The sequence below is a fragment of the Caretta caretta genome, chromosome 13, assembly GCF_965140235.1.
Source record: "Caretta caretta isolate rCarCar2 chromosome 13, rCarCar1.hap1, whole genome shotgun sequence".
In the NCBI taxonomy this organism is placed as follows: domain Eukaryota; kingdom Metazoa; phylum Chordata; order Testudines; family Cheloniidae; genus Caretta; species Caretta caretta.
In genome coordinates, this window is record NC_134218.1 from 23,265,571 (window position 1) to 23,409,749 (window position 144,179).

Here is a 144,179-nt window from a genome sequence, read left to right on the forward strand (position 1 = left end):
GTGCTCATGCAACAGTCCAAGTCACTGAAGATAACAAATGACGTCTTTGCACATTGAGGGCTTTCCTCCTGCAAACACTGAAACGGGCTTAAGCGGTTGGAGGCGCACCTTGCATATTTCTGCAGCAGCAATCACATATTCAAGGCCGGGGAAGCTGCTGGGTTCGAGGTGGCCTGAGCCAGCAATCAGCAACATCGTCAGGTGGCGGGGCCTAAAAAAAGTTCGTAGTTCGCGAGCTCGCTGTGTCTTAAGATAGCGGAGGGAATTCGTCGCTTTACGTGAAGAATGTTACTTCTGCAGTAAGGCTAGTTTTGCACGATCTGCTTTCCCTGCAGGTTTCATTGAATTGTGCTTTTTTTTTTTTTTAAACCCAAAGCAACAACCGCAATCCAACCCCTGTTCCAAGTTTCTCCCCTGGCCTCTCTTAACAAGCGTATTTTCCTCGCTGCCAGGCGGAGAAAGGGGAAGCACCGTGCTTCAAGCAGGCGATGGAGAGCACCCTTCCCCCATCCCTACCCAGGCTTCTCCTCCCTCCTTTACGCGAATCGCGCCTCGAGCTCGCTCTGCCCGACTCCACCCCCTTCTCCCTGCAGCCCGGCTCCTTTCAAACCCGCCCAAGCCCCTCCTCTCCTGCCCGGGGCCAGCAATTAGAAGCCCGCGGAGGAGCCCGGCCGGACCCGCGGATTCTCGCGTCGCTGGTTCGCTCCATCCCCACGCAGGGCTGCGGGCCAGGCTCCCCGCAGAGCAGGTAGGAGGTGGGACCCCTGGAGGAGCGATGTTCCCAGCCGCTGCTGGTTCCTAAGGGTCCCGGAGAGGGGAGCGCAGCTGCAGGGCCCTTTGGCGGGGCTCGGGCGGGAGGCTGAGCCCCTCGCCGGGGCATTGCAAGCGAGGCGGGGACGCTCTGGGCGCCGGGGGTTGCTCCCGCTGCCAAGAGGACCTAGGGCTGAGAGATTTGCCTTGTCCCCGTGGCTAGAACGTGACCGAGGGTGGGTGACCCTCTGGTTGACAGCCCCCAGTAATGATTGGGGGTGTCCGGGCTTTGCAACACCCGAAAATCCCCAGAATGAGCCTGGCTCCCCACCCCATGGTACAGCCTTGTTCTGTACAGGGCTGCAGCGCTGGCTGGGGACTGGCAATGGTGCGGACAAGTGTGTGTATGAGACATCTAGGCGTGGGGATGCTTTAGTCTAGCTGTTACAGGCGAGTAAACAGTTGTGGGAACAGTGGGATAGGGGACACCTTCTCCCCCCCCCCCTTTTTTTCCTTTCTCCCCTTCGCACCAGGCTTGCATATTTATAGGATCTGTCTAATCCTTCGTGTTAATGGTGCTGGGTAAGTGGCGGTGTGGTGCAGCTGGACCGTTACACTGCTGCGTTCCCTGCAAATTCAGCTTCTCTTGTCATGCCGGCGAGCGAGCGCTGCTCCTGTTTGCTCTGAAGCCCCCTGGTGTTAGCGGAATGTTCGCCAGCGGGAAGAGCGTTTCCGGGCCTGGGCATACAGCGTGTGTGTACCCACACGTGTGTTAGCATGAGCAAGGATCCTGCAGTTGGATTCTTGCCCAAAGCCCCTGGCACCCACGTGGAGAGCCCTTCACTTGAGGTCGTTTGCGTGGCTCTAAATGCAGCATCTGTCCTTAAGTTAGTAAGTCTTGCTTTGGGTTATGGTAAGATAGTAACTTCCTGGAGTTGCCAAAGTAACACCACTGTGATTTATTTTTAGTGATCTTGGCAAAGCATGTTTATAAGGAATGGGTGGATAAGTTATTGCTGGCTAACGGGCTCCTGAAATACTATCTTATAGTTGGGTATTAATATCTGCTGCATTGGATTGCTATTTTCTGTTTTTTAAGGTTGGCGGGCAAATAAATTTGGTTTTTGTTTGTTTTCCTGGTAACTGAATCAAAGATGTGCAGAAATACCTGAATATAATGATGTGCCACCACCTGGCTCTGCTAGAAAGAAATGAGAGGCTATTTAGGCTCAGGCTTGGATTTGAAGCTTATTTTCGTAAGATTTTTAGCTGCATTCAAACCAGGCCCAGAGAATTGGCCCTTCTGGTTTTGGATTTAGCCAAGAACCAAAACTGTTGGCATGAAGACTCAAATCTGAACCCTTCTCCCTGTGAAACGTCAAGAGTCTTGATATTCTGGCTTTGGCCCAGCTGCATTTCCTACTGGAAGTGAAGTATTGTGACTCCATCTTAGCAGTTGTTTTCTCTCTCTTTCCAAGTATTGCATTTAATTCTTAATTTTTTCCTTCCAGGCTAATAATTCCAGTGCCTGCCTCTGCTACTACCTGTAGCTTTGCCAAACAGTTACACTGAATTGATGCAAGTGTCATGATTCTTTCCAGTTTCACTGCTTCCCACAGGTTCCTGAATAGTAGTAGTGAATCTCAGTGTCATCATAATTTTATTCTGTTGCTGCATGCAAGAGTTACTTTATAAGCAGAAGCAGAGAAACTGCTGCTGTCTGTGTGCAGACTCAGGAACTGATGCAGAACTGCTTCTGATCTGGAAGGTTATTTCTGCATTCATGAGGATTAGAAACATTTTTTAAAAATAAAAGCTGGCAACATTTTTGGCTTGAGCTCCATTATAGAATCATAGAATATCAGGGTTGGAAGGGACCTCAGGAGGTCACCTAATCCAACCCCCTGCTCAAAGCTGGACCAATCCCCAACATTACTCAACAGGATACTCTATTCACCTGTGGCAAGTCAGTGGATTGTATTTAAGCCCTTTGTATTGCTACACTTAGGATGTTCTCCAAACTGAAAAGTTTGAATCTGTTCAGTCTACCTTTTGGGGATCAGTTTGGAGTAAAGGTTAGTATATGGTGGTGTATGAGATGAAGGATGCACTTGAGGCTCAAGCACAGGACTAGGAATCGGGAGATGTGGATTGTGTTCCTATCTCTACCACAAGTGCTCTGTGTGACCTTGGACAAGTCACTTAAGCTCTCTGTGCCTGGGTTTTCTTATCTGCAAAACTGCCACTTCATGGGCATGTTATGATGCTTAATTCATGTTTGTGAAGTGTTTTGGGATTCTCTTCTAGAAGGTACTATTGGTTTTGGGATGACCAGATGTTTAAAGGTATCTTTGGAGCTTAAGTAACTGGAAAAATTGGAAAATGGTCTCCTGGATCACTCTACTTCTAACCAGGAAGAAATTAAAATGGCCTAATACACAGTGCATGTGTGGGGAGGAGGAATATGAATGGATTGTATAAGTAATTTTTGTTTGTTCTTATAAAAGCTAAGATGGTATTTTGTATAGGAATTTTGTGATCTGACTTAACACGAGGTGCTTTTTTTTATATATATATATAGTAGAGCAGAGCACTCATAAAAGCTAAGAAATCTGGTAGTATCACTTTATAACCCATTGAATTAAGATGGAGGCTGATTAATTCCAATCTTAAAAAGTGTCTTGTAATTTAGATCCTTTAATTTTTGGCTACTTTACTTAACACTTTTAAGGAACTTGGTTCTCAAACTTCAGAGCATCTGCTTTGTGAAAACCAGATCCTTTTAAGATGTCTCAAGTCTGACACCCAAATCATTGGTCAATTTGAAAATTTTAGGCAGTGCCTTTACGTAAGGATTCTCCGCCTTTGAAAACAATAGCATGCAATTATTTTTGTGGTTTGCTTTTAAAAAAACCCTCAAACCCCCTCCTACTCTCGTATCAGTTGGCCTTTTAAGAGGCATAACTTGCTGCTAGAAGCATATTCTATTGCCAGTTGCATCTTCCATCATTTGTATCAGTGGAAAACTTTGCTATTCTTTTGCTAACTGGCTTCTTCACAGCTAAAATCCTCAAGGACACCCCAGTGTGCTTATAACTTCTGGTTTTTTTTAATGAAACAACTAGGGCTGTCAAGTGATTAAATAAATGGTATTCTAATATTGTTTAACAGAGCAATAAATCACAATTAATTTTTTAAATATTTTTGGTGTTTTCTACATTTTAAAATATATTGATTTCAGTTACAACACAGAATATAAAGTATACAGTGCTCGCTTTGTATTTATTTTTGATTACAAATATTTGCACTGTAAAAAACCAAAATAAATAGTATTTTTCAATTCACCTCATACAAGTACTGTAGTGCAATCTCTTTATCATGAAAGTTGGATTTACAAATGTAAAATTATGTAAAAAAATAACTGTATTCAAAAATAAAACAATGTAAAACTTGAGAGCCTACAAGTCCACTCAGTCCTATTTCTTGTTCAGCCAATTGCTCAGACAAACAAGTTTTACATTTGCAGCAGATAATGCTGCCCGCTTCTAGTTTACAGCGTGACCTGAAAGTGAGAACAGGCATTCGCATGTTGCAGCGGGCACCACAAGATATTTACATGCCAAATGCACTAAATATTGATATTCCCTTCATGCTTCATCCACCATTCCAGAGGACATGTCTCCATGCTGATGTCAGGTTCTGTTCGATAACAATCCAAAACAGTGTGGACCGAAGCATGTTCTTTTTCCTAATCTGAGTCAGATACCACAAGCAAAAGGTTGATTTTTCTCTTTTGGTGGCTTAGGTTCTATAGTTTCTGCGTTGAACTAATACTCTTTTAAGACTTCTGAAAGCATGCTCCACACCTCATCCCTCTCAGATTTTGGTAGGCACTTCAGATCCTTAAACCTTGGGTCGAGTGCTGTAGCTATCTTTAGAAATCTCACATTGGTACCTTCTTTGTGTTTTATCAAATCTGCAGTGAAAATGTTCTTAAAATGAACAACATGTGCTGAATCATCATCCAAGACTGGTATAACATGAAATATATGGCAGAATGCGGGTAAAACAGAGCCAGAGACCTACAATTCTCCCCCAAGGAGTTCAGTCACAAATTTAATGAACACATTTTTTTAACAAGTGTTGTCAGCATGAAAGCATGTCCTCTGGAATAGTGGCCAAAGTATGAAGAAGCAAATGAATGTTTAGCATATCTTGAACGTAAATACCTTGCAGTGCTGGCTACAAAAGTCCAGTGTGAATTTCTGTTCTCACTTTCTGGGGACATTGTAAATAAGAAGTGGGCAGCATTATCTCCTGTAAATGTAAACAAACTTGTTTGTCTTGGCGATTGGCTGAATGAGAAGGACTGAATGTAGGCTCTAAAATTTCACATTGTTTTGTTTTTGAGTGCAGTTATGTAACAAAAAAAAATCTACCTTTGTAAGTTGCATTTTCACGATAAAGAGATTGCACTATAATACTTGTGTGAAGTGAACTGAAAAATACTATTTCTTTTGTTTATCATTTTTACAGTGCAAATATTTGAAATAAAAATAATATAAGTGAGCACTGTACACTTCGTATTCTGTGTTGTAATTGAAATCAATATATTTGAAAATCTAGAAAAATGTCCAGAAATATTTAATAAATTTCAATTGGTATTCTATTGTTTAACAGTGTTCTTAAAACTGCAATTAATCGTGATTAATTTTTTAAATCATGATTAATTTTTTGAGTTAATCACATGAGTTAACTGCAATTAATCGACAGTCCTAGAAACATCATAATCTCCATTTGAGTTGTGTGGTAACTGTCACTGTGCTATGCATGTGTCTGTATATAGAATATAATATATGCTTATTATGCAAAGAAAACCCAAACTTAGCATCCTTGAAGGGCAACTTTGTTTCAACTTACTTTAGGATTGGAATGAATTCTTTAAAGTCTTTACCTGCTGAGATTAGTGATGTACACGGTTAACCAAAGTTAACTGTTAACCCCGGCAGCCCAGCGGCCGGCAGGAGTGGCCCTAGCCCCCACCGGGCTGGAGTGGGCCCCCGGCCCTGCCAGCAGGACCCCAATCCCGACCATGCTGACTGGACCCTAACCCACAGCCTCCACCATGCCAGCCCCCCACCAGCTACCTGGGTTAATGATTAACCGGTTAAACAAAATAATTTTAATCATTTAACTGGTTAACTTTTAAAACCGATATTTACATCCCTAGCTGAGACTGCAAACTTGTTGAGGCACTTAGTACCCTCAACTCAAAGTGAAGGAGGGTGCATCCTCCTCAAACATGCTTAGTCTACTGAGGATCGTTACACCATCCAGAGCGACCATTGTTGAAGTGGGGTACAGCTCAGCATTTTACATGCTCAGGTTCAGTCTTGCTCCATTTGATGTCTGTGGTAGTTTTGCCACTGAGTCCAGTGGAAACAATATGTTTCTTTGCTTAGCAATATTTTGAAATGCAAGATGGGTTTTCATCTCTTGCTCACAAGTTAATTTTCAGGTCCCCAAGTCTTCATTGGCATGACAAGTGAGGCAGGTTACAAGTGTTGCTAAAAGTGTGTGCTTTAGAAAAAATATAAGCAAACAAACACCCCCCACCCCCAATTCCCAACCTCTCAGCTATCTGGTATGTGTTGGAGGTAGGTATAACCTACTCAGGATATGGCTACACACTGTGTAACTTGACATCAGTGTCTGTTCCTGATCCTAGTGTCAGGGTGCGATGTAGCACAGTTGTTTGCATCCTTATCCTGAAGGAGTTGTGGAATAACTTCAGCTGCAAATGCTCGTGGTAACATCTGTGCTTAATGAAAAGCAACCATCATTATTAGGCTCTTTGGACCAGCCCATTTTCAGCTGTAAGTAGAAAAATTTACACTCAAGACTTTCAGAGTAGCAGCTGTGTTAGTCTGTATTTGCAAAAAGAAAAGGAGTACTTGTGGCACCTTAGAAACTAACACATTTATTTGAGCTGTAGCTCACGAAAGCTTATGCTCAAATAAATTTGTCAGACTCTAAGGTGCCACAAGTCCTCCTTTTCTTTTTACTCAAGACTTTGGTATTACTCACTTTGCCACCAGGAGGTGCAGTGACAGCAGCAGTTTACACTTTAGTCAGGAAGATTTTTGGCACAGTGACGCTTCGATTGTAAATCTTATTTTCCAGGTTTTGGATAGCTTGGATTAACTGGCGGGAGAAAATTGCAACAGGTTAAAACAGCAGACATGGATTCATGCTGGGAACAGTCTTATTTTGGCTAACCTAAAATCATAAATAATTGTTTGGTCTTTGTTAGATGTTTACTGTAAGCTGTACTGTGGCTTTTCTGTTTGGGGCAGATATAACTCGGAACAAAAGAATGCAAACATACAAAACCACACTGTTGTTCAGATTCACACTTTTTCTTTTTTAATTTTGAGATTGGAAAGGCCCAGTGCATGACTATAAATTCAGTGTATTATGGTTCCAAATGAAACTTAGGTCTCTTATTCAGCAAAGCACATATTTAATAGGGGTGAGATTATCCATCTTGCTCATAGCTCAAACATGTGCTTATGTGGTTGATTGAGTTGAAGTCCTAAAAATGATTTAGTAATGATATCCTGTATGAGCCATGTTACCAAAAATACCCTGATAAAGCTATATAATGGCACTTTTTAACTGTTTTAGTACGTTGTTTTTTTGGTTTTCTATGTTACTTGAAGAATTCATAGAATTTTTCTAAATAGATGTCTTTCACACACACCCAAAAGCAGAGATATTTAAACTGATGTATTTTTTTAAAGTGACATCTACCTAGGATACTTTTTTTCCACATCATAGTATAGAAAACATATCTATCTTAAGTCTTTTTTGTAAGGATTTTGTATCCAAATTAACAACCGCCTGAATTGTTCTAATCTGTCAGGAACATAAACATGGTTTAATTATTTTCTGTAATAGCCTTTGTTACGTTAATTTAATTTTCCCTTTTTACCATCAATATAGCTTCAAAGGAGAATAAGCTTTGTTAACCTAAAGCGATTTTTCTACTTAACAGAACCATTACACAGCACAGCAAGACTGCTAGTTAATTAAACCTGAGCAATATGAAGTATGGAAATTATCAATTAAGCTAATGAGTAATCTGTATATAGTAATATACTTCCTTTACAGTTCATAGATTATTTTAGGAATAATCTATGCACTTGACTTTTGTATTGAATTGTATGTGACTAAAGGCAGGTCATTACTGCATATTTGACAAACTGTAGCTGCAAAGTCCTTGGGGAAGAGCTGGTCCATGTTGCCTGAAATAGTATGAACATCTGAACCTGTAATCTACTGGGAGATCTAATAATAAATCCTCATGAAGTTCCTTTCTTTCATTACATTGGCTTTCAGACTGGCAGGGTTATGGTGGATGCTTGAGAAGACAAAGGAAATTAAAAAGCTAGCATAGTTTACAGAAAAGTCCAATCCCCAGGGTAGGTTACTCTAAGAGTATGAAATGTTTTCAGTTTTTTTTTAATCTTCTGAAATTTTGTTCCATCAGTGTAGGAGGAGTTCTCCCTCCAAGATAATTGTTTCCATCTGAATAGCATTTCCGTCAGCTATCCAGCACTGGAAGCTTTGGAATCAAGCAATGAGGCAGTTAAATTTGGATCTGCTTCATGGCAGTGGAGAACTGTCACTAAAGTAATCTTGGAAGACGTACATGTAACACATCTGTGAAGTGTGCTATGCATCCCCCTCTGTGGCTGGCTCACAGAGAAATAGCTGCCCTGCTGCTGCTGTAAGTTAATGGATTTAGTGCTTCACCTCCAGTTGGAAAGACCCATGTTTTGGTGTTGGGGGATCATTCTATGCACATCAGAAACATTCATGCAATAAGATGACTGTCAACCACAGTACTCAGCAATCTCTTCCCTCTCCCTCTTGACAAAATTCATGTCAAATTCCCCTAATCAAGGGAATTTTAGTTGCAGTGAAAACAACTCTTCTCATCCTATATGTTACAGGAATTTTTCTAGCATTGCCCCACGCTGTGCTGTGAAACAATTCTGTGGTGTCAAAGTCCAGCATGATGGATGTTTTTCTTGCTCAGATGGGAACTGTTCCTGACCTATGTGAACTCAACACCGAGACAAAGAGGAAATAAAATCTGGGCCATTAATTAACGAGATGGCAATGGCTGTTTTCACTTCCCTTCTTGCTCTTGTTTCCTCAGTTCATCCTTAGCTTACTGTCTGTGTATTTCTTATGGAAAAGGCCTACAGAAACTAATGAGAGAATAATTTCTATAAAACCCTGGAATTTAATGGTGGTACCTTTTCTATAGATTGTGGGGGGGATGTATAGAATGATATAGCAGTCAAGGGAAGGTCCTCTTATGGATCAGTAACTGGTTAAAAGACAGGAAACAAAAGGTAGGAATAAATGGTCAGTTTTCACAATGGAGAGAGGTAAACAGTAGGGTACCCCAATGATCTGTACTAGGACCAGTGTTGTTCAGCGTATTCATAAATGATCTGGAAAAGAGGGTGATCAGTGAAGTGGCGAAGTTTGCAAATGATACAAAATCATTCAAGATAGCTATGTCCTAAGCTGACTGTGTAGAGTTATAGAGGGATATCACAAAACTGGGTGAGTGGGCAACAAAGTGGCAGATGAAATTTCAACATTGATAAATGCAAAGAAATGTGTATTGGGGAAAAATAATCATAACTATGCATATATAATGATGGATTCTAGATTAACTGTTACCACTCAAGAAAGATCTTGGAGTCATTGTGGATAGTTCTCTGAAAACTTCAGCTCAATCTGCAGCAACAGATAGACTATTAGGAATGGGATAGAAAATAAGACTGAAATATAATAATGTCATTATATAAATCCATGGTGTGCCTTTAATAGTGTGTCCAGTTCTGGTCATCACATTTCAGAAAGGATATAGTGGAACTGGAAAAGGTTCAGAGAAGGGCAACAAAGACAATCAAGGGTGTGGAGCAGCTTCCATACAAGAAAAGACTGAAAAGATTAGGCCTGTTCATCTTAGAAAAGACAAAATTAAAGGGGGATATGATAGAGGTCTATAAAATCATGACTGGTGTGATTGAACAGAGAAGTGTTATTTACCCAGTCCCACAACACTAAAAACAGGGGTCACCCGATGAAATGAATAGCCAGCAGGTTGAACACAAATGAGGAAATACTTTTTCACACAATGCACAATTAACCCATGGAACTCATTGTTATGGGATGTTGTGATGGCCAAAAATACCTAGTTCTATTTTGAACCAGTTATAATTTCATTGTCCATCAACAGCTATTAGACAAGATGGTCAGGGATGTAATCCCATGTTCCAGACAACACTCAACCTCTGACTGTGAGAAACTCGGAGGAGAAGATGGGTGGATCTCTCCAAAATTGCCCTCTTCTGTACACCCAAAGTTCTGTTACTGGCCACTCTTGGAGGCAGCTTACTGGGCTAGACTGACCATTGGTCTGACACCATATAACAGTTCTTCTGTTCTTATACAGCTATGGTTTTTTACAACAGCACACTAAACAGGGATACGGAAAGAGAGAATGTTGGCTGAGGACATCTGGGCAAATCATACTCTTGAGAATGACCACAGAACCTTTAAGATCCATAAAAGACCCAATATATCAGGGGTGGGCAAACTACGGCCCAGCTGCATCCGGCTCTTCAGACGTTTTAATCTGGCCCTCAAGTTCCTGCCGGGAAGCGGGGCCTGGGGCTTGCCCTGCTCAACACGTGTCATGGCTCCGCGCGGGTCCTGGAAGCAGCAGCACGTCCCCCTTGGAGCTCTGAAAGTTGCTGCCGCCCCAAGCGCTGCCCCCACAGCTCCCATTGGCTGGCAGCCACGGTCAATGGGAGCTGCAAGGGCAGTGCCTGCGGACAGGGCAGCTCACAGAGCCGCCTAGCTGCGCCTCCGCTTAGGAGCTGGAGGGGGGACGTGCCACTGCTTCCAGGAGTTGGTTGAGGTAATTGCTGCCCGGAGCCTGCACCCCTGACCCACTCCAGCGCCCCAACCCCCTGCCCCAGCCCTGATCCCCCTCCCGTACCCTGAACTCCTTATTTCTGACCCCACCCCAGAGCCCACACCCCCAACCGGAGCCCGCACCCCCTCCTGCACCTCAACCCCCAATTTCATGAGCATTCATGACCTGCCATACAATTTCCATATCCAGATGTGGCCCTTGGTCCAAAATGTTTGCCCACCCCTGCAATATATCATTAATTTATCAATTTATTTTAAAACCTCTCCTACTGACACATCAGTGTGGGGCAATACTTCAGATTTGTTACCCCCATCAAAGCTAGTCTTTTTGGGCATCTCCCCCACCTCCTCTGCAGTGAAGACTGATGCAGAGAATTCACTTAGCTTCTCTGGAACGGCCTTGTCTTGGTTGAGTGCTTCTTTAGCACCTTTGTCATCGACTGGCCCCAGTGTCCGTTTGGCAGGGTTCCTGCTTCTGATGTACTTCAAAAAATTCTTCCTGTTAGCTTTTGTGTACTTAGCAAGGTGCTTCTCAAATTCTTTCTTGACTGCCTGCTTATACTTAACCTGTTAGAGTTTATTCTTGGTAGGTGTTGACTCAGTGGCCTCTATTACTCTACTGTTTAGCCATGGTGGCGTTCTTTTGTTCCTGTTTTCTTTTCTGATTTGGAATATACGCTTAGTCTGAGCCTTTATTATGATGTTTTTAAATAGTCCCCATTCTGCTTGCAGGCATGTAACCCTTGTGACAGGTCCTCTTAATTTCTGTCTCTTAAGACTTGTAATTTTTGTGTAGTTCCCCTTTTTAAAGATAATTGTTACTGTGGTGTGGGTGTTTTTAGTATTATTCCCTCTTCCAAGAATGTTAAATTTAATAACATTACAGTCATTATTACCAAGTGGGTTAGCTATAGTTACCTCTTGGTCCAGATCCTGTGCTCCACTTGGGACGAAATCAAGAATTGCCTCTCCCTTTGTGGGTTCCAGGACTAGCTGCTCTAAGCAGTCATTTATGGTGTCTAGAAATTTTATCTCTGCATCACACCCTGAGGTGACGCATATCAGTCAATATGAGGATAGTTGAAATCAACCATTATTATTTCACTTTCTGCTTTAGTAGCCTCTCTAATGTCCCTTGGCATTTCACAATCATTGCCTCCATCCTGGTCAAGTGGCCAGTGCTATATTCCAACTGCCATATTATTTTTATTTAAACATGGAATACTATGGTAATCTGTGGGGATTGAACCCAAGACTAATGTAGGGCAAAAAATGGGTTATTTTGCTTAGAAAAATTCAAGTTTTCAGTGAAAAATCAAAAACTAGAATATTCTGTCTGAAAACAGAAGCATTTAGAGTCCGAAATTCAGAAATGCCACTGCAGTGCCTCATGGGAGTTGTAGTTTGGATGCCTTGTCCTCCTTTTCTCCTCTACAGGATGGGCTTGCTGATTGGACTGCATCTCCCAAGATGCACCAGTGTCTGTTTTGTGAAGGGAGATGGTGCATCATGGTGGTTGGATGGCCACAATGCCTCATGGGAGATGTAGTCCAATCAGGGAGCCCAGCTTATAGAAGAGAAAAGGACCATGAGGCGCTCAAACTACAACTCCCACAAGATACTGCAGTGGCATTTCTGAATTGAAATATTTCAGTTTTGAGGCATTCAGTTTTTTAACCTAAAAATGGAAATTTTCTGTGAAAAGCAGAAACTCTTTGCAAAACACTTAGTTTAGCTGAAAATCCCTGATTTCTCACAAAACAGTGTCAACCAGCCACACCCAGGACACTCTGCCTCAGAAGAACAAGCTGGTGCCAGTAGATCTAAATGATTAGCTATGTTTCAGTAAGAGGCTTCTATAGTTGTGGGACCTGCTGCACTTGTCTGTCTAGCCACTGCTCTCTGCTGCAAAGATGACGGTTTCACTGGTGCTGGGTGTACATAGTCTGTGAAACACTTGCAGATGAAAGATGCAACATAACCATCCACACTTGGATATTAATTTTTGTGATCTGAAAGAGTCTGTGGGTTCAAACAAGAAAATCTGTGTGAGACCATCCTTTCTGATATGTAGTATACTAGGTGTGTCTGTGGTTTCCCTAGGCCAATATAATATTGCAAATACCAGTTTGGTTCAGCCTGACAGTGAAATCAGAAGCATCCTGCTGACAGGTCTTGGTATGGGGAGCAAATTCTTTCCGATACAGAGGGTTTTTATTTTTGGCATGTCTGCATCTTTATGAAGTAAATGTAAATCCTCTAAGAATGGGGATGTGAGCCTTTTAAAATAGTAACGTTTGTTTGAGACACGGTGTTACTTACCAAAAATGTCCTTCTGTTGTCATGCTAAAGAGTATGAGGAGCTTCGACCTAAGGGTCCTGATCTAGATTAATAGATTCTAAGGCCAGAAGGGACCACTGTGATCCTCTAGTCTGACCTCCTGTATAATACAGGCCAGAGAATTCCCCCAAAATAATTCCTAATGATATCTTTTTAGAATAACATTCAATCTTGATTTAAAAATTGTCAGCAATGGAATTCTTTTTAAATCGTTCCAGTGGTTAAGCACCCTCACAGTTTAAAAATTTTGCCTTCTTTCCAGTCTGAATTTGTCTAGCTTCAACTTCCAGCCATTGGCTTCTATTCTACTTTTCTCCGCTTGACAGAAGAGCCCAGTATAAATATTTGTTCCCCATTCTGATGCCTACTGAAATCAATGGACTACCTCAAATGGCTGTGGATCAGGCCTTTATTGTGTAAGATAACGAGGAGGCTTTTTGTTTTTAACTTGTGTCCTGGGTGACCTTCCGTTCTGGGGGCTTCAGTATTCTCACGGGACCCATTGTCTGTGAAAATCTAGAATAGAGGTGGGCAAACTACGGCCCGCGGGACCGTCCTGCTCGGCCCCTGAGCTCCCTGCCAGAGAGGCTAGCACCCAGCCCCTCCCCCACTGTCCCCGCAGCCACGCTGCCATGCGCGCTCTGAGCAGCATGGTAAGGGGGCCGGGGCATTGGATAAGGGGTAGGGGGTCCCGGGGGGAAGTCAGGGGACGGGGAGCAGGGGGCAGTTGGATGGGGTGGAGGTTCTGGGGGGGGCAGGGGATGGGGAATGGGCGGGGGGGGGGCGTTGGATAAGCGTGGGAGTCCCAGGGGGCCTGTCAGGGGCAGGGGTGTGGATAGGGGACAGGGAGTAGAGGGCGGAGTCCTGGGGGGCAGTTAGAGGTGGGGGGGTCACGGGAGGGGGCAGTTAGGAGACAAGGAGCGGGGGGGTTGGATGGGTTCTGAGGGGGGGGCAGTCAGGGGGTAGGAAGTGGGAGGGGTCGGATAGGGGGCAGGGGCCAGGCTGTTTGGGGAGGCACAGCCTTCCCTACCTGGCCCTCTATACAGTTTTGCCACCCCAGTGTGGCCCCAATGTTTGCCCACCCCTGATCTAGTGTCTTCCAGTTCCCTCTCCCCACCCCAGACTCTGAAAATCAGGCCCTAAGGATATGTCTACACTGCTATAAAAAACCTGCAGCACCAAGTCTCAGAGCCCAAGTCAATTAGCTTAGGCTTGCGGGGCTAAACATTTCAGTGTAGACATTTAGGCTCAGGCTGGGGCCCAGGCTCTGAGACACGTGCCCCCACCCCGCCCCTTCTCCCCGTGAGGTTTTGGAGTCTGGCCACCAGCCCAAGCCCAAATGTCTACACAGCAATTTTTAGCCCCAAAGCCTAAGCCCCATGAACCTGAGTCAACTGGCCTGGGCCAGCTGTGGCCATGCTGGGGGTCTTTCGCAGTGAAGATGTACCATAAGTGACTGGCTTTAAGCCACCAAGAAGTTAGTGGCAGAGCAAGAACAGAATTCCACTTAATTCCAACCCGCCTTCACCTCATATTCAGTATTTAGTCATTAAACCATGAGATCTTCTAGGGAGAAACTAACAAGACAACTTTATGCAGAAGAATCAGGGGAAGGATGCCTTTCACCTCACTTGGAAAAGCTATTACATGCCAGCCACAAGGTTCCCAGTCCAAGTGCCATGTCATGAGACTGGGGATAGATGGCTGTGCAGTTTGAGTAATATCTGTATTGAATTAATGATAATTAGCTAACAAGCCTGCCATAAGGGCATTGCTGTGTGGCAAGGAAAAAGATCAGTTTTTTATTTGCTGATGGCCTTGAAATGTCTTGAGTTACAAACATGATCCTCCATCCACATGTGCCCATGGAGTGTTCGTCTTGTATGTAACTGTACACTGTAGCCTAATTTTGTTCTTCAGACTGACATTTTAAAAAAAATAGTAAATGTACTAGGTTCTGAGCAAACCTGGAACTTAATTTCTGCATTGTAAAAGTTGAAATATGGCTTTGTGGCACTGTACATGTTAATTTTCTGAGGTAGAGGGTGGATCGTTATACATAGAGCTGTGAAGAAGCTGTCTATTAGCTATTCAAGATCTTGTTTAGAGCGGCGAGAAGCTGATTTGTAATGCTCTCTAGTGAATAGGGATCAGTTTATTCCAAGCACCACTAGCTCGATAACAGATGGCCACTGTATAATGGAATTGGAAGGATATCCTTTTTGGGCAACAAATAATCAAACACACTGATGAAGGTTGTTTTTCTCCGCTAAGGTAAATCTCAGACAACGTTAACGTTTGAAATCACAGCTAGCACAAGTGGAAGGAAATCCTTGCCTGCCTTGTGGTGGAAGGTAAGCATGAGATTGCTGTGTATACATCCCTGCAGCTGATCTGAAACGCAGCTGCTTGGCTAAAGCTCCATAATCTCTGGACTTGCTCCAGTTTGTGCACATGAGTGTTAAAAACAAGGAAGTAATGGTAACCACTCTGTTTCAAAGGCAGCATTTCCTCTGTAACTAGCCGGAGAGGTAGGTGACTTTTGGGAGCAGTAGAGGAGATACTTGATGCCTTTAATTCAAGAGTCTGAGGGCTCAATTCATTGGTTCCACCAGGCTCCTTTCTGCCAAAGTAATGGAGCTATAAAGTGGTCAGATTCCAGCACAGGGAGATACCTCAGCACCTATAGAGTTGGTGTAAGCAGCTCTATGCCAGCCCAAGCTCAGGGGGTATATTGGGAGACAGTGTGGGTGCTTGGGCTTCTGGCTTCTAGAACAGCCCCTAGTCTGGAGCTAGGTACAACTCGGGTATACCTCAATGCTGATCTTAACCTGTACTAGGAGCCTAACCAATCCTCAGCATAGAAGAGGCTCAAGAGTGGTATTAAAGTGTCATCTGAGTGCGACTCCCCCACCCCCCTATTTGATGTAATGGAGTTCTCCTGACTTTGAACAGTACAGTAACATTGTCCAATATAAATGTGACAGAACCAAAAACATTCTGATCTGCAGCAGGAACGAGAACTTCTCTGATTTTTGGTTTAGTGTGTTACAACTCTGGGTTTTGTTTTCTAACCTCAGTGAAAGCAGAAGGTCCGTGGCATGGATCTTTGCTGTGGTACTTTCTGTTAATTGCAAAACTACTTCCTGCAAAGAATTGTAAAACAAAATTGGAGCCAAACCCTGTGTTGGTACTAGAATGCTTAGCAGAATCTCCAGCAGCTTGGTTTGAGAGAGATAATTTTAGCTTTTCAGACCTGAAACTTGACTCTCAAGTTCTAGCCTGAAAGCAGGTGGAAAAAAAGATGCAAAACTAGCATCACATTGAACTCTTATTTCACTCATTTTGGATTTGTCTACACATCCCTCTGCTCTCAGGCAGGTTAGGAGCCAGGGACAGGAGTGATTGAGTGTCTGAGTTTGCATAGAAGTCATGGGTGGAATGGAGTTTCTACTAACGCACATGTCCTATGACCCTTTGCCTTTAAACCCTTTGGTGGAATGTCCCTCCATTGGTCTGACATTCAGAGGGCTAGCAAGGTGTGACTTACTGATTTTGGAGGAGACCAGATCAGAGTGTAGAAACTGTACCTAGTGGTCTTCTGGCCACAGTTTTCCCAGCACATGGCTTGATGAATTTTGTAAAGCATCCTTCACTACATGTGAGCTGTGCAGAGCAGGGCCCACATCTTCAGTGTACAGCACCTAGAGTAATGATTGTGATTGGAGCCTCTGAATGCTACCACAATGTAAATATGAAATAATAACGAAGGGCCTGATTCTCTTTTCACTTACCCTAGTGTTATTCTGTTGACTTCAATTCTGTTCTTATGTCAGTAGTAATAGAATTGGGCCTGAAGTGTTAAAACAGATCCAGAACATAACACTTCTACTTATGTCAGATTAATATAAAATATGTGTATGCAATAAGGAAGTGCCAGGGAGATGCTTCACTAGAGGATTTTTAAGGGGGGGGCAACAAACTCAACTTTTTGTTCCCTAAACTATTTTTAAATTGAGCCACATAAAACTCCCCAAGAACTTTCTTCCCGTCAATGGTAGAAAGAAATGGACTTGTATTAAAGCTGTTTGTTAAAAAAAAAAAAAAGGGGGGGGGGCATTGAGCAATCAAGCCTTTCCCACTTTGTGTGTCTAGATATTGTGTAACTTGGTGTGTGTGTGTGTGTGTGTGTGTGTGTGTGTGTTGGATGGTTCATGATCTGCAGAAATCATTGTAAGTTGTTTGTTATGGTTGGATGAATGGTTGCTCATGGTTACATTGTAACCCTTGAATCAGGATTTAGAATCTTGAAAACATTTGACAGGGCAGTTGATGGGTCACAACAAGACATGATGCTCAAGAGATACCACTCTGTACACTAGGAGTTGCACACACAACTTCCCAAAACTACTGTCCAGGCTCAAGTGCCCACCAGTGGTTGTTTGCACCACCAAATGGCAGTCATTGCGGTGGGCTCTTCTTAAGTAGCATTTATATTTAGTTGGGGGCAGGTTGTCTGAGGGTGAAGCAAAATTGGGTGTTTTTCTGCTGTGTAAGTGGTGTGGAGTGGTGGATGCGTAGCTGTGGGCAGAAGTACTTCTGTATACCATGGAGTGCTGTGAGTAGCATGGGTTTTAGGGGGACCGAAGGGATGAGGCTTGAGGATTCTTTGTTCCTGTACCTGGTGCATTTGAGAATTGTTGAAACACAGTAGGGGAGGTGCTTCAGCACTTTAGCTGAGAAGAGAGGTTCTGGATAAAACTAAACAGGAGGCATTGCATTGCAGGGTAGACTTCGGAGGGCTGGCTGAACTGGTGTGGCTATAGTGCTTGTGATTTCCCATCTGCACCATGGAGGAATGGCTGCAGAGTACAGACATCTGTCTGGGACCTGAGCTAAAGGCATTACCCCTGGTGTTATAAGCAACACATGTAAAACCATTGGGACAAATTTTGTTTGCGGATGTATGGTGAAGTACAGGTGTTGAAAGCTAAAAATACTCTAGTCAATGGCTGGCTGCACTGTCTTATTTTGTCTACTGTAGGATTTGTAATGTCTTCCGATTTTTTTAAATAAATTGGCACCAAGAATGATCTGAATGGATACATTAGTCTTGTAGAAGATATTTTCAATCCATGTGAATTTCTAGGGCTCAATATATGGAAATATGACCAAATTCATAAAGCTCTCCAATAGCCTTTGTAGGTGTCACATGCACAGCACCACTGTCTCTAATAACTATGGACCACATCCTGCAAACATTTATTACTGTAAGCAGTCCCTTTGTCTTCAATTAGTGTTGTCTTCTGACACACTAGTAAGGGAGAGATTATTTCTGCTGCTACAGTTTCTGTGCAGCACTGTGCTGGTGTACAGGAATTGGGCTGAATTCCCATGTAAGCGTGGCTCCTGGCCAGTCCTAGTGTACGGGAATGTGCTAGGGGTGAGGTTGTGGGCAGAAGGGGCCTGTAGGGGGCACGAGGGAGTGGAGTCCTAGCACAAAGCTCTGTTGCCATGTTGAACAGCAGAATTATGCTGGGGCCGCACCAGTTCTCAACTAATCCCAGGGGCACAACAATGGCTTAAAGCCACCTTTATGCTGTCTCTTCCACACCCAGCTGTGCCTGAGTGTGCTGCACTTCCAGTAGGAGAGCACCCAATCACACCCTTAGTGTCCGAAGGAGTGCACCCTAGATCTGTTTACAAATCATTTGAGTAAACACGCTATGCAACTACATCACTCATTGCTGGTAAAATAAATACTTGAACTACTTAAAGTCACTAGTGCAGAAGAACTTGAGGTTTTACTAAACTCCAGTACATACTAAAAAAGCTTTTTGGCAATGAAAAAAAAAAAGAGAACTTTGCTATTACTAGTACATGATATGGTACTTTGCCAGAAGAAAAACATTTATAAGGAGGATCAAACAAAACACTGGTAACATTAAACATGACCAAAGAATTGCTTCTCCAAGGCTACTCTTTGTATACTTGGCATGTAAGTAATGAGTGCAGTCCTACAGCAGAAATGAGCATCCAGTTGCGGTCAATGCAGCAGGCAAGGAAAGGGAAGACTTTGTAAGGTAAAGGAAACACCACTTGGCTGCTGGAGGAGACATCTGTGAACGTAGATAAAAAGATTTGTAACCTTTGAGCTCAACACAAAGTTCACAATAACATTTGAACACAATAAAACATCCGAATTGAGTCACGCACATGTGGGGAAAATATCAGTTGTGAAGGACATGCTTTGCTGCTTAGAACTGATGGATTATAACACTTACTAGAGCTGACCTGAAGTTCAGATAGTACAATTATGATGGCATGCAGGATTTGTGAACTAAGAAACCAAATCACTGTTATAGCATATCTATCTGTGTAATGGATGTGTGCTCATTTAAACTTAATCTAGAGATACCTGAAATTCAGGGTGTGTGGGGGGCAGGGGGCTTAGGGGGAGGGGGAAAAACTGTAAAATGATGCCAAACTGTATGGAATGGAATTCTGTCCCCTTGTCCATCTCTAGTACTTCATACAATGTCTTTGATCAGAGAATCTTAAACAAATTAAGCTGCAAAACACCACTGTCAAGCAAGTAAGTATTATTTCCATATTGCACACTGGGTATAAACTGAAGTCTAGGAAGCTTAAGTAACTTTGCAAGACAACACAGCAAGTCAGCAACAGAACAAGGAGTTGTGGCTTCCAGTTCCTTGCTCTAACCTGTAGATATGTGAGGGATGCAGGATGATGCATGTTATGTGATGGTGGACAGGAAGTAAAGATATGTGGGTTCTAGTCCAGCCATTACCACTGACCACCTTCTGTGTTAGCCTTGAGCAATCATTTCACCTCTCTGTATCAGTTTTCCAGTAAATTGGGGATAATAGTACTTGCTCTCATTGTAAAACAATTTGAGATTTATTGATGAAAATAGTTGATCAGATATTACTATTATTTCATCTCTCTTTAAGATCTTCACTTCACAAATTAAATTCTGTATTTCCTCACTTCACCTACGCAATGTGCCCATCTTGGCTTTCATTAAGATCAATGTAATTCCATTTATCGTTTGCCCTAAAATATCTTGGAAAAATTAAACTAGAATTTCCACTGAGGGTTTTTCTGGATTGTTGAGGTAGGATTATAAAGAGGCTTAGTTATTACTAAGTGATTTGTATCTGATGTCCTCTTTCATAGCCCCCTCATGAAACTGGTAGCTGTATTGTGAAAACCACTGTTGCGTTCTTATTGCAAGTACCGAGAGCGAGCTTGTTCCAGCTGTCATTCTAGCAGCTTTTTGTGCATGATGCAAGGATCTGTCTTTTTTTTAAATTTTTTTGAAGATCCAGTGTGGGGTAAACTGAGGCAACCAAGTTGTCTTTAACGGTAGAGTTTTCAAAGGAAAAAGGTCAACACGCTAAATATGATATTGTCCTATGTATGTCCTAAATCGCTACTGACATTGATGGCAAATGAGGAAAATGACTGACTGACTGTAAATCCCAGTCACATGACATTTTCCATAAGAAAAGGATTGTATGACTAAGAAAACAATTGAATTCCTCCTTAGGGGCCTGCTCTCCATCCCACTGGATGGATGGCAAAGATCTTGTGGAGTGGAAGCAGGCTGCAAGTTTAGACCTGTAGCCCATGCTAAACCAGTGCAACAGTAATTATGCCTTTGAGGACAAACATTGGCTGATATCACTTGGAAAGGGGTTCCTCAGCAAGCTTCTAATTTGCAAGCAGAGGACAAATGATGCAGTTAATCAGGAAGCCGAAGTAAATAGACTTCTTTTCTGGGGTGAGACTAGTGGGCGTCAGTGTCCTGGTGAAACTGAGAGTATTATCCAGAGACAAAAGTGCCCCCAGCTCCTCTGAATTGGAAACAAAACTCTCCCTTGCTTTTGCCGCACAATATGTCCTTTTAAAGTAAATGCTCTTCTTCTGCAGTGAAGAACAGAGCAAAGGCTCTCAGAGGGCAACCTGTGGGGGTGGCTGGCGAGGGAGTTAAACTGATACACGCAGACAGCTTTATCTCTATTTCAGTAGACAGAGGACCCCGTTGGCAATGTTAGCAGATGAATGTATTTCTCTCTCATTTGGCGTTCCTGTCATACTTTGCTTAGCAAAGAGAGGCTGGCTGGTATCCAAAACCACAAACCAGTGCAGCAGCATTTGCTTCAAAAAACAAACTAGAGAGAAAAATAAAACACAGCCTGTGTCCAAAAATACTGAGAGCGGGAGGTTACCTTGGCCATGATGATGTGTGGGTGCTTGCTTGGGAGCTAATGTTCTATGGGCACAGAGAGAAACAACATTGCTCTTGAGAAGTGAATTCAATTTATATGATCTCTTTGTGCATTATTACAAAGCAGAATGCTGGCATTCCGGAGAGTGGCCTGTTCTACCTTCCAAACCAGCGGCTGGTTTGGAGCAAATGAACAAGCTGCAAGCTGTTTTGAATTCCAGAAGGGATTTTGGCACCTAGATACATTTTGTCTTCAAAAATGCAAAAGGGGGCAAGATTGAAGAAGGTGCAATACGCTGAGTTTGCACGAAGCAGCATTTGCTTTTTTTTTTTTAAATATCCTGACTTCAAAGTTTGCTAGTTCTTGTGTCTGGGCACGGCTCTCAATGGGACATCTCACGATAGTCTTGTTGAAAGATTCAGCCCTCCTCCCTGTGATTAGATTCTCTTTCTCTCTCTCTAATCCCTGCCTGAATATTATTTCAAATAAAATACAGGCATTAGTTGCCGCTTGGCGAGTTCATTTTGGACAATACACAACCTTGGGAACCCGAGAGCAACTGATCCCACGTTCAGGCAAAAACGGTGAAGCTGCATGCGCAGCTGTGCTCCTTCATAGTGGTCGTGCTTCGTTCTTATCGAATGGTAAACCCCCTGGGATGTTTGGAAAATGCATTTACTCACAGTAAGTTGAGCTCACGGTGACCATCCAGCTGTTGTGGAGATCCTTGTAATTATGGGGCAGGAAATAAACAAGATGTCTGCCTTAAATTTCTGTGGTTTATGCTGAAAAGCAGGGAAGCAGGAGAAGAAATAGTGTGTCTATGTATAGCATTGCCTGCCCTACAGCTCCATCCATCTGGGTACCCCAAGTGTCTCAAGTCTTATAGCGAGTGTCTCCTTTAACTTCTTCCCGGGGGTGGGGGGGGGGGGAGGAGGAGGGAGGGAGTGAAATTAGTGTTTGGAATGTGCTGAGTTGAGAGCTGGAGTCTGAGCTCTGCAGGCTCTTTGTCCATGGAAATGAGTAGGTGGCAGCCAAGAGTAGTGCAAGCTATCAACATCACACTGTGCCAGTGGGTCCTAAACCTGGTGTGGAGGGGGTGAGCTCTAGGGAGAGGGGGTAGCTTGGTCAGTTCCTGGCTGCTCTGCAGAGATGAGCAGTTATGTTGGGGTATTTTGTGATGTGGACTCTTGTCCAGTTCACATTGGACTGAGGCTACTGCACGGAAATTGGATATTCATTCATTATGGTAAGGGGCTGAACTTAGAGGATGGAAGGTGCTCTGACCAATTGCCAACCCCATCCTTGTATTCTGTCTTCAGAAGTTAAAGGCAGCATTTCATGTCATCTGGTGGTGGGTTGCAAGGGCCACCATTTTTTTTTTATTCCTAAAGCTACCTGACCGACTACTAAAATGTATTTAGCATGCTAGACTGGTGGCTCTCATTCCACTCTGCCATCGGGTTTGTATCTGTCTTAAAGGTACAGCTGGAAGGATATAACCTGATACAAGATATTGTACGACATTAACTTCTTTACTGTTCTTATTTCCCTATGGGGCCGAGTGAGGTGTGTGTTCAACAGCTAGGTAAACAAAGTCATAACCTGAAATCTATTTAAGAGCTGCAGTTTTTTACAGTCTTTGAAAAATGCCCTGGAGGCAGAAACTTGTGCAACTAGGTTAGTAAATAACTTCATTCATCAAAGCAATAGTGTCTTTTATGTATTAGAGCTTCCGTCTATTGTTACAGCTTTTCCTTGGGCAGTGGAAATGTTTTTGGGTGGTTTTAAATCTCATTATTTACAGTAGTGACGAGACATACATTTGTTTAGATAAACTTTATTGTAGAGCTGCTTACAACTGAACAGAGAGCTTTGGCCCGAGTGTGAAATGATGTAATTAATGGGGTCCAAAAATGTTGGTTGCAGAAATGCATTCTCTTAAATGGCGTATGAAAAATGCAGGAATAATGAAATTGGTGCTGTTTCCTAACCTCTATTTTGCAAGTGTTCTGGTTCCCAGAATGGATGACTGAAACAGGACAGTAACTAACTTGGAGTAGAAACTTCCAAGCAAATGTACATTTGTGCACAAGTTAATCAATTTTTGGTGGCCTGAACGGTCACCAATAATGAATGCTCCATACAAACAGGACTGAATCAAATTCAGGGTGCAGAATGTTTTTAAAATAAATGTACAAAGGTGGGTCTGAACTACTCACATCAGAATTTAAATAAGATCTAGTGGCAAAACAGCATAGTGAATGATACAGCATCCCAATACAAGGTATGGGGGCCGGAAGTGTATGACTCAGTGGATTTTTGGTGTAGTATGAGAAAAGACATTTGGGGAAAAAATTTTTTTTTAGGTTCTGATAATTATAACGTTTCTATGTAACGTCCCCTCCCAGTACAGCTGCCCCCACCTTAGCATCTAGGATACATACTCTCTTCTACTTACACACACCCTCACCCCTTTGGGTGCCCTGCCCCCGAACCCTATTGTATTTGGAAAGTTGCCTCTGATTAAGAAAGAGAAATATAGGTTGCAATTCTACTCTAGGCAGGAGCAGTCATGGAAAGCTTTAACTCAAAAGGAGAATGTTTGACAAAGGTCTGAGTAAGTCAACATGGGTGGGTTATAAATGAAAAGGTTCTTCAAAGTTCACTATAGTTCTCAAGCCTGATGACTGCTATGTTAAGGCCCAAGGTACTTTTATAACTGAAATATCATTGATGTTGTATGCTAAATCTGTGTACAAAATTTGAAACTCTGTGCTGTTGTGTACAGATTTTCTGCATTCTTCTCCCCCCCCCCCCCACATCTTCACTATTAACCTTCAGTTCTCATGTGCCGCTTTAGAGGCACACAGGGGAACAGCAGAAGTGGTGAGATAATTGGTCAGCTAATGCTGAGACCATTTGGGAATGCAGAGCCTGCTTGGCAGTGCCTCTTCCTGCCCTCTTCTCCATTTCCCCATCCTGCAAGTTTTCTTTTCCCCTCTGTCCACCTCTCATGGTATGCAACCTATTCCTGCTTTGTGCAGGCAGCTCCCAGCTTCTGCTCTACTTTCAACTGAACAGCACAGCTGCAACTGCTGATAGTGTGTTGAATGGACAGAAGTAACTCTGGGTTCCACTGCTTGTCTGTAGCTCTCACTGCATCCACCCCGTTTTCCCCAGCTGCTAGTGTATTCCCTGACCATCATTCCTTTTTTTTTTTAAAGAAAGATATTCAATTACAAGATTAAAGTTTATTTGCATGAAAACAGAATCTGCACTGCTTTTCTGAGTCATCTGCTCCTGTTGTTTATTCTCACTTGAAGTTCTGATCCTCTGTTTGTCACATAACACGTAGGTGCTTTAAAGCAGATTATGAATCCACAAATGGAGGATTATGCCCTCTGATTTACAGTCTTAGGCTGGGATCAGATTGGGTCTTATATGTGCCATTGAGCAGGCTCTCACCTGTGCAGTATTTGGATTGAATCCTCCGACTTAAAAGCCAGGTGGCTGCATGATGTAAAGTAATGTTGAGAATTCACTGAAGGTGATGCTTTCCCCTCTGAGTCATCACTGAACCGATGCCCTAGCAAAACATGGGGCTGCATGAGGTGCCTTTTTCCAGGTAAGATGTAAAACCAAGATCCTGACTCTTGGAGGAGCTGTAGAACCACAAACTTAGGAGCTCTATAGGGTCCAAAAATCTCTGTAGCTGCTTTATTGCTACTGGTTGGTTACCATTAAATAAATCTCACTGTTACTTTACACTACCCCAAGCCACAACAATGCCTCTGTAGCTAGAGCCATGCAAATCTGCGGATATCTGCTTTATATCTGTGGATATCCTCACCTGCATGTTTGCAGATTGTGGATTGGATGCGGGTACAAATTTGGTATCCGCACAGGGCTCTATCTGTAGCATCATTCTGAGAACAAGCAGAGACTCGGATAATCTTATCCATCCATCACACAGGCTCATCTCATTAGGGACTACAAAAACTATAATTACTTAATCTCAATAAGGATGTGTGGATGGATAGATAGTGTAGCTTGAGGTTTCTCCTGATCTCTGATGAGGAGCAGGGGGAAGAGCTAAAATTACTTGGATGACTTAATGTTGTCTTACATACCTAGCATTAATGGGCACTCTGTAAAATGTAAAGAGTGCTTTCTAACCTTCATGCTTTTTGAGCAAAGGACCTCATTCTCTTATGGGATTTCAGCTGACGTGACAGACTTTCACCCTCACTCCAGGTAAACACTGTCTTTCGCTTGGGAGCATATATGAAGTCTGAATGGCTAAAATGCACTCTACAATATCTGTTTCTGCTGTCACTTCTAGCAGGTTGTCTTCACTGCAGAGTTTACTGGAGTGGTGCCCTTAACTTGACTCACATGCCCACGCATACTCTTAACTGAAATATGGTGGTGATTTTTGACTCAAGTTGGCTGGCCCAAACAGTGGTAGAGGCTACTGCTCAAGTTAGCGCAGCCCATTAGCTTCTAACATGACTAACCAGCAGTGTGGCTGCAGGCTAACACCACGTACCCAGAAAGGTGTTGCAACATCTGAAACTGTTCTTGCAGAGCTCATCCTGCAGGAGCAAAATTCTCACAGGAATGTAGCTACAGAGATCTTGGGGGTTGCACATGAGCTTACCCGGAGGCTTCAGCCCTGTGGGGCATGTGCAGTCTGCTTGACTGAACCTCCTGGTTATCTGAACCTCTTACAGCGCCCCTCAGGCCTCCCCCCAACCCCGCACTCCCCTATCGAAATGAGGGTTTACTGGTGTTGGCCAACTTGTCTGAAAACATTTTGTGCGCATTGGCAAGCCACTAAGCAGCAACTCATGTTTTGACGAAGGAGTCACCTATATTGTTAACAGCCGAATCCCGGTGCTGGGTTGTTGTAGTGACTCATTCAAATGCTCTCAGAAGCCAGAAATGAATTCTTGTTTTTTCCTTTTGGCTGCGTCTTTTTTTCCATCTGGAAGATGCATGACTGAGGATGCGCGTGAGGGGCCTGGTTCTGAACCCAATTAGGCTTTATACCCGTGTAATCCCACTGACTTCACTGGAGAGATTCCTGATTCTCAGTGGTGTGAGATCAGAGTCAGAACAGTGGAGTTGCACCTGGAGCACAAGCTTAGCAAGTGGTGTGACTTTCTGTCCTTTTTTTGGAAAGAGTTTCACGCGAATTATCCCTCGCAGATGCCAGCAAGTCACCAACTTTAATGCAAAAAGGAATGAATACGGGGTAGGCTCAGTACTTTCACCCAGTTGGCCCCATACAAGATATGGAGCAACTCTGAGTTGCATACATGTACCCATGTTGTTAAACTCAGTTTTGAAATATTGTGCACAAGCTGCTCTGCTCCCAGGAATTAAGTTACATAAACAAATTGAAACATGAAAAGGAGTACTTGTGGCACCTTAGAGACTAACCAATTTATTTGAGCATGAGCTTTCGTGAGCTACAGCTCACTTCATCAGATGTGTACATCTGATGAAGTGAGCTGTAGCTCACGAAAGCTCATGCTCAAATAAATTGGTTAGTCTCTAAGGTGCCACAAGTACTCCTTTTCTTTTTGCGAATACAGACTAACACGGCTGTTCCTCTGAAATTGAAACATGTTCCTGTTTCAGTACATCCTATATACTCTAAACGCTTCCATTTTGTAGCTTACCTGATTGAACGATCGTCTTGTATAGTCACTGTCCGTTTTAAAAACCCAGGACTGTGAATCTAGTTTGTATTATTATTATTGGGTATCCCGCAGACAACTTGTATTATCGGAAAACCTGTTTGGCAAAGGCAAGACATGTTGAGGCTGCCTACAAGTGCTGGGAGAAGGCGTCTGTGGGGTGTGACGTGCCCTCTGTTCTTTCAGCAATGGTAGTTATGTGCACTTGTTTTCTTTCATAGGAATTTTAAGGGGGAGCTGTGGAAGGATCATCTAAAAGGCGAAGAAAAGGCTGTGAATTTTACAGCCTGTGTCAGAGCACAGTGCACTTGGCATGAGACCTCTTGTGGGACAGGTCCTCAGCTGCTCCACTGGCTTCAATGGAGTGATGCCAGTTGACACCCACTGAAGATCTGTTAACATTTAACATTCATTCCGTCAAGCTCCAAGAATATCAAAAGGACAAATTCTTCAACACGACAGAAGTGAGGGTAATTTTTATACTTTTAAGAAAACTGGAAATGTTCCCCGCCTGGCTAATATTAATGCCTGGGCAACAGACTTACTGACTTCTACAAATGGGTTGGGGTGAAATTCACCCCAGTGCAGATTCCCTGCACATAGCCCCATGCCTCACTCGGTTCCTAAGTTCGCCCTGCGGAGGGACGGCAACGTGGGTAGAGTGCCACATGTTGCTGCCATGGGTCATGCTTGTCTGCAATGAATAAACTAGTGCAGACTGGCCGCTAGATCTAAATTTATGCAGATCCAGTGGTTAGGAATTCCCTACATAGGGTCTATAGTTACTAGTACACAGGTTGGAATAGTGGCTGTGTCAATAAGTAGAAGGAATTCACAAATGAGATGGCCTTAGCATACTCTTACTTTAAATATTGAGTCCTTCTGAGGAAATTCAGTTGGTGGTGCCCCTTCTCTTGACCCAGTAATAAGGAGAATGACCCATAGAACCATTAGTGCTAGGAACATTGGGAAGATCTGTTAGTATGTGACAAGCCTCACATGGCTTCACTGAGTACATTTCAAATGTGATTTTATTTTTCTGTAAGATTTGCAGCGATTATGGTAACTCAGTGTTAGTGAAAAGACAAGGAACAGAAAACAAACATTGAAAATCAGACAGGAAAAATCTCAGAACAACTGAGGGTGGAAGGAAGGTGGAAAGAAGACTGCTGATGAAAGAACAAAAGGAGGGAATATGACTGCTTTATCCTTTCCCCCTCTCCTGTCATATATTGCTTGTCTTCAATGAGTTTTTGGGCCTGGGATTTGTATCTTGCCATATGTTTGGTTGCATGTTGTTGGTACTACTGTAATCCAGTTAATACTGCTCTTTACGCTCCTAACTCGTCAGGAAATAGGTTCAGAACATGATACCAAAGCTTGGAACAGCCATATAACTGTCTGTTTCTCCTCTTCTCCCAGAGTTCTTGGGCTTCAATTTGTGCACTTATATCATCTGACCCTCTGGTAGATATAATGCATTCTCAATGGGATTACTGAAAGGTTAACGTATCCCAGTCTGTGAGGACCCTTGGTACAGTTCAGGTGGGTTGATTGTTCAGAGCTATTTATGCCACTCATGGGAGTTACTTTTCACATGGTTGAGATTTTAGTTATCGTTTAACTAGCCCTGGCTTGGACATGTTCCCTGTCTGATTTGCATCAGTTATGTGGAAAATGGTAGAGCAGACAGTTTCTCTAGATCTAAACATATAACAATACAATTTTCAAATGCCAGAAGCTGGTTTCACTATGTCCTTCAGGTATGTATTGCATTCCCGGCACAGGACAGATGATTATAGCTCTTGGATGGGCTGCATAGCTGTATATTTAAAGTCACAGGTATGTTTACCATGATATTATTACATCAGGCTGGCTGGGTGGATGAGAGGAGGAGGAGGGAATTACCATCCAATTAGCAGAGTTTCTGCAGCATGAGTAGGTGGTGCTGTAGTTTTGCTTTCTTTGCAATCAGCTGCAGATGTAACACAAGGAATAACAGCAACTCCCTTGCTCTGTGACTGTCAAAGGCACACGGATGGACTGCTGCTGCTGAAAGAAAGCAACCATTGATTCCTCTTGTAACCAAGACCATGGATAAACTTGGAAAGCCTGGTTCTGGGTTTGCCAGAACTCGGATTCCCAGACCTCAACTTGTATTCCATTCCATCCAGCCTCCTTCCAATTCACAGGTCTCGGGCATTTGCAGGTACGGAGTGCTCACATTTTTGAGTTACTTTTTTACTGTACATTTAAGTTCTGTTCAGAAAGCAGGATGTAGAGTTAGAACAATATTGCACTCCAGTAGAATATACAAATGTGTGGAAACAAGGTGAAACCCTAATGGGAATATGAACAAGAGTAGTTAATTCCTTTAAAAACACACTTTTTGGCCATCTTGATCTTCCATAAATTCTCATATAGCATTTTAATCTAAATCAGTGTCACATAAATATGCTTCTTGGCTCGGAATTCTTGTGTGAAACAGAATAAACCTTAAGAATCAATGAATCATATCAGAGCATCTTTTACTGGATTCTGCTAGTTAGCTAGCTTACCACTTTGTATTGAGAATATACACCGGCTGCAGAGAGACCCTCTATTTAAAAATCATACTTCTGTTTGAAAATGTTTTATTGTTAGAATGAGCAGGGTAGATTATCCCATCTGAAAGGGTTTACAGGAAAATGTATGTTTCTCTGTTTTCAGTTTGTGTACTTTTGAAGTTCACAATATTTTGTGTGGTCTGTTTTGCTGTATAATCAGTCTGAGTCTTCCACATAGCAACAAAGGAGGAAAACAGAAAACATATTTGTAAAAACTGTTGGGAGGGGAACATTATTTTAGATTCCACATTTTTAAAATCTGGACTAGATTCTAAGTCCGCAGTATTTCGTTGAGACAGTTGGGGGGTTTCTTTTAAGACAGTTGGCTATTGAATAGTTTGAACTCTTGGTATTTTTGAAAACCACTTAGCCACATGTTCTTAATTCTCCACACTGCCAACATAATACCTGTATTGCTCAATCAGAAGGTGCTGGAATAGAAGTAGTTCTCATTAAATTCAAACAGTAGGTTGAAGGCAGAATGCCAGGTGTTGGTTAGAAACACTCATTCAAGTCCAGCCATCATATAAACCACTTAACTCTTGTATAACTAATCTCTCTACAGTAGTCTTATAGACATAGAATTTGATTGCTGTACAATGAAGTGTATGTTTGTGAAATGATGTGCAAAAAATCCCAGTATTCTGATTAATTGCTTTTAATGATCCATTGTTTCTGCAGTGGTGACTATGGAATGTGTATTGGATTGTCATTAAGATACCTATCATTTTACCCAGTACAGGGGGTCCCCGGGATATGTCTTCCTCTTATCTGTCGGTTTCACATATCCATTGCTCATCAATAGGGGAACATGTTCCAATTCGTATTGGTCCCAGTCCGCATATCCGTTGCTTCACCTTCTGTGTCGCTTTTTTTGGGTGCTTCCCCTGGTGTTCAGGAGGCGCTGGGAGGGAGGGGGAGGAGCGGGGATGGGGCGCGTCCAGAGGAGGGGGTGGAATGAGGTGGGGGGGGCATTATTTCTTATGGGGAAAAATTCCCTGATATTCGTCATTTCAGTATCCATCGTATACCCCGTCGTACCTGGGACTCCCTGTAATGGTAGCCTTGTTACCATTCCTCCCAAGCAATCTTGGAAAAGCGCTATTGATCCAGCTCAAATTCCTTCCCTGAGCGCACCTCCCCCTATTACTTCTAACCCTTCTGTTTAAATCTGGCAGGCAAAGGCCATGTGTGAGTATTGGTGAGTTCCCTACTCTGCATGCTGGTAGCCAGCTGCTTTGTATTCTCTGAACTCTAGAACTTGCTTAGTGACATTCCGTGAGATGACCAAGCTGCACACAGGAACTGTTCATGCATCATGAACAATGGTGAGGTTAACCTGTCCTTGGCAGTTGCTTTTGCTAAACGCCTGAGAACGGTTACCAAGCTGCGGAATTTTCTGTCTCTGTGCAAAGTCAACATTTTTTACTGTTTCAGCATATGCCACTGAAAAAGTGAAGTCAACCCAGCTATGTCGCTCAGGGTAAAAAAATACACACCCAGAGCCATGTAGTTAAACCAGCCTAACCCCACCATGTGGACCGTGCTAGAAGAATTTTTTCTGTTGACCTAGCTACCACCTCTTGGGGAGGTGGATAAACTACAGCAGTGGTTCCCAAACTTTAACAACCGGTGAACCCCTTTCCCTAAGATGTCAAGTCTCGCAAACCCCCTCCTAAAAATGAATTTTCTCCTTTACCTGAGTATAATTCATAAAAGCAGTGATCTTGGAAATATAAAATTTGTTTTTATGACATGCTTATTACACACTATTTATTATTAATTCTTATTTATCATTACGGTATTTTTATTACATTTATGAAAATGGCAACACTCTTTCAAGATCTCACTTTCATAACTTGTATCACTTTTTGAATAAGCCTGTTATAAGACAAGGCTCCTGTGTTTCATCAGGGAGTATCAGATGTGAAACAGCATGAAGGGATTTAAGAATCCAACTCAGAGAGTTCCTCCTACACAAGCATTCAGGTCTCGAAGTCCAGGCAAACAACGCACCTTACAACAAAGCTTAAACTTGTTCTTCATAATAATTTAAAAAGCAATACTAGCTGCCCGCAAAAACTATCCACCTCCCTTTCCATTTCTTATAAGGAGTCTTGAAGTTTAAATCTCCTCAGTGTGATAGATATGCTTGCTTTGATCTGCTTAGCTCTTGGAAGTCCAGGGGCTTTGGGCTGCTGGCTCCGTGCTGCCCGGGGTCCCTAGGGACAGCTCTGTCCGCCATTAGGGCATTTTTTCCCGAGAACCCCCTGTATTTCGCGAACCCCAGTTTGGGAACCACTGAATGACAGCAACTGGAGGATCCCTCCTGTTGCTATAGTGAAAGTCTACACCGAAGCACTACAGTGATGCAGCTGTGCCACTCTAGTTGTTTAAGTGTAGACATAACCTGAGCAATCCAAGTAAGGAGCTTATGTTTCTGCCCTTCCTGTTTTTCTACTGTCCCTAAATCTCTTAAGCATGAAGCTTAACTTGATCCTTCAGTGTATCCTTCTCTGGTCTTTTTTTTTTTTTTTTTTTATGCTGCTGGTCAGTAGTTAATTCATGTACCTTCCTTGTAATCTCTTGCCAATTGTTTCCCAGCATTCCTGAGCAGTAAACTATGCTTATCTATTCTATCTGGTTTAATGCACAGTGAAATTGGCCAGCTTCTGGAATGGGTTGCAACAGGAAATGACTGGCGCTGCCAAGTTTTTTCATAGTAATTACTACACCGATTAAGTAGGTGTAAGGCAAATTAGAAACATACTAACCACATGTGATATGTATCTTTGGTCCTTCATTTATTAAAGAAAGGCCTCCTTGGAATTACAAACAGAAAGTAATCCTTGGCGTACCTTCCTACCATGATTTGCCTGAGGATCTCAAAGCATGTTTACACACAGACTAGCTCCCCCACTGAGAGACAGATAACTTGTCCCTGTACACATGGGAAGGCTGAAGTACACAGAGGTTAAGTGTTTTTCCCAAGGTTGCACAGCTGAGATTGGAATAGAACCAAGCTCACTTACTCTAACACGGAGGCAACATTGTCTACAGGTTGGAACAGAAGTCTAGGAGCCAGGATATCTTGACTCTCTGGCTTTTGTCAAATGATTGAAATTCTGTGCCCCAGTTACCTTATGTGTGATGGAAGTAGATCATCATTACTCCCACTTGCGGGTAGGATGGTGAATAAATCATGGTTGCCTGTGTGGTTGCAGAGTGGATAAAATTGATTTAAAAAAAATTTTTTTATTTAATCTTAACTAAATGCAGGTTTACTTAAAAAACTATTTAAAATTAAATTTGAAATTAATTTATATTAAGTCCAAAATTATTATAATCTATTAAAATCAGTTCAATTAAATTCAGAAAATAATATCAAGCAGTACATGTTTGCTGCCGTATTTTCAAGAAAGTCAGAACGCTGAACTGATGGAAGAGGTTGAGTGTGCTAGCTTTTGACAGCAGTAACACCTTTTGCTGGTACAGAGAGAACGTTTTCTTCATTCCAGTGTATTCAACTAGTTAAATCAGTAGAGAGTTGAGAAAGCATGAAAGCTTGTTTTTTTATTCCAATCTGTGAATAAAAAGTAGGTGTGAGAGGATGAAATCTACCAGTTCTGAAATCTTGAAGGACATGGTGGTCAGAAACAATCAGTTCACTTCGCTAACTACAGTAGAACTTCCTTTGTTGAATAAATCACTTTTAAATGCAAATTGTGTCTTGATTTTTTTCTTATGTATTGATTTTTTCTTATGTCTCGATTATGTTTAAGGTAGTTTTGTTTTATTAGTGGTGTGCAAATCTCGTGTTTCCTTCACCTCTAATTTGGTTATTTCCTTTCTGTACCACCACACCCTAGGTGTGTAATGGTAGCCTTCTTGGGATATAGCCCAGAAAGGAGAGGATTGAGGTGCAGTTTCCCAGGGCTCGGGTCATTTAGCTTGAAAATTTGACTTGCTCTTATATTGGCACGGCTGAAGTGGAAATAAAGATTGGAGAGGTTTAGATCTGGAACAGAAAGCATTTTTGTTGCTTGGATGCAGCAGTACAAGTTGATTTGAGGACGCACTTTTAGGCAAATTTAGGCTTCATAGTTCACCAGCTCATGTAGACAGGGCGAGGTAATATTTTACCACTATGTTCTCACCCTGCTCTGGGTAGGGTTGTGGGGTGAGAGGCCAGCAGTTGGGGCATGCTCTCCTTTTTCCTGGAGAAGACTCGCCCGGAGCAGGGGAGAATTGCACAGATGATTCAGTGCGTATTCTAGGTATGCCAAGCCTGTGGAACACTTATTGTCTAAGGAAACCCTGTGTGCAAGTGAAGAAACTACTTTAAAAGTACAGCACAATACCACATTCAGCTGACAGAAGGAGGCAGTCAGCCAGCATTGCGTGCTCATTTCTGTTGTGCTGAGGGATCATCAGTGGGCTGAAAACATGGTACCACAATGAAAAATGTGCTTGACATCAGGATGAAGGCAGCTTAAGGTGAGAATTCCAGCTCCAGAGCTGTTCCCAGTGTAGAGGAAGGCCATGCTAAAGCAACTGTCATGTCTGAGCACAAACTATAATCCCAGAGGCAGATGGTGGTAACAAAATCCCAGCTACTGTTGCTAGAGCCTGAGAGTTGCAAGTCTACAGTCTTATGGCCAAGCAATCTTGATAAAGTATTTTGACACAAGCATGAATGCTGTGGCTCCCCTGGGCTGTGGATGACCTGCATGTAGCATGTCAGGGGAGGTGTGTGCAGAGCTGGCTTAAAGCTCAGCTTTGCACTGCCCTGCAACTGATGCCTCTTGTTCTGCAGTGCTGATCCAGCTGTGCTGAGCTAGAGAAGCCTGGAGGCAGCTCTAACTTTCACTGGCTTCAAATCACAAGTAGAGGATCAGCATAGTCTGGAGGAATCTTGACCCTGCCCCTTTTCCTTGAAATGCCAGCAGTAGAGGAAGGGCAGTATGGAAGTCCCTACACCGACTATAGCTTTGAAGGCTTGCTCTTGCACTGGTTTGATCCGCCCTGAACTGATTACACTGGCATTAATGCCAGATTCATTAGTGGTGTGGTGTAAAATGTTAGCCTTGCACCATGTCATAAATATAAAGGGAAGGGTAAACCCCTTTGAAATCCCTCCTGGCCAGGGGAAAGCTCCTCTCACCTGTAAAGGGTTAAGAAGCTAAAGGTAACCTCGCTGGCACCTGACCAAAATGACCAATGAGGAGACAAGATACTTTCAAAAGCTGGGAGGAGGGAGAGAAACAAAGGGTCTGTGTCTGTCTGTATGCTGCTTCTTGCCAGGGACAGACCAGGAATGGAGTCTTAGAACTTTTAGTAAGTAATCTAGCTAGGTATGTGTTAGATTATGATTTCTTTAAATGGCTGAGAAAAGAATTGTGCTGAATAGAATAACTATTTCTGTCTGTGTATCTTTTTTGTAACTTAAGGTTTTGCCTAGAGGGGTTCTCTATGTTTTTGAATCTAATTACCCTGTAAGATATCTACCATCCTGATTTTACAGGGGGGATTTCTTTATTTCTATTTACTTCTATTTTTTATTAAAAGTCGTCTTGTAAAAAACTGAATGCTTTTTCATTGTTCTCAGATCCAAGGGTTTGGGTCTGTGGTCACCTATGCAAATTGGTGAGGCTTTTTATCCAACATTTCCCAGGAAAGGGGGGGTGCAAGTGTTGGGAGGATTGTTCATTGTTCTTAAGATCCAAGGGTCTGGGTCAGTAGTCACCTAGGCAAATTGGTGAGGCTTTTTACCAAACCTTGTCCAGGAAGTGGGGTGCAAGGTTTTGGGAAGTATTTTGGGGGGAAAGACGTGTCCAAACAGCTCTTCCCCAGTAACCAGTATTAGTTTGGTGGTGGTAGCGGCCAGTCCAAGGATAACGGGTGTAATATTTTGTACCTTGGGGAAGTTTTGACCTAAGCTGGTAAAGATAAGCTTAGGAGGGTTTTCATGCAGGTCCCCACATCTGTACCCTAGAGTTCAGAGTGTGGGAGGAACCTTGACACACCTAAAAAACTTGGTCTTGAAACTGCAATGAAAGACTGGGATGCCGCCATTAATTCAGGATTCGGTGTACATAGAGCCTTCCAACTTAGGGTCTGTCGTCGGCAAAATAGCCTACAAACTGCCTTAATGTGTTGTACCAATAAAATAAAAACCAGCAGGATCTTATTAAAGGGAAAAAGGCAAAATACCACATTTATTGTGAATACAGAAAGAATCATAGTAAGCAGTTAGTTATAGCTATAACATGCCATTCAATCTCATATTTATTCACACATTCATTCATACAAACACACACACACAGGTTCTGCAAGGTTGTTATCATAGTTACCAGCCTTAGAGTTGCTCATGCCAAGCCACTGGCCATGGACATGAGGAGGGAGCAGGGCCTTGTCAGATGCTCATCTGATGCTCCTGGAAGTTGGTTTGCAGAATCAGACCCCAAAGTTCTCACTTTTTAGAGTCTATTTTTATAGGAATTTCTTCCTATGCCAGTCTATGGGAATTGCTTCATCATGCTGTTGCTGAATCAATCAGCAGATAGCACATTCCTGACAGCTCCAAGATGTCATCTTGTTCTTTGGTTCTCCCATTCTTGAGGCTGTTGGGTGGATTCCAGTCTGCCCTCCGGGGGGTCCTCTGGTTATTTCCACTTGACGCCTTCTTCAGCCGATGGACACTGGATTCTTAGGCTGGCACCTCCCTGATCATTCAGTTATTATCCACACCAAGCATCCATCCACATACATCCTCTATCTCTATTTTAATCACAATTGTTAATACAACAAAAGGGCATGAAAGTCTCTGGGTGCTGTTTCTGTTAGAGTATTGCTTTGAGTCTCTCTCTCTGTGAATTGCTTTGAGAATAGACTCTGTCTTAGAATGTACTAACACAATTAGCAGCTTGCAAGTTTCACACATAGAGGGAGAGAAATAGTACCAAAAACCAAGAGACCTCTTAATTAGTAATACCCTGGAATTTAAACTCTGGGGAATCAAACTCATTTGTGATTTTAATACAGAACTTCTTTAATATGATCCAACAAATGCTAAAAGAAAAGGAGTACTTGTGGCACCTTAGAAAGCTTATGCTCAAATAAATTTGTTAGTCTCTAAGGTGCCACAAGTAATCCTTTTCTTTTTGCAGATACAGACTAAGACGGCTGTTACTCTGAAACCTGTCTTAATGCTGTGTCCTATTTTTTGTTCTGCTATCACTTTTAAATGGAAGTTGTTTCCAGGACCTATTCCTATTCTCAAAGAGATGCGATGACAGCAGCTTTTACTACTATTGCTATTACTATCTTCACGGAACAATCTCCGGGACCGATTCAGTCCAGTTCCCAGCGAAGTAAATAAAAAGACCAGGGCTGCGTGGCTGTTTCATTGGTGTGTAGACTTCTGGGCTTGGGCTGGACATGGTCATTCCTGTTCACAACGCCCATGATAAATTTTTAAAATTCATTGGTCAAGGTAAAGGCTATCAGTACAAATATGTCATTTTACCCAGAAAGTATTTGGAAAATATAAAGCAGGGCAATATGAGCGTATGTGCAAAAAAAGCAAGGTGGGTGAGGTAGTATTTCACCAACAGAAGTTGGTCCAATAAAGATATTACTTCAGCCACCTAGTCTCTCTCATATCCTGGGACCAACTTGGCTACGACAACGCTTCATACCAAAAAAGCAAAGCACTCTAAGACTTATCAGCTGAGACAGCCCCTAGAAAGAGACTGGTTCTAGCTACTTTGAAAACCCTATTCCTGCTTTCCAGCAATTAGTCTCTGGAGTGAGATTTTTTGTGTTTCTCTCTTGTATGATAGTGCAGTGTGAACTTGTTAACCACTAATAGGATTTTATTCATAGATTCAAGGGCCAGAAGGGGGACCACTGTGATCTAGCCTGACTTCCTATATAACACAGGCCAGAGAACTCCCCCAAAATAATTCCTAGAGCAGATCTTTCAGAAAAACATCCAATCTTGATTTAAAAATTGGCAACGATGGAGAATCTACTACGACCCTTCGTAAATTGTTACAGTGGTTAATTACCCTCACTGTTAAAAACTGATACTTTGTTTCCTGTCTGAATTTGTCTAGCTTGAACCTCCTGACATTGGATCATGTTATACCATTCTCTGCTAGATTAGAGAGCTCTTGATCAAGTATCTGCTCCCCACATAAGTATGTACAGACTGTAATTGAGTCACCCCTTAGCCTTCTATTTGTTAAGCTAAGTTAAAATAGCCCTGGCCTGAATCCACCTTGTACAAGGTGATCCTGTCACAAATAGAAAAGGAGGACTTGTGGCACCTTAGAGACTAACCAATTTATTTGAGCATGAGCTTTCGTGAGCTACAGCTCACTTCATCGGATGCATACCGTGGAAACTGCAGCAGACTTTATATATACACAGAGAATATGAAACAATACCTCCTCCCACCCCACTGTCCTGCTGGTAATAGCTTATCTAAAGTGATCATCAGGTGGGCCATTTCCAGCACAAATCCAGGTTTTCTCACCCTCCACCCCCCCACACAAATTCACTCTCCTGCTGGTGCTAGCCCATCCAAAGTGACAACTCTTTACATAATCAAGTCGGGCTATTTCCTGCACAAATCCAGGTTTTCTCACATCCCCCCCCACCCCCATACACACACAAACTCACTCTCCTGCTGGTAATAGCTCAAAAACTTCAAATCCAGACTCCAGCGAGAAACTGCTGAATTGGAATTCATTTGCAAATTGGATACTATTAATTTAGGCTTAAATAGAGACTGTGAGTGGCTAAGTCATTATGCAAGGTAGCCTGTTTCCTCTTGTTTTTTCCTACCCCCCCCCCCAGATGTTCTGGTTTAACTTGGATTTAAACTTGGAGAGTGGTCAGTTTGGATGAGCTATTACCAGCAGGAGAGTGAGTTTGTGTGTGTATGGGGGTGGGGGGGATGTGAGAGAACCTGGATTTGTGCAGGAAATAGCCTGACTTGATTATGTAAAGAGTTGTCACTTTGGATGGGCTAGCACCAGCAGGAGAGTGAATTTGTGTGGGGGGGTGGAGGGTGAGAAAACCTGGATTTGTGCTGGAAATGGCCCACCTGATGATCACTTTAGATAAGCTATTACCAGCAGGACAGTGGGGTGGGAGGAGGTATTGTTTCATATTCTCTGTGTATATATAAAGTCTGCTGCAGTTTCCACGGTATGCATCCGATGAAGTGAGCTGTAGCTCACGAAAGCTCATGCTCAAATAAACTGGTTAGTCTCTAAGGTGCCACAAGTACTCCTTTTCTTTTTGCGAATACAGACTAACACGGCTGTTACTCTGAAACCTGTCACAAATGGTGTTTTTTCCTTTCCTTCTTGCTGTTCTTTCTCCCTTTCCCTTCAAACACTGTAGGAGCAGCAGTTACATTAGCAAGGAGGCATTGTTTCTTCTTCCTTTGCTCCAACAGTCTAAATCGAGAGGAGGATAACTTGCTCTGGTTTAGTGTTGTGGCCTATTGTGTTCGTATGGGAGCAGTTAAATTTATTTTAAAAGCAAGTAGGAAAATGAACCCACTGAAGAAAATCTGATATTATATTTTATCAGTGTATAAAGCACTGGTTAGGAGGTGTTCTGATTGGCTGTCAAACACGGTTTCAGAAATAGGGTACACTCAAGGCACTGTAATTTGCATACACAAGCTCTTGTTTTAAGGTGGCCAGACGTCCTGATAATAGGGGCTTTGTCTTATATAGGGAACTATTTCCCCTACTGTCCTGATTTTTCACACTTGCTGTCTGGTCACCCTCTCTTGTTTGCATATGAAAACATTGTCTGGGCTTGAGGTCCCTCATTTGTGACACAGTTGAGAAGTAGGATGGCCTGGACTACAAATAGGTTGTGGACCTAACAATTGCACCAACCTTGTTATTTGGCAATCAGTCTCTCTAAAGGGGTGAGTTGTATTGTTATGCTGTCAAACCTCAGGGACAACGGGTAGCATGAGTTGAGGACGGCGCTTTAACTGAACTGAACTTGGGGATTATAATGGACAATGAAACCTGTTTTTAAAGACTTTTATGCTTTTGCCAGGACACAGATAGTTTCATCTAAGCATTGGGTAACTGGCAGCCAGATCGATATTGTGAATACAAGTGACCTTTTTGTGCACTGAAAATCCTTTTTTTTTAAATCAAATTTATAAAAAAAAATCTTAAATTATTTTCAAAAACATTTTAAAATATTTCTGATCCAAATGAAACAACTTCATTTCCTGCAGGATTCCCTTCAGCTTCTCAAATGATCTACCTTTGTTGGTTCTCGAGTGGTTCAAGTATAGAGTCAGAGATTCCTGTACCCTGCACCCCACAGAGAATCTCTTACAGCTTTCTAAGTGAAATTCTAGGGCCAGTGTTCTGCAGAAGGTCAGACTGTGGGATCACAGTGGCCTCTTCTGGCCTTAAAATCTATGAATCTACATGTGAATAAACCGGATTGGTTGAAGTGGCCTATTTAAACATGCTGGCCAAGAATCTCTGCTTCACTAAGCTTCCTATCTCAGTGAGAAGGGGGAAGTGTCTGGGATGGATCTGTGCCATACTGAACTCCAGTGTAGGGTAGACCAGCTTAGATGCTGTTCTTAAGATATCTGGCTATGGTCTGGAGAGGCCACAAGACCACTGAATGTTGCCTGTGCATTGTACTCTGGCTGCAGCCTTTCTCTGCTCACTGTACTCTACGCTGGGCATGGCATGGGGGTGGGTATCCTGGGTCTGTAATGGCTCACAGTTCCCCCACAATGAGGGGAATGCTTAGCTGGCCAGACCTGGCTACTTTTTAGCCCCTTCATGTAGCTCAGGTCACAGAGCAAAGGGATCCGAATCCAAAGGAGAATCTATACTGTTGTGAGCCCCTATCAGCGGATCTGCCCTATGTACAGCTCTGTTTCAGAACTCACTAGTACGCCTCTTCATTAGGATTTGTGCTCATGGCTCCGGGCTGAAACTTGGAAGCAAATTAAAGAGGACTTTAGTTTCCCACTGCATGGGCCTCCTACGTTTCCTTTAATCCTGCGCTCCTGTGCCAGCTGATTGTTCTTAGAGGTTTTTTTTGACCTTGAGAAATAAATTGAAGGTCAACAAGAGACAGGCTTCTTTTGAGACCTTCAGTTGTTTCCTCTAAATTAATAGCCTATACAACTAATGACAATCAACTCCTGCTTTCCCCTTCTCGAGAACTCTTGTTTGTTCCACACTGAATGTTGTTCTTTAAAACCTGTGATTTTGTAGCACTGCACCCTGCTGACTCCTCCCCTCTGAGTTGATACATTTTTGTGTTTAGTTTTTCATTTTAGTTTCAAACTCACTCTTGCCTGTTTTGTTTCTTGGTGCCAGGAGTCCCTATGGGCCTGGCTCATGTCCTTGGAAATACTTCTAAGTTAAGTGATGTCTGACTTGCATTTTTTGATATCTGGAAGACTTCAGTCTCCTTCCTTTTCCCACCTTGATTAGGTTTGGAACAGTTTTAAATTGGGTCATATTTTTTTGGCTTAAACTGGTAGCAAGTATCCCCTTTGAAGTAGTTCAGCACAACAGGAGGAAACCTTTTTATTAATGCATCTGATGAAAGAGAGGCAGTCTGAGCAGTTCTCAGTACAGAAAGAACATTGAGCAGGTGATGCAGAAGTCCAAGGACCTAACACCCCCTACAGAGCAGCTCTCTGGATGGAATGATCCTGTGCTGGAACAAAATGAATGCACAGCAACACTGTTTTCTTATCAGGTTCAGAAGAGCTTGGGTTATGTGAGTGTTTTACAGTGCACTTTTTGTTTTGTGTTTGTCAACGTCTACTGATTAAAAATGAAACTGTGTTTTACTATTCCAGTACCCAAAAAGCACTGCAGGAACAAGGGGCTGTGACAGCTTTGACATCTGATGGTTTACGAGCCACCAGATTTAGGAACAAGTGCTGTTGAAGAGAGGGGAATCCTTTCTTTCCAGTGGTGCTGTAGAAAGCATTTCTTTCTGGTCCTTGTAGCCTCTTGAGAGATTGTGCCTTTAAAATTCAAATCATTCCAGATATCTGATTGCCTCCTGTCCCCCTCCCTAATTTCTTACCATCACAACACTTGGCCCAGGATTGACCTGAGCATGAGATGACATCCCATGCCTAGTTGACTCTTCATAACTCTGCTCCATCTGACTTACTAGGCTTCTTCAGCACAGCACTCAAACATGTGCCTATATAATAATAATGGCACAGTCACTCCTTATAGAGCATGGTGTAAGCGCTGATGCGTTCTTTGATGGCTGCTGAGTCCAATGCATGAGTGATCGTCCCTCCACGGGTAGGGAACACCCACACGCAAGCAATGCTCTGAATCAGAGCAGCAGTTTCTTTCCTCCTCTGACGCCAGACATCAGGAAGCTTGATCCAGTCTGCCTTGCTCCATCTACAAGCTGGCTCTGCCAACCAGCGTGGCATTCTGCACTCCTTTCTCAATCGTCCACAGAGATTCCAAAGGATACTAAGTCATCTGTGCAAGCATCCTCAAATCTGCACAGCGGTCTGCCTCTTCACGAGCTTCAGAGTACAATGTACTCTTCAGGATCCTATAATCCAGCATTTACCCTAAACCATACAAAAAACCTCAACAGCTTTCATATCAGATGCTTGTGTAAAATTCTTCAAATAAGATGGCAAGACAGGGTGACAAACATGGAAGTGTTAAATCGTGCTGGTATGTCATTTGTGGGGACGTTGATTAGTAAGTAAAGGCTCAGGTGGCTTGGACATGTCAAATGAATGCCAAATCATGTGCCTAAGTCCCATTTAATATTCATGCTTTGCTGAATATGGATGGCTTGCTGAAATGGGCTAAATGCAGTGTCCGTGTTGCATATCTCAGCCTGACTCATTCAGCTTTACCAATGTTGGGGGTCTAATTATCTTGTTTTGTCTGTTTTTCCCATAACAAATATTAGCACTGGTTTTCATGCTGCCCCTTTCATGCCAAATGCCTTCCCTGAACTGATCCTTAAGGCCGTGTCTTTTCCTCTCCATGATGCTTAGCAAAAATTGGCTGTACAGAAGGCTGGAGAATTGTCTCACCTCTTTTCTCCCTTTCATTTGTTTCATGGAGAAGGTTGGATTGACATGGCTTACATCACTATGGAGTAGTTTCTTTAGGAGGGTATGCCAGATCCCCATTGGAATAAAAAACAATGTCCACAAAAGAGTAACTCCAGCTGGTGCTGCTGCTTTGCAGCTAGTTCTTGACTGAACAAAGGCCAGGGGAGAAAACCTTGAATCAAATTTGCTGCGGGGAAAATGTCAGGTGGTTGGCACTGCAGTACAGCTCTGCCCTCCGGCATCTCTTGTGGCTGTGGTGGCTTCCAAACATCATGGCCATTAAGCCTTTGGGCCTAGTCAGTATCGCTTTAATCCTACTTTGAAGAAATACTTCCAGTTATTGAAGCAAAGTGCAGAACATATTTTATTGGTGATATTAACCTCTATCCTGAGATATGTGCTAACCCCAGAGTGGCCAAAGGTGCATTGCAATATCCTCACGCTGTCTTGGTCTGTGTGAGAAGATGCAAATGTTCTTTTGAGAATGGACATCTAAGAGGTATGTATGATGGAATCAAGAAAGCAATAGAACTTTCTGCCAAATAGACTGTCCCACTCAAATCTCTTAATGGAGACATCATTACCGTTAGACACAAACAGTGCTCCACCCAGTGTTGCATCAGTTACAAACTATTTGCATGGAACCATTGTTTTTGAAGTAGTGCTAAGCATGATCCTTAGATTCCAGATTACTGAAGAGTTCGATATAGAACCATCTATAAATGTGCTTGAAAAGGCAATCACCTCCCTAGCATCAGGGAAGGACACGAGAAAAGATGGAATTCCAGCTGAAGTACTGAAACAAGGAGAAGTTGTGCTTGAACATCTGCACAATGCCTTGCTTGCCTGCTGAAGGGAAGGTGCGGTACCACAAGACATGAAGGATGCTAACATCATAATACAGTATGTATTTAAAAAAAGAGAGAGAGATTGGAGTGATTGCAACAATTACAGAGGACTTTCTCTCGTTAGTGTTGCTGGCAAGGCATTCACGTGGGTCATCCTTAACACTGAGTAGTGAGGTGGCAAAGTTTGCAAATGATACAAAATCGCTCGAGAGTTAAGTCCAAATTTGACTGCAAAGAGTTACAAAGGTATCTCACTAAACTGGGTAACTGGGCAAGAAGATGGCAGATGAAATTCAAGGTTAATTAAATGCAAAGTAATGCACATAGGAAAAGCATAATCCCAGCTATACGTACAAAATGATGGGGTCTAAATTAGCTGTTACCATTCAAGATAGATCTTGGAGTCATTGTGGATAGTTCTCTGAAAACATCTGCTCATGTGCAGCAGCAGACAAAAAGGCTAACAATGGTAGAAATCATTGGGAAAGGGATAGATGAGAAGACGGAATATTGCTACTATATAAATCCATTTTATGCCCACACCTTGAACACTGCATGCAGTTTTAGTTGTCCCATCTCAAAAAGCCATACATTAGAACTGGAAAAAGTACAGAGAAGGGCAACAAAAATGATTAGGGGTATGCAACAGCTCTCTTATGAGGAGAGATTAAAAAGGTTGGTAGTTCAGTTTAGAAACTAAGGGAGGGGATATGATAAAATCATGAATGGTGTGGAGAAAGTGAATAGGGAAGTGTTATTTACCCCTTCACGTAACACAAGAACCAGGGGGTCACCCAATAAAATTAACAGGCAACAGATTTAAAACAAACATAAGGAAGTACTTCTTCACACAATGCACCATCAACCTGTGGAACTCATTACCAGGGGATGTTGTGAAGGCTAAAAGTACAACTGGTTTTAAAAAAAGAATTAGATAAGTTCAGGGGCGATAAGTCTGTCGATGGCTATTAGCCAAGATACCCAGAACATGGGGTTGGGTCCCTGGCTATCCCTAAACCCTTGGCTGCCAGAAGCTGGAACTATATGATGGGGATGGATCACTGGATAAATAGCCCTGTTCTGTTCATTCCCTCTGAAGCATCTGGCACCAACCACTGTCAGAAGACAGGATACTGTGCTAGATGAACCATTGATCTGATTCAGTATGGCCATTCTTATGTTCTTAATTCTTGCTGAATGTGCATATTCAGAGAATCAGTGCAACTTCTGTGCTGGTAGATCAACTATCAACATGCCCTTCACACTAAGGCAACTGTAAGAACAATGTGAAGAACAACAAAAACTTCTGTGTATGGCCTTCATAGATCTTACAAAGGCTTTTGTTGTGGTCAGCAGAAAGGGCCTTTTCCAATTCCTAGAGAGAATTGGTTGCCCCTCAGTCCTCCTTAGTTGCATTTGGATTTGATCCTTCCATGGTTTCATGAAGGCTACAGTCTAGTATGTTGGTGATCAAACTGGTAGCTTTGAAATCTACAGGTGGTGTCAAAAAGGGATATGTTTTGGCATAGTCCTCTTCGGTATATTCTTCTCTCTGCTGCTTTGTAATGCTTTCTCATCTAGTACCACAGATGTTCATCTCCATACAAGATTGGATGGAAAACGCTTCAATGTTGCATATTTAAGAGCATGATAAAAGAACTACTTTATGCCAATGACGCAGCACTTGTCACACACAGCAAGAGGAGCTCCAGCAGCTTTGCAGTAGCGTGCATTAGTTTGAGGAATTCAGACTAACCATCTGCCTAAAGAAGACAATGTTGTGTGTGGTTTTGCACCAGAAGTTTTAATAGCTACGACCAAGCTCAAAGTTATGCACAAATTTTGCTATGTAGGGTCAGTTATATTGGTTACCTGATCTCTAGATGATGAGTTCTGAGAAGGGCTGCCACCCGCATTCGGTTAACTGACTAAGCACTTGAACATCAAGATATGGGTCTTCCAGATGTTAATTCTGAGCACGCTGCTGTATGGTGACGAGACTCGGAGTGCCTAAGCAGGCATAACAGAAGGCTAAACAGCTTCCACGCCTCCTGTCCTCATTGTATTTTAAATATCAAGTGGGGAACCAAGGTGCCTAATAGAGAGAAGTACTTGAAAAAGCAAAATTCAGAACTGCCAAGTCTAATCACTGGTCTCAAACACAGACATCTCCATTGGCTTGGTTATTGGCACTGAATGGACAATGGATACATTCAAAGGATCTCCAGTATGGAGAATTTGTGGATGCTCCAAGGCTACTGGGCCAACCTAGGCTCAGGTTTAAGGATGTTTGCAAGAGGGACTTGAAAAGTTTCAACATGGACGTTACCAGCTGGGAAGATGCAGCTAGCAGCAGCCTGCATTAGATGGTTGTGTTGCATCAGGAAGCTAAAGGGACCGGAGAGAGAGATGGCTGCATGGAGAGGGGTGAAGAGAAAAGAGCAGCAGCCCTCCAATGCTTGTAATGAGTCAGCTTTATCTTCTGGCCCTGCACCTTATGCCTACATTATCTCTTGCAATGACTCTCACTTCAGAATTGAACTTTTTAGCTACTTGTGCTGCAAGCATGACATGCAGTAACTGAACTGCTTTGCACTTACACCATTGTCTTTCAAGATGGAGGGTTGCCGTGTTTTTTTGTTTGTTTACTATGCACTTCACTAACTTGATTTTCTAGCCAATTGCTTTGTTGAGTTAATTTGTAAAAAATCTAAGTGTTAAACTTTTTATTATGGTTACGGTTCGTCTGAGTGAACTTGGTTATTCCACCTACTCTTTGCTTAAAACATACAATCTCCACCTCCAATCTAAACTGCTGTTACTCGTGTAGGTCACTGAATGTTCCTTCGTCACTGTTGTCACAGGTCAATGAGAGATAATCTTATAAGTGTCTGGAATCTGAAGCTAGCTTGATGTATGCTTTCTGCCTCATCAGTCACATTTTTAAAGCAGCTTTAAACTGTCACTTTTGTTTAGAAAATCAAAAGAAAAGATTAATTGTCTTCAGTTTAGAGAAACAATTGGGCTTTAAATCTATTTGCATTACAGTAATGTGAGAGGAAGGGTGGTTCAGTGGTTAGTGTGCCAGCCTAAGACTTGGGTGCAAGTCCCTGCTCCACAGCAGACTTCTTGCATGACCTTGAGCAAATCATTTAGCCTCCCTGTACCTCAGTTCTCCTTCGGTAAAATGGAAAGGATAGCAACTCCTAACCTCATAGGGTGTTGGGAATAAATACATTAAAGATTGTGAGGCAACCAGATACTACAGGTCATAGAAGTACTTTAAATAGAGTGCCCAGTCAGGGCTGTACAATGCATAATGCTGTACAAATGCATAATGAAAAGATGGCCCCTGCACCAAAAAGCTTGCAGCCTAACTTCACACGTGATGTCAGTGGGAATAGAACCCATGGATGTCTGTGGGCCAAATTCAGTGAGGAAAACAGTGGTGTCAGTTACACATCAGGTGTAAATAGGTCAGGAAAAAAGGGATGTTCTGAGTTTCTGGGGTTGGGTGGGAATCAGTGTAATTAACCATGTGGGGCTGGTTCTTTATTCAGAATTGTGTGAATAAATGTCTTCTACTGTCCCTCCCAGGGCAAGCAAGGAGATGTGTCCTTGATTCAGTGTCCAGATTCTCTTGTACACCTTATGTTTTTATTTTCTGTAATGGGATCAAATGTAGAATTAAGTCGTGTGGTTTGTGTATACATATTTAAATGTGATTACTTGTGCATATTTACATATCAATATCTGTGGTGTGTATGCAGACATATATTCCTCTGTGTTCCTGACTCCAATTTGATTTCACTTTGAAGAGCTGCGAGCTGTCATTTGTTTCTCTAGAAATACTTCCTTAGTGAAGCCAATGACCACTGTAGAATGAGAAACAGATCTGATCACCGAGGCAAGTGTTTGATCAAGTGACCATTACTTTTATTTGGAATTGGTGTAGGGGAATACCAAGCAGAACTACTCGATTTGGGTCAATAGGGAAGGATATTTCTTTTTTCATCTCCTCAACTCCTACCGTAATATGCTCGTTTCCTCTTCTTAAGAGCTGGTTATCCGATCCCTTTTGTAAGCATTTCTCTCCTTTCTAGGGGACTTCCCAAACATGCAAACACTAGTCTCTTACTTTGTGACAGTCAGAGCAATACAACTTTCAACAGCTGGGGAGGGGAAGCAGACACTCATCGGGGGGTGGCTGGGTGACCTAATAGGGCTTTAGTATCTTGAACTTCCCTTTCATGGAATCATATCAGTGCACTGTTTGTTCAGCAGGTCCTAGTTGTTTTGCTTCTCTTACTAATTCCCAGTACTGTGAGTCCCAAATGTTTTAAAAACAGCAATCCATGAACTGGGTCCCCAAAAATCATGATTGGCTTAAGCACAGAGATTTAAAAAAAGTATTGGGGTAAAGACTCTTTGGTTTTTGAGCCTTTAGGTTTTATTTCCTTGACCATGATTTCTTTTTTAAAATGAAAGTTTAGTTTCTCACATAATCATGTGACTGCAGGAGCTGTCGCTTCAAGGAAAACACCAACCATTGTGAGACTTGTGATAAAACCACAAGAGTTGGCAACACTGATTTCACCCGTAGAGCTAGTGACAGCCCTCTAAAATGCAGAGTTTGATAATGGCAAAATCTCTGTGACATAACATAGAGGTTCAGTGTTATCATTACTAGTTAGTAGGTTACATAGGGCTAGATCAGTTTATATAGCTTGTGGTAAAATGAGTGGTGTACTCATTTTTTGGTTGTCTCTGTTGCATATATTGCTTGCACTACAAAAGATTTGCATTCTGAGTCTGGAATGATCTAAAATCATTCTTTCCTTCAAGAAGTTTGGGAATACCTATGGAAATCAGGCAAGCGTCGATCAACTGGTGTAGGGACTGGGGCTGAATCCAGGTTCTGTAACCATCAAGTTGTCAAAGCCATTGTGAAAAATCTACTCTGCTCTTGCTCACTTTGAGTGCTGTGGCAGTGTTAATTCCTAAATGCTCACTTCCTGAGACTATGCCTAGAGAATCTTCTATTGTCAAAATAGATCAAGTATCTTTGCTTAAAGCCTAATAACCTGCTTCTCGGCAGACAACTGGGGAGTAATTCTGGTCTCCGTATTTGGTCTCCTAAGGCTTGTGTAATGGGTTGGATCACAGAAACCCCTTTGGAGCTTCCAGCTGGTATGCTGAGACTAACCCTGAGCCTGTTTCTCCTGGCAGCTTGGGACTTCAGTGCTCTGCCTGGTTTGAGCCAGACCCGTTAGTCTGCTGCAAACCCAGACCCAGGTCTGAACTACATCCCCCAACAGCTGCAGGCTTAACTGAAAACAGCTTAAGAAGTGTTCCTGTCTCCAGCACTCAGATGCCCAACCCCCAATGGAGTCAAACCCCAAATTGTTTTACTCATAAATTGTTCGCCCTCTATAACACTGATAGAGAGAGATGCACAGCTGTTTGCCTCCCCCCCCATAGGTATTAATAGATACTCTGGGTTAATTAATAAGTAAAAAATGATTTTATTAAATACAAAAAGTAGGATTTCAGTGGTTCCAAGTAATAACAGACAGAACAAAGTGAATTACCAAGCAAAATAAAATAAAACACACAAGCCTATGCCTAATACAGTAAGAAAGTGATTACAGATGAAACCTCACCCTCAGAGATGTTCGTGTAAGCTTCTTTTACAAAGTAGCCTCCTAGTCTGGGTCCAGCAATCACTCACACCCCTGTGGTTACTGTCATTTGTTCCAGTTTCTTTTGGGTGTCCTTTGTGGATGGCGAGGCTTTCTCTTGAGCCAGCTGAGGACAAAATGGAGGGGTCTCCCAGGGGCTTAAATAGACTTTCTCTTGTGGGTGGAGAACCCCTCCTCTCTTCTATGCAAAATCCAGCTCCAAGATGGAGTTTTGGAGTCACATAGGCTAGTTACATGTCCATGCATGACTCAGTTTTTACAGGCAGCAGCCATTGCCCACATGCTATCTTAATGTCTTCAGGAAGACCTTTTATGTAAATTGGAGTCTTCCAAGATCTATTGTCAGTTAAGTGTTTCTTAATTGGGCACTTAATTTGCACATTCCTTTCTCAAGAAGCTAACCAAATGCTTTACTATGGCTACTTAAACTCAAACAAGTACACCGCCAATATTCATAACTTCAAATACAAAAATGACACATGCATACAAATAGAATAAATATATTCAGTAGGTCATAACCTTTGCAAAAACATTACATGGCATATGTAGCATAAAACATATTCCGGTTATGTTAGATTTACATTCATAAGCATATTTCCATAAAGAATTATGGGGTGCAACATCATAGTTTGTCTATGCAGCACTGGCTAAGTGTACCAGAAGGGTGTGATTTGTAGAGCGCTCTAAAGTCCTGTGCTCTGACTGCCCCATGTAGACTCTGCTGGCACGCTCTAAAAGGTACCTAGTTTGCACTAACAGTCCCACATTCAATAGGACTGTAGCTTTCTTTGGGGAGGCCTACAGCTTAGCTGACCCGAGCTAGTATGAGATTTTGTTACTCCTCACTTACACTGATGGGTATTCCGTATTAGGTCGTCGGAAAGACAGTCAAAGGAAACGTGCATTGTTACTACTGCCACTCGCGTCATACTGCATGTAGCTAGACTAATTAATTAATGAGCCTGTTTCCAGCCTTCAACCTCCTATTATCACTAAACAAAAACAATAGGATGTCGCTCACTTATCTTTATTTGGTTGTTGCAGTCATTAATCATGAAGTGTTGACTTATTCTCACTCGGCATGAAAGTCAAGCCCAGATATCAGTTTATTTAATTTATTTCCTTCCTCTCTCCACAGCAGAAGTTGCCCTTGCAAAATGAGCCAGTTTCCTCAGAAGAGTTCTATGGAGCCCCCATTGTCGGAGTGCATGAATTCCAGAGCAGATTATTTGGACAGCTTGTCAATGGACAATTTTTGGCTGGAGGTGGAGAATATCAAACAGAGCACAGAAGCTGAGCAAGAGGAGTGCAACCTTACAGATGTCAAAACCCCAGAGGGTAGGTCACTGGGAATATGGGTAGAGGGAGCAATGGAAAGGAAAATGTATGTCATTGGCAAGGAACAAATCTCACTGGGTAAAGTTTTGAAAAGTACCTTTGTATTTGAGTCATTTTGAACATGGGATGTAGGCTCCTGAGTCATTTAAGTACATAGGTACTTTTTGATAGTTTTACCTATTACCATTTGGGGAGGGGGGATAAAGAGTAGGGGCAGCTATTTGGATGGGGAAAAGAGCAAAAATATTCTGGGGTGCGAAAGGAATTGTGCAGCATGGTCTCATCTAGAATTAAGGGACAAATTTTTAACAGTGCAAGTGATTAACCGTTGGAATAAACTACCAAGGGAAGTGGTGCCTTCAAGACAGGGGGCCTTTATGAAAGATAGATGGGAACTCGAGGGTCACATTAAAAGATCTGACTGGCTGGACGTGGCCGTAGTTTGCCCACCCCTGGACTAGATCTAATAGTCCCTTCTGGGCATCTGACAAAGTGGGTATTCACCCATGAAAGCTTATGCTCCAATACGTCTGTTAGTCTATAAGGTGCCACAGGACTCTTTGCCACTTTTACAGATCCAGACTAACACGGCTACCCCTCTGATACTTTCTCCTTGCAGTCAGTCTAGCCCACTAGATGGCATTGTAGCATGAGGTCTTCAAAGCTTTGTGTAGCAAAAGAGAGAGCACTGAACGTTTTTTGCAGATCATGAAGTGCAAAGGAAGAGCTTGGATTCCAGACTGCAGTTTAAAGCACTGCTAAAGCAGTATACGCTGCAGGGCATGTGGTTGGAGCTTAGGAAACAACAAATAACAATAACAGAAACAAACTGAGGGCTATGTACAGATGAGGAGCTCCCCAAAATGCTGACACAAATGAAAAATATCCTGATTCTTTCCTGAGAGGAAGTGGTTTATCTCCTCTGGAAAAATTAATCATAGAACTCCCCCACAAACTGTCAGCAAGGCACTTCATGCATGTAAGATGGCCTGGACCCTTCTGGTTATTTGGCTCTCCTGGTACTCCCAAAGCCCCTCATAAGTCCTTCTGTGGCACTGTGTGTGGGAAGGAAGATGGCAGCTTTTCATGCTTCTGAAATTGTATTTAAATCATAACCTGTTCATCGTGCTGCCTCCCCAGTCCTCATAGTTCACGATCTTCAATACTAGTAACTGCCCCTGCTGTCCAGTCACAAGCATGTAGAATTAAATGGGCATTTTTAGGAGCAGGTTTTTTTCCCCCCCCAGAAAGAGAGAATGTGATAAAAGACATCAAGAAACTTGTGTATTGTAGAAAGCAGTGCTGGGCTGACACTAAACTGAAGTTACAAAGATTGAGATTACTGAATCTCAGAAGTTCTTTGTCTCCTGCCCAGCTTGAAGCTCAGTGACTTTGCCATATGTCTAAGAAAGAGGTCTGTACAAGGGAAAACCCTTTCTTCTTGCAGCTTCTTTGAAACCCATGTGTCAGAAATTTTCTCTTAGCTTTTGGGATTACAACATATTTTAGTCCAATGCAGGATGGGCTAAGTCTCTTTAGGTAATTCAGGGTAATATTCCTTTATGACTACTATTTTTGGCTAAACTACATCTCAAAAGGTGTGTTCATGATGGCCAGTGTTCTCTTTAAATTCCCAGATCCATGTGTCTTCCACATGGTGTTCCCCAAGGGTCAGTCCTAGGACCAATCCTAATCAATTTATTTATAAAGGATCTGGAGAAAGGGGTAAACGGTGAGGGGGCAAAGTTTGCAGATGATACTACACTGCTCAAGATAGTTAAGACCAAAGCAGACTGTGAAGAATTTCAAAAAGATCTCACAAAATTAAGTGATTGGGCAACAAAATGGCAAATGAAATTTAATGTGGATAAATGTAAAGTAATGCACATTGGAAAAAATAACCCCAACTATACATATGATATGATGGGAGCTAATTTAGCTTCAACTAATCAGGAGAAAGATCTTGGAGTCATCATGGATAGTTCTCTGAAGACGTCCACGCAGTGTGCAGCGGCAGTCAAAAAAGCAAACGGGATGTTAGGAATCATTTAAAAAGGGATAGAGAATAAGACAGAGAATATCTTATTGCCCTCATATAAATCCATGGTACGTCCACATCTTGAATAGTGCATACAGATGTGGTCCCCTCATCTCAAAAAAGATATACTGGCGTTAGAAAAGGTTCAGAGAAGGGCAACTGAAATGATTAGGGGTTTGGAACGGGTCCCATATGAGGAGAGATTAAAGAGGCTAGGACTTTAATCTTGGAAAAGAGGAGACTAAGGAGGGATATGATAGAGGTATATAAAATCATGAGTGGTGTGGAGACAGTGAATAAGGAAAAGTTATTTACTTGTTCCCATAATATAAGAACTAGGGGCCACCAGTTGAAATTAATGGGCAGCAGGTTTAAAACAAATAAAAGGAAGTTCTTCTTCACTCAGTGCACAGTCAACCTGTGGAACTCCTTGCGTGAGGAGGTTGTGAAGGCTAGGACTATAACAGGGTTTAAAAGAGAACTAGATAAATTCATAGAGGTTAAGTCCATTAATAGCTATTAGTCAGGATGGGTAAGGAATGGTGTCCCTAGCCTCTGTTTGTCAGAGGGTGGAGATGGATGGCAGGAGAGAGATCACTTGATCATTACTTGTTAGGTTCACTGCCTCTGGGGCACCTGGCATTGGCCACCGTTGGTAGATAGAATACTGGGCTGGATGGACCTTTGGTGTGACCCAGGATGGCCATTCTTATGTTCATCAGTTACATATTTCCCTTCTCTCCCTGGGAATGTTTTCTATCTAGCATCTGTGTAGCTTGGGTCAGCCTTGAAATTATTCTCCAAATTAAATCACCAAGGCCAGATTTTCATGAACCTGTGTACTGGACAGTTCCTCCCAATGGAGTTTCCCAGAGAAATAACCAGTGATACTTGTTTCCTTATATGCCAGCAGTAAATGTAATTTAGCCAAAAGGTTATTAAATGGAAATTATTTAGATGAATTATATCCAAGATACTTTGGATGCATCAGACAGGCCAGTAGGTTTAACAGAAGACCATAAATCAGATACCGAATTAGCTGTGTGTGCCAGTTTTTTGTTTCCTGTTATGAGTGGAATTGGAAACTTTCAGAGTTGCAAAAATTACACTGACATTTCTCCTCACCACCAAAATTTAATAAACTAAGGCCCTGTTGTGCACACCTTGCTCCCACTGACTTCAGAGGTCAGGATTTTTGTCAGAATAAGGTGTCTAGTGCAAGGCTCTTCAATTAGATTAGATTAAGGCTCCAGTCCTGCAAATACACGAGTAACCTCAAACATCTGAGTTCCCATTGAATTTAGTGGCACTACTCATGTGCACAGGTGTTTATAGGATTGGGGGCTTAACATAGAGCTGGCTGCATTTTTTTTTGTCTGCTTTTTCCAGCAAAAATGGCTCTCTGACAAAATGGGAACTCACAAATCTTCCTGGCCAAGTTGAACCTCAGAATAGTAAATCTAGACTACAAAGCAAGTGATACTTGTTTCTGTTCTGTTTTCACCAAGTTAGAAAATAAGGGTTAGCGTGGAAAATATCTTGCACTGTGACTCCATAATGAGCTGTCTCCTCTTTTTTCATTATATGGATTCTTTTACTTCAGTATACTTCTTTTTAAGGCTATGTGATGAGATGTTAGCTTTATCCAGTTGTTAGGTGAATTTAACTTCACAAGGCTGGGGTACTTCCTATAAAAACATTTAACAGACATACGGTATAATAGAGTGGACAGTCATGGTCTGCTTGAGCAGCTGTCCCAGAAGAGGAAATATCAGTTTCTGTCAGAGGAAGTGCATGAACAAATATCCCCTCTTTAGTCAGTTCAATAGTGATTTTTTGGCCATGTTTGTAAATGGATAAGTACAGAATGTCTGTGAACCTCCCTATAGTGAATAAGCGTGGTATGCAGAGACCGGGCTGAGGAAGAGAGGAGGCTGTATGGCAAATAGTGTATTAAGGCTGAAACTACACATGAATATTTTTATCCTCAGAGTTCAAACAGCTGCCTCATTCTCATAGCACTGTCTGAGCTGCACACCGAATGAGTTATGCAGGAAAAATATGCCATGTCCTCAGACTTCATTCATTTGCAGAAGGGGACAGGGTGAAGTTTTTGCAGACAACCTTACATTTGGGATATCTTGACTTCTGAGAGCTTCACTTTGGACCCATAACATGCTTTGACTATAGTAGTGTGTATATATATATATTTTAAATGAATATAGTTGTAAATTAAATACATAACTTAACTTAATTTTACCTGCATGTATCGATACTGCAAGGATGTCTGGGCCCACTTGAAATGTAATGGCAAATAAACTGTGGTGGTAAAAAAATAATGTTACTGCACCAAGATAACTGCACATAAGAAGTTAAATAAAAGATGATAAAATTGAATCCAGGCAGAATCTGGATGTATCCTGAGGTAAATCTAACTATGTATCTTGCTGTTAAAGGAACAATCTAAATAGTAAGAGCATAAAAGCCACCTAGGGAATATCAGTTGCTGTTGTGTTTTAACAGAGCTTTTCTCTTGATTGATTGTGCTAGGAAGCTGTCAGTGGATCAGATGGAGTGAACTGGTGCCGACCCCAGTGCAGTCACTGAGTGGAGTGCTGCTTTATGACAGGGCAGAATTTTGCCTAGGAAGTTCCTTTGAGGCCAGATTGTGGCGGGCAGCTGTGCAATGGGAGAGCACAAGTTTTGCTCCCCCATCCTCATCCCCACAGTGTTCAGCCATAATCACAGCCAGTGCACTGTCAGAGCGTAAAGATTAGCCTTCAATAGGGAACGATGTGGCATTAGCCTCCCCCCACCCCCAAAGCGGACTTGTTGGTAGCAGTGCCCTACCTTTTCTCCCCATAGCTCAGTGGAGCTGTCCAGCTGCAGAGGGGAGTTTAGGCTGCAGCTTTTGCAATGGGCATGTCCCTCCACACCCCCCAACCCTAATTGATAAGCCCAGTCTCTCCTTGTGCCCACTGGGGTGATGTCACTTGGATCCATCCCCAACCCAGGGCCTTGGCTCAAAGCCCTCTAGATTTCATAAATTGGCAGCTCAGGAGAAACAATCCTTGAGGGACCCAAATGAAATGAGCTGTTGGGATTTTTGGCATGTCTGACTGTCTTTCTAGCCCTGCTTTGTCCAGACTGTATCTGTTAGTTCATAGTGTTACCCTGCTCTCTCACTGCCTTTCTCCTCATCCCTTGCCTCTCAGAGGGAGAAGCCGAAGCTGAGTGGCTACAGGATGCAGGCCTCTCTGACCTAATTGGGGACGACACCTCAGACAATGACAATGTAGTGCTGCTCTCCACCTTGACCAAGACCCAGGCTGCAGCCGTGCAGCGAAGGCTGGATACTTACTCACGGTCACGGCGGAAGAAGAACAAACCGCCCGTGCGTGATGTCAGAGACATTTTTGGTGTGGCCAGCTCCGAGGTATGTTGCTTTACTGACTTCCAGAATGTTTCCAGGTGTCCTAGCAGCCGCTTTGGCTTTCTGGCTCTGTGGGGTTATATGACTGAAGCAGCATTTCACCTTTGACCCTAAGCGGAAATATAACTTGCAGAGTTTGCACCTCAGGGTTACAGTTATAATGTAAAATATTCGCAAAAAGAAAAGGAGTACTTGTGGCACCTTAGAGACTAACCAATTTATTTGAGCATGAGCTTTCGTGAGCTACAGCTCACTTCATCGGATGCATACCGTGGAAACTGCAGCAGACTTTGCATCCGATGAAGTGAGCTGTAGCTCACGAAAGCTCATGCTCAAATAAATTGGTTAGTCTCTAAGGTGCCACAAGTCCTCCTTTTCTTTTTGCGAATACAGACTAACACGGCTGTTACTCTGAAACCTGTCTTCTGCCAATGTGCCTTAACACTGCCTGCATTGAGGGGCTGTTTCTGTGTCCATAGCTTTCCTGCAGACCGTCAACAAGCACCTTAGTTAATGTCCTTAGTGGTGGGGATCTCTGTTATGTTTAATACTCCAGTACATAGTCGACAAGTAGGAGCCTCTTTCCAGAGCTTGCAACACCAGTGACTCCTTGTTGTTAACTGTGTTGGTCAGATCTGAATTCATGAAATGTTTTTGTGTCATACATGGAACATTAGTATTTTACTTGTATTCCAAAAGCACTTAGAGGCCGCAGCTGAGATCATGGCACCCACTATGCATGTACGCAGTCCTCGGAGAGCTCAGACCACATGGACACAAAGGGTAGGGAGAAGAGGTATTAATTTATAATTTGCTATGGAGTTTGGGGCCAGTGTCCTAGTCAGGAGTGAGAGAATGGATCATAATACAGGCCCCATTTAACATGTTCCTGAACTTAGTCCCATGAAAGTGGGACATTTGGATTAATTGCTCCTCTTCCAATTAATTTGCCTTCAGAGACTTGCTAGTATCAGTCGGTTTTTAAAAAGCATTAGGCAGGATAGCACAGTCCTTAAACCTACCTCATTACGAGCCCTAGAAAGTGGACTTGCTAGTGAATTAACCCAGGGAGCTTACCCAAAAGAAGTTGCCCAATTCCTTCCTTTCCACCTGATGCCTTTTAAAAATTTGGAATACTCATTTATACAAGCTGAGCCTAGCCTGGTGTCATCCTTATAACTCAGACCTTTTGCAGGAATGAGCTGTTCCTTCATACTTCTCCAGATGACCTTTCTGATAGGTTTCATTTGAACACACTAGTAGTATAAATGTTTGTTTAAATACATGCTGGAAAAATAAACTAGTGTCTCCTCAATATAAGGCTGAAAACCAGTGGCAGATGTTAGCTGTAGATTTCTCACTGTTTTTAGGTTGAGATAATTCTAGCACGCTTAATTGCACGGAGATAGGGTTATGAATAATCCTGTATAAATGCAGAATGTTCTTGTTCATGCACAAGTGGGTGACAGCACACATGTAGTCATTTTGCATGTGCAGCTAGGGTGACCAGATAGCAAGTGTGGAAAAATTGGGACACCTTTTCAGGGGGTGGGAGGGTAAAGGTGCATATATAAGATAAAGCCCCTAGGATCAGGTTGTCTGGTTATCCTCTGTGGAGCTACAGTAACTGTTTGTGCTCTGGGGTCCAATCTAGTTGCTTTTCTGAAAATTTAATGCTGAATGTTTTAGTTATGACTTATCAGCAACAAATGTAATGTGATCCCATTGGCTCTTGTGAAATTCCATTTTCCATGTCTCCTAAAGCATTTGCTGAGCTTATAAATATCAGTCTCCTGTGTGCATTTGATACATTGCTAATATTTGCGTTTGATAATCCATGCAACTGAGATCAAGCTTCACGCTTTAAAATATTTGGTATAATGTGTGCACATTCAAAGATACTAAACCTGCTTATTTAAATAGCTTTTAACTTGATAAGAAAACAGAATGTTCCATCTCATTTCTAGCTGTAAGCAAGATTCATAGACATCATTCTACAGGCTCTGGTTAGAGCCATTGGAATTATTCATGTTTTCTCTGTATCAGTATTGTTGGACTTCAAAGCTTTGCTGTCATGTGTTTAAGATCCCCAAACATTAGCAAAATGTACTGGACAGGGTGAGCAAAGCTAAAAACTGCAAATAAGTATATTTTAAAGCTAGCTCTTTGAAAACTTGTTCCTCCTTTACTGACTTGCCAAGACCTGAATTCCATATTCCTGGGTTTTCTTCCCCTTATTGCAAGAGAAGATGAAATCATAAGCACTTAAAATAAAAAGGGAAATTAATCTGTTCTCTCTTCTGAGTTTTGCGATACCCTCCTCCATTGCAGGGGAAATACCAAATCCTTAATTCAGGTCATTAAAGAGCAATCAGTGTCTTTATTTGTAATATTTAATTCTTTGTATTTTAATGCGCTGGGATCCTAAACAACTTGTATAATGTGTTGATTAGTACCCTTTTACAGACCCTGATCCAGAGTCCCATTGATTTCAATAAGCTTTGGAGCAGGCCAGTTTTTTTCACAGAACATCTTGAACGTTGGGCCAACTTCTGCCTTCCAATGCAAGTGTGGGTTTCCTGCTGAAGATTGTGGGAGCGCTGTACAAACAAATATACTTAGCATGTCTTGTCTTCCTGGTGCTTCTACAAACATGAGCTCTCACAATACCCCTTTGTATGGTGGTTGAATATTATCCCCACTTTACAGATGAGAAAACTGAGGCATATAGAGGTAATCTGATTTTTCCAACAGGCGCACAGGAAGTTCACTGCATTCCAAGTCTTGAACCCAGATCCTGTGATTCCTCGTCCACTGCCTTAATCACAAAACTATCTCACTCAGAAAAAAGTCAGTGCAAGAGGCAGAGACTAACAATTGCAAACCTGGCTCCTGGTCCTATGATCAGACCCTCGCCCATGTTCCTGTTCCCCTTCAGATGCATGTTTCCTCCTGTTTCTAATGCTGTTCTTACTGTGAATTCTAGGTGCCACATTTGATCTAAGGAAAGTATTATGCCCAATAAATATGTCAACGGTGAGAGTTATCCTGCAGTTTTGCGGTCAATGGGAGTCCAGCTGTTGACTTCAGTAGGGGCAGGTTCAGGGCCTATGAAGGAACCACTCATGCTCCAATGGATCAAAACCAGCAAGGACTCTTAATTTGCTTCACAATGACAAAATTTCCTTATCTGAGTTCTCTACCGGTATTTTCAGTGGGTGTGGCATTGCAGTCTGCCTTGACCTCCTATTTACATCTCTGAAGCAGCATTTTTAGTCCTCAAAACAACTTGCATTTCTAGCATAGCTTTTCACACACATGCATGCACCCGCATTGTTCACAGAATAGGCACGCCAGGTTTGAAAGGACCATGGTACTCTGATGTCATTCTGTGTGCTTGTTAGGTACAGGACTGTGGTTGCTAAGTCACTGGCCAGCTATATCCAAGGTTAATCAACCATGTATTTTGTTCAAGAAAAGAAGTAAAATCTTTCTCTGCGCCTGGATGATTTTACTTATTTGCAATGGCTCAGCATAGGTTCCTTATTCTTTATTGCTGAGTTAACTGGACACTAAGATCATTGCAATTGGAGCTAATTAGAAGGTCTTGATTAAAGTTTTTGAGGTAAAAAACTTGAATGAAAATATTTTTTCCTGTTTCACAGCCAGCTCTGTTGACCATGGGATTTTATCAGCATGTCCTTAGGAGGCATCTGGGATCACACTAATTTTTTAGACACATGTCACTTCAGGGACCTATATAACTTGTGGCAAAGAGATGCATTATTGTAGAGCAGACAAAAGGGAAACATTGTGTTGCTTAGTCTGCTTAGTGCATTTTCATCCATGTGGCTAAATGGCATATAATTGAAGAAAGTGACTTCTCCTCAAAGGCCAGTATTCCATGGATGGATCACGCTGTGGGTGGATGTCACAGGAGCTGTTTGAATGAAAACTGACTGCTGATTGGTGCATTTTGACAGACAGTTAGAACACTTAAACTAAATAGATATGTCCACTGACTCCTGAAGCTGTGAAAGAGTAAGAATTGGTGATTTAACAATGGTGTGAGTGTACGGGTTATGGAGGAAGGGGCAGGGAGAGGAGTGCTAATTGCAGGTTTCTGCTGCTGAAGAAAGTAGCTATAGATACTCTAAAACTAAGACATGTACCCTGAGGTTTGTGAAGCATTTTATTTCATAGCAGTTTTTAAGTGATTGTTACATCCATGGCAGACCTTTCAGATTTCAACTCAACCAAATGGCATTGTTATAGCTCTTCAGTGGTAGAGAGCAAGATTATTTGGCATGTTACTTTTTGCCAAAACGAGGATGCCCCATGTTGGTCTCTGATCTGCTCTGCATGTGGCATATTGTGTTCCATCCTTTTTTCTAGGAGATGGTAGTGGAGATGGAGGAATCCGACAAGAATCGGTGTCAGCACAGTGTGGAGACTTCAAACTACGCTCAGAAACGTAAGGCGGTTTTACTGTATTGTAAATCTACAGTGTGTCATTGACGTTAAGGAAGGGAGTATGTTTTGGGAACAGAGCATCTATGATAAGCTCTTTTTCACAATATAAAAACACAAGCAAATATCCCTCTGCCTTCTTCGTTAGCAGCAGTGGAAAACTAAGAGCTGTACCTTCACCACTTCCATCAGAATCTCATCCCTTTATAAGGGATTAAAACATACACATGAGATATAATTCACTCTGCTGTTTAATTTCTCTCCTTTCACGTATGCAAAGGCCAAGGTTTAGAACTGTTCAAGTTTCGGGTTTTCCTAATTGATCCTTGGCTTAAAAGAAGTCAGGGAGTGCAGCACTTGTTTACACTTTGAATTAGTAACTGACTTTGGAGTCAACCTGACAAACACAATATTCAGATAATGTGCAACTGCGTACATGAATTGACCTTTGTTTATCATCTCCAACAGCAAGGAAATTCCTAGGTAGGGCTAAAAATCCAGGAGGGAAAGGCTTCTAATCTAAATTCTTAAACGGCTTTGCCTCCAGTATTAAAGGTTCTGAGAAGAGTGTTATCTTTATGTAACACACATCCTACGTGCTATGATATCTAGGTTCAATGCCATCTGGTAATGGCAGAGCATTGGCCTAGATTTTTTTAACCCAAACATTTCATCTATCATGGGTTTGCTAGACCTGTCCCAATGCAAAAATAGTGTTGTGTGGTGTTGGTTTTTTAGAGGATAAAGTTTATGGAGTAATATCACATTGTTACAGACCTGGGCAGTTGCTATGGATTGTGAAAATAAGTAGTTTGAGATTAACGCATGCTATCATACCAAAATCAATTGTGTGTCTTATGTTTAAGAAGTTGTCCATCTAGACATTCATTCATTTCAAGGTCGTCTTAGACATCTTGCGTGTCGCTGACCTGGTAGATCGTAGATACAATATGACTTTAAGCCAGTCTATCCTGTCGAACATGGACATAATACTGTGTGCTGACAAACCTTGCCCAGCTCAAATACCCACGGAAGTTGTTTGTTTATGGTGGCTCCACAAGTCTTGCACTTTAATACACATTCCTAGGTTAGTTTGCCCATGTGTCCCCTTTGCTTTCCAAACTTCCTCAACTAAGAGATTCTTTTATCCATAGCAGATTCAAGGGGACTCCAGGATTTTCCTTGCATGCTCGGAAGCCCTGGAAAAGAGGAGATATTCTGTACTGACATTGCCTACTCGGAGCAAGCAGCCATTTTGCTCAAGGGATCATTTGTACGGGAGTCTAGGAGGATAAAGGACGAGAGCGCCCTAACTGTAAGGGCTTTAAGGCACTTCTCCCCTCAGAACCTGTTGAACTCCCCTCTTATAGAGAGAAGCCTTGGGAACTTAGTTCACTTTGTGTTTTCAGGGTATTAAACAGGTTAGACTTCTGGGTAAGCATAGCAGAACTGTGTACGTGTGAATGGGGGAGTTCATGTGCTTGTAATGCAATGATAAATAAAAGGAACTGTGTTGTGGTAGAAGTCAGGAAAGGTGGTATCTCTGCATCAAATCTTAGCTGATGTAACACCTACAGTTCTGCATTGTTGGTGTCTGGACCACTTGCGTTTCCTCTTTTCACTGTACATTAGAGGAAGGATAATAACCAGACCCAAGGTACATGTTGGGGAATTTTGACTTGCATAGGAAAAGAGACTCTGTCAAAGCCGAATTAAGCTATTGGGGCCCCTTTCTAAGTGCTACAGTGGATTGGGATGGTCTTGTGTACTGAATTTGCCTGACGAAATTGGGATCCCAAATAAGACAGCAATCAAGGAAAAGCAATGCTGAAGGGAGCAAGCTCTTCCAGAGCGTAACAAATCTTATTTATTTAAAACACAATTTAAATAATGCTAAATGTATCAGCCTGTCTTATGTGCATCCACCCTGAAATTGTAATCTGATTTAAGTCCCATCCAAACCGGTGGTGGTGCATTTTGACACTGCAAGTAGCTGAGCTACTCGTTCCGCTACACTATTGAGAGCTCTGGATGCAAAGCAGGCTGCAGCATGAAACTTTACAGCTGCTAGGAAACCTTCAGTTTAGGACTCTGGGGCAACCCCAGAGAAAGTGATTGCAGTAGTGGAGACAAGAGGTGGTGAATGCCTGGATAAGAACTTCCCTGGAGGTGAAGCAGAAGTAGTGAGTGGTATTCCTGGGCAGTGGTTTGTGGCTGGTGAGAGGCAGATTTACAGCCATAAGAGCAGTGGAAGGAAGTGGTAGGGACACAAAGGAATTCAAGACACACAAGAAAATCAACAGAATTATCTGCATCAAACCTTACAAACTTTCTTCCATTCTTTCTCCCTAGCAGTTTAAGATCCCTAAGGGCAGGCTGGGAGTGACCCGGATAGGAGACTTATCTCCACAGGACATGAAGAAGATCCCCACATTGGCCCTGATTGAGCTGACGGCTCTCTGTGACATCCTGGGCTTGGAGTTAAAGAGGAACAAGGCAGCCAAACAAAAGGCAAAAGGTCAGTTCTATCTCAGTTCTTGTGATCAAAGCTGAACAATGGGTCTCGGTAACACTAGACTTCATTACAGACTCCCTTAGTCTAACCAACGTAAATCCAGACTAAAGACTATTGAGATATTGACACACTTGTACAGCTGTCACTTGAGATCAGAACATGGGTCCATGTTTCTCACGGCTGCTCTCTGTGATTCTCCCCTATTCCCTTGCTCTGCTAATTACCGTTGTAGCTTCTGTTCCTCTCTTTCCTCCAGCAACTTGGGTATTGATTAAGTGTAGTTCTTGGTTGCAATAGAAGAAATGCCCCTTTTGATTTATAACTGTAGTAAAGAATTACAATCTGTATTGTCCTTTAATGCAGAGAATCGACTCTTTGGAGTTCCACTCAGCACTTTGTTGGAAAATGACCAAAAACTCATCCCCAACACCAAGGTCCCGCTGATTCTCCAAGCAGTAAGTTATCTTTAGAGTTCACTTGCACGTGATAGCTCCTTGGTCTTGAACCATAAGCTGAAACGGCTGCCTTCAGATCTTTAGCTGAGAGCTTTCTGTTTCCCTTGTAGTTGCTGTCATGTTTGGAAAAGAAAGGGCTTGACACTGAAGGCATCCTGAGAGTTTCAGGGTCGCAGACCAGGATTAAGGTACAGTCATTTGGGTAACACTGTAAAGTATGGGACTACATGTCAAGTGATCATGTTGCATGAGCTTTATTTATGGTATCAGCCTTATTTAAAACAATCCCCACTCATCTTGCCAACACAATAGGGAGAACTCACTGCTGGGGAGCCTGCTAGTAGCCTACCTTGTGAGGCACTCTGCAGTGTGTGCCTTGTTGAGGGGTTGCCCTGTGCAAGATCCCCTGGTTGGATTCCCGTTCTGTTCGTTAGTGAAAGTGATGGGGTGTTTCCTCCCTATACAGAGCCTGGGGGAAAAGCTGGAAAGTGACTTCTATTCTGGTCTGTTCCGCTGGGATGAGGTCCGCCAGAACGATGTGTCTGGCTTACTGAAGAGGTTCATTCGAGAGCTGCCCACCCCTCTGTTGACAGCCGAGTATCTGCCGGCGTTCGCTGCTGTGCAAAGTGAGTCCTTTTCCAAGCAGCCTGGCCTTAGCAGCCTTGGTTTTTTTTCAAAGCTCTGTTGGTCGTGTGATCTCTTATTTGATATGTGCCACATAAGCGTTTGTGTTCTAGACAGATATGAACTAGGATCAGTCAAATACATATGGATGCTACACCCAGTGTGCTGAAAACACTAGATTCTTTCTTATTTCCAATAGTGTACAAAAGTTGTTTGCATGGCACTCAAGTATCCCAATAGTATTATTTATTACTGGTGTAACCGTAGCACCTAGGGGCCACAACTCCGATCAGCGGCCCTGTTGTACCAGTCACTGTACAAACACATGGTAAAAATTAGCCTCTAAGATAAGACTGATAAAGGATGGGAGGGAAAATAGAAGCACAGACAGAGGAAGTGACTTGTTCCAGTTCAGACAGTAGGTCAGCGGCAGAACCAGGAATAGACACCAGCTCTCCTGAATCCCAGTCCTTTGCCACCCCCTCCCCCACTCCATGGACCACAATGCGTCCTCCATAGCCTGCCCTAACACATGGATTGCTCACCTCTGGACAAGACACCCACCCTCCCATCCCCCCTCCTGGTTCTCAGCTAGAACATGGCTTTTGTCTCAAAACGTGTTGCTTCCATAAACACAGAAGAATGTGGCACCAGTTCACTTTTCAATCCATCTAGTGTCGTGTATTTTTCAAGTCTTGCAGGTGCTGTAGTGGAATATAAATGCATTATTAAATTAGTTAATTTTTATTAATGCTGTCTCCCAAAACTCACTCGTTCCCTAGTTTTCTGTACGTGTTGTCTCTCTGCCTCTGGAGAAAATACGGAGTAGCGGTTGGAGCACATTCTAGGAATCTGGTTTCTTGGGTGCTGCTAGTGGCTTTGCCACAGAGTTGCTATCTTAATTAAAGCAAATCACAACCTCAGTGCTTCTGTTGACCCATCTCTGAAACGGTTACAATCTATCTATTCACAGGGATGCTGCGAGCTCAGTTAATTCTGTAAAACACTCTCACGTTTCAGTAGTGCCTATCCTAGAATCGAAATAATGTACTGAGGTTCTTTGGAAAAATTTGCTTTCAGATTTAGGAACCTAATTGTCATTTTTCAAAAATGACTTACTCTCTGAAGTTTCTTGGAGAGTCAGTAGGCTTCAGGCTTCTAAGGGCTACTCTGCCTGGTGCTGCAGTCTGAACTTCGGGGGTGTGAACTGTAGAGTGCTTTAACTGTCCTTTTATAGACCCTACTATGGCTTTTAGCTCAGCCAGTTGGCTTTTAGCTCATGTGGTAGAGGCTCATGCTCTAAGCTCCAGAAGCCCTAGATTCGATCCCATCCGCTGCCGACTGCGGTCTGTTGGTGTTACACCTGCAGGTCTCGCTCATGGTTTGGACATTAACAATTTAAACATCTGTCACGTTTACAGAGTGTGCTGCAGGGGGAGGGATAGCTCACTGGTTTGAGCATTGGCCTGCTAAACCCAAGGTTGTGAGTTCAATCCTTGAGGGGGCCATTTAGGGATTGGGGCAAAAACTGGGGATTGGTCCTGCTTTGATCAGGGATTGGACTAGATGACCACCTGAGGTCCCTTCCAACCCTGATATTCTATGATTCTACTAAAGCAAACTAAATACGGGGCAAGTTAGAGGGTTCTACACTTCATACCCCCATAGTCGAGACTGCAGTACCTTGTAGACAAGCCCTAAATCACTTAAATGTTTTGGAAAGTTTTACCCCTGCGATTTTCCCATATTCGTGGTATGTGTTTCACAACAGGGAACCAGCATGTTCAGAACTCTGATTCCATGTGGGAGCCAGGTGGATTTAGAGTTTAACTAGACTCAGATTATTTTGCATGTATGCTGTTGCTGTTTGATGTGACATAGTACATTCTCCCTCCTGTAGATATCCCAGACCTGAAGCAGAGATTGCAAGCTCTCAACCTGCTTATCCTGATTCTGCCAGAGCCCAACAGAAACACCCTAAAGGTAATAACCATCTTCTACTGTATCAGTTGTGTGAGAGAATGTGAATCCTTCCAGAGAACCTATGTCTTAATACCTCATGTATTAAGAGATGTATAAGCAATCTGGACTTATTCTTTTGATCTCGCGTCAACTCCATTAATTTGTCTAGGGGTGGATGCCTGGAGCCAAACAAACTCCTGTGTGGGTTGAGTGGGATTGCCAAATTTATGAATGCAAATGCAGAAGCAGCAGGAGTCATGCCTTGTCAGGGTGCATCTCTTATGCCCATGTTTAAAAATCTGGCTCTTCCTATTAGAATATCCATTGACCAAAGTCTCCTTAGCTCTTGGATACCAAGATGCAGCTGATCTTTGTGATTTATATAATATCTGTTTAAAACATGGAGAAAAGTGCTGCAGAACTTTTAACTTTCTACCCCCTACGGATCAGACTGCACTAAAATCCCTTCCTCTCCTATGCAGCTAATTTTGAACAAGAGAATGTTGTTTCTGGGGCAGTTTTGTGGCAGTGCAGGACATTTGGCTTTTACTTCTGTTTTCTAGCAGTTTGGGGACCCAGGTGTCCTGGGTACTGCAGAAGCCATGTCCTTAATTCCCACAAGTATCTCCCAAGTCACCCGATACTGCCGCCTCCAGATGATCAAGTTGCTATATCTCCATAGTCCTGCAGAACTATTGTAACTTTAAAACTCGGGCTCAATTGGTCAAATGATCTAGTGTTCTTAGGTAGCTTGGGATGGCTTATGGTTTTGGGTAGAAACAGGAGACGCTTGTCTGTTTCATCAGAGTGAAGCTTTGAATTTTGAGGGGTCTTTGGAATCTGAAATTCAGAGTGAATTCCAAAGGATGCAGCCTTCCATGGGTCAGGAAAGAAGACCTTGTCTGCCTTGTTGTCTTTCCTGACTTATGGATTTGATGCCCCAAAAGCCACCACCACAGCTTGGTGTACAACCAATTGATGACTTCTTAGTGCTAGGACCTGACGACCAAGCCCACTTACACTTGTGATTTGCATTCAGGTCTCCAGAAATGAAAGGCTATTGACATTAACCAACTAAGCCACGCAGCACTTGCCCAAGCAGGTTTGCTGAATCTTACTGTTCACAGATGTCTTGAAAACACATGTCTTTCTCCCTCTTTCAGACTCTGCTGGAATTTCTCAGTAAAGTGGTTGCTAGGGAGAAAAAGAACAAAATGAATCTCTGGAATGTTTCCACAGTCATCGCTCCAAATCTCTTCATGCATAAAGGACTGGCGAATAAGATCCCAGAAGGGAAGGAGAAGCAGCTGGCAGAGGGGGCAGCCGATGTTGTGCGGATGATGATCCATTACCAAGACTTGCTTTGGACTGTAAGTCACATGGCTGTTTGTTGGGTGATAGCAACCTGTGCATTAACCAGCCCGGGACGTGACTCAGAAGAATGAGATAATCCTGGAGATCTTAAAGGAAACCGAGCTCTGTAGACAAAAGTTGTTTGGCTAAGCTCTGTTGCTGTCTTTGCTGTTCTTAAGGCACATAGGCAAAATATTATGCCTACGGAATGTTGTTTTTTAGGGGCTTTTCCCTATTTACAGTAGAAGTCTTTGAAAGTCTCTCTGATTTCTCTGCAGGTGACCTGGCCTGTGGAGATATGTATAAAGCCACCTGTTTAAAAAGAAACAAAGCCACCAAAAGTCCCCTAAAGAGCACCGGACATTGCAGAAGTAACTTTCTGCAGATGCTCTAGGAGGCATTCTTCTTCCTCAGCGTTGAAAGTGGGTGGGAATGTGCCACCCTGCACTCATCATGTTCTCCTTAACCCTATCAACCTTTCAATGCAGGGAAAACTTACACATGCTCCAGTGTAACTGTCAACGTATATTGAAGCCCAGTGCTTTCTGAGTATCTTTCTTTATAGAATAACTGTCTAGTCCTTGAATGTATCCATCCACACGCCCCTCTCCATTGGTTCTATTTATTGGTTTGTTTTTATTTCCCTTAGATCTCCTCTTTCCTGGTAGCTCAAGTGAGAAAACTGAATGAGAGCAGCAGCCGGAGGTACCAGTTCTACGATAAACGAATCAAAAACTTGCTACGGAAGATTCACATAGACAAGGACAAAGTGGAGAAGAACCAGGCAGAAGTAAGTAAGCTGAACCCTCTGAGGATGGGGTTGAATGAGGATTTCCCATTAAAGGTCCCCTCATGAGCAATGAGTGTATGCCAACGGGTTAAATTTCTCCTTAAACAACATTTAAAGAGAAACAGACAAAAACATTCTCTCACTGGCTTGCTGCAAAACACACCCAATTCCCCTTACTAAACTGCGCAAATGCTGTGGCCTAGATGCCATGGGCTCTCAGGCTTGTGTGTGAGGAGGGAAATCTGAAATGTTGGCGGTTGAATCTTGTCTTCTCAGCTGTACCAAGTGTAAACTTGACACAACTGAGGGTCTGGCCCTGTATGTTCACAATGGACATACTGGCTCATCTTACCGATACACACTGGCTTTTATTACAAGTGCCAGCTAGAAATTCTAGAAACCTAGAGATGAGGGCATCAGCCTTCAGGTACCTGTCAGTCTCTCCTGCCCTGCTTTTGTGCTTCCAAACACTTGTTCTGATCAGTAGGGTTGCATGACACCAGCGTTAATGAGTACAGGTGCGTGCAGTGGTGCTGGATATTAGTAAACAATAAGGCTTGTAGGAAGTGAGACAATACGAAGAATAATAGTGATTCACTGCACTTATTTCTGTACCAATTTCTTTCATATGGGTGGTGACAGACCCTTTCCAAACTCTATTTAAAACAGTTACTAAATGGGAGTGTGTGTCTGTCTCTCTTTTTTTTTTTAAGGGAAAATGTGCCAAAATTAGGAAGTGATGCACAGACTGGTATACTTGCAAATTTTGGCTTTTACTATTAAACAATTAGAAACCACAAATCAATTAAACAAAAGGGACAGGTCACCTCTCAAATCCCGCATTACAGAATGCATGTTATCACTGTTGAAAAGCTGCTACTTTCTAGAGTTGGCAACTATCCATCTGGTATGGAGCAAGCAGAGGTATAATTGAAGCAGGAAGAACTGTGTGCATTGGGACATCAATTATCAAACTTTTAAAGGGCTGTGCAGGGAATGGAAGTTCAGTTTTACGAACGATTTTGAGACTGACATTTTGGCTTTGTTCTGATTGGAACCAAAACTGAATTTTTTTTGAAATTCTCTTAACGAAAACAAAAAAAATCAAAATGTTTTGTTTGGAAAATGTTGCAATGGGGCATTTCAGTGCTTTCAGAACTCCTTTTCCATTTTTCTTCCAAAAATGAAATTCCGGCAAAATCAGCCCAATTTCACTAAGCTTTTCCATTTCAGTGGAACTGACTATTCTGACAGAAGATCGCTATGTCAAAGTTTCTATACCAGCTTTAACGCCCATGCCACTCAGGACCACCAGAGGGCACCCACACTTAATTCTGTTCGAAATTATATCCAAGACCAACAATTCTATCCTTGGCTACAATATTAAAACAAAAGTCAATCTCTTTAATCTTCACCGCTTTTAGACAGTTCTGTATTTTCACATCTCAGTCTGGTGTAAATCCCATCAATGGGCCATTGGATTTGTACTTGTACAATGATTTCCCATCTCTGTTTAGAAAACTGGCATCTTTCTTGTTCTAAATTGTCAGTGTCTTTCTTTTAAAACCATTTCTCTCCCCCGACCCTTTATTTTTAGCCTTCCAAGACCGTGAAAGTCCAGACATCTCTGTTACTGAAGGATTCACTGGAGGTTCACTTGAACAATGGAACCAAAGCTGCAGATGTCCTAAGGCAGTTTCAGAAACACCTCAGCCAGAACGGCTGGAGTATTGTCAACAAAGTCAGCCTCATCAAACGGTAAAAGGCTTTTTCTTGTGTTTCCATATGTTTCTCTTGCAGGGGTGGGAGGCTGGAGGGGGGAGAGAGGTTATATAGCAGGGGCGGGCAAACTTTTTGGCCTGAGGGTCACGTCGGGTTTCCAAAACTGTATGGAGGGCCGGTTAAGGGAGGCTGTGTCTCCCCGAACAGCCAGGCGTGGCCCGGCCCCCGCCTCCTATCCCTGCTTCTCGCCTCCTGACTGCTCCCCCGGGACTCCTGCCCCATCCACCGCTCCCTGCCGCCCCATCCAACCCCCCCACATTCCTGACTGCCCCTCCCCCCCCGGGACCTCTGCCCCATCCAACCCCCTGTTCCCCGCCCCCTGACCACCACCCTGAATTCCCCTGTCCTCTATCCAACCCGCCCACCCCCTTACCGCGCTGCCTGGAGCACTGGTGGCTGGCGACACTGTAGCCGCACCGTGCAGCACAGAGCACCGGGTCAGGCTGCGGCTCTGCAGCTGCGCTGCCCGGCTGCCCAGAGTGTTGCGCCGGCGGCGTGCTGAGGCTGCGGGGGAGGGGGACCAGCGCGGGAGGGGCTGGGGACTAGTTTGCCCCCCTCTGTTATATAGTGACTACGTTCAGTGGCTCCGTCTGGTTTGCTGTTTAAACCTTTTGAAGTGTGTTTGGGGGTGGGGGAGGAAACCCTAATCTCCCTTTTGATTTGTGACTGCGTCGTCATGTGGGCTTTTGGGGATGTGGAGCAGCTATTGGTTTGCTGCCCCCAGGTTGCTAGAGAGCAGGTGAACTGTAACAATACATGCAGGATCCTCTTGGGGGTGAGGAGTGGACGCCTTCCAGGGAGTGTGGGGAGCCCTTACTGGCTTCCATTTCAAAGATTGCAGTGAACCAGGAGAAGTGGTGTCAGCTTTCCTTAGAAGCCAAAATATCACCCTTTGTGTTAATCCAGACAGTTTCTTGTGTCTGGCAGTGTTTTCAGGAAGCACACACTGATGTATCTCTTGCACCACATCCCTAAGCAGAGCATGTCCAGGCTTAGGAGAGCAGGGGAGAAGGCAATCAAAGCTGTCACGTTAGACTGGAAAGCATTAGCACTAATATCCCAATGACCAGCTGCCATCCCTGCCAAAGGCTGCTGCAGGGTTCCTTACACCGACGAGTGCTGCTCAAATAGGCTGTCAGTCCAAGGTGGATGCTGCTGATAGACATTGATTTTGTGCCTTTTATTTTCTGTCTGAGAAGCTAGTCCTTTGCCAGCCCTTGTGGGTCTCATAGCAGTGAAGAAGTCTGCCTTGCTTCAGTCTTGATTCTTGGGTGAGCTTTTCAAGAGTTGCACTCCTAGAGCATGAGGGGAGTCTACTACCCTATGCCCTGTAGCTTCCCTTACCCCTACGGTCCTTAGAAACATGAACTGCTGAGTTGGATGCGATTGTTCCGGCCTGCCTTGTGCAAAGCCCAATTACAATGTTGTGTTTCTTCTTTGTCTCCTGCAGCAATGGTGCTGTCGAGTCAATGAACCTGCTCCTCTACGAAGTAGGCGGCAATATAAGTATGTGAGATTGGATGCTGAACTACTACAGATCTCTTCTTGGTGCTGGGGCGTTAATGGGAAATTAAGAAAGAGAGTCCGGCTGGGGGAGAGGGTTCTGATAAAGGTGGATCAAAACAGTTCTCCCCATGGGTGAAATTCACCCCAAGTACACAGGACCCATACGAGACCCTCTGCCACTTAAGCGGTTCAAAGAGTCCTCAAAGTGGTTGCCCAGGCAATCCAGATTGATATAGAGCGGAATCATTTAAAAAATGGGCCCAATAAGCAATGTTAAAGCCCAGACAGTCCAAAGTTGTGGTCAGCTCCCCTTGAGAACAGGGCCATTTGGAACAATGGGAGCTTGTGGGTGCTGAGCTCTTTGTAAAAGTAGTCCACTTGGCGTAGATGCCTACAGTAGAGATCTCTTGAAAATGTGACCCTAAAATAGTTACGCTTTCTAAAGAAACTCCTCTGAAATGCAGCAGAACAAGGTACATGTCTACTACTTTTCACGGTGATACAAAGGCTTTTCTGGCACTAGTTCTGAATGACCTGCAGAACTTGCTTGTGGCTTTAACCCTGAGTTACACAGATATCCAGAGCAATGCCATCCCATCCTTTGCCATCCTCCAATTCACATACTGGTTTTCTAACCAAACCCAACTTTATTCTTGTAAGTCAGTCTCCATTGTACAGCTCGTCCTGTTTAAAGACCGAGTCTGCAGCATTAGTAAAATGAGCCTGTACCATAATATGATGTACAGTATCATGTATTAAATATTCAAGGAGAAGGCTAATGCTGCTGGAAGGCTTGCTCACTAATGAACTAGTAATAACCTGTTTGGGTTGTCTTTCCCTCATAGCAGCTGTCTCAACAAGTTCAAGGTTCTAGTTCAGGGGTGGGCAAACTACGGCCCACGGGCCAGATCTGGCCCGTCAGGGCTTTGGATGCGGCCCGCAGGATTGCCACCTCCGTGGTGCTGCAGGCCCTGTGCCACTCCTGGAAGCTGACAGCACCACATCCCTGTGGCCCTTCGCGGGGAGTGGGGTAGAGGGCTCCATGTGCTGCCCTCACCTGTGGGTACCTCCCCCCGCAGCTCCCGTTGGCTGGGAACAGGTAACTGTGGCCAATGGGAGCTTCGGGGGAAGTACCCACAGGCGAGGGCAAAGCGTGGAGCCCTCTGCCCCCCTCCCCCAGGGGCCGCAAGGACGAGGTGTTGGCCGCTTCCAGGAGCAGCGCGAGGACAGGCAGGCAGGGAGCCTGTTCTGGGCCCGGTGCATGCCGCTGCCACCCTGGAGCCGCTCCAGATAAGCGGCACCGGACTGGAGCCTACACTCCAGCCTCCTGTGGCACCCCGCACCCCTCCTGCACCCCGAACCCCTGCCCTGAGCCCCCTGCCACACCCTGCTCCCGTCCTGCACCCTGAACCCCTGCCTTAAGCCCCCAACCCCTTGCCCTGAGCTCCCTCCCGCACTCTGCACCCCCTGCCCCAGCCCTGTATTCATGGCCCTGCATGCAATTTCCCCACCCAGATGTGGCCCTCGGGCCAAAAAGTTTGCCCACCACTGTTCTAGTTGGTCACTGCTTGTCTTGTGAGGACTGATAAGGTTTGGTATGGTATTAGGAATCTTTAAAGATTGGTCTCTTCTAATGAGTACAGAGGACATGGAAGTTGGGCAACGTGGACTAAGCATGAAGATGGAGTTTCTGTAATGCCCATCTATAATGGGTTACAGGATTGTCAGGAGAATAACTCGATCTAGCAGCAGAGGTCTGCCTTTAATGCGTCTCCATTATAATATCAACAGAAGACAAAGGACTTTGCCTGCTTGATAGAAACAACTAAATTCTTTCTACCAGATCCAAAGGCTGCGAGTGATTTGTATGAAGACCAAAGCTAGGAATGAGGGTGGTAGGCTGATTCTCTGTAATGACTTAAATTGGCAACAAGAGTGCATCTGTTCAGGAATCTTTACCAAGTCATATGCTGGAGGATGGCCCAGTAAATGTCATTTATTCCAAGGGACACTGTCAACTTACTCCAGAACTTAAAAACAAACACACACAACACTGTGGAAAATTTTTCATGATCTAGAATGAACTTAATTTATTTTGTTAGCTGCCAGCTCTTTATTAAAAATACACAGAACTGTTGGCAAGACAAATTATTGTCACGTGTAAGTATTAGAGGGTGAGGTATCTAACCACATGCCTCTCTTTAAGCTCATGATGTTGACTTTAATGAGAAATACTCACATGCTTAACGTTAGACACATGCTTATTACCTTGCTGAGTCAGGGCCATACTTCCATAGTTAATATAGTCAGTAAATTGCTGCATTACTCTTAATGCTTCTATTCTGGTCTGCCATTTCTATACGCGGCAAAACTGTGTAAGGAAAGTAAAAGGTAATCTGATCTCTGGTTGATTTAAAAAAGGATATATGTTGATTTCTGAAAGGTTGCATTGGCATATGATTAACGCAAAGACTCACTAGTGCATGAGAACTAGAAAGTGAAATTGTCTAGAAACACATGTGAGAATTACAAATCTGGCTTTTAATTGACCATTATGATATGAAAAAAATGAAATAAAAAGCATAGATTGTGAAAACTAAATTAAATAATACAAATTCTGTCATCTTTATAAGCTAAGGTAGCATTAGTAACACAGGTGAGGAAACTTCATTATTTAAAAAATGTTTTTAAAGGGAAGATCAGGTTGTAACCCATTTCTGTGCTTAAACTTCTCCAAAACCACTGCCTGCACACTCCGGCTATCTCTAAACTCAGAGTTGTACTGCTTTAAATACACCAGTATAATTAGTGGAACAACTCCTCTAGTGGGAGTGCAGTAATTTTGATTTCACTTACTCCTGTATGGGAAAGGGAATAACTATATCTCTTTTATACCAGTATAACTGTTCACACTAGGACTTATACCAGTACAGTTATTTCAGTAAAAGAAATCAGTCCCATAACCAAATTGTTATACCAGTAAAACTTTCTAATGCAGACTAGGCCTCGGATCAGATTCCAGCAATGCACAAACAAGTGATAGAACTTCATACATGCAAAACCCATCACCAGCACTGAGGTGGAATTGTCTCTCTCATATCTGCAAGCATGAATGGTCCTGAAGTGCACGGGTAAAAAGTTCACAAATGAAAATCCGTTCTTAAAACTTGATCTGTGATGAGTCCACTTCTAAAAACAAGGACAGCTATTACCGATTTATGGAACTTGTTTGCTCTAAATACCTATACATATATATTTGAATAGCGTTACACACAGGAAAAAGTAATAGCTATGGGACTGAGGGTGCAAAATACTTCTCTTTAAAATTTGTGTTTTTATCCAACAGGTGAACATTGCCTGGACCCAGATACATATCTCTTAGACTTGTACCAGATCAACCCCCATGCTGAATGGATTATAAAGCAAAATCCGTCCTTTCCACGGATGCTCTAGGAAAACATGAGTGAAAACAGACTTTTGTTTCAAGATTCTGGGTGGGAGCCGAAGGCTAGAACTTTTCTTAATGCGTTTGACATCCCAGAATGGAGGAAGGTTGTTACTTTGGAGGGAAATAAGCAGTGTTGGTTTGGAATGTTTTTTACTATTTTAGTTACAGCAGGCTGAAAAAAGAGAGCACTTGAGAGTTGGTAACGAACGGAAGTCAACATTAGGTCACAGAATCCAGAGGGTGTGAATATTCTTAGTAAAGCACCTGCAAGCAGAGCTGCAAAGAAAGTGGAGGAGAGACCTGTCCTGGAGGAAGAACCTGGTAGAATGTCTCTTAATCCTTTTGGGTTTGCATTGTTCTTTATTTTGACCATGTCCTCATTTTGGAGGAGAGAGATGGTCAAATCAACTAGCACTATCAACCATCTAGTCTCCTTGTGTTGAATGTGTTAAGTTTCATGGACTTTTCAGTGAGCGTCACATGTACAGTGCTGGGAGAACTAGACTCGTTTCTCCCCCTCACCCCCCCACTCCTCAAGTCTTACGGTTTCTCTGAAAAGTGTTAGGATGCTTTTGGTTTTGTTTGTGGAGGGATGTAATGGATGCCCAGAGTGGCCAGATGTAAGGAGAGACTTGCATTCTTCATGTAACATCTACAGTTAAAGCTGCTCACAAGAAGAATTAATTGTTTCTGGAAAAACGTGGACTTGGTATCAGCTCTTCTCAGAGGGACCAACTGATAGAGGAGACATGCCAAGGTGCTTGCCTGTCCCTGCACATGTCCTTTTGGTAATGCACAGTGGAAATCGTAATAGATACACGCAGGATGTGAAGTGCTCCAATACTGAAAGGAAGACCAGCATCTAGTTTTGCTGCTTGATCATCTTTGTGAAACCTCAAGGGTAAAAGGTGGCAGAGGAGAGATTCTGGAACTGTGTTTGAGGATTTTTTTTATTGTATTTCAAAGAACTTTTGTCCTGATCTAGGAGCCAAACTGGGCTTGGTTTGAGTGTGGTAGATGACATGTTAAAGCCTGCAACATCAACATTAATGTGAGGTGTAGTCTGACCTGGCCACAGCTCCATGCAGCTTCTCATAGTCCTTGCCAGGGTAAAGGTAATCTAAGTGAGGTGTGGAGATCATCTTTGACTACAAACTCCCTCAGGCAACTGTGGGCACTGAATCAGGCTCTCTTATACTGGCTGCAACCTTCCATGACTCTGGCGTGTGCATGCTGTGGGTTTGGGGAGAGCCCAGAACTGTTACGGCCTGTCTGGTAGCGTAAACATCTGTGTACTGGCTTCCTTAAGATTGGAACTGGAATGCAGCTCTGGAAGAATATCTCAGAAGTGTCACTGTCCTTACAGTGGTGCTGAAATCCCTAAAGAATGAGGGAGCCCACTATACACAATGATAGAATGTGGAATGTGCAGCAAATCTATCCACCTAACTCTACCCCCAGCAGGCAATATAATGTATTCTAAACATTCATGTGGCACAAACATGGCTGTCCTTCAAGTGTACTTCAGAAAGTCGTCTTTGGCCCATCCTTATCCACCCTGGAGACGATCTCAGTATTATTTCTTCAACTAATTGAATTGTTTCCAATGCCATCTGAACTGATCCTCTTTACTATTTTCTCAGGCTGATATTTAGCTGTTGCTCTTCCCTGTCTTGGAATCATAAAATTTCTTATAAGAGCACTTCAGATATAGATTTCTTTTCCTTTTTCCATCCCAGTTAAATTCTTTTGAGAGGATTAAGATGCTTGAGAAACAGCTGAGCCATATTCTGTTTAATTTTTTAGTTCTGATGTCGTTTCTGTATTTACGCTGCTGACTTTAAAATGTTGTCTGTATGAGAATGTCTGTTGTTGTTTGTTTTTTAGATTAAAGCTATGATGTGCAGATGCACAGATTTGAGGGATCATTACTTTCATTTCTTCCACTCTCCTGATCCTCTTTTAAAGAACCTAAAAAACAATCTGAAATTGTAAGTGAAGCTTTTCAAAAGTGGCTAACGACTATGGTGCCTCAGTGTGTGTGTGTGGGGGGGGGAATTACTTAAATTACCTTAGGGGGGCCTGGTTATCAGAGGATGGATGCTTCACAACTCCTGCAAATCAGGCTGCTCTTAGTTTGGGCCGTTAAAACCCAAGGGCCGCAAATTACTGGTCACTTCCAAAAATCTTGGCCAAAGTGATTGTTATGAACATTAGCAAAAGAACAAAAACACAGCCGAGATTTACAAAACATGAATACAATATTCTAAAGTAATAGCTGCTGCTGCATGGTGGCACGTTTTTGGATACCAGGGTACCATCTCATGAATGATGTGGGAGTTAGAAGTATATAGATGAGCCTATTCACGCCCTCCTACTAAAGGTGTTCGTACTGTAAGATGCACTCCTGATAGTTCTAAATCACGGGGCTTTCTTTTTTTTCTCCACCCATGGGCTACTATCCTAGGTGTCTTTGTTTATATATTCAATTTTTTTCAGTGTAAAACTTGTCTAGCGACATTTCAGAAGTCATTACAATATATCTCCAATCAGGAACTGGAGCAGAGCATTCCTACCAGATACAAACAAATGACCGCCCTCCCTCCCAAGCAGATAAGCAGCTGACATTGCATTTCCCTCTTCTCCCAATCTCAGCCCAGTTGTTCAGAGAGATGGCAAGATATGAACGCTTCAGAATGTTGGGAAATGCCGATCAATTGGTTGCTGGAGGTAATGTTTTAGAGCTCTCAGGAGGAGGGATACTCTACATCTAGGGCTAAATTTTTTTCAAAGTTTTCAAATATGTATACAAAACGCATGCCTCATTTGCATGCACAGTTAATTTAACTGAACATTCAAATGCTCCTCATCCATTTGCAGGTACAACTGTCTGGCTTGTGCATGCAAATTATAGATGTTTTGTGCATGTTTTTGAAAATCTGACATGTAAATGGCAAGTATAATTGTGTGCTTTGAAACAATAGAGGTTCTTTATACGTGAAAACACAAAGGGCATTGGCCAATGTAGTGGTGAATGAGATGTACTTGTTTTTTAAAAAATATATATATATATATATAGTTCAAGGTACAAAGACGGACAACAGCAGCAGCAGGTGACTCTGCTTGCTTTGGTATGAGGAATATTTTATAGTGCTATAATAACTGTGCATTCTGAGTGGCTACAAGGGCTAGAGAGTGGGGACAAAGGAAAATGCTACTCCGTCACTTCTATAAAACAAGTCATCTCTTTGTTTGTTTGGTTTGCTGAGAAACTCACCATGTGAAATAAGTGCTGTGAAAAAAGGTTGGGGGAATGTCTCATGAGGCAAATAGGCTAGGAATATAAAACTGTATTCAAACTGTATTTCAAACTCCTCCTCTCTGTCTATAGAATTGATGTTCTTTTGTATTTTCAGTTTCCTAGTTTTGTAAAAAAGACCAAGTCAGGTGAGGCTAGAACAATGTCACCACAATGTAAAAGTTTTGTTTTGAATGTTAGCTTTTATTAACTTTTTACAATATTTTTAATGCTGTATTTAAAATCCATTTAATCAATAAAGCAACAAAAGAATCATAAGATGTTAGATAAATGGCTTTCTTATGTCCCATGTTCCAGTGGCAGGGTATGAAATCCGCACTTAGGATGGGATAGCAACTATGACCTTGACTGGACAAAAATACATTCATGCAACTATGTTTGTCTACTGGAGATACTAGCCCTATATTCTGATCTAAGTTACATGCTGGATTTATTAACTTCATTTGAAGACAGTGGCCCAAATTCAGTCTTGGCAGGATACAGTGAGTAAAACTTTGTGCATTAATATTTGCAGGATTAGACTATATAAACGGACAGATCCTTGTTCTATTGATGGTAATGGCAAAACTCCTATAGATGGGGCCAAGATTTGGTCAATCAGAGACACTCGAGTCAAAATATCAACAATAAATTTTTACAGGTCTTGAGGTGAAATGATCAATATTACAATAAAACGTATTGACTGTAAGTCTTAGTACTCAATGGCAAAAAGACCAGTCAAATGAACTACAAGATGACCTTTTTTGAAAGTAACTTTTGACTTTCCCCATGTCTTTAGTTCCAGACATTGGCAAGATATACACATAGCTTACGAACTTGTCTCTGTGTTCCTTGTGGTATGGGACCTGATTCAAACTCTCTGTAGACATTACTGCCTCACGTCAGATGAGGTGCCCTTCAGAGCTATTCTTAGGAAGTGACGAGGTCTGTAACAGAGCAAGCTGGCCATTTAAAGGTAAGTTTCTACCAGCGCACTTGTAGGGCCTCAGCCCTTTTAAAACTTGGATGGGTTGTATGACTGAGAAGGGAATCGTGTGATGTCATGACTTCCGCTAAATAAGAGGGAGACAGGATGGGCAAGATGTGCCTGGCAGCAGGGGTGTTGGAACAGTTTTTATGCGGGTGCTGAAAGCCATTGAACAAAACTTTAAACCCTATGATGGAACAATTTATGATGGAAACAATTTAAAGCCAGGGGTGCTGTTGCACCCGCAGCACTCCAAGTTCCAGCACCCCTGCTGGGAGCATTTCCACAGTTGGACCTGGGAAGGGAAGAACTGAAGGGAACAGTTGCAGCTGTCCCAGAAAGCACTAAGAGGGGACTGAAGGAACAAAGAAGAGCATGCAGGGAAGCCTTGAGGAAACAACCAAAGGGCTGGGAAAGGAAGCACTCAAGGAAGGGGTGGTGTTTGGGCTAGAAAGCTAGTAGGGAGGCCTGGAGCTGTCTATGGGTCTCCATTGCAGGCCTCTGGAAGACTCCCTGAGATAATACATGGTTGTTGGGTTTTTTTATGGGGGCCAAGGAGGAGTGTGCCCTGGATTGAGATGTAAAGAGCTCTTGTTCTGGTGAAGATTTGGGGTGGGTGGAGGACGGTCTGGCCTTGGACAGATGGACCAGTATGGGGATGACACCTGCTCTGTGCTACTGCTCTTCAGTTAGGGGGTCCCAGGCCAGGACTGTGGAAGAAGGGGGAGGAGCTCCCCAACACCCAGTCCCTGCAGCCATGGAGAAGAACTTTTCCCAGGAATGGGCAAGAACTGGTGTTAACCCCTATCTTCAGGAGAAAGGGACTCAACCCAGGAGGGTGAGGGATGGTCTGCTTTTGTTCAACTCATTTTCTTTGGGAGGGGATCCTTTTCATTTGGGCAGAGGGTTAAAGCACCCAAAGCATCCTACCAGCTGGAGGGAGACTCTGGGCCACAAGGGGAAACTGAGGTATGGCATACCTGATGAGGTTCCAGGTAGGATCTTGTAACAAGGAAGGAAACCACACTGCTGATTGCTTCATTCCTGAGCCGTATTGTCCTGTAATGTCTCTATGGCTTCGGAAATGAACACTTCAGCCTTCAACAGCTTCCCTTCTCCTCTAAGGCCAAAGGGAACCAGCTGGGTTGGGAATGATCCGCGCGCGTGTGTGTGTGTTCGTTCACAACTCCTAGTTCCTACCTCTGCCACTTGGTCACCTGTCCACTGTGCTAAGCTGTGGCTGCTCTGTCTCCAATGTTTCCGGACAACGAGAAGCATAGCCAGAGGCTTTAGGTTCTTGATGGACATCCTGACCTAACCAGGAAGAGGCCACAGGCCCTAGAAAGGCAATACATGTTCATTCACCTACATCTCAACTTCCAGCTAAAGACAAAACCCCTCTATCCTTCTGCCCCCCACCCTCCATTGGGTCATGTCTATGGTTACGCATGGTTCAGAGTAGTCCAGCTATTGGTTAACGGCTAATAACCAACTATTAACTAAGATTAAGGGAAGCTAAGGGTTTCACATGTTTTCTGTGGAATGAAATTATGATTTAGTTGCTGTTTTATTGCTCGGTGCTGCAATTGCCTATTTGGGTGGTGAAATTTGGCACAAGCCCAAAGCTGTGCTTTATATAAAAAGCAATAGCAGTGGGCACAGGATTATCACTCTAGATGCAGGATTCCCTAAGTGATTCTTAGATGAATGGGAGGAAAAAACAGCCCAAGTGGTTCGAGGCTGCTTTTCTCTTTTTAGTATTTCAGAGGGATTATCTGAGGAAAACACCAGTTTATCAAACTCAGTCCACCCATTCATCTTCCACATTATCAAAGTGCTAATCTCTCTCATTCCCAAGGGCATTTTTTTGATTGATCATTACATGGCCACCTTGTCTGCTCTGAATAGAAGCCCGGTATTTATTTTGTATACTCTTCACAGTGAGACGTGAGGTGATAATTGGAAATAGCATGCAAGAGCTTAGCAAAATGTTGGTTAAACAGATTTATGTGAATAAAGTGGAACTGACTTAAATGTCACCTATTTAAAAAACATTTGCCCCTGGACAAAATCTGTGTAGAAATACAATGAAGTCTTGAACAAGAATGAGCTCAGTGGCTGAATGAAACTTTAGCACGGTGAGATGAATGCCAAAGAAAAACAACCAGATAACAGAACAGTTCTGCTAAATAAACACATTTGCTAAAGCAACATGAATAATTTGTAGCAAATAACTTATCTATCACATTTTAGATGCTTTTTTCCCTTTGGTACTTGTCTGTGAGGAGTTTGACTTCCTCCCCATACATTTATTCACTAAAAATGCCATAATTTCTACAAATTCCTGCCAGTAGGTCATGATTTTCAGGAGAACTGTAAGCTTTAAAAAAAATCTGTTTGGTTTGGGATACATTTTTGTGTTTTAATTGGTGGTGGTGGTGACAGGCTGGTTAAAACTGGAGGTTTCCAGGACAAACACACATGGTTATGAATTGAAAGTTCTTTTTGCAGATATTCTCAAGCAGCCTCTGAGGTGTGGGGCAGGGGAATGCCATACAAATGAAAGGAACCCGCAAACCTAATTTGGGAACATTGTTAAATGTGAGGTGACACTTTGTATGTTAAGACCGGATTCATGAAGCATGAATTCCAGTGTTTGTCTACATTTTTCACTGGGTTTTAATGCCTCGGACTGAAGTAACATGATGTGAAAGTAGTTTTGTGCATCCTTTAGTGTCATAAAGGTTTATCCTTGGATTGTGGGACTGTCTCAGTTGGGCAAGACTGATGCATTTAGGCCAACCTCTTAAACTGTGTGCCATTTTTCAGGGTCCCACTGAAGATAATGCAGAGTTGCAGTGACTGTACACCACGTAGGTGGTGACCGCAGAGTTGGCAGCTCTGGTTTCCATAGTTTTCCCCATAGATGCAGGTTTTCAGGCTTTCTGAAGTCTAAGGGGAACACCTGTCCCTCTGTGGGAATGTCCCTTTGATTGGCTGTCCTTCCTCAGGAGGTGGGGGAGAGGGAAAAGGCAGCTAATCAGCTTCTCCCCGCACCACGTGGCTTCTTTGTCCGTCAGCACCTGCAATGGGCTGAGCTCCACCACTCTCGAAGGCCCAGAAGCATGCCTGAAACACTTGTCCTTTCCTTCCTCTGTAGCTGGTTCTCCAGCACCTCCTCGCAGGTTCCCGTCATGGCCCTGTCCTTGGGCTGGAACAGCAGGGTGAATAAACTCTCTCCTGTTATCCCCACCCCATGGCTTGGGCAGGGGATGGAGGTGAGACTCCAGGTGCCCCAGACAGCACTAAGAGGGGACTGAAGGAACAAAGAAACTGAGGATGGTGCAGAAAAGCCTAGTGCTGAGGAAAGCAATGGGATTGGGCACATCTGGAGCATCTGCACAAGCATTTGGGAGGCTGGGTAAGGGGGAGGCAGATTAATTCATGGGGCAGGACTGTGTGTGTGTGTAAGATTATATTATAGGGAGGGGTTTCTCTGGCAGAGTTCTGCAAAACTCCTCCTTCCCAGCAGACCACCACAGGCACTCCCTCTTGGGGCAGGCTCCAGCAGTTGCCCCCTGTCTCTAGCTTGCATGGAATGGGGCTTCCCTGGCCCCCATTAACCTCCATTAACACGCCCTTCCTGCACTATGGGTGCAGGGTGGTTCTGCTATGCTGTACCTACTTCAGGGCTCCACTCTGCTTCAGGCATTCACGAGCACAGGTAGCTTGCAGGGCAAGTGGCACAGAAGCCTCTAGTGGCCAACAGGGGAAGTGGCAAGGGCAAAATTCCAGAGCTGCATGTGTTTTTTCTTTCAAGGTGCTGAGAGCCCCTTATCTACCCTAAATGACAACAACACTGAGTACTGTACTTGATGCTTTCAGCTCCTCTCCATTGGTGTGGGAGTGCATGGAAACTCCTTTCCCAATCACTGATAATCACTCTAAGGCCTTTTCTTGACTAGGGGGTTGTCTTGAATATAGCTAGTATGCTATAATGGTGCAACCACTAGTGTAGATGGACAAAACTACATCTGCTTTGGTAGCCTTTACCTCTTGCTTGAAACCCTAGAGTAAGTTCCAGCAGTGGTGTTATACTGGTACAGCGACTCCGACCCTCGTAATTGAGGCAATTCCCCAGCCTAGTTAAATTTATGCAAATTCAAAATCTACTGTCTCTTTGCCCCTCCAGGAAGATATTGATGGGGTGGGGGAGAGAGGGGAAGAGAAGCCCAAATACCCATGCCAGGTTATAGGGGAGGCTCACAAATTGGCTACTTTAATGATTAAGAAAAACTGGAGGGCTGTGAGGCAAGGAACTCCATAAATAATCGGTGTCTCCCGCTGCCTCGCATTGCAGCTTTTCAAATCTGTCAGTACATCGAAGACGGTGCTCTTGGCCCGTGCTGATGACTTTGTGGTAAGCTGTTCTCCGGCCACAACAAGAGGCAGCCAAAAAGGAAATAATTGGGTATTACTTATAAAAAACCCACAGTGCTGGCTGATGAGCTAGATTCCAGTTTTCAAGCAAGACAATTAATGATATTGCATTGTTTTTTTCAAAAGGAGAAGTAGACATGGGGGTTCCCTAATAGCCCTCCTGACTCTGCATCATGTCCTTAGCACATATTGTTGTGTGTTGCATTTATTATGAGCCACTTGTTATTATCCCTAATTATTTAGCTGGGGGGAGGTCTCTTCCTAAACGGTGAATTTGTGACTTGATGAACACTCAGCTGCCTGCATTTAAGGTAAAATTACTGTAATTAGCAAATCGATCAAGCCTGGCTGCACTTTGGCTGCCTGTGACAGAACAAACGGACTGAAAGCGCGGTTATTTAGTTGGAAAGTGGGGAAGAGGTTTGCAAATTTCAGGAGTGGCATATGCTGCATGGATTTAAAGCTTTTCACATGTTGGTCTTAATGGCAAAGCTGCATAAATGTCTGTTGTTAAATTTGTTCTGCAGCCATAGAACCTTGTATTGTGATCCCTCCCTCCCCTTCTCCCCCTGCCCCAGCTCACCCAAGCTAAGCGGGGTTGGGGTTGGTTAATAGCTGGATGGGACACCTTTTGTGACAACCCAAGGTGCTGCTGATTCAGTAGGTTACCTGCTTCCTTCTGAATCATCAAGACATCTGCAAAACTCATGTTCATTTCAGTGACAGCAGGATCAGACAGCAGGATCAGGTTGTTTTACATTTAGGTATTTACATAGGCTCTCTTCTTCCCTCTTCCCCACTTGCATGTCACTCTGTCTTTCTAACAGAAGAAGATGCAACATGGCTTACCTTTTTGTTTGTTTTCCTCTGCAACTCAACAAACCTCATCTCGATACACAAGCAGAGATTTTTTTACCCTAAAAATGAAGGCGAGCCAGATGCTTATGGAGTCCACTAGGGACACTGATATTGATTTTTGTGTGGAAACATTGCAACTCTATGGTGATGGGCAGCAGCAGAGAACCCTAAGCTTGATAGAGCTGTGTGCTTTCTTTGCTGACAGAGAACAGGAAGTACAGCGTTTACCCAGACTGCTCTGTGATTGCAGGTAAAGGATCCCTGGAGATATGCACATCGCATCCTAACATGAGCCCTTCAAAAGAGATGAGAAATTCATGAAATGGAACAAATAGGATCTCCTTTCTTCTTGTGGTATCTTCTGTCCTACCAGAAAATGGACTATCTGGTGGATGGTAGAGCAGCTGGGAAAAGATGACAGCTCTGTTCAGGACAGAGGTGTAGCAGGAGGAGAGGGTATCTAAACAACTGGCCTTTCTAAGGAGGACATCCCCAGTGCATTTCCCTTTTAACAATGGGATTGGTAGTGACTATCAGTAAAAAGGGACCATCTCGGTATCCCCTGGGGGAGCTGGGGGTGGGTGGGGACGGAAAACAGCGTACACTGCCCTGCTGGGGACAGCATTCATCTGTTTGCTGGATCTGTTTCTCCAACTGCAGGATAGTCAAGAGAAATTGCATCCATCCATGAATGGAGTAAATACATTCAGAACCAAACTTATTTTAACATAGCATTTTTTTAAAGACTTGATTTTTGTCTTTAAGTGTCCTTCCCCATATTAGTGCATGCATTAGCAGAAGGGTATTTGAACTACATAACCCAGGGAAGAAGGATCACTCTCTCTCCTCCTCCTGGTTAGCTAATATTAGAAAGATTTCTGCTCCCTGTCCCTGTTGCAGCATGAATATAAACTCTAGCCTTGGTAAAATAGCAATCTATTGCAATCTGTGATTAAACAAAATCCGCTTGGTCTTTGGTGCAGGTGGCTCATCGTTTTGCAGATTGTGCTTGTTGTTTGCTCTTTTATCCCCTCTTCTCTCTCTCTCTCTGTCACTGTCCTCCATTTTGAAAACTAGCTAGGTGTCAGACATTTTGCCACTCTTTTCCGCTGCTGTCTGTCTGTCACTTTCCATTGGGCTTTTCCTGTCCGGGCTTGAGAGGCATCCATGGTTGGAGGGGATGTTGAGTCACTCCTGTGACTGTCACATACATGCAGGGGGAACCTGTGTTGAACCGTCAAAGGCAGAGCCAACAGCATCTGAAAGCTTCATTAGCCAGGCTTTGTTCTGATTCAGTGCAGTCAGGCAGGCAGATAATGCCTTGAGTGTTATCAGCCATGTGCAGGCCTTGGTTGCATAGCAACCCAGATTGGTCTACATTGCCTGTTTTCTGGGAGGAAAAAATATGCATCATTTTCGCCTCAATGTAAATAAGAATTTATTCCTGGCTACAGATCCTCTTAGTTTTTACATTTTTAAAAAATGCGATGCAAGGCATCTTGGCTCCATGTTGTTGTATAGGCATTACTCCACTTGAACTTATCTGAAGGGGTTGGGCACTCCTGGAGTTCTTGTTTGTTCTTTTAGTTGCTCTTTTTCATCTCTTCCTTTCAATTTTGCAGAAGGTCGGATATGTAACAAGGGCTGGGACCTGCGTCATTCCTCTGACCGGATGCAAAATCAGGTCTAGGGAATTCCTTTCTTGTATCACGTTATCTGTTGGCGAGGGGGAAAATGCAAGGTTGACGTCATCTGTCTAGTTCAGATTGTAAAGCTATGGAAGGTGGAGCATCTGCTGATTAACTTGTTTTGTTTTGTACCCATTTTGCAGGGGTGAAAAGTGCTGGGTTGGCAGCTCTGGAGACTGAAGTCTTTTTCTCTCGGCAGCTGTCTATTAAATGGTTTTGATGGCATCTAGCATGATGGAACCTTCATTTTTTTTACTGGAATTTTCTACGTGTTACTAGAATACAAGAATTTGAGCTGGGCAAAAAATGAAAACCCTGTATGTACGTAAAATTTAGACCACCTTTTCATTCTGTGGTGTTCAAAACTGACCTGTTTCTCAGTTTAACCCCCTCCCTCCATTTTTTCAATAATATTAAAAACTTATTTAGAAAAACCTAGCAAAATAGCTATTGAAATTAGTACATTTACCATTTTATAAGCACAATTTCTCACAAGTACTTTTTTGGTGAAAATCTCATTCTTGAATAAAGCCTATGTTTTTAAAGGAAAATCTTTTCAAAGGAAAAATTTCCAATAAGTCATTACAGTAGTGCAGAAAAGTAAGCTTGGCATAAGACTCCCTCCTTTCCTCCTCCTCCTCCTCAGCAATGCGTCTCAACCCTGATGTGAGGGGCAGGAAGAGAAGTGGTCACTCTTCATAACCTGGTCACTCTTTGTTGCCTCTTCTGAGACTGCCAATATGTGTTTTTTGTCACGTGGACACATTTAGTGGGGACTGGATTAAGACCCACTAACTCACTTCTTACAGGCCACTGATTATTATTTTAGAAATTCAGGAGGTGGCGACTAGGTGAAAGGAGGCTGCCAAGCATTTTGGGGGTAGGGGAGAGTTTTGAGGTAGTTTCAGCATCCACTTCACAGGAGTCGCCATCACATGCTGGCTTCACAAGTACCCAGACTCCAGTCACTTGGACATCCCCTTTCTATACCTTGCTGGTGTGTAGGAGCAGACTTGGTACACAGGATTCTCCCTCGTAAAGGCCTTGGAGCTGCTGAGTGTTCAGAGCTCATCTGGCTCATGCTTCTAAATCTGTGTCTGGCTTCACTATCCCCAAGCCATAGCACTGCTTGTAGGAATGTACCATCCAGCTGCCATTCATTCATTTGTGCAATGCATAGGACCCCTTTTTAGAAATGAACTTGCTTAGATTGTAAGCTCCTTGTAAGCAGGGACTTTCTCCTTCCTGAGAGGGTACAATGTCTAGCAGAGCCTAATAGGGGACTTCTAAGTGCTACCACAGTGCAAATATTTTCGTAAGAAATGTGCACCTACAGAAGGTGGCTTCTGCACTCCTGAAACTGAAGCTAGGCAGCGGTATTGGCTCTGTAATTGGGAAATCCACTCAGAACTGCCCTGAGCCCAGCTCTTCTTTTAATGTAGACCATCAGCTGTTGTCAGGTGGAAACAATAGTCTGTACAAGGCCAATCTCAGTTGATAAAATCAGAGAGTTATGGCCACCACGTAGACAATGTCAATAAGGTTGGAATAAATGTTACATAAAGTTTGAGGCTAATAAACAAATTAACAGGCATTTTCTTTCATGTATTGGCTGATGCATCAAGTAGTAAGAGAACAATATATGTATATTGTGCATCCCCTCCCATTTCTCTAGCCTTGTCCTTTTCACACTAGTATTCCAATATCAAATGATAATACATTTTCCTTTCTCATTAGTGATGCAGTTTGCAGGTTGATTCGGACTAACTAGGATCCTCACTGTATTAAACACTTTAAAAGAAACCCATAAGAGCTTAGGATGTTTATGAAAAGCAATTTCCTCAGGACCGAGCAGTTTAATAATAACTCTAGAGTCAGTGGCATTCAGGCTCATTTATTTTAAGCTACATTTTCCAAACCATGACGGGTCCATAATAAATAAACAAGCCAGGGTGGCAGATTTTGTATGGCAATGAGCTAATTTCAAAGGAAAGAACCTATGTGTTTCAGTCCACAATGCATCCTTGCAAACATGCTTGTCAATGCAGAGAATAATGGGGATTTCAGGGAGAAATAATGGTCTCTTTTGATTAACTGCTAAACTTGATTAACTACTGTCATCAATATTCCATTGCTGAGGGTATTAACAGAAAGTAAAGCTTTGGGGAGGTGGGTGGCAAAGGCAAGCAAAAAACTGGAGGAAGTTCTGCCCCTTGAACAAACTCATAGCTTCATGTTTCCTGTAATAGTGAAACTATGCCCCCTGAGTATTCATCTGGATTCTTCCTGTAGCTGAGTCCTTTGCAGAGCCAGGCATGTAACCCCAGGCAGTTCTTTGCACCTGAGACCTGATGCCAATTCAAGCAGTGAAAAAACACACTACAGTATGTTTTAAAACACTTGTTTAAAAAAAAATCAGATCCCTATCCCACAGGAAGCAAAAAGGGCTCTGATACTGTCTGTGAAAAAGCCTTTATAAGCCTTGTAAGATGTTCAATAGTTGGCAAAGGTCTTTGGGGAAATTATAACACCTTGCACTTATTCCTTCTTCCAGCTACGGCTATCCAAGCACTGACAATGTATTTAGCCTCTGACCCTTTCTGTGGTGATTGTATGTGTTGTGAGCTCTATTTTAGAGCACAGAATAAGCTGAGTAAGCAGGAAGGAGCAAAAAGGTGAAGTGTCCCAAGATCCCACCCCAATGACAGTAAGTCTTATACTGAGATTGTGAGCTCTCCAGGGCAGAGAATGTCTTCTGTTGTGTTTGTACCATGTCTAGCACAATGGGGTTGAGGCCTGTATTATTTATAATACATAAATAAGTCCAGAACAGAACTTGGCATAAAAGGATTGTGATGGGGTGTTCACCCCACATCGCTCCTGAAGGGGTTAAGGTGGCTCAGAAGGGGCTAATTAGCTTAGTAGGCTGCACCTGGGAGAATTAGGGCTTGATTGACAAGCACTAATTGAAGATAGGCAAGCCCCTGCCTACTATTGCCTAAAGCTAGGAGGTGAGAGCAGAAGGGGCTGTAGTATGGAGGTTGGCAGTCACTCTCTGGGCCTAGTGAGGAGAAAAGGAGGAAAACCAAGTGAGGACCAGAAACCCTGGGATCCTGACCCAAGGGAAGAAGTTTATCCAAAGGAGTGGTGAAGAAGATGCCAAGGGAAACCACTACAAGGCTTGAGGTGGTACAGACCTTGACTGCTGATTGTAGGTTCCTGAGCTGGAGCCCAGAGTAGTGGTTGGATCTGGGTTCCCCTACCAGCCACTGGGAGAATGGCACAGTCTTGAATTGGAAGACTGGCTGGAATGGTACTGGGACAGCTGGTCCGGTGAAACTTTGATACCCCAGAAGGGGAAGTGACCTGGCCAGAGGGCCAAGGCATGAAGAAGGGCCAAGTCACAAAGAGGAAGCACTGTGACACAGAGAGAGAGAGTAAGAGAGGTTGTGGCACGAGTTACAGAAGAAAGGGGGCATCAGATTGGGAGGAGCTAATCCCCAGAAGCAACCACAAGGGGATGCCTTAGAGGTGAGTGTAAAATAAATAAATAAATGTAAGCGTGTAGGGACAAAATCAGAAAGGCTCAAGCACAAAATGTGCTACACCTAACAAGGGACGGAAGAGGCAATAAGAAGAGGTTCTGTAAATACATTAGGAGCAAGAGAAAGATGAGGGAAAATGTAGGTCTACTATATAGTGGGGAAGAAGAGCTAATAGATAACATTAAAAAGGCTGAGGTGTTTGTCTATTTTGCTTCAGCCTTCTCTAAAAAGGTTAATGGTAGCCAGATAATTAACACAATCAATATTAACAACAAGGAGAAAGAAACACAAGCCAGAATAGGGAAAGAACAGGTTAAAGAATAATTAGATAGATGAGATGTAGTCAAGTAGACAGGGCCTGATTAATTAATCCTAGGGTTCTTAAGGAATGATCTGAAGCAACCTCAGAACCATTAGAGATTATCTTCAAGAACTCCTAGAGGACAGGTGAGGACCCAGAGGACTGAAGAGCAAATATAGTATCTATACAAAGAAGACCCAGGGAATTTTAGGTGAATCAGCCTTAGTTCAATTCCTGGAAAGACATTTAAAAAAATCCATCAGTTTGTAAGGTTACAGGATAACAGGGTGATAAGGAATAGCCAACATGGATTTGTCAAAATCAATCCTATGAAACCAACGTCATTTCTTTCTTTGACAGGGTAACTGGTCTAGTGGATGGTGGGGGGGGCTGTAGGTGCAATATCGTGATTTTTAGCAGGGCTCTTGATGCAGTTCCATGTGACATTCTCATAAGCAAACTAAGGAAATATGGTCCAGATTAAATTACTATGAAGTGGGTGCACCCCTAGTAGAAAGACAGCACTCTAAGACAGGTTTCAGAGTTGCAGCTGTGTTAGTCTGTATTCGCAAAAAGAAAAGGAGTACTTGTGGCACCTTAGAGACTAACCAATTTATTTGAGCATAAGCTTTCGTGAGCTACAGCATCCGTTATGCATATTATGCATCTGATGAAGTGAGCTGTAGCTCATGAAAGGTTATGCTCAGATAAATTGGTTAGTCTCTAAGGTGCCACTAGTACTCCTTTTCTTTTAGCACGCTAAAAGTAGTTATCAACCGGTTACTGTCAAAATGGGGAGATGTATCTAGTAGAGTCCTGCAGGGGTCTGTCCTGAGTCTAGTACTAGTCAAGATTTTCATTAATGTCTTGGATAATGGAGTGGAGAGTATGTATATAAAATTCCCAGAGGACACCAAGATGGGGCGGGTGGCAAGTACTCTAGAGGGCAGTATTAGAATTCAAAATTACCTTGTGTCAAGGTTCCTCCCCCACTCTGAACTCTAGGGTACAGATGTGGGGACCTGCATGAAAAACCTCCTAAGCTTATCTTTACCAGCTTAGGTCAAAACTTCCCCAAGGTACAAAATATTCCACCCGTTGTCCTTGGACTGGCCGCTACCACCACCAAACTAATACTGGTTACTGGGGAAGAGCTGTTTGGACGCATCCTTCCCCCCAAAATACTTCCCAAAACCTTGCACCCCACTTCCTGGACAAGGTTTGGTAAAAAGCCTCACCAATTTGCCTAGGTGACTACAGACCCAGACCCTTGGATCTTAAGAACAATGAACAATCCTCCCAACACTTGCACCCCCCCTTTCCTGGGAAATGTTGGATAAAAAGCCTCACCAATTTGCATAGGTGACCACAGACCCAAACCCTTGGATCTGAGAACAATGAAAAAGCATTCAGTTTCTTACAAGAAGACTTTTAATAAAAATAGAAGTAAATAGAAATGAAGAAATCCCCCTGTAAAATCAGGATGGTAGATATCTTACAGGGTAATTAGATTCAAAAACATAGAGAACCCCTCTAGGCAAAACCTTAAGTTACAAAAAAGATACACAGACAGAAATAGTTATTCTATTCAGCACAATTCTTTTCTCAGCCATTTAAAGAAATCATAATCTAACACATACCTAGCTAGATTACTTACTAAAAGTTCTAAGACTCCATTCCTGGTCTGTCCCTGGCAAGAAGCAGCATACAGACAGACACAGACCCTTTGTTTCTCTCCCTCCTCCCAGCTTTTGAAAGTATCTTGTCTCCTCATTGGTCATTTTGGTCAGGTGCCAGCGAGGTTACCTTTAGCTTCTTAACCCTTTACAGGTGAGAGGAGCTTTCCCCTGGCCAGGAGGGATTTCAAAGGGGTTTACCCTTCCCTTTATATTTTTGACACCTTGACAAATTGGAGAATTGGTCTGAAATCAGCAAGATGAAATGCAGTATATACAAGTGCAAAATACTACACTCAAGAAGGAAAAATCAAAGATACAACTACAAAATGGGGAATAACTGGCTAGGCAGTGGTACTGCTGAAAAGGATCTGAGGATTATAGTGGATCACAAACTGAATATGAGCCAACAATACGATGCAGTTGCGAAAAAGGCTAATATAATTGTGGGGCATATTAACAGGCATGTTATATGTAAAATGTGGGAGGTAATTATCCTGCTCTTCTCAGCACTGATGAGGCCTCAGCTGAAGTATGGTGTCCAGTTACTGACACATTAGAGGTTTTTAGATAAACAGCTGTTGGGGCTGGTCTAAGTATACTTGGTCCTCCTTCAGCACAAGGGAATGGATTAGGTGACCTCTTGAGGTCCCTACATTTCTGACTCTGTGTAAGGGCTGGGAAATTTCACAAGTTTCCATTGGTGGCATTTCCTTCCGAATCCTTCTTGGTGGTTGAAGGCTAGTGGGAGAGGGAGAACCCACGTTCCTTTCCATGGAATATCAGCAGCTCATGTTTTGTGTCTTGTCCATAAGCTAGTCAAGGCAATAAACTAATTTATTCATTTTCAAAATTTATGTGCCAGATAACTTCTGTGAATAACTATGTGTAGCTTGTGCTGATGCTGTTCATTCGGGTTCAAGTGAAGCTAGCTAGTTCTGACCGGACATATGGGTCAGATGGTGCTGCTTTTGTTTCTGATTGGATGAACATCACTCCTTGATTCAGATTCTTGGTGTGACTATTCAAACTTTCTTTTCACAAGTGATAATTTACTAGAAAAGAAACAAATGAAGGGAAACTTTTTATTGGAGCAAATATTTCTAGAAAAGTGAGGTATTCATTAGTCCTATGACTAACTTTGTAAGTGTTACACAAATCTGGAAAAATACTGTGTGTGCTTGTACTTCAGACAATGCTACACATTCAGTATGCAGCTTCTACAGCATCCTCGTTAGACACTGGATACAGTTTTTGTATAGTCTACATCACTGTAACTGGAAAATTACAGCTAGAAGATGCAACATGTTGCTTGTGTTGATTACTGCTTGTTGTATAACTTAAGTTTCTTGCTCTGAAAGCTGTGGCAACAATTCTCCTTTGGAGCAATTTTGGTGCTGAAGTGATCTATTCATCCCAGGACAAAAGAGGGAAATTATCTGGATAATGGAAAGAGACTGGCTCCTGACAGCATTTTATAACAGTTAATTCCATGCACCTGCTCAGGTTCTTTATGTTCCTTTCATTGTTCTTTTCAGAGTCTGTAAACTCAACATGGAGGAGAGAGAGAGATCAACCTTGAGTATTAGGGAAGGGGCTGAATTAAACCCTGGATCCTCCTCCTTCTCTCCCACCTAATTCTGGAAAAGTTAGGATCTAGTTCTGAAATGTGGGGCTGATGCTCATGTCCCATTACAAGTCAGAGTGTGTTCTGACCCTGAGCACTTCTTCCAGTTGAGCTCCTCCAACACAGTGCCTACTCTTTGTTCTATTTTCATCCAAAGACTTTCACAAAGCTTTAAAAATGCTACACCCAGATGCAGATCACTTCACCTGCAAAAATGCAGCCACCTTTGGGGTGGGTGAGAGAGGTATCCAAAAACCAATTAATGCACAATATGCTGCACAACAAGAGTGCAGGAGAAACATCTTGATTTAAGCGGCAAACTTATTTACATGTGAAAAGTGCTATGAAAACTTTAATTCTCATGCAAAGCAAATAGGACCTTTGCTTTTTAAAGGCATGTTCTGGAACACCCATATGTGGTAAAGGGCATAAACACAATGGCCCTGATTCTTGTTTCTCTATCCATGCATTTTAGGGGAGAGAAGGTGTGCATGTATATGAACAAATTGACTTTAAGCTAACTTTGCATTCCTCCATCTTCTTGGGGCACCTGAGAGCTGCTGTTGATTAGATCCCAAGCCGCTCTATATACACTCAAGCTCCTCATCTGTTATTGAAAAGCAGCCACTATGGTAGGAGACTGGAGAGTAGCAAATGTTGTACCTATATTTGAAAAGGTTTCAGAATGGTAGCCCTGTTAGTCTGTATCAGCAAAAACAACAAGGAGTCCTTGTGCCACTTTAGAGACTAACAAATTTATTTGGGCATAAGCTTTCGTGGGCTAAAACCCACATCAGATGCATGGAATGGAAAATACAATAGCAGGTATAAATACACAGCACATGAAAAGATGGAAGTTGCCATATCAAGTGGGAGGTCAGTCTAACGAGACAATTCAATTAACAGTAGGCTATCAAGGAAGGAAAAATCACTTTTTGTAGTGGTAATGAGAGTGGCCCATTTCAAACAGCTGACAAGAAGGTGTGAGTAGGGGGAAATTTAGTATGGGGGACAAGACAGGCCCAGCAAGGAAAGTAACAGAACGCCACTAGCCATCACCTACAGCCCCCAACTAAAACCTCTCCAGCGCATCATCCAGTACGTACGACCTATCCTGAAGGATGACCCCTCACTCTCTCAGATCTTGGGAGACCGGCCAGGCCTCAGCTGCGGTCCGTAAGCGAGAATAGCCGGTGCAGTGTGCTTCAGTTACGGTTTCCCCTCCCAGCATGATCCCTATGCCCGGGCTTGCGGGGAGCCGGTGCAGAGCTGTTGAGGCAGCTCTACACCTGCCGGGGAGCCCCTCTGGCACCCCAACATACATCTGTTGCCTTTAGGGCCCTGTGACACAGACCCAGCCCGAGGGTGGGCGATCAGGGTGCTCACCCTGGGTGCTGACTTTTAGGGGCAACAAATCATCATCCAAGGGTGGGGAAGGGGCACTACATCACTTGGCTGCTCGGGGGGGGTGTGTATGATGGAGAAGCACCAAAAACGTTTGCTGCCCTGGGCAACAAAACACCGAGGGCCAGCCCGGCCCTGACTCAGCTGGAGCAGAGGAAAAGAGCCTCAGGTCAATGTAGAATGAAGGTCAATGTATCTACCTGGGGAGGGGAATGAAAGGTTGCTTTGTCCCTTCTTCCAGGGAACCTAGGTGTTTCTAGCCCTGTGCTTAACCCCTCTGCTTGTCTCATTGGATTTCTCCGGCAAAAGGACAGGATTTCTCTTGTCTTGCGTAAGCTGCCATTTGATTTAAAATACTTGCTGCGAGTTGTTTGCACTCGCACATGCATACTGGGAATCTGTTCTCTCTGCTCTGCATTGTTTAGTTTCTAAGGAGGCTTCCCAAAAGTGTTTTTCTATTCTCCAGACTGAGGGGTGAGATTTCAGCAGCTAGATGAATTTGTATGTGGACTTCTCATTTCAAAGGCTGAAAAACATGGAGTTCAATGGGGGAGGGAGGGAGGGAAGGACACTTCACAGGCCACTTGTGAGTTGAAAGTGGTGGGTGCAGTATGTGGTACCTAGCAATGCGGGGGATAAGGAGGTAGTTCAATGAAGATGTCGCTACTCGCTCTGTCCATGTCATCAATATACCTCACCCGGGCATAGTTTTTGCCTCCAGGCAATGATCCACCTGTGACAGCGGGTGAAACCCTTAAACTACAAGAGTCTGCACCTAAAAAGAGTAGCCTAATTCAGAGATGTAGCCCTTTCTTTAACTCTCTGTTCCTGACACTAGGACCTGGTTTTTAAAAAAAAATAAATTTCTGACCGTTCAAGAGGCAGTCCAGCATTAATATAAGATCTTTGCCCCTTTCGGCCCTCCCTCCCCTTTCTTTCTATCCTGAAGGCTGTGACCTCCATGACTGACTGAATCAGAACTCTTGGCAAATCTCTGATGGACACAGCTAGTGCTGCAGCTGGCAGGCTAATGAGATGGAAACATAATTCACCTCAGACTCCAGTCCCCTGTTTTTCTCCGTTGTTCTGTGCACACAATTATTTTTCCCTTCCTCATGCAACTGTCTGCACAAAAAGTGTGTCTGTTTATGTGTGCACCTATGTGAATACATAGCATGTGTGCAAAATATATACACAAATATGCTGGGTTTTTGTGAGTGTGTGTGTGTGGGGGGGTGTATTTGCTTATTGTGCCTAGCATTCTAATAAATGGATTGCATGTTTGCACGGATGGGGATTAAATGGAAAGCATGAGTTTTATGCTTTGTCCCCTTCACCCCGTCAGGCAAGGATGTCCCTCTTCCCAAAGCCGCTTCTGAGTTATCATAGTGTTTGGCTGTGGGGGCCTTGACTAAATCCCCAGCATAGTCAAAGGGCTGGAGCACAGTATACCATGAAGGGATGCCCCCTAACTATTCCACCAGGTGGCTTAGGAGCATGCACTGCCAACTCTTTTTATTTATTTATTTTTATTTTAACCACTAGAATTTCAAGGGCCACTGCCGCATTGTCTGGAGTCTATAGTTAATATTGCTTAGATGCTCTACCAGTTAGTAGGGTGGGCCCTCTTGGTTCCACAGGAGCAGAGTTTCTTAACAGCTTCTTAACAGAAACAGCTTCTTAACTACAATGTAGATACTTAAATTCAGAGCCACGTGGTTTTAGAAGGAGGCAGTGTGGTCCAGTGGATGGGATGCTGGACTGGCAAGCTGTTGATCTGGGTTCTGCTAAGGACTTAGTCATTGATTTGCTATGTGGTGTCAACCAGTTACTTAGGCCTGACTTTTCAAGTGTAGGTCCCCCAATTTTTAGGTGCTCAACTTGGTCCCTAATATTCTTTATTTGCACAGCAGAAGGGGGTGGGTGGATGGGAGAAGAAGTAGGTTTGGTGGCTTACACGCACCCTGAAAAGCCCCTGTACTGGAACTAGGCAAAACTTTTGCCCCAAAGCAAAATGCACCCAGTTTCAGGTGTCCATACAAACTGGAAACTCTAGTCAGATTGATGGAAAATAAATATGCAAAAAATGGTGGCTTTGTCCCGAAAGCAGGTGAAACCTTCTGGTTTTAGTTGAGTTCACCTCTGAGACTTCAGTCCCATCTACATTCTAATCCTTACATTTGTTGTGGGAACCAAGTTCAGACATGATAATCGTTTGACATGGTTTGATATTTCCGTGCAGATGGGACCAAACAGTGTTTTACTCAAGTTCCCCAAATCATACTATAACCGTCTACTTTTGCAGGTCCATAGCTGTGTGTGGGAACATGGCTAATATATGGCTTGGTCTTGTGTGTGCTGCCCACCAAATGGTTTTGAATTTCATTGGGGCCTGCCATATTGCATCCTAATGCTCCAAGATGGTGGGATTTTCGGTGTCGTTGAGACATCTCATTTTAGTTTAAACCAGAAATTCAAAGCAAAATTCACAGTAAGAACCCATAGGAACTGAAACCGTGCAAAAACTTGTATGAATCATAACAAGGAGAAACCACTGAATTTTGCACAGATTTACCACATATATACATGACTACATTTAGTTTTGATTTCCCCCCACCCTCTGCTTACGACATGACCTCTCAATTGTCAGCAGCAGCAGCAGAGAAATCTGCAGGCTTCATGCCTCTGACTCCAGAAATAGCAAAGGATGACTCATTTCACCTCTAATGCAGGGATGGAGGGAGAGGCAATACCATCCTTTCCTTCAATCATAAAGAATGCCAGTTACTAAAGAAGTCCCCCAAAAGAAGCTCTGTGAGTCATTTGCGGGGAGCAAGGGTGGAGAGAGATGAAAGGGAAAGAAGACACATGATTGAGTGTTCTCTCATGTTTCGTTCAAAGCAGTGTGCACTTGTAACAAATTGACAAAGCAGCTTCTTCATGTATTCAATATCATGATGAGGGAACCTCAGAGTGGTTCTGAGCCTAGGTTTTGAAGAATATCCTAGAGGCTCTGATGCTTTACTGAACCAACCACTGTTCTTGGCTATACAATAAGAATCTCAGAACAGCTTTTCTTAAGTAGGTTTTGGCACTTCCTGGTTTAACTTGGGCTACCACTACCATCAGCACCACCTTTCATGCGGTCAATTTTGGATGATTTAGATCTTCTGCTGAAGATTCTAGTACTAGCCACAGTTTGAGACAGGATACCAGACTCGATTGACTATTGATGTGTTCCTGATTTGGTGGTTCTGCTTCTGGTCTGGAAGCAGAGGAATGTGAAAAAAGAAACATGCATTAAGCTGGAAAAAGGTTATCCAGACTCATCAGAACCTCAGAAAACCTTAGCTGAAAGTTTTAATGTAAAGGCTGCATATGGACAAAGTCCCAACATGCTAATCATAGAGGAAAAGCAGATGAGTTTTTCTGTGGGAAGAAGATAAGTGAAATACTTCGTACAGTACACCGCCTAAAGATGGACCTGAGCTAACTTAGATCTACAGCCTCCTGCTGTGGAGAAATATAGCTCTGGATGCTAACTTTGTTGGTATAAAGATAAGGCTGGGCTGCAAAGGATTGAACAACTAGGGGACATAATCTAGAAAAACAGGAATCTGAGTATAGTACATGGGGACATTAGGCAGTAACATGGTAATATGCAGGGTATGCCTTATCTTGCCCTTAAACCAGCTTTGGTGACTTTAGTGTATTCAGTCCTGATTTACATCAATGTCAGATCTGTTCTGCATACCAACATGCACTGAAATAACAAAATTGCTTTTAATTCAGAGTTTTATGGTATGTCTACACTACGGAATAAGGTCGAATTTATAGAAGTCGTTTTTTTAGAAATCGGTTTTATATATTGGAGTGTGTGTGTCCCCACAGAAAATGCTCTAAGTGCATTAAGTGCATTAACTCGGCGGAGCGCTTCCACAGTACCGAGGCTAGAGTCGACTTCCAGAGCGTTGCACTGTGGATAGCTATCCCACAGTTCTCGCAGTCTCCACTGCCCATTGGAATTCTGGGTTGAGATCCCAATGCCTGATGGGGCTAAAACATTGTCGCGGGTGGTTCTGGGTACATATCATCAGGCCCCCCTTCCCTCCCTCCCTCCCTCCCTCCGTGAAATCAAGGGCAGACAATCATTTCGCGCCTTTTTTCCTGAGTTACCTGTGCAGGCGCCATACCACGGCAAGCATGGAGCCCGCTCAGGTAACCATCACCGTATGTCTCCTGGGTGCTGGCAGATGCGGTACGGCATTGCTACACAGTAGCAGCAACCCATTGCCTTCTGGCAGCAGACGGTACAATAGGACTGGTAGCTGTCCTCGTCGTGTCCGAGGTGCTCCTGGCCACGTCAGCTGGGAGCGCCTGGGCAGACATGGGCGCAGGGACTAAATTTGGAGTGACTTGACCAGGTCATTCTCTTTAGTCCTGCAGTCAGTCCTATTGAACCGTCTTATGGTGAGCAGGCAGGCGATACGGATTGCTAGCAGTCGTACTGTACCATCTTCTGCCGAGCAGCTATGAGATGTGGATGGCATGCAGTCCTTCTGCACTGTCTGCTGCTAGCCAAAGATGTAAAAGATGTTTGGAGTGGATCAAAACAAGAAATAGACCAGATTTGGTAAATCTAGCCATGTATCAATCAGAGGCCAGGCTAACCTCCTTGTTCCAATAAGAACAATAACTTAGGTGCACCATTTCTTATTGGAACCCTCCGTGAAGTCCTGCCTGAAATACTCCTTGATGTAAAGCCACCTCCTTTGTTGATTTTAGCTCCCTGAAGCCAGCCCTGTAAGCCGTGTCGTCAGTCGCCCCTCCCTCCGTCAGAGCAAAGGCAGACAATCGTTCCGTGCCTTTTTTCTATGCGGACACCATACCAAGGCAAGCATGGAGGCTGCTCAGCTCACTTTGGCAATTAGGAGTTAAACACCACACGCATTATCCAGCAGTATATGCAGCACCAGAACCTGGCAAAGCGATACTGGGCGAGGAGGCGACGTCAGCGTGGTCACGTGAGAGATCAGGACATGAACACAGATTTCTCTGAAAGCATGGACCCTGCCAATGCATGCATCATGGTGCTAATGGGGCAGGTTCATGCTGTGATACTGTGATACTGTGGAATGCCGATTCTGGGCTCGGGAAACAAGCACAGACTGGTGGGACCGCATAGTGTTGCAGGTCTGGGACGATTCCCAGTGGCTGCGAAACTTTTGCATGCGTAAGGGCACTTTCATGGAACTTTGTGACTTGCTTTCCCCTGCCCTGAGGCGCATGAATACCAAGATGAGAGTAGCCCTCACAGTTGAGAAGCGAGTGGCGATAGCCCTGTGGAAGCTTGCAACGCCAGACAGCTATCGGTCAGTTGGGAATCAATTTGGAGTGGGCAAATCTACTGTTGGGGCTATTGTGATGCAAGTAGCCCACACAATCAAAGATCTGCTGATATCAAGGGTAGTGACCCTGGCAAATGTGCAGGTCATAGTGGATGGCTTTGCTGCAATGGGATTCCCTAACTGTGGTGGGGCCATAGACGGAACCCATATCCCTATCTTGGCACCGGAGCACCAAGCCTGCGAGTACATAAACCGCGAGGGGTACTTTTGAATAGTGCTGCAAGCTCTGGTGGATCACAAGGGACGTTTCACCAACATCAACGTGGGATGGCCGGGAAAGGTACATGATGCTCGCATCTTCAGGAACTCTGGTCTGTTTCAAAAGCTGCCGGAAGGGACTTTATTCCCAGACCAGAAAATAACTGTTGGGGATGTTGAAATGCCTATATGTATCCTTGGGGACCCAGCCTACCCCTGAATGCCATGGCTCATGAAGCCGTACACAGGCAGCCTGGACAGTAGTCAGGAGCTGTTCAACTACAGGCTGAGCAAGTGCAGAATGGTGGTAGAATGTGCATTTGGACGTTTAAAGGCGCGCTGGTGCAGTTTACTGACTCGCTTAGACCTCAGCGAAACCAGTATTCCCACTGTTATTACTGCTTGCTGTGTGCTCCACAATATCTGTGAGAGTAAGGGGGAGACATTTATGGCGGGGTGGGAGGTTGAGGCAAATCGCCTGGCTGCTGGTTACGCGCAGCCAGACACCAGGGCGGTTAGAAGAGCACAGGAGGGCGCGGTACGCATCAGAGAAGCTTTGAAAACCAGTTTCATGACTGGCCAGGCTACGGTGTGAAAGTTCTGTTTGTTTCTCCTTGATGAAACCCCCCGCCCCTTGGTTCACTCTACTTCCCTGTAAGCTAACCACCTGCCCCTCCTCCCTTCAATCACCGCCTGCAGAGGCAATAAAGTCATTGTTGCTTCACATTCATGCATTCTTTATTCATTCATCACACAAATAGGGGGATGACTATCAAGGTAGCCCAGGAGGGGTGGTGGAGGAGGGAAGGAAAATACCACACAGCACTTTAAAAGTTTACAACTTTAAAACTTATTGAATGCCAGCCTTCTGTTTTTTGGGCAATCCTCTGTGGCGGAGTGGCTGGTTGGCCGGTGGCACCCCCACCTTGTTCTTGGGCGTCTGGGTGTGGAGGCTATGGAATTTGGGGAGGAGGGCGGTTGGTTACACAGGGGCTGTAGTGGCAGTCTGTGCTCCAGCTGCCTTTGCTGCAGCTCAACCATACACTGGAGCATACTGGTTTGGTCCTCTAGCAGCCTCAGTATTGAATCCTGCCTCCTCTCATCACGCTGCCGCCACATTTGAGCTTCAGCCCTGTCTTCAGCCCGCCACTTACTCTCTTCAGCCCGCCACCTCTCCTCCCGGTCATTTTGTGCTTTCCTGCACTCTGACATTATTTGCCTCCACGCATTCGTCTGTGCTCTGTCAGTGTGGGAGGACAGCATGAGCTCGGAGAACATTTCATCGCGAGTGCGTTTTTTTTTTCTTTCTAAGCTTCACTAGCCTCTGGGAAGGAGAAGATCCTGTGATCATTGAAACACATGCAGCTGGTGGAGAAAAAAAAAGGGACAGCGGTATTTAAAAAGACACATTTTATAAAACAATGGCTACACTCTTTCAGGGTAAACCTTGCTGTTAACATTACATACATAGCACATGTGCTTTCGTTACAAGGTTGCATTTTGCCTCCCCCCACCGCGTGGCTACCCCCTCCCTGTGGCTAACAGCGGGGAACATTTCTGTTTAGCCACAGGCAAACAGCCCAGCAGGAATGGGCTCCTCTGAGTGTCCCCTGAAGAAAAGCACTCTATTTCAACCAGGTGACCATGAATGATATCTCACTCTCCTGAGGATAACACAGAGAGATAAAGAACGGATGTTGTTTGAACGCCAGCAAACATACACTGCAATGCTTTGTTGTACAATGATTCCTGAGTACGTGTTACTGGCCTGGAGTGGTAAAGTGTCCTACCATGAAAGACGCAATAAGGCTGCCCTCCCCAGAAACCTTTTGCAAAGGCTTTGGGAGTACATCCAGGAAAGCCGCGAATGCGAGGGCAAAGTAATCCTTTCACATGCTTGCTTTTAAACCATGTATAGTATTTTAAAAGGTACACTCACCGGAGGTCCCTTCTCCACCTGCTGGGTCCAGGAGGCAGCCTTGGGTGGGTTCGGGGGGTACTGGCTCCAGGTCCAGGGTGAGAAACAGTTCCTGGCTGTCGGGAAAACCGGTTTCTCCGCTTGCTTGCTTGCTGTGAGCTATCTACAACGTCATCATCATCATCATCTTCTTCTTCGTCCCCAAAACCTGCTTCCGTATTGCCTCCATCTCCATTGAAGGAGTCAAACAACACGGCTGGGGTAGTGGTGGCTGAACCCCCTAAAATGGCATGCAGCTCATCATAGAAACGGCATGTTTGGGGATCTGACCTGGAGCGGCCGTTCGCCTCTCTGGTTTTCTGGTAGGCTTGCCTCAGCTCCTTCAGTTTCACGCGGCACTGCTTCGGGTCCCTGTTATGGCCTCTGTCCTTCATGCCCTGGGAGATTTTGACAAAGGTTTTGGCATTTCGAAAACTGGAACGGAGTTCTGATAGCACGGATTCCTCTCCCCATACAGTGATCAGATCCCGTACCTCCCGTTTGGTCCATGCTGGAGCTCTTTTACGATTCTGCGACTCCATCTTGGTCACCTCTGCTGATGAGCTCTGCATGGTCACCTGCAGCTTGACACGCTGGCCAAACAGGAAATGAGATTCAAAAGTTCACGGTTCTTTTCCTGTCTACCTGGCCAGTGCATCTGAGTTGTGAGTGCTGTCCAGAGCGGTCACAATGGAGCACTCTGGGATAGCTCCCGGAGGCCAATACCATCGAATTGTGTCCACAGTACCCCAAATTCGAGCCGGCAAGGCCAATTTAAGCGCTAATCCACTTGTCAGGGGTGGAGTAAGGAAATTGATTTTAAGAGCCCTTTAAGTCGAAATAAAGGGCTTCATCGTGTGGACGGGTGCAGGTTTACATCAATTTAATGCTGCTAAATTCGACCTAAAGTCCTAGTGTAGACCAGGGCCAAGGTGCAGGTCTTTGTGTTACTTCTCAATTTTATTGAAGCTGGAAGCAAAATCGAAATAGGACCCTCAAATAAGAGTGTCCACGCAGAGGTTGTTGCCAGAAAAGTAAATTGCTTTTAATTCACACTGTTGGTTATTTTAGTCCATATTCATAGACCTTGCATTGTTGTAAATCAGGAGTAAATACAGTTTGTATAGGCAAACTTTAAATGACAACAGAATCTGGCCTAAAGAATATAAACCAGCTCAAGTGGAGCCTAGTAATTATTTTGGGTTAGGGGCTAGGGACTTTTGGTGAAAATTTGTTTTCCTGTTCATACAATATCTGACTAAACCGGGGAGTCTTCAGAAATTACAGAATCAGGTGAACAACAAGCTTGATTTCAAGCCTTTCTAATAAAAGTATGTCAGGAATCTTGTGAGAAGTTTCAGAAAAGTACCCAACACCTATTTTAATAATAATAAAATAACTTGGATATGGAGCATGGAAGATCAAAACTAGTCAAAGGGCTGGATCCAGGCTTGAATCCTATCTATGTGCTATTAAGAACAAGAAATGACTGACGTACATGCTTAATTCAAACTAAATAGCCTATGAAACAACTTCCCTGAGGCTAATAATAATATCAGGAGAAATGAATACAGGGATGATTGAATACAGGATACACTGATGAGTGAATATGGCTATAGATACATATCAGGCTAGCAGAGATGGGCTAGTATTTATGGCAAGCTCAGAAGACCCAATCAATCATCTGACCAGAGAATGTAATGTAGTTAGAATCAAAACAGCTCCATTCCAGAAGCTATATATGGCACTTTATAACCCAGCAAATACAAATAATCAATCAAAGGCAGCAAGCAAATAAAAAGTGTAATATCATCAAGCAATAATTCAGATCACAGCTGCGGATATGAGTGATAACCTTAAATCTGCTATTTAATTAATATTAAGCCTCTGACACCATCTAACATAGCCATGAAAACCTTCTCAGTTTAGTTATGGTAACAGCCAGAGTAACAATATCCTTTTTTATTAACTTGTAAAGTGAATTAACCATTCACTGATCTCTCATCCCAGGCTGCCAGAGGTGGGTGCAAAAATGACAACTCTCTATACTGTACTCTTCAACCAGGAGTGTCTTAGATAAGCTCTGGCTTTGCTGGTTTCAGATAGTTGGTATCACAGTAGAAAAGACATTAATTAATACCAGGGTCATAGAGCAATCTAGATATTTTGGGTCACCTTTGTCTTCCTGCATGGTCAAAGTGGTGCTTCTTCCTTTCTAGGGTGGAATTCGCAATGGTCTTGGAGTAATCTAAGCCTGCTGTCCTCTCAGTTCACCAGGATAGGGATCCTCTCAGTTCACCAGGATAGGGACAGGAGAGCCATCTACATGGTCCTAAATCCATATTTAGGCATAACTTTAGGCACCCATGTTTTGAAATGTTAGCCTACCTGCCTGATAGCTAGGTAGCCACGTGTGTGTGTGTGTGTGTGTGTAGACCAATGACTTCTGCTTCCCCAGTTTTGCATACTCCAATATATGACCCCTCAGGGACTGAAAATCCACCATCTGTGCACTTACTGCTATATACATCAATAATCATGATAAAGTTTTATAATTCTCATCACTAAAGGAGTGACTGTAAACTTCAAGCGTTCAGAAACAAGCTGCTTCCACCATATTCTTCTGGTTTTAAAAAATGACCTTTGAATGAAATGAAAGTATCAACAGAAAAGGAAAACAGAAACGTAATTTATGAAATGTTAGCTCAGATGCCCTTTGGGAGGAACAGACCTTTCACTCTCCCAAGCTGACACATTACTGTGGTGCCTGGATCTACACAGGCACAGTTAAAGAGTCAATTAAGAAAAAAATGTGTATTTACTTTTGGTTGGATTAACTTTGTGTTTTGAGCAACTGAGACTATTTATACCCTTGTCGTTCTCCCTAAAGAAGCATCATAATCAGATGCACTATGGGCTTGATTTTGCATGGTGAACATAAGTATGTCCATAATGGGTCAGACCAATGGTCCATCTTGTTGCCTAAACTTTAGATTATGTATTAATTATATTGATTACTTAAGAATCCCCTGTTATCACTTTGAGGGTTGACAGGTTCTTGCCCCAAGATCAGGCCCAGTATTTAAATTATTATATAGTTGGGAACCCTGATGTGCACAGTCACTATAGGAATTCTTTTATATTTACAAATATGTTTTTTTAATACATTTATTACAGTCACAAACACCCCCACTCAGTGAGGGAGATAGAGATACTACAGAACGTACATCTGCACATCCATATACTCACATCATCTCCTGCAGAACAACCTGAAATGTTAGCCATCATCTTCCTCATCACCATCACCTTCTCCATCACCAGTCGCCATCGTTCTGGCACCTCCCAAGGACTACATCTCTCTCTCCTACTGCCCCAAGGCTGTGATGCCACTTTTATAATATGCGTCGCTGATGCTGTTATGTTTGATGCATATTCAGTAGGGGATTTTTCCCCTTTCTCTTATTTGTATTTCCTCCCCTTACTAATGTTGGAGTGTCTTTTTCCTAGAGGTTAATCAGTGATCTCAACTTATTATCATATACGTCAGTCAATTTGTTACCATGGCCCTTTTGTGGTTAGGTATTGGTTATTTCTGTCCTAACCGGTTATTTCAGTTTTTTCCAAGTTGTGATGCACCTGTTAAGTTTAAAAGGCTTTGAACTTAGGAAGCCCCCTGTGCCAACCTACTTCAACACATTCTCTATGTTAAATGTCACATCCATATATGGACGTTATGCTTTAACTCATTACCATCTGTCTAGGTCAAAGGTCCCAAATATATGTATGCTAACTTTGCCTTAGCTCAACATACAGGATGTGGCCTGTAGGTCCCCCTGCATTACAGCCAAAATATACTCCAATATAAACCTATTATAATGAAACAAATAAGCAAACTCATAAGAAAAGATATATAGGCAAACAAACAGGCTAGCCTTAGATGTATCTCATGTACCTGTTATGTACATCAGTTCATTGCCAGGACACTTCTGTGGTTCACTCTCATACCCACGGTCAGAACTTCCCCTTAAACTCTATTTTCAGCTCCCAAAATACTTGGTTTTCTGTTGGGCCGTTTACGTGCGCAAAGTTTGTAGGCCTCAAGCCTTATGCTAACTTGCTGAAGCTAATGTCTTACAGGATACAGGTCTGTAGATTTCTTGCATTATTGCTGAATATAATGCAAAGCAACATATAATGCAAAGCAGTGAATATAATAAAAGTAAGCTAGCCTACTGGGCTACAGTCTAGCCCAGTATCCTGTCTTCTGACAGTGGCCAGATGCTTTAGAGGAAAGGAACAGAACAGGGCAATTATGAAGTGATTCATCCCCTGTTGTCCAGTTCCAGCCTCTTGCAGTCAGAGGTTTAGTGACACCCAGAGCATGGGGTTGCGTTCCTGACCATCCTGGGTAATAGCCACTGATGGACCTGTCCTCTATGAACTTATATAATTCTTTTTTGAACCCATTTATACTTTCAGCCTTCAAAACATCTCTTGGCAACAAGTTCCACTGGCTGATTGTGCATTGTGTGAAGTACTTCCTTATGTTTGTTTTAAACCTGCTGCCTATTAATTTCATTTAGTGACCTCTGGTTCTTGTGTTATCTGAAGGGGTAAATAACATGTTTTCTCCACACCATTCATGATTTTATAGATATCTATCATAACCCCCCCCCCCAGTTGTCTCTCTTTTCTAAAATGAACAATCTGTCTTTTTAATCTCTCCTCATATGGAAACTGTTCCATATCCCTAATCATTTTTGTTACCCTTCTCTGTACATTTTCCAGTTCTAATACCTGTTTTGAGATAGGGTGACCAGAAATGCACGCAGTATTCAATATGTGGGCATACCATGGATTTATATAGTGGCATTATGATATTTTCTGTCTTTTTATCTATCCCTTTCCTAATGGTTCCAAACATTCTGTTAGCTTTTTTGACTGCTGCTACATGTTAAGCAGATGTTTTCAGAAAGCTATCCACAATGACACCAAGATCTCTTTCCTGAGTGATAACAGCTATTGTAGACCCCATCATTTTATGTGTGTCATTGGGATTATGTTTTCCCAGGTGCATCACTTTGCATTTATCAGCATTGAATTTCATCTGCCTTTCACAATACACCCAGGTTTGTGAGATTCCTTTGCAATTCTTCACAATCAGCTTTGGACTTAACTATCCTGAGTAATTTTGTATTGTTGGCAAACTTTGACAACTCACTGTCCTCCACCTTTTCCAGATCAGTTATGAATGTTGAACAGCACAGGTCCCAGTACACATCTTTGGGGGACTCCAGTATTTACCACTTTCCATTATGAAAACTGACCATTGAGTCCTACCATTTGTTTCCTATCTTTTTAACTAGGTATTGAACCATGAGAGGACCTTCCCTCTTATCCCTGAATAAAGCATGTTGAAATTTCTTCAAGAAAATGGAACTTTGTGATTAAATTTTTGCATTCAACAAAAACAAAAAAAGTTTTGGTTTTAAACTGAAAGATTTCAGTTTTAGTTTTTTCAATGAAAATTCATATTGTTTTAGAGAAAATAGTTTTTTTCTTTCTTTCATGTTTTTGTGTGTGTGTGAGAGAGAGAGAGAGAGAGAGAGAGAGAAATTGTTTTCCAACCAGCTGTAGTTCTGAGCACTCCGTGAGGTGCCATGCACCCTCCTCTCCCATGGAAGTCGGTGGGAGTTGATGGTGCCTAGCACCACATGGTGCAGCTCAGGACCTTGCAGGTTCCAGTCCTATGTCAGGTTCATATTGCCTGAAAAATTCCTTCTCCTCATATTGTTAAGGCACAGAAATCATAAGTGCTATTCATTATTTTGTGTATCTTTGTTTGTTACAGGGCTGGCCTTATCATGTACAGGGACCCAAGCAAGTGGTGGGCCCCAAAGCCAGAAGAGATAATGGGCTTTGAGCTGCCTTCCCTCTGGTCCTGCTCTGGAGGCAGTCACTTTACCTCCACCTCTGGGTCCTCTGCCTACTGCCAGATGGGGAGATCTGGTAGAGAAGTGTCTACTCCTTTGGTCCCACTCAAAGAGGGGGTAGACAAAGCTAGTGAGCCGCCAGTTGGTGCAAGGGCCTCAGCAACTCATTTGTGCTGCTTGGGATTAACCTTTGAAGGCAAAGGATGAATACATCCACCTCTTGGGATTCTGGGCGCAGGCAGGAGGGGGCTGGAGGTGAGTTAATTCAGTGCTGTTTTTGTTCTTCTCTCCCCGCTCCTCCAGTGACCCTCCCTCTCTTCCCTGTGTTCTCCCCTTTCTATGCTCTTTGAGATCCTTCCCCAGATCCAGAGGCAAACCCCACTCTACTCCCAGGAAACAGGGAGCTTTACACACTCTGCCCACCGCTTCCTGGCCACCAGCTCTCTAAGGGTATGTCTACTCTGGAATAAAAGTCTGACGATGGCACAGCTGCGGCTGGCCCATGTTAGCTGACTCTAGGTTGCAGAGCTTGGGATGTGGGACTAAAAATTGCTGTGTAGATGCCTGCACTGGAGCCCAGGCTCTGGGACTCTCCCGCCTCATGGGGTCCCAGAGCTCAGGCTCCAGTCTGAACCTGAATGCCTACACTGCTGTTTTTAGCCCAGCAGTGTGAGCCTGAGTCAGCTGATACAGGCTCTGAGACCTGCTGCCATGTGGTGTTGTGGTTTTTTTTTTTGCTGTGTAGATGTAGCCTAAGGCTGCATCTCCTCTGGGGAGTGTCTGATGTTCCCTTCCTTGTCTTCTAGCACCAGTACTATACCACTGGTATGAGCAATGGTGGACGTGTTAATGCAGGCTAAGTCATATAGCCCTCTTCAAAGAAAAAGCGAGGGAGAAATAGCCCCTTTCCCCCAATATAATAAATGCAGCTGCATAATCATTAGTAGGTTCCTCAGCTAACCCCACTTCCTTACCCCACAAAGGTATTTGGAAAAATTATCCAGGGAACAAGGTGAGGCACAGATCTGAGCATGTGTGGTATTCCTTTGAGAGGAAATAAGACTACGGTGGGTGCCGAAGAGAAGGTTGGGCATCATAAGTAGCAGCCAGTGTAAACAATGGAGTGGCCCTCTATGGTGGAGTGGGGGCTGGGGGTGGAAAACAGTGTCAGCAAATGGCTGCAAATGATGGTAATCATTTCCAGGTGCTGTCTGAAAGAGAACAAAGAAAGCTTGCACTCTCCTCATAGCCTTGTGCAAAGAGCCCTGCGTTTTTATCTTCATTACCGGCCAGGGGCTCCCAAGTAACAATACAAAAACTAAAAAGCCTCTCTTTGAACTTTCAGGCAAGAACAAGGCAAAAAAGAGCAGGGAAAAATTGTTTATTATGGAGAAAATTACAGCACTTTGAATAATGAGGAAGCAAATGCAGATGAGGGCTCAAATTGAACCTCTATTATGTTTGTGATTAAAGATAATGCATGAGGGAAAGGGGGTTACGGAGGAATATATGTGCTGGAGTTGGGCAGTGAAAGACAGAGCAGTGACTGCTTAGTCCTCATCCCGAAATCAGGAGTGTTGCTACACAGAGATGAGACTGGTTTCAGAGTAACAGCCATGTTAGTCTGTATTCGCAAAAAGAAAAGGAGTACTTGTGGCACCTTAGAGACTAACCAATTTATTTGAGCATAAGCTCTCTGAGATCCTAAGCTTGTCCTGTGCCAGCTTATCTGGGGACTGAGGTTGGTCAAAGGTTAAACAGTCTCAATTCCCATTGGAGTTGAGGGTACTAAACACCTCAGAGGTGGCTCTCAGCACCTTGCAGCATTAGGACCCTACTGGAATTGCTGTCCCTGCTAGTGATGGGCCAGGGTTCGGAGTGTAGGGTTGGGTCAGAATAGAATCCATAAATTCTGATGCTTATCAGAAGCTTCTCCATATTATTTGAATCACCCGAGCCTGCATAACTAGACTGAAAAAATTTCATGAAAATGGGATTCCTTGGGAGGAGTCCTGCACTTCTGATGTCAGCCAGAAATTCTGTGAGCACAATCTTTTCTAAGGAATTTTGACACTTTGAGTCCTAGCCAGAGCCCAGAAACACAGTCAAAAATATTGTGTGTGTGTGTGTGAGAGAGAGAGGGGAACAAAAATCTAAAATAGATCCAAACCTCAAAGATCTGAGTCTAAAAGTGGGGAGAATGTCTGGAGGATTGTAACTTTAGAGCAGAAGTAAATATTATCCTTCCATCAGTAATCTCAAAATACAGAAAAGACTGTTTAGTGGGGTTATGGCACTGGACTGTGGCTTGGGAAAGCTGGGTTAAACTCCTGGTTCTACCACAGACTCCCTCGATGACTGTGGGCAAGAATCTCTCTGTATCGCTATCCCTCATGTGTAAAAAGGGATAATAATCTCCCCTCAGGCTGCCTTGTGTATTTAGATTGTAACATATTTGCGACAGGAAATCTCTCTCTCACTGTGTCTGTACAGCGCCTAGCACAGTGGTTCTCAACTGTGGTCCACCGCTTGTTCAGGAAAAGCCCCTAAAGGGCCGGGCAGGTTTGTTTATCTGCTGTGTCCGCAGGTTCGGCCGATTGCGGCTCCCACTGGCCGCGGCCAGCACATCCCTCAGCCCGCACCACTTCCCGCACCCCCCATTGGCCTGGAGCAGCGAATCGCGGCCAGTGGGAGCCGCGATCTGCCGAACCTGCAGCCGCAGCAGGTAAACAAACTGGCCCGGCACGCCAGGGGCTTTCCCTGAACAAACGGTGGACCACAGTTGAGAGCCACTGGCCTAGCACAATGGGAGCCAATCTCATTTGGGGCCTCTAGGCTCTAATGTAATAGAAGTAGCACAAAAATCTTTGGGGGGGAAAATCACCTAAAAAGATATAGGTATGTCCTTCTCACACTGGCAAGCACTTACCCAGGCAATAGCTCCAATGGAACTACTTGTGAGTAATGGCTCCAGTGTCTTCCTTGATGGTCAGCCTCAAATGTGAGTCTACCTAAATACTTAATTTGACCCTGAATTAATATTACATTAAAATATATAAACAAAATTATTCTCAAGAGCAAGTGCTCTAAGGACAACTTCTCCTCTTGGTCGATAAATATTTATTATCTGATAATTGTTCCTATTTATCCTGTACAAACAAAATTATTAATTTTTACATAAAACTTCCCCTTCACAGTCCATGGGTCAGAGATAAGGGTGTTTTGTTGTAATGAAACATGCATTCCTCTATACCTAATAAAATGTATTTGGGAGTTAGACTAGATGACCCTTGCGGTTCCTTCTAACCCTATGGTTCTACAATTCTATGATTTTGTGTAAGATTTATAGAAGTCCTCAACTTTTCATTCCCTTGCCTTTAGGTAAATGATGCAATAAGTTAAGTATTCTGTTGTCACTTAGCAAACTTTAATGGTTTTTGAATTAGTCTCTTGGGTGTTTTAATTATAAAACTGCTTTCTTTTTGAAACAGAGAGAACTCTATTCCTGCAGGACAAGAAGAATTTTAATTCAACTTCTTTTATTTGTTTGACTCAAACCCTTTGTAATGATCATTTTCCCCATATCGTTGTATCACTCAGTTTTCCCACCCTTCTGACAGGAGCTGGAAGTCTTGCCTCTTCCACATCTCTTCAGAGCCCTGTTGCCCTGCTGTGGGAATTGCTGCTATCAGCTGCCTGCAGTGTTCTGCTCCGGGCTTATCTTTCCATGACACACAAAGGTCATTGTCAGTTGCTAATCAGCTTGGACTCCACAGGCCTCTGAGAAACATCCGCAACGTCTATGCTACAGGCATGTTCCTTCTTCTTTCTTTCCCTTTCTTGCAAAGCTGTTCGCACTTACAAAGGAAATAGAGCATCCTTTGCTCCTTAATTTATGGCCATAATTTTGCTAGCCTCAGAAAACTGAAGCACAGAATTTAAAGTGATCATTGCCTCGCTGGGTTGATATGCAGCTGAACTTGTCTTTAATTAAAACATGGTAGCATTTAATTTAAGTGTAATACTACAGCTACTGTATGTTGGTGGAATAGAAAATTATTTTTAAAGACAGATCTCCCACTGACAGCAGTAGAAGGACAATTTGTGCTATAGCTTGCACGATTGGTCCACTAACCTTCAAACAGTATGCTGCAACTTGTAGCTTGACCCACAGATATGTCTAAAGAAATCTAACAACGGTCTATCTACAGTTCTGAGCACATTGGTATTTAAGAACTGAGGAAGATACTAGCAAGGGCTGAGAATTAGTGCCAGAGAATGCCAGCAACCTTTCAACAAGTCCAGGCTGCATTCTTAAATTAGCATTCTCAGAAAGGATGACCAGGCCCTTATGTTCTAAGAAATGTATGGCTAAGTGCTTGTGCTCTTAGACATGCACAGGCCAGGGGTTGTGTGCACAAAGCTCTCATTTATATGTGCACAAGTAATCAGGCTTTGCACAAAGGTGCATGCACAGTTACATCGACACATGGGCCATGATCACTGGGCAAAGAAAATGAGTAAACAAGCTCTGGGGAGGGCTGTTGCTGCCCCAGAGATAGGGCCAATATTTTGATTTTGGGTCTGATGGTGCCCCTTGAGACTACAGGCCCCAGCATGCAATGCAATGTCTTGATCTAGGTACTGCATGCTGGGATCTGTAGTTTGTGCAGGCTATAATTCCACCGTGAAGAAAAGGAGGCTGCAATCTCTATTTTGTGGATACTATATTCTTCCCTAGGGCTCCTGGCAAGTTGCTAATGAGACCCCCAATTAATGAAGATCAGTTTTCCAGAAGCGGGGACAGTTCAAAATCTTCTCATGATAGGACTTGCATCATGACTGGATTTTTTTGGACTGGGTGTTCCAAGCATCTGTCCCTTTGCTCTTTCATACCTGTTTGACTACTCAGTTGTCTTGCATCTGATACGAACAAACAAGCCCAAAGAGGCAATAACCTCCTTCTCTTTTTTCATGACCCTTCCTCTGATTGTTTCTGCCACAAGCCAATCATGTGTGAAATCGGACAAAGGTTAAATCGCAAAGCTTCCATTGCAAAGGAAAGATTTCTGACTCCTAGCCCGAGGCAAGGATATCTAACTTGAACTGTTAGATTGTTTGTTAGGTCCTGGGTTTTTCATTTGGGAAATGTATTGACAGGGTAACTTCACCACACTTGTGCCATGCAGGGAGCAAAAGGTTTCGATTGATCTGTGTAAGTGTAATTTAACACAGTCTGGTAACCTGTTACATCATAGTGTGGACTTTGACATTATTCAGCATGTCAAGCAATAGATTGCATTCTACATTTCTATTGAGTGATATAAGGGAGAAACTCTGTGTGTGTGTGTTCCCATCCCCAACGCTCTGTCACTGTGAATCTGCAGTAGTTCAATATTCCCTTCAGACTTTACACTAGTGTACATGGGCTAGATTTTTGGCTCAATGACAATATTCATGTGAATGTGTGTGTATAGGGTGTGGGTTTCTCTTGACTCCTGGCACTTACGTTACTAGGTCCTCACTATCTACTATAGCTGCCCCTCTTTTGTTGGTGATTATGAAAATCTGCCCTTGATTACATTCATGCAAGGTTGCCCCCACTGAAGGTTACAAGATGTAACTCAGAGCAGTATTGTGAAAACCACGTGTAATGGCATATCTGCTTTGGTGTGGTGGGTACAGGAAAAACATGGAGGTTTAGGAAGAACAGATTATCTAAGGTGTGTTTAAATTTCAGACGGTTAGCAACGTTCTTGTATTTGCTTGTGACTGAATAATTACAGCTAGAATTCCCCAGCACTTGAGAAGCCCAGCAGTTTATACATTACAGCCAGGCATGTGACCATGGCCACTTTTCTAATGTATTTAATGGCAGCTTTTTCGCAGTTACAGGATAGCTGCGTTGCTTCCCCCTTTCTGGGTCTCTCTAAGTGAACCCCCCTCACCTTAGGTCTTATGCCTGTTGCCTTTATCTGTCTCTGGGTGGAATAAGACAATTCTCCCACTTAGACCAGGCACGGGGCTACTGCATCTTATGTATCAACCATTATGATCAATCACGTTTGACTGAGTTTGGGCACTTGTGGTTCTTCCCGTTGGCTGGCTGTGACCAATGGTGGACAGTGACCTGGTAGCCTTTTTAAAACAAAAGTATTGTTTATTTTAGCAGGAGGAACAAAAACAGGTTGGAGGAAAAAAGGATTTTAAAATAACAGTCTACCCACTTTTATCTTACCTAAAGTCTTCTCATCCCATAATGGTGACCTAGGCAGGCCTAAAGACACCCTAGCATGGACCTGTGTCTGATTCCCCCAAACTACTAGTGCCTCTCTTGAGATAGGTCCCTTTCAGACCTCCCAGAGTTTTCTTGTTCTTCTGTGTTCCTGGGCCTCACCCTGTCCTGGTCCAAACTACTGGCTGGAGAGAAGGCAGAAACATCAAAGCTAATAGTTCTGGCCTTGCCCCTGAACAACTGTCATGTGTTTTGCTGCGGGTGGCTACCCTGAACCAGTCTCTTCCTTCCTGATGTGCTTTTTTTCTTGCAACCTCACATGGAGCTAAACTGGTATATTCAGACAGTAAATATCCCGGTAACCAGGCCAACATAGCATATTAATAAATTATTACAGAATAGCTTCAAATTGGCCACAAGCTTGAAAAGCCAAAGCCCCAGTACTCATGCACGTATCATTCACTTGAGCAAGTCATGCTGAAGTGAAATGCCTGTCCTCTGAATGGGTCCAGTCCCACTGGAGTCAATAGGAATACAAGCACTAGTCTATGGGAGTAAGGGCTGCAGAACTGAGCCCTGAAAACGAGAAGACTGCATCACTTCTGGACAAGTCTCAGGTGTCCTATTGACCTCAGGCTATTCAGTTGAAACAGTGAGGAGCCCAACAGAGCCATTAATGATGCCGGAATATAAGGCACATTTTGGAAGCAATTATGATTCTTTGTTGATAGCATTTCTGTCTCCTCCAATGAGGTCTGTTTGCTTCATTGCTGTCTGTACAACATATTCTGATGCAACAGGAAAACAATTTTTGCCTTCATATTGAGGATTCAAATAAACAAAGGTGTCGTGATCTGCCCTGGGAGAGGCTGGGCTGTAATTGAGGTTATTAGCTTTGCTTTTTTTCAGACAGCAGAGCAGGCAAGAAGCCAACCCCATTGCTTGCAGACAGCTTCTTCTGCAATCACTTCATTAAATGCCTCCCATCTCAAACTCAGCCTCCACCTCACCCCTCCCCCCCTTTTCGCTTTCTTCCCCAGGCTGCAAATCCCCTTCTCATCAGGGAGCCTTTGAAATGGCAGCATGTCCGTTTAAAAATAAAATGAAATTTTAATGAGTACAAAATACCACCCTATTCATCAGATGTGTGAGTGGTGGAACGAGGAGGGGGGAAGGAGGAAGGCACAAGGAACCTGGGGGAATGTACAAATGTTAGAAATGCAGGGGCAGAATGACTGTCATCTATTTTACTGGGGACTGTCATTTAATACAGCAAAAACATATTTAGAACATGTTAATTTGCCAATTTAGCTTTGAATTGTCTTTAAATGGTGGCAGAGGACAGAGAAGACTGAAGGCATTTGTTACACCCTATACCAGGACACACAGGCATTCATCCCTCCCTAGATGGTTCTGGTGTAACCATACCTTGAATATTGGATTAATTTCTGGACCCCTCTGCCATGATTTTCAAGTGTGACTAGTAATTTTGGGTGTCCAACTTGAGACACCATAAAGGAGTCTGATTTTTCAGAAAGTGCTAAGGATCCAAGCTTCTGAAAATCCCTTTATAGAACTGCAAGCTGGGCACCCAAAATCATTAGTCACTTTTGAAAGTCTTGAACAATGCGAGGGTTGAATGAAAGTGACAGATTCCCCAGAATAAGCCTTACAGCCAGCTTCCACAGCAAGTGCTGTGTCTAGCATTATTGCATCCAGCATGATCTCACAAATTAGAAAAGGAGTACTTGTGGCCCCTTAGAGACTAACCAATTTATTTGAGCATGAGCTTTCGTGAGCTACAGCTCACTTCATCGGATGAAGCGAGCTGTAGCTCACGAAAGCTCATGCTCAAATAAATTGGTTAGTCTCTAAGGGGCCACAAGTACTCCTTTTCTTTTTGCAAAGACAGACTAACACGGCTGTTACTCTGAAACCTGTCACAAATTAGAGTTTGTGCAAAAGCTAGCAGTGTATTTGGTTATGATCTGGACTTGTGTTTGTCACGGTCTCATCTCTTCCTCTGGAACAAAGCCCTTGTATCATGGCATTTTGATATTTGTGTCTTGTTACTATGATACTGAATCATCACGAAGCTCTGCTGTGTTACAGTGCAAACATCATGTTACAAACTCACCTGGTATTTGTCCCAGAGGTATTTCCTGATGCATTTTAATATCTGGGATATCCCTGCTGAAATAAAAAAATGATTTGGAAACTTTGGGCCAAGTGTCCACGCAAGCTAATAATAACATCACTACCAATACAGATCCTGTGGAGCAAAATGACTGATAGGAGGTTAATAGGTCTATGGCAGAGTTCCTATGGTAGAATAATTCCTGAACTGCAGTACTGTCTGAGATATATCTACAGTGCTAATTTCGCATGTGAAATCCCATCTTCCTTCAATGTTGTCATCTTGGATTTAGCATCTAGTTTGCAGTGCTGGAGTTAAAGTCTATTAACAGCTTCCATACAAGAAGAGACTAAAAAGATTAGGGCTGCACAAATTTACCCTGTCCCACAGTATTAAAAATCAGAGGGCTACCCAATGAAATTACTAGGCAGCAGGTTTAATACAAATGAGGAATTACTTCTTCACCCAGTGCACGACTAACCTGTGGCACTTATTGCCAGGGATGAGTGTGATGGCCAAAAGTGTAACTGGTTTCAAAAAAGAACTGGATAAGTTCATGGAGGACAGGTGGTCCAATGACTATTAGCCAAGATGGCTAGGGCTGGAACCCTGTGATCGGGGCAACCCTAAACTTTTGACTGCCAAAAGCTGGGAGTGGAAGATGGGTGGATTGCTGCATAATTCATGGAATCATAAGAATATCTGGGTTGGAAGGGACCTCAGGAGGTCATCTAGTCCAACCTGCATTTAGTTGCCCTGTTCTGTACACTCCCACTGAAGCTCTTTTATTGGCCACTGTCAGAGCCAGAATACTGGGCTAGGTGGACCGTGGTTTGACCCAGTATGGGAACACTTATGTTCTTAAATGGTGTTTCCCCTGATGATTGCATGCCTATATCATATCCTCCTTGCTTCAAAGGTTGAGGGAAACCTTTAATCGGGAGCAATGTGGACCAGCTAGTGTCTGGATACACAGAGAAAGGGCTCAGTTTTGTCTCTTGGTTTATATAGTTGCAGCTAGAACTGACACAATTACAAAGTTAGGATGGTAGAAGCAGAGACTAATTGTATTGATGCAAAGGGCCTGAGGAACTGAATCTGTCACAGAGCATCTGATGACTCATCCTGTTAGAAAAGTCTTCGGGAATCCCAGAGGTTACTTACCTGGCAGCTTAAATGTCTCATTACTGAAAGTGGGCATGGAGTGATGCATTTAAAAGGGCTCAGGTCTAGGCAGGCCCCAGTAGTTTATTCCCAGCCTGAGACAGGAGTGATGTTTCTCTGACAGATTTCTCATCCTCTTTTCAAAGAGCTGGGCAATCAATAATCACTTCCCCTTCCCTCTCTCCTTTCTTTGGTCCTAAGCAGAAAAGAAAAAACCGGAAGCACAATTTTCATCTATCCAGGTACTTTTATAAATCCCAGTCCTAAACTAAAGCTATTAGGCCATATTGTGTTTGCAAGGACCATGGACTAGTAACATAGGGCCTTATATTCAGCCTGGCTGAACCAAGCCTCTGTAATTTAGTGCACACTAATAGAGGTGAAGTTTGATACCTACAGTTATTTGCAGCTGAATTTAAGCCATTTTGAGTTTAAGCACCCACCTGTACCTGCAAATCAGGCACTTAAATGTCAGTTGCAGATTTATTTTTGTGCCCCTAATTAAGTAAACCAGGGTTTTATTTGCATTTGCAAATTATGGGTGTAAAAGAGTTTGTTTAAATATCCGGCCTTTAACTACTTTTCAGCTCCATTTCCTTATATCTAAAGGAGGGCAACAGACTACAGTATCTACCTTGCAGACTTGTCATAACTGTAATTTCACTAAGAATATATGTGGGGTAGAATGTGGTCCGTATGTCTTGCATCAGGATGATAATTAATGTGTGTATCTGAACAAGAAAGAATATGTAATGTTCAATATTTCTGGTCAGTGACATTACAAAGGGGCAGCAACTGTCTCCCAAACAAAATTATGCTTAAAAACACACTCCAAATTCAAGGAAAAAGCTCTTTGTGGCTCCTTGGGGTTCAGCTCCAAGTTCTGCCCTTGTTCTGCCCTTGTATCATGACAAAATCCCAGAGCTCCTTTCTCTGAGAACGTGCCGGTTAAATCTGGCTGATTTATGCCATTCCTCTCTCTTTTATTGATACCATTTGGACCTGCTCATCCTGTTCCTCTAGCTCAATCAATTGCTACAGGTTAAAATGCTGTGTAAGATTTCTGGCTCTAGAAAGAACAGGTTGAAGCACAGGAAGGCTAGAGTTCACTTCATTCTCTCAGTGTGGCTTTAGTGAGGTCCATGGGAGAATTCACATCATGAACAAAAGTGTTGAAGATAAAATTACAACTTGCCTATTCATAAATAAGTTGGGTGAAAGAGAAGAGAGAGATAGCTATGACACCATCAGCTACAGCATTTCTACCAGCCTCACAAAGAATTGCCATTTAGATACTATAGTGATGGGTGCATTATAATGTACAAATGTTTTGATATCTAAAAGTAGACTAGACAAATAAGGCCGCTAGCACATTCTAAGGAACAGCATACATGCATACATGAATGCTTTTGAGCAAGGCTTCCAGAAATATAGCCCATTTCATTTATGTTTACATTGTTTAATTGCATGATCTGTTGGAGCAAATAGTTTACATACAGACTCAAGCCAAGCCTCCTTTGGGCTGTACATGTATCAAATTTTGGCTAGCTGCATAGTGATTAAATGGAGGCCAAGGAGTGGTACAGATAATGCTGCTGTTAGCCATATAATAGCTCTGGAGAAGTGGCTGGCAGATGCAATGCAGATTTATTTTGATAAAAAGGCTATTTTTTCAGATGAACCATTTTAAAAGCTGCAGTGAATTGTTCTTCCGTACCACCATGATTTTACCATAATAAATTAAATCCTTTATTGACTCAGTTATATTGGGCATCTTGTTTTAATTTGCCCTATTAAATGGGTAATATATGTAATAATGTAAAGCATGATTAATACCAAGTATGTGTGTATATCCTACTGCTCTGTATATGGGCCTGATTCAAAGCTCACTGGAGTCAATGGAAAATTCCCATTGACTTCATTGGGATTTGGATCAGGTCCTGTAAGCAGAGTACACTGCATATGTTTAAGTCTACGTTCTTATTGTCCATTAGTAGGGCAGTTGTGATGCCCTGCAGTTGGCTATTTATTAGCATAGCTTAATGGCTGGCTTTAAATAGAAATAGATGGAGGTGCAGATTGACAGCTGCAGTCCTGAGCTATCCGATAGGCTGCTGCCTCTGGTCTTTTTCTTTCTTTTTCTCTCTCTCTTTTTCCAGATTGATAAATAGTTAAAAGGCAATTACAATGTTAATTTGTTGTGTTAATGTGCTACAGCAGGAAGCCAAAGGGAGTTGCATAGGCTAATGCAGTGAGCCAGTCAGTTTAGATTAACAGACCAAGCTACCAGGGGAGTTCGCTGCCATTGAAAAAAAGAGGGAACACAATCAGTGTGTTATCAAGCCTGACAGTGAAAATGATGCAATCACGTTCAAGTGTCCCAGAAGGACCAAGGCACTGAATAAAGATAAAGCCACTCAACCCTTGCTTTCTTCACTTGGATCATTGGGAAGGGAGGTTTATTATTAGCCAAGCAGTAAATCTCACTGCTGAGCCTTCTATTTTTGGTTTTCCTCAAGCAGCTTTTCTGTTTTGTTTTGTTGTTCCTCTGCATTATGAAAGAGAGCTGGCAAAATGCAGCAGAATGTTTTCCAGCAGGAGCTAAGCAGGCACTGCCCATGCAAAGGCATCTACTTAAAGGACCAAAGCATGCCTGAAATGCTGAGTCATCAAGCAGTAAATGTCTCTTCCATCTGCCTTCCATTTAGCCAGCATTAGGATCAGCATCACCTGTGCATGTTTGATGTGTGCTTAACTACAGATTGGGGCTGGCCCTATGTGAGGGTACAAAGGGAGGGCACAGAAGGCCTTTCCCACCTATGCTGCATATGAGTGAACCCCAACAGGTGGGAGGCATGGAAACTACACTAGACTTGTGCCCAGAGCACTGTTAGCAGGCTGACGGGACAAAGTAAGGGTAGGCCCTCACCCTAATATCACTCCACACCAGTCAGCCCCGCTGAAGCAGGAGCACCTACATTGCTGCCTCATGTGTGCTTCCCCAGAGTCACTGAGGGAATTCTGGTGGAGATGGCTGGAATTCTTCCTTGAGTTCCTGATTTATCATGGCCCTTCCATACCTTCCTCTGTCATACTGTCCATACTTTAACAAGGGACCACCGCTTCAATCTGTCTGTGTGCTGTTCCCTTCAGCAAAACTCTCTTCACGCCCCTCTCTGCACCCCACCACTCCATCCCTTCCACATTTTTCAGCTCCCATACGCTATGCAATCAATTCCATACTCTTCCCCACCCTGCAGAATCCATTAATCCCATGCATGTCTCTTCCCTAATCAATTCTCCCCCATACCTCACTTTCCCCTTATGGGAGGGTGGCTGGAGGTGGGAATAGGCTCCTTCTGATTCTTGTGGTGGGTAGATCTCCCTTGACTGCTGGAGCTCTCCACTAGCTGATGTGGATTATCACATCTCCCCAGACTAGTGGGAGGGATCACATGGGGCAATACATTTCTCTTGGCTGGAGGATGAGAGGACATAGCAGGATGGTCCCTTCCTGTATTGTATCAGCCTGGGGCTGAGCAGTCTGCAAGGCAGGTAGGGTGCAATGATTATGTGATTTCCATGGAGAGAAACAGCAATTTGGCCTTATTTCTTCCTCTTTCTGTGCAGTGGATACGGAGAATTGCATGGATTACACAGTGCACTCGCCATGCACAATTAGGCACTGGTGGCAGACACAAGGGGAGAAGAAATGACATTGTAATGCCTGCATATGTCTAAGAAAAGCCTCTCTTTATATTCTATGTAATAATGAAATGGGACCATCTCAGTCCTAAATGTGGGTTGAGAACTAAAAGGGAGTGAGGGACTGTGCACTAACTGACGTAGGTTTTATGGTCACTTAGGTTTGAGTATTCACAGAGAATCACTTGCAGCAGAATCCTGGCTCAATGGTATTTAAATGCAGCATCCACATGCCTAGATCAACTAGGCAGGAAAATGCCCAGAAAAGTCCCCAAACGGCCTACTGAAAGCAGTTTCCCATTGACTTTAAGGAGAGCAAAATTTTTCTATCCCATTTATCCATCTATCCTAGTTAACTAATCCATTTCCTGACATTGGCATCCATCACTGTAGTTTCTGAGGATAAGTTCAGACACTCTATGTACTCAGGTACCCATATGAGTGTCCAAATGTAGGGGTTTTGTTGCCCATAGTTGCCCATCATTCTGACCTGTTCTTATCCCACCTACCCTTTCATCTTGAATGCATTTTTCCTGTTTACCAAATTACCTGCATAGGAGTAATCTATATAACAGTAAATTATAACAGTAACATTTTAATCAAATATTTTTGCCAGGATAGTCATAAATAGGTAAAAACAGCATTCTGGAAATCAGCTGACTTGATGGTAATAAAAAATCCATTTTTTATTCAAATAGCTTACCTTCCAAGTAATAAAATATCATTAGCCTTGCCTGTTTGGGAAAATAGAAAGCTTTTAAACATCAATTTAGAAGCCATTTGAAAGCTCTCTTGAGACTTTTTATCATTATTCAGTAAGATGCAGTGAGAAGAACATGTGTTATATAGCTAGTAAATGCAAGGGACAGCACTGAACTGTGGGAGAACTGTGATGTTAGGTCTTTCTGAAATCTTTAATACTATAGTAATAGCAAATGAATACATCTAGCAACAAATATTTCATAGTTTTTAAATATTGCATGGTATTTATAATCTTTCAGGAGGTTATTAGAACACTAGTGTGTATAAATGATTTTTAAAAGTGAAAAGTGCCCCCTCAGTCAAATCCTTTCCATGTCCTGAGCTGTCCATGGTGCTGAATGAGACAAAATGGGTGAGTTGGTATCTTTTATTGGACGAACTTCTGTTAGTGAAAGAGACAAACTTTTCAGCTTCAGGACCTGAAAAAGAGCTCTGTGGAGGTCAAAAGCTTGTCTCTTTCATCAACACAAATTGATCCAATGAAAGATATTACTTTGCCCTTGTCTCTCTCATATCCTGGGACCAACACAGCTCCAACAGCACTGCATACATGGTGTTGAATGGCAGACATGCTATCTATTTCTATTTCATTTTTTCTCATCATATAGCACTTTATAGGTACTCAGCACAGCTCCCATTGACTTCAGTTACAGATGTGACTGCTCAGCACTACTGTAAATCAGAATTAGGCACCAAGAAAAGGAGGAACACACAATTAGTGGCCACTTGTGAAGGTGTTGGTGTATGTGACTTGCCAGCATCACCTAGGAACTCTGTGGCAGAGGCAGGAGTAGAATCCATTTTTCCTGGGCAACATTCAACTACCTTAATCATAAAACGAATCCTTTTCCCCCCCACAGACCTCTGCCTTATTCACTACACGCCTTCTGACTTCTGCAGTAAATGAGGCACAGGTCCTACAGACAACAGCCTCCTTCACTACGCAAACCTGATTCATGGAATGGCCCTGGGGTCCTGTGGAAAAAAGTAGCATGTGAGCATGTAATTACCGACTGTATCATAACGCATATACAGAAGGAGACTGAATTAAGGTTACAAAGGCAACCTTAATTCTGGAATTTTCTAACTCTGGTGTCATATTGACACCCACATAGTTCAACATCAGAGTTAAGAACCACTGCACAGTCCTCTGCTACTTAAATTAATGGAGTAATTGACAGCAGGAGTAGGTAGTCATCTTTTATGCAGACCAGCACTCAAGTGGGGGGAGTGGGTTTTGCCAGTGGGTTTGACATCAGACAGCAGAGAAATGGTGTGATTTAGGAATCTTGGCTTCATTCCAGGTTCTGGAGGATAGTGTTCCCTGTTGGTCCCCAAGGTGACCCCTTCAGTTGTTGTCCCCTCCAGCCTGCCTATGCCCAAGTCCTGTCTCTTTCCCGCCCCAGTTCCATATCGCCACCCGAATTGTCTCACCTAGCCAATCCCATTCTGTGCCCCTCAAACTCATCATCCCAATCCTAGTCTCTTTGTTTAGCTAATCCTAGTCTGCCTCGCTGGGATCCCAACCTTCCTCCCACCTTGGCTCCTGCTCCCAGTCTCCCTCGCTGGGCCTCCTTATCCAAATCTTTCCACCAGCTCCCTGTCTGTCTGCTTGGCCAATCTCAGTTCTTATCCAGTCTGTCTCCTCTCACCTCATCTCACCCCTGCACCCATTAGCTCCCAGTCTCTTTGCCCAGTCACTATCTGTCTCCTCCACACCCCCACCCAGCACACCTTTCTTCTGGTTCCTCATCCAACATCAGCCAGCCTGTCTCCATCCCTGGTTCCCAGTACCCGTTTCCTTGCCCAGCCTGTACCAATTTACTGCCCCGCACCTCCCTCCACACCAAGAAAATTCAGCCTGAGGCAGACTCCTGACTTGGGAAATTTCAGCCTGACTGGTTAAAATTTGGCAGTATTATAAGCAACTGAAAACAGGGTCTTCAAATTGGAAGCGTTGAGCAACCTTAAGTGAAGGCGGTGCTACCAGTTCCATGTATAATGAGCCTCCCAATACCCATGTGAGATGAAATATAATAATTCTGCTCATTTTGCAGCTGGATAAACAAGGCACAAAAAACTCCTGGGGCTTTTCCAAAGCCTTCCAAAGGCTTTTTCCATGCGCTGAGTTAGTGGTAGAAGTGAGACTAAACACAGGGTTCTGGCCTCTGAGTGCCCTGTTCTAACTGCAAGACCACACTCCCCCTCCATATTTTAAATATATTTTGTGAGTGTACTAGAGACTTGTAGGCAGTGGATTAATGTATGCATTCTTAAGGAGGCTAAACAAACCTGCTATAATCCTCACACTGTACGCGAATTTATCTATATATAAATCATAATAATGGAGGGGATTTTTTTTGAAAGCTTTGGTATTATTAGATGCAATTGGACATTCATGGGTCTTATGAACAGATAACTGGTTCTCTGGATAACTGATGAGTCAATCACTGGCTGAGCGATTTCATAATCCACTGGAAATCTTTCATAGGCCTAAGAACAAACTCCATATATCACTTCACAGTGTGACTTTGTAAAGGTCATTTGGCAGTATTTTAAAAGGGAGACTTGACATGTACTTAGCACTGTATCCACTCTTTGCACCATGTGAACGATCACACTGCTTTCCTGAGCAAGTCTTTCTCACCATTCTTAAACTGTGAAAATAAAGTGTAATTAAAACGGGCATTCCTGAGTCTGTTGCTGCCAGATTCTCTGCTGCACCCAGTATCTCTTGGGTGGCAAGGATAAAGCACGAAGGAGATAGCCTCAACTCATTCCTGCTCAGACTGTTTTATACTGACCCCCCATTCTGGTATCGATAGGGGACTGCTGTAACCTGTGATGACTCACTGGAGCCTCAAAGGGGCCACCTGCCAGCTCTGGATTGCCAGAACTCAGCAAGCTCCAGCCATGCGCCCCCCCACCCCCCGACAACCCCATTCGGGCTGAGTGATCCTGGGTGTGGGGGAGGGGAAAGAGACATCCAGGGTCTCCCACACATTGGGGCAATCTCATTTGGTAGATCATAGAATCATGGGACTGGAAGGGACCTTGAGAGGTCCTCTAGGCCAGTCCCCTGCACTCATCAGATCTGAGATCTGACAGCTTTCCAAGATGCAGGAGAGGATGTGGTCCTTTTTTTTAATATGGAAGGAAAAATATTTTTTTAAATTGTAATTGGCAACGGTCAGTGCCCCACTGATGTCAATGGAAGGAAAATCTGTTCCTCACAAAATACACATGGCAAACTGAGATGTATAGAATGGGGACACAATAAAGCAGTGCTGTATTAATGCTGATGACTCTGTGAGGTATCTCTCTGGTGCCCCTGTTCCTTCAGGCTATTATCCCACATTTTGGTGCTTTTTAATGCCATTCGCTACACTTTAAGAATGCGAGCATACAGTTTAACTCAGGCTGCTCACACTGATTCTTTCACCGTATCTGAATGTGTGTGGCATATACAGGAATGACTTGCAGCTAAAATAAGCTCGGCCGAACTCCTCGCAGCTCAACCAGCAGAAAGCTTCCCTTTGGCTCACCTGCTAGAATTGTTTCCCATAGACCAGGATGTTCACAGTCTTAGTCTCAGCAAGTATGCAAGTCACACACACGCTGGAGCCAGGAGACTCCGCTATTGGCTAAGTCTGCTTGAAGTAGCTGGCTAAGGGTTTTCACGCACCTGTGTAACTCACAGAATACAAACAGTGCCCGGTTTGCCATGGATTAGGGACATGTGCTACAATAAATGTATTGCATATTTTAAAATAGCATGTTAACAGCCACATTTTTTTTTAATATGGCCTTCAGTGTTGTGCTTGCAATTACCTGTAGATGTACAATTGCAGGCATGATTAGCTCTGAGTTCAAATGATAGCATATAGACCTCTTTCTACAATGGATGGGGACGTAGGTAATTTGGTATATACATTCAGCCATTAGCACCTGCTATTAATTACTGGCAATTTCACATCTACAATTTATTTTGGGTGCAAAACTGCAGAAATTAGGGGCTATGCTGAGATTTCTTTTAAAATGTGCCCCCAAAATCCTGTCTAATGGTTAGATCTTAGTGTATTGATTATATTTGTAATATGCATCATTTATGAATTCTTTTTAAGAGTTCTTTAATCTTTATGCCAATATTTGCCAAGACAGACAGATTGTTTAATGCCACAGAAACTATTTCCCCTTCTTGGCACCCTAGGAATCACACAGCTGGTGTGAATTTTAATGTTATACTGTGCCATTTTAAAAAAAATTAAGCCAATTTTAGGAAAATAATAAATCTCAATCCTTCTCTAAAAGAAAACTTAAAATTGTATAAATTAAAAACCACCACCACCAAATTCCATCCTTGTGCAAGAGCCTAATTTCCTCCTCTCCGCTGGGATCTGGTATGTTTTTCAGTCCTGTCATTAATTGTGCTGTATTGTGTGCATTTTCTGCTTCACTAGTTAGTCAGAAAGGCAGCAAATGGAGTCAGCTCTAGGTCACAGAACATGAAAAGCCAACTCCTGCTGCCTCCCAATCAGGTAGGGATATTGAATTGGGCTCCACATAATTGAAAACATTAGCAAGACAGAAAATAAGCCAGAGGTTTTAAACGTGGACTCCTGAAATTCAGAGTGTGCTCGTTTGAAGCAGATATGACCCTTGTGATGAGCCTGATCCAGTTTCTACTGCAGTCAATGGACATTCTCCCACTGGTTTCAGTGGAGTTGGATCAGGCTCCACGTGAAGAAATACTTAAGATACAGTGCCTCTTAAAAACACAGACATCAAAGAGTTTTTTAAAGTGTAATGCATTAGGCCTCACTACCCCCTAGTGATTGTGATTATTATTATACCCATTTTACAGACTGGTGAATTGAGGCACAGAAAGATTGTGCTTTTTCACCCAAGCTTGCAGAGTGAGTGAATCCTGACTCCTGGTTCCCTGTTCATAGAATGTCTCCCTGCTCCCTGCTTTCTACTGTTAGAGATCCCAAACACGCCTTATTTTGCCAAGCTGTTCCTGGTTTCACCTTCTCGAGGGCTTGGTCCTGCCTGACCTGGAGTAAATGGGAGTTTTGCCATTGTCTTGACTAGAACAAGAAGCAGGCCCATAAAGCTGTTCTACATATTCTCTGATAGCTTCTCCCCAAACCCTTTTAGGTATGATTTGTTTGACATTAGACATACATTTAGTTGAAGTACATATAAAACCTTTAATTTTCTAGAATAAGGCAAAGTTACATCCCAAGCTCTTTTTTTGTGACAGGACAGGAAAAGCCCAAGGCTCCTGCCTGAAGCCACAGAGGTTGTCTTTGATATTTAAGGTATCGATGAGCTAGGGAAGATCCCAGTGAAAATATCCAACCCAACAAAAACAAAGCTGTATTGAGAGAGAGTGTGTGTGTCTTCGTGTTTGTGTGTGTGTGTGCCCTGCAGCAACCTTTACTAGAACCTGATGGCGCTGCTTTGCTAGAATAGTTCTCTTTCTAGATAACCTGGGGCAATTATTTCTTTAACCCTTTTCATTCCTGAATATCTAGGCTCTGCCTACACAGGCAAAGTCACCATCGCCCAGGGTGGGGTCCTGCCCAGCATCCAGGCTGTGCTGCTGCCCAAGAAAACCGAGAGCCACAAAGCCAAGGGCAAGTGAGCAGGCTGCTAGTATTCGAATGAACTACAAGCCAGGGATGTGATTCTCAGCTCAGGTACACATACTTGCGCTGGCTTGATGAGAGCTAGCATGAATATAAATAAGAGCATAGCTGTGATGGCACGTCTCAGCTGTGCTGCGTCCTTACCCACCGGGGTCAGGCGGATTTGTACGCAGCACGGCTGAACCATGCCGCTGCTGCCGCTGCCCATGTGATCACGGCGACGCTACTGTTTATACTCACGCTACCTCTCATTGAGCTGGGGCAGGCATGAGTATGTGAGCTGGGAATCACACCCCTCGCTTGCAGCGTAGACTTTGCCTTAGAATTAAAGGGGGCAGATCCTTAGCTGGTATCAATGGTCATAGCTCTATGAGTTCTACCAGCTGAGGATCTGCCCCAAAAAGGATAAGCTTGCTCCATAAAGAAGACCTCTCCTCCTCCTTGTAAGGAGGGCAGAATCTTGTTCATAATGTTCACAAGTGCCTTCCCAAAACAGAAAAATGGACACTTTGTTTTGGATGTACGGAGAGCCAGCCAAAGGCCTATGCACCACTTCAGTCTCATGACTTCCAAACAGGATTTATCTAGGACATGGGTGGTCTACAGGACATGGGCAAGCTCTCTGTGCAGGGCCAGATTTCATCCTTGGTAACTATCATTACTACACTGCTTCTTGCTGAATGCCATCATGTATTTCAGCATAATCCTGTGCACTGCTATAGAAGCCATGTGCAGTGGGAAGTCTATGATTCTTTATCCAGGGAATACTACAGCTCCATCTACCAATATACATTCAGAAATGTCATTTGTTTGGATTTGTTTCCTCTCAAATCTTGTTAGATGCAAGTGACACAGCGTAATGGTTTTGCCGGTGCAGAGCAGAGGGGAAAAGAAACCACACAAATGTATTTGTTTGATGGACCCTCTTATCTGGTGAGTGACTCTGACAGCGATGTATCCTTCTGGGACCTGCCAAGCCGGGAGCAAACTGAAATGATGGCATGAATTGGACAAAGCAAGGAGATAAGATGAGAAAATAATTCCCCATTGCTCTCAGCTGCTCCTGACCTGCAATCTACATCATCACAGACCCCTGGTCTGTGTACACTGTGCGTTTGGCAGTTGGTCACAACAATAACCACACATCGTATCAGCTTTGGAACAAAATGTCCTGTGCTGGTCGCTTTAAGAGCTACGCAGGCCAACAGGTCTGGAAGGCGCAATTCATAGCTGGCGGCTGCTGCTGCTGCTGTGCGGCTGCTATTCAGCTTGCTAATCCGAGAGAAGGCACTTGGAGTAAATATTTATGGATGTTAAAAGATGGCTGCGATTCCAGTATTCACCCAAACAGCTTCCTGAGGCCCCCCCCCGGTGAAAAAGACATCGGAAAGAATCCAGGACTGTAGATCGAATTAACCACTGAGGTAATGCCATGGATAAATTTGGTCTAGGGCATTTAGGGTGCCCAGATGTCCCAATTTTATAGGGACAGTCCCAATTTTGGGGTCTTTTTCTTATATAGGCTCCTATTACCCCCCCATCCCCTATCCTGATTTTTCACATTTTCTGTCTGGTCACCCTCAGGGCATTTAACATAAAGAAGAATACAACCACTAGTCCATTAGCCACTCTTTCTGGAGTCTGGGAATGTCTGAAAGTGGGTGGGCAAATTTCACACAATATTGTTACTTTCCCTGAGGCTGTGCCCGTTTCTTCTGCTGCATCTCTTCTTATCTAACTCTGCAAACTTGTTTATTTACAAGAAATATACCAAGTTCTGCTTCTCTGAACTCAGGAGAAACCAAGAACAAAAGGAGCAGTTTCTTGGCTTACAGCCCCGAATCACTTTAGCGAACACCATAAGAACGGCCATACTGGGTCAGACCAAAGGTCCATCTAGCCCAGTATCCTGTCTTCCAACAGTGGCCAATGCCAGGTGCTTCAGAGGGAATGAACAGAACAGGTCATCATCAAGTGATCCATCACTCCCAAAAGCTCTCTCTGCCTTTTTCCAGGGTCACATCATGCTTACCAGCTGCTGCTTGTCTTTCTTGCTTTTTTCCCTTTCTCTCTGTTCTGTCTGCCCCTTCCCTCCCCCCCGCCCCCGGTCAGAACAATACCTAGTGGAACCCCCTCCATCCACCTGGTGCTAATTTCTGGGCAGATTCTATTAGACCTTGTTTTAGGTGAGGCCCCTTAACTGTCTCTTCCCACTATCTTAAATGAGGAGCATATTCATGCATCACTTTCAACCAGGTTTTAATTCAACCTATAACAAGGTTTAACCCAGCTCATAAGACTGTTGCCGTACTCGGGCTGCAGCATCAGCATTTGACTCTTGGCAGAATGAGGTCTTTCCAGACAGGAGGACCAGAGGTGTAATTATTTTAAATGACGACAGCTTTCATGCTGACAGTGATTGTTTGGACCACCACAGAAGTGCTGGTATGGTGACTTGCCATGTACTGGATCAATCCAATCCCTGATGCTCTGGACCAGCTGCCTCTGGATACTTCTAGGAATAATCTAAAAGTAAGGGTTCCCTACAGATGGGCAAATATGGAAGACCCCATGGCACAGCTCACGCCCTCCCATGGAAACCTGCAGAAGAGGGACGTGAGGGAACTGTACATTGGTGATTTTCCCTCCTCCATGGGAAAAGCTGTGGGGCATGCTCTGAAACCTGGCAGTTCCACAGAGATCTGTGTGAAGCCATGGCCATCAGTGCTCTGGAAAAGCCCCTCTGGTTACCTAGCCATCATGTTGCTAGAGATTCCCTGCTGGCTGCAGAACCTGGTGGGCGCGATACAGCAAAGATAATACAGCCCCTGGCTGTGGAACTGGAATACAACCTCCCTGCCACCACTTCCCAGGGTTGTATTATTGTTCCTGAGTAATTTCCAGAGAGTGGGAGAGGGGATGGACAATGGGCATTGACCTCATTCCTACCCTGCCCATTCTTCTCCCACACTCCATGCAGTCTCTGTCCCTGTCCCCAACGCAGACCCCAGACCTTCAGGTTCTGGAGTAGAGGGAACAGTGTAGTGGCAGTGAACGAGCAGCACCTCCATGCAGAAGAGTGCATATCTGCAAGCGGATAACCCTCTCTGGCTGTCAATCTAGAGGATACAATCTGGCCCTCTGTTTGGAAGGAGCTGAGTCTTTGTAGGACGGTATCCAAGACATCTGTACTTTCCAGTCAGGTCACATATGGGGTAGCATCTATCACTCTTTCTCTCTATGGTATTTCTAAGGCACCTATCATCTTGGTACCTAAGAATTCCTTCTCTCGAAACAGACCTCTCTGCCCTCTGCACCTTGGCAAGCAGCTGGAGAAATACTGGCTCCTGCTCAATCTTTGCTCCCATTTCAACCCATGAAATGTGCAGGTAAGACTAAATTCTTACACTGGTAGTGCCCGCTAAGAATGGTGAGAGAAAATAAAACCTCAGTGTGCCACCACTAGGGCATAATTTTGAACAAGGTGTAACATTCACCGATACATCCCTATACAAACAGCAAGGCTTTGGCACGGTGCACAATTAGAAATCAAAGGAAACTGTCCAATAGTAGCAGGAACAAAAACAAATAAACAAACAAAAACACTCAGAAGGAAAAAGACTGATTTTAATTATGGAATAAAACTTTAATTTTTATAAAGCCCTGAATGAGATGCGGGAGGGGCAAATATTTATTCTGCTACTGACCTTCTCAGGCAAATAGTGCATTAGGCCCTTATGGGGCTTGATGCTTTATACTGCAGGGAAGTGAGAAATCATTAAAAGTGAAGCAGGGTTTTAGAGGAGCAATTGATTGCTCAGGGGGACTGTAATGAATTCCCCAAACTCCAGTGCTGTGAAGAGCCATTATGTGGATGAATGTGGCTAAATAACACCCTTGGATTTTTAGAGTAACATCTGTCCAAACAAAGGCAACCTTTCCTCTGCTTGGATATGCCAACTTCCTCTTGGAGCCTGCTTCCTGGGTGAGAAGATACCCAGGCTTGTGCGAGTTTCAAACACAGAGCTTCCTGCACAGAGCCTCTTATTTTCATATGTTTCATCATCCTCTGTCAGAATATGTACCTTTCCTTGATCTGGGGTGCAGAGAGGTTACCTTCATTAAAGATGAGTATTTATCTATATTGGTTTCTAATACACAAAAAAGGCCTCTATTCTGGGCCCCAGAGACCAGATTTGCAAAGGTATGTAGGGATTTAAAGGTACAGATAAGTGCCCAGTGGGATTTTCCAGAGCAACCAATAGAAATTAGGAGCCTACGTGCTTTTGAAAATCCTAATAACTGCCTCGCTATATCATTAGGCACCTAAACACTTTACTAATCTGACCCTGGGTGTTTTCGTCATAAGTAAGAAACCAAAATCCCATGAAAAGATGAAGCTGGCAGCTAGGCCTCAACCTGAGACCAGAAAAATAACTAGCTAAGGGTTAAATCAAAACCCAACTAATATCCCTTATGACAGCTACCACTCCTTATTGTGACCTTCTATCCCCAAAAGCCTGGGTAAAGGGACAGGCCCTGAAGATGGATAGGTTTGGGCTCTTTCAGCTGGAGGGGATGGGTAGGTTCTAAAGCTAAGAAGAGTAGCCTGCGAGTAGCTCCCCTCTCCTAAGGTATGTCTGCACTGCACATTCCTCACGGAGGTGAATGGAGTACATACACTGCGTAGTGTAGACAGTGAGGCACTGCTTAGATGAGTAAAGAACCCTGAAGGTATGTACCCTGTGTAGTTCTCTACGTGCCCAACCAGTGCATCCCATGTCTACACTGCTATTTTTAGCAATCTAGTGTCTCGCTGCCCCCCCACTGCAGGGAAAGGCGCTGCCAGAGCCTTTCCTTGCTGCCTCCTCCCTTTTCAGAGCTACACACCACTGTGTGGATGTAGCTTGCTTTTCACTGGGGTGTGTAGCTACACATACCCTACACATCACCACCAGTGGAGTGCAGTGTAGACGTACTCTTAGGGTATATCTGCATTGGAGCTGGAGTGGTAATCTGCAGCTCAAGCAGGCATACCCACTCTAGCTTTGATCAAGCTAGCATGCTAAAAATAGAAGTGCTGTCATGGTCGCACACATTGTGGGAGGGGCTAGCTGTCCTGTGTGTGATCCTATCTGAGATCCTATGTGCATACTCAGGGCCCCTAACCCATCCCATTTCTCATGTTGCCACTGCTGCACTTCTACTTTTAGTGAGCTTGCTCAATCAGAGCTAGCATGGGTATGTCTAATGGCTTCTGTTCCTGGCTCTGCATTTGACACAGATGTGATCCTGCAAACACTTAGACATGTGTGTAACTTCATTTCATGTGGGTAGTCCCATTATCGCTGCTACAATAGAATTATTATTATTATTATTCTGAGCTGAGAAATTCTATCCAACCATATTTTATTGGAATTTATTAGTTAGTCACCAGAGCAAATTTACCATGAGCATGCATGTACTTTAAGGGGAATGGTATTAAGTTGGGTACCTAATTTCCTTGGGCACCTTTGAAAATCCCCTAACCTTAAATTACGCATACCAGACCAGTCTAGTACAAAACCATCCCATACAAACGTACTGTGTGTAAATAATTCTGAGATGATGAATGTTTACCAGAAAATTGGAATATGCTGAATTCTAATGAGTGGAACAGGTGAGTGCAATCCTGTGACCTGTGTTTGATGCAGGAGCAGCCATTTATTTTGCTTGAAGCTAGTTCTTGTTTTGGCGTGTTCACCTTTGGGGGAAATACAGGTCAGTGAGTGGCTGGCGGCTTTGCAGCTGGGATCTTTGTTCAGGCTGTGCTTTGAAGAGAATCAAACAGGAAATGGAGCGAGAATGGCCAGAAAAATGCTACACATGCTAATACCTGGCTGATAGGTTAAAGGTGTGTGTTTCACCCAAAATCCCAGATCTCTTTATACAGCTTTCTCCTCTCCCGGAGACTGCCCAGTGCCTGAGTCAATGTCATTAGAGTAGGCAGATGATCATCTCTATAATGATGCCATTCATGGCTGATCTTCCTGGATTTAAAATGAACTGTAGCCGCTGTGGCTTCCACCTTTGCCGCATAGCAATGAGAGCAGAAAGTCAATTAATTACCTTCTTGCTGGAATCCAGGGGTCCTTTCGTCCTCAGCTCAGTCGAGTGTGTAATGGAAAAAGGGAATGAAGCAGACTGCATCTGGCCAACAGGGAATTGCATGACAAAGTGAAAGATGAGCTATGGGAAAGCAGGAAAGGGGGGGGGCAGTGGGGAGAAAACCTGCTCCTATGAGTTCATTTAAAAAAAAAAAAGATGGTACTGATTACTTTATTATTGTCTTATTTTCTGAGACTGTAGTCTCCTTGTCTCTTCCTGATGCTGCAGAAGTCTGGAGCAATCCCCTGATTTCTCTGCTTTGCTTCACCGAAGTGCTTTGCAGAGGCCTTTCTCAGTGATGCTGTTTGCTTTTTATCTGTTGTTGCCTTCGTAAGTTACCCATAATGGCTGACACAGTAACCAGTGTAGCAGGTGCGGCATGTGGCCTGAAATTCCACTCTGTTGTCTTAAAGCCTACGATAGGTCATCTTCAGGGTTGGCCACCTTAACATTCCTTTAAGTGTCTTTTCATGGTGAGGAGGAACGAAAGGGAATAGCATTGCAGGCCACAATAAAAAAAAAATCCCCCAAAAGGATGGACAGATGCATCAGAACACAAGAAATCACCTCTTATCTGCTTGGTTGGTATTAAGCATGAGTGAAAAGCAGGGAGAGTGGCATCAGGTTCAAAATAGACTCCAAAGTATGTTGGTGCATATCACTGTTCATCTTTAAAATATCCACTCCTGTGTTTGCACTTGTACTGGGTCTTGTATCGGGCACCCATGTTATATCCATCTATCTAATCACATACACAGAGTATAAGTTACTGTAGGTCATATATCAAGGGCAAAATCGAGCCCGGTAGGAAGAGGCCAGAGGCGGAGGAGAGAGATTGTTTGAAGCGTTCTACTGACAGCTGTGTTGGAAAATAGTCGTGTGCTGTTTTGTAATGCAGCTGGTGCTGCCACAAGTCTTCAGTCTAGTGTGGACAGGGTGTGTGTGTGGGTGTAAGCAAAGCATATAACAGCATTAGGCTGTAATCGTATGTTTAATTCCAGACACTGTCACAAGCTTTTGAATGTGTCTGTGCTGTGGAGGAAGGGGGGTAGAGTGTGCGTGTAGCCACAATTTATGATGGGGACTGAGAAGTTCCATGGTTTTCTGTGATATTTAGCAGGTTCTGTACATCCCCCTCTCTGCTTCCCCCTAAACTTTCTCCCACCCCAAATACACATACTTTCTCCAGAGCTGATCAAGAAAAGAGACGGATATTTTGTGGAAAATTTCTAAAATAACAAAAATGTTTTATTCAAAATGTTTTTGTATGCAAAAATTCTTGTTGGCTTCAGTGGGATTACTCACATGCTTAAAGTTAAGTACATGCTCAAGTGCTTTGGTGGGTCAGGACCAGAGTGCTCAATATCCTGCAGCATCAAACAGAGAATGCAGCGGAGGAACCAGGGCCCAGGACTGCAGGGCAGGTGCTTCTGCCAGAAGCCACATGTAAACATTTCACTTTCCACGTGTAAACTAGCACTGTGCCCTTCTACAGAACTTTTCATCTCTTGGTCTAGCGAAGCGAGGTCTTACAATCAACTCAGTGCATTTCTCTGGTTGTCTGCCTGACTATCTGTTACGCAATAACTTTTGAATGCTGCCTCTGATCAATTTCCAAAGTTTAGGGAACATTCTAGGCATGAGTGATTTTTTGGTGAAAATCAGAAAAATGGAACGGGGGAAAACGGGGAACATGTAGAGCATGTTCTGGCATCTGATTAGCAGACCTACCAGCTTCAACCTCCTCTGCAATTGTCTATAAATAAAAGAACCAGTGGATGACAGCCATTAATATCTACTGGCATAACGATACCTCCCTTTTCAACTCTGCTCATTGTTCCAATACAGTTTTAAAATGTTGAGACCCTGAATAATCTATCTCCTAGACAGAAAGAAAAGAAATAACAGTGGCAGCAGGTGAGGGGAGGGTGCACACAAAGCCAATGGTATGGGGGAAAGGGAATATGGGGGATACATAGAGCCCTGGCACATGGCAGAAGGGGAATGGGATGCAAACAGAGCCCCTTCCGTGGTGGAGAAATGAGGAATGGAGGGCATGGGCAGAAGGATGAAAGTATGGTTTAAATCTAATGCAGTTTGTGTGTAGATCTTTATACTGCAGCTGTGGTATGAGGATGACAGAAATTGTCTCAACCAGAACAAGAGCGAATGGTTAAATAGCAGAAGTTGCTGTGGGTTTGGGTGTTAGAGATGGAAAAGCCCTCTTCAGCAGCTGGGCCATCTCAGTGCCAGTGCAAGACAATGGATGTACAATGGAAGTAACGTGGAGGCAGGGACCGTCTTTTTGTTCTGCGTTTGTACAGTGAGTGGTGTAATGAGGCCCGGAACAGGATGGGGGTGGGGGTGGTGCGGTTGTCTCCTTAGATCTACTGCAAAACAAATAATAGGACACACGTGCTTAAGTGCTATAGCTGAATAGGGACGCTATGGTTCCACAGAGAAGGATCAGACTGGGAGTTTCCTTCTCTTTTGGTTTTGCTGCTGGAGGGGGCAATCTGGATGGGATGGCCTTTTGTTTTCTCTCTCTCTCAGCCCACTGCCAGAGAAGAAGCTAGAGCTTCCGAGCTTTCATGCACAGGGGTGGATAAATCATGATATATAAAATCAGGATGATGGGGCCTGTGACTGGAAGCAGCTCAGATTCCACAGTGAATCCCTAAAATATTAGTGCATCTCAGCTCCATTTAGCCTTAAAACACCATGTTTGTTATGGGCCCATGGGGCTGTTGTGTCTTTTTCACTCTTTACACAACAATCAGCAATATGGGGGAACCATATGGACAGAGCCGGGTGCCAAATAACCTTGTTTGCTAACTCTACGCAAACACACAAGGCCTGGCTCTGCACATCCTGTTGCTTTGTGACAGGATTCTGGCAACTTCTAAAACACAGAACATGGTGAGCACCACTAGAGAGCTCATAAACGACTTAAAGGGATACCACCTTATTCCTAGTCATGACAGGGTCACAAAGAAGTGTGTTTCTTTGTTGCTGTTTAAACACAGCCTTGAGAAGAGAGCTGGGAGTGGGTATAAATAACAGCCGCAAGATTCCTCTCATCAGCCACTCACCTTCAATTACAGAAGGGAAGAAGACGAAAGACAAGCAGCATGGAGAGAAAAAACAAACCATGCTGATCTTCATTGCAGAGTGACTTTCTCTCTTTAATGGATTCTCCCTCCCAAATCATCCAATGTGAGGCCACTGGCATGTTCAACAGATGGATCAGCCGTCGCAAACGTGCAGCTGAGCCCCTGGGAGCCTCAGGCACCGACGTTATGTACAGTAGACATGTGTTTGCTAGTTCCCATGGAAGACGGGGAAAAAATAAAAGTGCTGGCCTGGTACACAGAGAAAATAGAGCGCCGTTCAATCACTGCTCGGGTGGGCTGTGGACTGGGTTGGGCTTGAGAGGGACTGGAAAAGGATAGATGGCAAAGGCAAGGAAAGATGCAATGAAAAGCACTGAGCCACTCACTAAATGAAAAAAGAAAGAAAGAAAGAAAGAAAGAAAGAAAGAAAGAAAGGGATTGTCATTCTGGAGGAATGCACAGTTAAGAGAGAGGAGTCACAGCCTAGGAGTTAAAGGAAAGGAAGGATGGTCTTGTGAATAAAGCACGGGATGGGGGCTCAGGAGTTCTTGGTGCCATCACTGGCTCAGCCACAGTCTGCGTGATTTTAGGACACCAATTTAGTGCCTGATTGTCACAGGGGCTGAGCACCAGCAGCTCCGATCGAAGTCCAAGGCAGCTGGGGGTACTCATCATGGCCGAAAATCAGGCTCTTTAACCTCCCCGTGTCTCCTTTTGCCCATTTGTGAAATGGGGATGATAATACTTTACTTTACAGGAGCGATGTGAGGATGAATTCATGAATCTTTGCGAAGTGCTCAGAGGCTAGTGTTGTGGACCATAAAATACCTAGCTAGAGAAAAAACACAGGGTGTGGGTCAGGAGACCTAGGTTCTGTTCCTGTTTTATCCACTGATTTGTTGCTACTTTTGTGCCTCAGTTTCCTTTTCTGTAGAAGGGGGATTTCACCTACATGGCTGCACAGGGTGCTAGGGACAAGGTGGGTGAGGGAATATCTTTTATTGGACCAACTTATGTTGGTGAGAGAGACAAGTTTACACAGAGCTCGTCCTCAGGTCCCAAATAATCTGAAGAAGAGCTCTGTTTGGCTTGAAAGCTTGTCTCTCGGACCAACAGACGTTTGTCCAGTAAAAGGTATTCCCTCACTCACCTTGTCTCTCTAATATCCTGGGACCGACATGGCTACAACAACCCTGTATCTTTGTTAGTGTTTGTGAAGCACTTTGAGATCCTGGGATACAAGGTGCTTCAGAAGTGCAGAGTATTACTATTTGTAAATATATGAAAGTTTCTAAAAATGCCATTTGCCATTTTCCTGTTTTCTGTTGCTTAAGCTAGGTACAGTTAGGGACACAGTAATTGTCCTCCCACAACACATACGTATGGTCTATCAGGTTCCCTGTTCACTCTCAGGGCATGGGCAGCACCACAACAGATGCTCAAAGAAAGCCTTCAGAGCCCTTATGTAATGTGCCAACTGTATCATACAATATTACGGAAGGAAATTACTTTCCAAGCCCAGCTGGTGAGCCCTACATGCTGTGAATCATGATACTTGGTTGCCCTTGTGTTTGTTATCCTGAGTAGTGTAATGACGGCTGATACTCTTTTTCATCTTGCTGAAAATATCTGCATGGTTAGTGTCCCACAGCAATGAGTTTCACGAGTTAATTGCTGCATTAAAAAGTGGTATTTATGTTTATATATTTCTAATTGTTTTTGCCCTGTTAAATTCATTGCTTGTCCTTTGTGTGATACAACGTGGCCAGAAGGCAGCAGGAGAGTGATATAGGAGAGATGTGTAAGTCCCAGGATGAGGAGAAGCCTTATTCCCTGTGGAGGGAAGAAAGGTTTCTATAGATTAATTAAAAGCACCTGAAGCCAATTAGAGCACCTGAAGCTAGTCACCTGATAAAAAACTCCTGCTTCAGTCAGCCAGGGGAAGGAGTTGGAGCAGAGAGCAGTTTGGAGGAGTTGAAGTAGAGGCGAGTTTGGAGAAATGCCGTGACTGGCTAGAAGACCAAGACCCTAGGGAAAGAGACACCCGGCTTGTGCAGAGAGAGAGAGTGGGCAGGAAGCCCCACAAACTGAAGAGCAGGAGAGGGAAGTAGCCCACAGGAAGGAAGCACTAGTTCAAGTGGTTTACTACTATCCCTAGGGCCCTTGGCTGGGACCCGGAGTAGACGGCGGGCCTGTGTCCCTCCCTCTCCACTATCCTTCTCTGGGTTACTAGTGGGACAGTAAATACCCTAGTTCAGAGGCAAGAAACTGTGCCCTGACCCTGCCCCACCCCCAAGAAGAGGAAGCCCGGGACCCATCATAATCGTACTGGCAATTTGCCACACTTGTTATTGCCTTATGGGAAAGGATAAGTACAGAAGTGCAGTTTTTATCTGGCCATTCTCCCTGTACAGCCAATTGTCCTGACATAGATCAGCCATGGTGAGTCCGAGATGGTCTCAAAAAATAAAATTTAAATAAAGAAAAATAGGTGTTGGCAGTGTGGAAAGTGGGGAGTAGGCAAGTGTGATGGGGAGAGAGCTTCCTTCACAATCCCTCCATGACCGTTCCAGCATGGGTCATTATCTTTAAGCAAGCAATGCAGTATTGGAAACTGTATTGTTCTGGTGCTCAGGTCCATCAAGCGTGAATAAATATTCTGGGGAATATTTCTTCCTCTTTTTCTCCCCCTAATTCCTTCCCCACTTTGCTTTTACACAAAGACTTTTAAAAACTTCAGGTCCAAATTTACAGCACCCTCTTTAATTTACGCACTCCTAGATTTGCACAAAAGTGGGCAAGCACCCTGAACATGTGCACAGTCATCTGCTCATGTGTATCATGTAGCCAGGTACCCAGCTGCCCAATTTACATACACATGCAAAATTTGAGAGTGGGGAATGCTAATATTTGCTTGCAAAGTCAGTTGTGAGTCTAAAAGCAGAAGTGCAAAATTATAGGCTAATTTGAGGCTGGTTCAGAATGTGGCCCTTAATAGTCTAATCTCAGAACCTACAGGTGTGGGTAATATATGGTATGGTGTATTCTTGTTCTGCTGTTATGGGAGCATTTCAATAACATCTGCAGACTGCTTCCCTATGTTAGCTGTGAACATATTATCAGGAGTACCTACATACTGATTCAGTGACAGATCTTGCATTCCCGTGGGCTGCTGCTGTGGGTTTGCTTTTGGGTATAGCTGGAATAAATTTGTGATAGGTCTGAATAATACAGTGTTGGCCTTCCTTCTTCACTGCAGAATGGATACAAAATAAAGGATGAAAAATAACAATTAAGGGATAATGTTGGTGGGGGCTGGGCACTGCCTCCAGGAAGCACAAGGGAGCAAAGGGCAGTAGTGTTCTGCCCCAGTTCTGACTCCTGCAGTGCCAACAGAAAGGTCATTCCCCAGACTGTCCATGGAGAAAAAATAGAGGCATACTGACTTTGAAGATTCAGGGTGTGAGCCAAGCGTCAACTGCTGAGGAAGTAACTTATCCTGTGGGCTGGTTATTCCATACCTGCCCTTGATGGAGTTTCTTACAACTTCCTCTGATGTAACTCTGGCCACTGTCAGAGACAAGACACAAGACCAGGTGGATCTCTGGTCTGACTCAGTATGGCAATTCCTATGCGCCTTTGTTCCTATGAAAGGACCTGTGCAGTGACATCCTGTGAGCAGGCCTGTGGGTCAGAAGAGTGTATTTAGCACATTTGTGAGCATATGCCTCTTGACCTAGTAACAGCAACTAAGCACACACAGACACTTCACCCCCAGTATAGAGTATTCCTACTCTGCACAGGAACAACCTGCCTGGCATAGAGAGGGCCAAGAGTGCTGTGTGTTGGGTGGTTGCTGTCCAGACTACAGTAAAATATTGATGCTCAATTTTCTGCAGCTGTTTACAAATGGGACCTGAATTTTGTCATCAATTCAGTTTTGTACAGGAGAAATGGACCTCATCCCTTTTTGATGGTCTTGATAACTGACTGGAATTTATTGATCAGATTACAGAATCCTAGCAGAAAGCAAAGAACATTGAGTTTTTAATTTGAATTTTGAAGGGTTTAAATGCTACCAAGCGTACATATGCTATGCTTTTCCTCGACTCTCAAAATGACACTATAATTGTGTCCTAGAAAATATACTGTGTACTACTCAAGACATAAATATGAATATTTTATTTAAATGCTCATTTAATTTGACAGTGATGAAGCTTTATATATGTTGTCAATGAAAACCCTATTAACATGAATCCAACCCATGGGAGAAATGCCATTTTCACAGCGAGCTTGGGAATCTGATCTCATAAACACTAACAACTATCACCTCCTTTTCATTTCAACAGGAAAGCCAAGGTCACAATTAAATTTAATTCCCACCTAACAGAAATATCTCCTAGGACATTTTTTTTAGTCTTATTCTCATTTTTGGAAGATTTTTATTTTGTTGTTCACAATGATTTGTTTGCATGGCATATGAAGATCACAGAGATTCATGGGAAGTTTTGTTCATGTCAGAGGAGAAATATTGAAAAGTGTAAAAAAAAATGGAGGTCAAATCTGTAAGATGTTACTCAGTTTTTCCTCAGTCCTTACTCAGGCAAAATTCCTACCAGGCTAAATCCTGAGAGATACTGATCTAAAACCGTGATGCCTTTAGTTATGCATCTGTTATATCTTTGTTTTATCTGTACTGCACCTTTATAAATCTTAAGAATTTTGCTGTTTACAGAGTCAGGCAGTCATTTTTGTGTTCAGTTGGCTATTAACCAAGATAGTCAGGGATTCATCCCCATGCTCTGAATGTCCCTAAATCTCTGACTGCCAGAAGTTGGGACTGGATGGCATGGGATGGATCACTTGATAACTGCCCTTCTCTGATGAAGTGACACATCTGATGAAGTGAGCTGTGGCTCACGAAAGCTCATGCTCAAATAAATTGGTTAGTCTCTAAGGTGCCACAAGTACTCCTTTTCTTTTTGCCCTTCTCTGTTCATTACCTCTGAAGCATCTGGTACTGGCCACTGTCTGAAGAAAGGATATTGGGCTAGATGGACCATTGGTATGAGCCAGTATGCCCTCTATTATGTTCTGTGCAGATTGTTAAAAGAAGAAGACACGCACTATGTGCTCTTTCTCATGGAGCTTTTACTTTTTGTTTTTTCTTCTTATGCTATTGTCTTAACCTAAAATAATGGTGATTCTGACTGAAGGGTTAAAATCCATTGCTAATGTAATAATCTGGTATATGGATTTGTGTACAGGCCCAAAGTCCAGAGTTTGGTCAAGAGGTCAGAGGCCTAGTAATAGCTAAAACAAAAGGCAAAATAACCAAAAATAACCTTGCTTTTCCTAAAATATGCCTGCTTAGCAAAACACCAGATGCTGGGGGCAATAATTGTGTCTTATTCAAAGTTGCAAATAGAACAAAGAAGCCCTGTTTATGATGTGTTAGTTTCTTCTGTAGGGAGATGTTCTTCCCACACATGCAACCTTGAGTTTATAAAAGGTTCAAGCATGTCAGTATAAAATTTGGCGTCCTCCCATCTCCCTTTCCTAGGGACCAATGCCTGCCTTAAAACACAAATAAACAACTTAAAAAACAATCTTTATTGTCATATACTTTCACTGTTTCTTTGCTTTTACCCCTAAATATATATCTGTTGAACAATCAAAGGAGCTACTTCATTCCTATGGACCACAAATCAAAATTCAACATATATATTTTATACTAATACATTTATTAAAGTACTAATTAAACATTAATTTGTCAACTTAAAACCATAAGTAAAAACATTATGTAACCTTTAACTATTGGCTACTATGCTATCATGTCTTGCTGCTAAACCCATCCAAAAAAGTAAAACTGCCTACCCCATCACTTTCCCCGCCCATAAAAAATCCATATATTTCATTGTAATCAATTAATTAACAGTGTCTCTAAGGCTAATAAGAAAGGTGACACTCTGTCAGCGCTGTATGTAATAAACTCCTGTGCTTAACCTCTACATGGTGTGAATTTATGTCCTTCACTGACTGCAAGTGTCTATTTTTTGTTTCTGAAAAACCATAAAATGATGGATTTGGTCCTGATGGTGAGGATCTAGCCACTCACAGAGTGGTTCTACTATAGCCAACCCTTGCATTGCTCCAGGCTAATGTTATGCTGATGAAAATTCATTCATAATAACAGAAGCTTGAGTTTACCTCATTAGTAGTTATTCCACATTTCTGTGCTTTATGGTACTAGATGATGGGCAATGGTACCGACTTCTTTTGGCAAGACTCAGATGTAGTGTGTTTCTGAGGGAAACTGTCAGTTCTTTCACTAACTTTTTATCCCATAACCTGGAATGCTAGTAAAAAAGAACTTTATAATACAAATACAGGTGCCCTCAGATTCCACCATAAACTTTTATAGCAGAGTTCAAACAAGAGATCTACCCCCGTGAAGGGACATACGGTAGAATTTCACAGGGCTTTCTCCTCAGAAGAAGACTATCAATACATCTCCTCCACAAATGATGCAGATGTAGTTAGGTGACTATTGCCGACTCCCTCCCCCCAGCCCAAAGCACACTGATATATCAGCATCTTTTTCCTTCTCTACCCTCTTGAAATTCCCAGCTCTGTTCAGAGCTATTAACCCGGTCACAAAGGCTTGTCCCAATCCAGCAGTTTACCTAATTGCCTTTTTATAGTGTATTGTGCAACTCTTTATTATCCTGTCAGAATTCACCTCCAAGGCTTCTGTTGAGGTGGGGGAATGGGGGCTGGAGAGGGAAGAAAGAACTGGAATGAATTTCTGTACTGTACAGCCACTCATGTCTGAAAGCTTAGAACAAGAAGGTGC

General features: G+C 43.3%; 1 protein-coding gene and 1 long non-coding RNA gene across 11 annotated transcripts; one reads left to right on the forward strand and one right to left on the reverse strand.

Annotated features, from left to right (window-relative positions):
- The first annotated feature begins 659 nt into the window (after nucleotides 1–659).
- ARHGAP40 (Rho GTPase activating protein 40) lies at nucleotides 660–78,662 on the forward strand. Of its 10 annotated transcripts, none has more exons than XM_048820360.2 (17): nucleotides 660–748; nucleotides 27,302–27,544; nucleotides 28,503–28,625; nucleotides 50,510–50,709; nucleotides 55,963–56,183; nucleotides 60,576–60,654; nucleotides 61,805–61,965; nucleotides 63,003–63,168; nucleotides 63,529–63,620; nucleotides 63,731–63,808; nucleotides 64,087–64,246; nucleotides 66,145–66,227; nucleotides 67,370–67,576; nucleotides 68,209–68,349; nucleotides 69,947–70,107; nucleotides 71,582–71,637; nucleotides 74,984–78,662. In XM_048820360.2, the coding sequence occupies exons 4-17, from the start codon at nucleotides 50,529–50,531 to the stop codon at nucleotides 75,088–75,090; spliced, it is 1,893 nt and encodes a 630-aa protein (XP_048676317.1). In that variant the 5' UTR covers nucleotides 660–748; nucleotides 27,302–27,544; nucleotides 28,503–28,625; nucleotides 50,510–50,528; the 3' UTR covers nucleotides 75,091–78,662. The 10 variants fall into 10 exon arrangements, with proteins under 10 accessions (XP_048676317.1, XP_048676319.1, XP_048676318.1 ...); XM_048820362.2 differs by having other exon boundaries at nucleotides 50,513–50,709; XM_048820361.2 differs by lacking the exon at nucleotides 28,503–28,625.
- LOC125622358 (uncharacterized) lies at nucleotides 19,007–22,279 on the reverse strand. The gene is made up of 2 exons (XR_007352718.2): nucleotides 22,056–22,279; nucleotides 19,007–19,236 (listed from the first exon to the last, which is right to left on the reverse strand). It is a non-coding gene; the product is annotated as an uncharacterized LOC125622358 (long non-coding RNA).
- Nucleotides 78,663–144,179: the final 65,517 nt, after the last annotated feature.

Coding starts and splice junctions, on each gene's coding strand:
- ARHGAP40 (XM_048820356.2), top strand. CDS start 29,174: ATGGATAAACTTGGAAAGCCTGGTTCTGGGTTTGCCAGAACTCGGATT. Junction 50,710..55,962: donor AGATGTCAAAACCCCAGAGG/GTAGGTCACTGG, acceptor CTTGCCTCTCAG/AGGGAGAAGCCGAAGCTGAG. Junction 63,809..64,086: donor GGTCGCAGACCAGGATTAAG/GTACAGTCATTT, acceptor CTCCCTATACAG/AGCCTGGGGGAAAAGCTGGA.